Source organism: Hyperolius riggenbachi, chromosome 4 (assembly GCF_040937935.1).
Source record: "Hyperolius riggenbachi isolate aHypRig1 chromosome 4, aHypRig1.pri, whole genome shotgun sequence".
Lineage (NCBI taxonomy): Eukaryota > Metazoa > Chordata > Amphibia > Anura > Hyperoliidae > Hyperolius > Hyperolius riggenbachi.
In genome coordinates this window covers 138,003,317-138,125,302 of record NC_090649.1, presented here as the reverse complement: position 1 = coordinate 138,125,302, position 121,986 = coordinate 138,003,317, and the positions used below count along the sequence as shown (strand labels likewise).

Below are 121,986 nucleotides of genomic sequence, written 5' to 3'. Positions count from 1 at the left end.
CTGAGGGGGGAGCACGGAGGGCGGCCCAGGATAGGGAGGGAGAGGTCGGGCTGCCCTCCCAGCGGCTCCGGCTCCCCCCTCCATTTCAGCGCCCACCTCCCAACAGCGCCCCGGGCGGCGGCACGGGCCGCACGGCCCTAGAAACGGGCCTGAACACCGCACCCTCCCGCTGGGCGGTCTTTAGCCGGCAGTATGCTCGTGTGTACGCGCTGTCGGCAGACCGATAAGGCTGTTTCTGAACGATCCGCTGAGCTTTGGGCCTTGCTTTCCATTGGCGGCGTGCACTGTGCACGGAGCAGCTCCCGGAACTTACACGCCCCTGTTCCATCACTGAATCCTCTCACCGTGCTCTATTCACTCTCTCCTGTCACTGGGTCTGGCTTCATTTCTGTTGCCATGGTTTTTTTAAAAGGTAAATTTTTATTGAAAATTTCCATTTTTAGTACAACATAACTTAACTTACTATTGGACCCAAGGGGTCCGACCTATCTACAATAACATAACATTAGGTCATTACATCGATTAGGAGGAAGTGAAGAGGAAAAGGAGGATAAGTTCCTCCACGAAGAGAGTCGTGGGGAAGAAGAAGAAAAAGAAAGATTATCTCACCATATAATTACATGTGTCTGTCATTATTGTCTAGAGTCATAGTTCATTGCTGGTTGTAGCTTGTGGTTATTAAACAAAAATAAAGATCCTGTTTTTTATAGATTCTTGAGTCAGATCATTTATTTCACCAGGTCATAGGTGTAGTAATCAGGAGAAATCATCGAGGTCGATCACCATATGTGCTATGAAAGGCATGCACCTCCCTCCCACCAGGTCTCACCCGCATCTTCCATTACACCACAGACCTCCTATCATTCATCGCAGGAGCATGCTCCATAAGGTCTCTGCACAAAGTTATGTATACAAGTATTTTTAGTTTTTAGTTTTAAGTTCTACCCTTCACTGCACCCCATCTGAGCCTGTGAAAGTTTATTAATGTTCCTAGTCTATTGACTTAATTCTAGACATCAGTCAGCACATTCCTGCAGTATTTATCGCACCATCCAGACCAGATATTGTCGAATTTAGTAGGGCAGTTCCTACTTGTATATGTCATCTTGCATAATGGAAGCATTTTATTAACCATGTTAATCCATTCGGTCTTGGTGGGCACGACAGATTGGTTCCAATGAGTCAGAATTACTTTCCTAGCTATATGACACAGTGAATAAATCATTGCTATTTTATGCTTGCTATAGCTACCTTTAACAAATATACCCAACATCACCATTTTAGTGTAAAATTTGAATGGGGAGTCTATCACATTGCGAATAGTTTTTTCTATTTGGTCCCAATATCTGGCCAGTGCTGGGCATGACCAGAACATATGCATAAAACTTCCCTCCGCCGAGTGACATCTAGTGCATAGGTTCGAGTGCGTTGTATTTATTTTGTGTAGCCTAACCGGCGTGTAGTATACTCTGTGAAGATATTTCAGCTGGATTAGTCTATCCCTGGACGAGATCAACACCGATGCCCCCTTAGCTACCACCTCCTCCCACACCTCCCCATCTATTTCCCCTAAGTATTGTTCCCATTGATTACGGAGTTTGTCTGTATTATGGCCCAACTGGGTCATGATTTCTGCATAAATGGCAGAGAGTGGTTTATCTAGATGTTCTGTGATCAACAGAGATTCAACTGGGTTAGATTTAATCAAAATCCTTCCTCTGCCAAATTGAGCTTTGGTTGCATGTGATAGCTGGTGATATCTAAATCGCATATGATTTGGAAGGTTGTTCGATAGTTTAAGTTCAGAAAAGGATAACAGGGTTTCATCTGGGGCGATATCTTTTAATATTTTAACACCATATTTGGCCCAAACAGCTGGATCAGGTATAGTAGAGAATTGAAGAGCGTTTGGGTTACCCCATAGTGGAGTATAGGGGGACCATTGGTTAGGAGGTGCCAACTTGCGATGGAGGTACTGCCATGCCTTAATAGGGGTTTTCATGACAGTAGTGATGTTTGGAGAGGAGCTGTGGCCTCTAAATGGCAAGTTTAAAAGGGCTTCGTATGAGCCCATTATGGCTGCTTCTACCACCACTGCAGGGTTAAGTTTATTACGCGAGAACCACCACCGTATACTGACCAATATGGATGCCAAGTAGTAATACAGGAAGTTGGGCATGGCTAATCCTCCCTCCTCTGTAGGTAGTTCTATAATTTTAAGTGACATACGTGGAAGTTTATTGGACCATATAAATGGTAGAAGAATTTTGTTTATTTCAGTAAAATATTTTTTTGGTATTCAGACAGGGGAATTACGGAAGATATATGTGAATTTTGGGAGTAACATCATTTTTATCGCGTTAACTCTGCCAATGAGTCAGGGGCAACTCTTGCCAGGTGTTACATTTGTCTTTAATCTTCTTAATTATGGGAAGAAAATTGTTGCCCAAGAACGCATCAAGGTCTTTTTGTATTATAATGCCAAGGTATATGAACTTAGTGGACCATTGCAGGATTGCATTGGAGCTAGTGTATGAGGAGAGGTCCTTATCCAATGGAAAGAGAATTGACCTTGTCTTGTTTATTTTTAAGCCTGACCATTTTCCAAAATAATCAATTGTCTCTAGGGCAGCAGTTAGGGATTGACCTGAGTCCTCAAGGTATAGAAGGATATCATCCGCATAAAGAGAAATCTTCTCTTCAAGCCTTCCCAATTGAAGCCCACATATATTACTTGAGTGTCTAATCATAATTGCCAGTGGGTCGATAGCCAGGGCAAACAGGGCCGGCGAAAGGGGGCACCCCTGTCTCGTACCTCTAGTTAAGTTAAAAGCCTGTGTGATCTTATTATTGATGCGTAGTTTAGCTGTGGGGTTTATGTAAAGTAGCCGGATCATCTTAATAAAGTTGGTGCCTATGCCAAATCTGGCCAGTACTTCCCAGAGATACCCCCACTCCACCGAATCGAATGCCTTTTCGTTGTCCAAAGAGGCAACTACTCTATCCCCCTTATTATCGTGGTTGGCAACAAGATTGGCATGGAGTCTTTTAAGGTTGATGTCAGTGCCTTTCCCCGGCATAAAGCCTGATTGATCTGGGTGGACAATAGTTAAAATACATTTACTGAGTCTGTTGGCTAGTGCCTTTGCGAGTATTTTGGCATCCACATTGATCAATGAGATCGGCCTATACGAGGTGCACAGAGTAGGGTCTTTGCCCGGTTTTGGGATTAGCACAATCAGAGCTTATGCCCAAGATGCCGGGGGTCTATCTGCAGCAAAGGGCCTCTTTAATTGTTTCAAGTAGTTTTGGGGCAAGGATCTGGTGGTAGTGTTTGTAGTACTCTGATGGATAGCCATCTGAGCCCGGGGACTTACCACACTGCAACCCAGAGATGGCATCCGTGATCTCGTCCAGGGTCAGTGGTGCATCCAGCATCTTTTTGTGTTCCTCAGATAAAGTGGGGAAGTGGACCCTGTTTAAGAAGAAGTCGTTTAGTTGGGAAGATGAATATTCAACTTTGGAAGTGTAAAGTTGGGTGTAATACTTCATAAATATTTGTTCAATATGCAGTTGATCTATGTATTCCTGTCCCTTCGTGGACGTGATTCTGGGTATGGTCATATTTAAAGATGTATCCCTGAGCAACCACGCAAGAAGTTTATCATTTTTGTCGCCCTTGGCAAAAACATGTTGTGCCTTGGCCAACATAGCTTTTTTACAGCAATTTACTCTTAAAAGTTCTACTTTATTCAAGGATGCCTGCCAGCCCTTGAAAGTTTGAATCTGTTGCCATGGTTACCCGGTGAGGCATCTCTCATGATATTAGAGGTGCTAACTGGAAGTAACCAATGGTGGTAGGAGTGAAGCCGGGCCCAGCGACAGGAGCGAGGAGAGCGCGGTGAGAGGAATAGGTGATGGAATGAGGGCATGTAAGTTTCTAGGGGTGGCCTGCACCTGGCTAACCTATACTGCGGCACCACCTGTACCTGGTTACCTATACTGGGGCAACTGTACCTGGCTACCAGTACGAGGCACAAGGCCCCATTCCCACTTGGGATCCCAAAATGCTAGCAAAATCGTTGCAAATTTATTTTCCGTGATTTGCCCGCGATTTCTGCAGTGAGATCACTGCAATATACTTTTAATTCTGAAAAGTGCGTAAACCGGTTGTTAATCACCCTAATGTGAATGGGCCCTTAATTACAACAGCACAGGAAGGAGGTGGGCTGTGTAACATCTGTGCTTACAGGGAAACGCTAGCTGCTACTTCTTGACTACCTCACATGGGTGATAAGATGTGGAAGATTTTGGACAACAATAAAATTGTACAGGAAATGGAAGTTCAGGATTCAGCTAGCCAGGTGCTTTCAGGAGTTTTATTGCAAAATGTGCAGACGTGATATAGAAAGGTTTGTACATCGCTGATTGTTCCAGATGTATTTATTTTACTATTATATGTACTGGAAAAATAAAATCTGTAGTCTGAACTTAGTTTTAAATTAGTGGGTTGCAATTAGGACCGTAGATTACATGCAAATGTTTTAAGGAACACAGACTACAATACAAGGAAATACATATGCGGTTTTCTAGGCATTTTACAATGCGTATCAGGCCTGTAACTCAATAGTGTTTTTGAGCTTTTAGGGAACGCTTTCAATCGCTAATGATCTGCCTAAACGCTTTGCCAATGCAAATGGATGGGACTGATTCCACTAGAGCGATGGTAGGACATGCAGCATTTTAGGGGTGTTTCCATTCTAATGAATTGTATAAGAGCAGGGAAATCGCCCCCAAAATGGATTTCAAAATGATATCGCAAATCGCTAGCAATTGCGATAGTGGGCTTTCTAGTGGGTTCCAGGCCTACTATAAAGACACTGTTCTCCTCATTTTGTTGTTCTGATCCTTCGCATGCAAATACTTTCTGTACCCCATGATACCAAAGGAGTGTGCAAATCATGTATTCCTACTCTGGTGTGCTATGCCCAGTAGCATGTATTTAGTCGTAGTATGTAGCACATTATACCTCCCAACTTTTTAAGATGAGAAAGAGGGACATTTAAGCCATGCCCATGCCACACCCCTGATCATGCCCCATCAGACCCCTAGTCAGGGCCGGCCCTAGACTTTTTGCCGCCTGAGGCAAATTTTGAAAAAAATTATTGCTGCCGCCCCCGCATCCCCCCCGCCCCCCCCCCCAGTGCGGCGTAGCAGGAAGTGACATCAGTGGAGCGCACGCTGGAACGAGGAAGAGGTGAGTGATCCCGTCCGTTGCCTCTTACAATGCAGCCAGCGACGTAACTCTTTAAAGCAGGAGGGGAGCGGAGGATGGGGGACCCAGGCGAGGGAGGGGGGGGGGTCCGACCCCCCTCCCCGCCGCTAGACACAATTCCCCTTCCTGCCCGCTATCCCCTCCAGCTCGGGCGGTCCCCCCACACCCACGGAGCGGGCGCCCCCCCCCCCCCCAGAAGTGCCGCCTGAGGCAAATGTTTCACCCTGCCTCATGGGTGGGCCGGCCTTGCCCCTAGTCATACATACCATAAAAATTTCATAAGAAAAATGTTTTTATAATTCAAACCACACTGGTCCTTTCTATCCAGGTTCATTTTCCTTCATATTAATATTTTAAAATTAGTATATATCAATTTAAAGATGGGAATAAAGTTTAGAGTCAAACATTTTTTAGAAGAAAAATATATATATTTACAAAGAAAGAGGGATAAAGTCCTGAAAGAGGGACAAATGAGGAGGAAAAAGGGACAGACCTTGTTATAAGCATATCTTTACAAACTCTATACAGACACTATAGAAAACATTCTACAATAAGATTATATACATTCCCTTTCTGTGTATTTAAAAACAAAACAAATCGCAACAAAGCTATATAAGCTTTGATAACGGCTGCTGCAGCTGTATAAGGAAGAGAAGTCATGTGACAGCGGGTCATGTGACCAGACCACCAGAAGGACGCTCTGCTAGACATGGCTTGCATGCAGCTGCTTCTGCTCCTCTGTCTGTTAGTTTCTCTATGTAACTGCTATAGAATGTTTGGTAGATTTAGCAGAATCCCCCCAGAACCCCAGTCGGACTCGGCAGTGCAGGACCAGTGGTTTGAGCAGAAGTTGGATCACTTCCGCGGAGCTGATACAAGAGTGTGGAAACAGGTGGGTTAAACAGCAGGACAGCACTGTCAGACAGCATTGCAACACATGGGAACATTTCATTGTTTACTGGCAGCAGGCTGATAATGCAAACTTTTGAAATGATTTAAAGCCACTCATATGCCCAGTGCCCCTGCCGGACCCCTCATGCAGAAAGTTCTGAGGCAGAATGATACCCTTTATTGGCTAACTTTAATGCTGGGAACACACGATGCAATTCCCCACCCGATCAGCAGGAATAGGGCGATTATTTCTGACATCTCCGATCCGTTTGCTAAAGGGATACATTTTACTAAGTTATCATTGGAAAATCGATCCCTTTATTGATCGGAAGCAGTTTGGACATGTACACACGATACAACTTCCCGTAAGATGGGAACTTGCATTGTGTTTTCCCAGCATAACGCATGCTTTTTTGGGGGAGGCTTTTTTCTGCTGATTTAGAGCTTATTCACAGTGGAACGTTGTGTTGTAATGCGACGTTAAAGTCACAACGCAGCATTACAATGCAATGTGCTAAAAAAGGTGGTAGCGCACATTAATGCTGCATTGCCATTGCATACTGTCGGTACAGTAAGGCATACAGGCAATGAAAAGTAGGCTTCTCTGTACTTGATAACGTGTGTGTCTAGAGGTAACGCACTGCAGCAGTGAGTTTCCATGATGCTACACGTTACAATGCAACGCTAACGTTGCACTGAACGATGCATGGGATTAGCAGTGCGGTGCAGTAAGCTGCGTTATAAGAGTTTATAGCGCAGCTCCGCAATATCCCACTGTGAATGTATATTCAATTACTTTTATCAAATCTGCTGGGCATAAATTCCACCCCACAACAATTCTGATCGATTTTGATGTTTGATTGTGGACAGTTTATTCATTAAAAGTGAGATCAAATATGTCTGGAGAATTTCTTAGAAGCTGGTTGGGGAAAGAGCACTTGGGTGATAGGGGGCTGTTGCACTGGGATGAGTGGTACAATGATTGCAGTACAAATAATGTATTATAGATTTCTGCTGAAATGTATGTAGCCTTTGCCTAGTGTGTGGTGTACGAATTGATCACTAGCCGATCGGAGAGGCATGGCTTGGCATATTAAGCCATGATTGACCTCTATGAACCTGAACTAAAGCTTGGTACACACTTTCAATTATGATTGGCCAATACCTGACCAATTTTACAACCTAAAAATAGTATGAGGGTTCACACAATCTGCTCATAGTATTCAATATATATTTTGGCCTCATACTACATGGGGGTGGTAAAACTGATCAGTGATTGGCCAACCATACTTGAAAGTATGTAACTGGCTTTACTCACTTTCTCTAACATGATGTGCAAAGCATACAGCTCATTAGAGATGGTCGTTCTGTTGCTAGTCATACATGAATTGTTAATGGTCTGATCCAAGCTATTGATTGAGTGGTAGTATTGCATTCTACGAGTCTAGTTTAGGGGACCCCTAAACCTCACAAGGAACAGGTCTCCAGTCACTGCACCATCTACAGCACAAAGCATTGTGATTGGCCAAACAGTGTGGGCATAGTTTACAACAACCTATCATAAACCTAAAAGTTTAAGAGCGTGCCGTCCATCCAATCCAGTTTGGGAAATTTCCCTATGAGGTTTCTTACTGGGTCCCCTAAACAAGATTATACATTCTGTCTCAATTACATTGGAGGAAAAGTCTAACTGAAAACAAATGGAACCCTCATTATTGTACCACTCAGTGCAGTACAATGTTATGCAACTGTCAGTCCTCCACTGATTCTCTCCCACCCACTCAATGGAGATTTTTCAACATGTCTAAATACCCTTTAGGCCACTAAACTGTCAAAAACAGAATAAAAAAATATCGATCCACTGAGCATGTTAGGGGTAATAGATCACCTTCAGATTTAGTAAAGGTCACCAAATCACCTGAAAAAATTGAAACTATGACCAGTCTAAGGCCTGGAAAGCACTACAAAGCGCTATCGCTAATTGCTAGCGTTTTTAATGAGCTTTTTGTAAGTGATTTCATGAGCATTTTCTGGCAATTTTGGTAGCGATTTTAAAAAGTATCAGCGTTTTGCTAGCGATTGTGTAGCGATTTGCGATTAGCGTTTTCAATTCTGATTGGTCCTTTCAATTAATTTAAATTTTTTTTACAGTGTGCAGTAATTTAAAAACACTAGCAAAATCACTCCATATGGAGATTCATGAGCGATTTATGCCAGCGTTCATATACTTTACATTGCAGAAACGCTAACACTCAACAATGCTGCATGTCCTGCTTTTGCTAATCGCAATCGCTCCATTGGAATTTGGCCCATCTATTAACATTATCTGAGTGTTTAGGGAAATTGCTAGCGTTTTGAATCGCACTCTAAACGCTCAAAAATCGCTCTAGTGGGTTCCAGCCCTAAGGCATCTTTCCTAGCCTCTTTCAGGAGGCTACACTGCATGCTGGTCAGTGAGTTCAGCCTCCCAGCAGCGAATGGCAGCATTTGTAACACCAGGGTCAGTGCTAGCACTTGGGTAGTGTTACCCAGCAGCAGAAAACTGCGACATGTCGCATCTGAGCACGGCTGCAATCGGATGTTACTTCATTAATTTCATTCAGATTGAAAGAAAATATATTTAGCCCATTCGCAGCATTAAAGATTCTAACTTGCAATTCTAAACTAGTTGCGATCATATCTATGAAGAAATCCACTGTGCCCATTGACCAGGTTTTAGGAAATGATCCATAATGCGATTGATAATGCAAATGTTCAGGATTGATTGGGCCCACCAGGTTCAATACCATGTGAAAAATCTGATTGAAAATCTAAGCATTTATTAAAAATTGTACCTTTAGTGGGCACTCTAAAGGTGCGTACACACATGCGACTATAGTCGTTTGTAACGATCGTTCCCCGATCTTTACCAACGACGATCGTTACAAAAAACGAACCACCGACTATTAAGGCAAACGACAAACGAGCCAAATCGCTACAAAAGAAAGTTCTGTCTCGGCGGATTTTAACCAACGACGATCGTTTGCAAAAGTAGTACATCGTTGGAAACTGTCGTTCGTACTAGGCTTGACATGCGCATTTCACAATTTCTCCGTGAAACTTCGCATTTTTATGCGCAGGCGCAATAGTTGCTTTACGTGATGTAACGTTAGTTCTAACGATCAGATCGTTACACACCTTTTAAAACTAACTTTACTTAGGTCGTTCTTTCATCAATTAAAAGTTCGTTCGTCGTTCTCAACGAACGATCGTTGTCGCATGTGTGTACTTAGGCTTCTTTCACATGAGATGCTGCAGGCATTGTATTCACCACTTGTCAACTTCTCTCTTAAAGGGATACTTAAGTAAAAAATAAAAAATGATTTTTTACTCACCTGGGGTATCCCTCAGCCCCCTGAAGCTGTATGGTGCAGTCACGGACGGTTGCGGGGCCGCAGGCGCGTCCTGGAACCGCCCGTGAAGAAAAGAACGATCGCACTCGATTCCCTGCATCGACTGCGCTTTAGATCAATAGAACCAAGATTTGATGTGTAGTATCCCTCTGCCTAGGAACAGCTGAAGGATCTGTCTTAGCTGAAGTGAAAGCCTGGGGGGGAGGTGTTAATTAGCTTGGACATATTCCTGTGGAAGGCACAATTCCCCTTTCTGTTCTGGGAACCAGGTGACACCTAGCTGATCTCATGTAGATGTTAATTAACCAAAGGGTGATCAGGATGCCTAGGTGCAGCCAGGCAGGCTACGAATCCTCGGGAGGTCTTGACACCTTGCTCTCTGGTAAAGATCAAAGGGAAGTCAGCTGTTAGCAGCTAGAACACATCCTGAATAACCTGAGTCTCATAGCATAATCCATAACTTCCCAGATCTGTCATATTTCTGGGGTTCCTGAGATGGCAGCTTCGCCAAACGTGGGGGAAGTGTAGCATGAGTCCCGATGCTGGTTCTGAGGAAGTTTCAGAACATTCTGCAGTAAGGACTGCCAGTTAGGCAGTTTGAAAGTGCCCTGATGATACCACAGGGGTCCCACCCCTCATGTCTGGTATCAGGGCGCTGGGTAAATCGAGGCAGACCTGAAAATATTAGTAAATCTGCCCTGACCTGTACGGTTCTGTGAGATAGAGCCCATATATGGTTAAGGCATGATTTCTGGTCCCCCAGGACAAGAGGAGGACTCATCTCATGTTCTAAGGGGGTGTGTGGGCCCGCCCTCACTCCCTCCTACTGAATCGGGGGCATAAGAATGGCAGAGGAGCCAAACTCAGTGTCCTCCACCCTGAAAACATCTTGAACTCATCGGTGCCAGCTTGAGGATATGCTGGCATCCACCTGGTCTGAACTCTGAACTTTGATTGAAACCCAGAACTCTGATTTTTCCCACAAAAAGGACATCTTTCCAGGAACTAAGTATTTTTCTCCCTTCTTTAATTTTTTTATACTGACTATTACTGTTTTAATAATTGTTGATTTTAATAATTGTCTGTATATATTAATTATTTATATTGCTGTGAATAAAAGACTTCCTCCAAGTCATTCACTGTTCCGCTACCCTGCTTATCAGCACACACAGAACTGATCCCGGGTCTCTGAAGATACGCTACTGTTTGTTTGTTGTTGGCTAGACAGAATACCGTGTGTTTAACCGTTTTATTCGCAGGACTAGTCAGTCAGTAAATCGGGTCCACTGGCCCATACCAGTGGTGGTGGCAGATACCGTGGAATCGTGTGTACGTTGTAATTACCCGTGTCTCACAGGCTCCCTTCTGAGTTGTCTGCGGCTAATTCTTAACGGTTCCTGCGCATTGACTGCGACCAGAGTTTGCATGATCCGTGCGCTGGCACCGTTTAGAAGGCTAAGTGCTGTCAGCCACTAGGGCTCCTGTGACAGGTGCCCTCGCAGCCTCGCTCCGATCCTCCTGTCCCTGCCGGCAGCTACTTCCGGGTTCGGCGACAGCCGCCGACAGGCTGGGAACGTGAGTGATTCTCCGCGTTCCCAGCCGCTATATCACCCTCTATGCTGCTATAGCGTATATGTTATACGCTATAGCAGCATAGAGGGTGATATAGCGACTGGGAATGCGGAGAATCACTCGCGTTCCCAGCCTGTCGGCGGCTGTCGCCGAACCCGGAAGTAGCTACGCTATAGCAGCATAGAGGGTGATATAGCGGCTGGGAACGCGGAGAATCACTCACGTTCCCAGCCTGTCGGCGGCTGTCGCCGAACCCGGCAGTAGCTGCCGGCGGGGACAGGAGGATCGGAGCGAGGCTGCGAGGGCACCATACAGCTTCAGGGGGCTGAGGGATGCCCCAGGTGAGTTAAAATCATTTTTTATTTTTGACTTAAGTATCCTTTTAAGCCTGGTACACACTTTCAATTATGGTTGGCCAATCACTGAACAATTTTACCACCTCCATGTAGCATGAGGTCCAACAGACTCCACACTTTGTTTTTAACACTTCATATCCCCATGTCTCGCTTACTTCAGGTGGTTCCTATTACAAATGGCCTTGCAAACGGTCAGGTACAAGTTTTAAAACTGGGCCATAACATGCAAACTTCTATTCCCCCACCACCATCATCCCAGTTGCTAGTGGTGCTTGCCCAGTAGGAACTAGCTCACCCAAGAACTCTATACTCTCCCAGTAGTCTACATTAGAAAAGCTGGAGGAGAACTACAGTGCAGTTCTCTGGATTCCTGTGCAAAGTCCCTATCCTTAAATAGCCATGTTCCAGTGCTGGAAACCCAGATTAGCTGAACAACATGGGGAGGGGAAGGTCAACAAATGCTCGCTATTGCACGTACCTCCCACGTGGATTTTTGCCTAACTAGTATGGATGGTTGCTGTAAGAATGCCATGTGTCCAAATTTGCCGTTTTTGCCATGTGCTATGCTTGTATGTACAGTACTTAGCTTTGGGGCTGTTGCACTCAAGAGTTTGAGCTTGTGTGTGAAACTACTTATTGCTCTGAACAATAGATACATCTTGTGCGCTACAGCTCTAAAGCCGCATCTACACGCATAGATGCGGCCGCGATGTTCCTTATCAATCGAGCCGCTGATGCGGCTCGATTGATAAGATCCGACAGGACGGATCTTGCTTCCGCCGATTCCCTGCTCGCTCCCCGCGAGGGGACAATGGCAGGGAATCGAGCGGAAGATAAGCGGCGCCGGAGGGGACGAGCGAGGAATCGAATGCGGGGACGCGGCAGGCACGCGGAAGAGGCGATCCGGCGGCTAATCGAGCCGCCGGATCGCAGCCTCATCTACCCGTGTAGATGAGGCTTAAGAGTAGAATTTTAACTTTTCATAGCATCAACTCATAACTGATGTACAGTGGTTTGCAAAAGTATTCGACCCCTTGACGTTTTCCACATTTTGTCATATTACTGCCACAAACATGAATCAATTTTATTGGAATTCCACGTGAAAGACCAATACAAAGTGGTGTACACGTGAGAAGTGGAACGAAAATCATACATGATAACAAACAAACTGCAAAGTGGGGTGTGCGTAATTATTCAGCCCCCTGAGTCAATACTTTGTAGAACCACCTTTTGCTGCAATTACAGCTGCCAGTCTTTTAGGGTATGTCTCTACCAGCTTTGCACATCTAGAGATAAAAATCCTTTCCCATCCTTCTTCACAAAACAGCTCCAGCTCAGTCAGATTAGATGGACAGTGTTTGTGAACATTTTAGGAAAAGATTGAATTGCACGATTTTTGCCAGAAATTGCGATTTTTGATTCACGATTTTTGATGCACAGCGATGGATCAGCACTCCGATGGTATGAGTGCCTCCAGTATAGGTTAGCCAGTGTAGGTGCCACAATACAGGTTAGCCATCCAGATCCCCTTTAGTGTATATAGGCAGGTCTCCCCTTTCCCAGTTGTGGTCAGTTGCACTTCACAGTGTATGCAGCCTGGTCACACACACCCCACTTGCGCTTCTTAGGCCGGGAGCATTCTGCGTCTTTGCAGTACTAACTGCACAGAACACTTCCAGCCACGGGAGCATGAAAGGTGCATGTGCGCAGCCAGGCTGCGCAAGCGCAGTGAAGCGCAACTGGCTGACATACTGGGCAAGACGACGGAGGGACAGAGTGGCCTGAGAGGTGTGCATGGGGGTGGAGGAGGCCCCAGGTATGTATTCTGCCTCCCCTCAAAATTGTCTACTGGCCACCCAACTCACAATTGTCTTTCTGACCTTTCAAAATAGTGTTTCTACCCTTCCACCCCTCATAACTGACTCTCCAGTTCCAGGGCTTCCCACCCACCTCACATCACACAGCTTTCCAGCTGATCCTCCGCCCTCCTACCTCCCTCCCCCCCCCTTCAGGCACAGGTAGACAGGGCAGGCTGGAAAAAACAAACACAAGATGATCCATCCAGGTCCCAGGGCGCACTGTCCATCTGCAGGCAGCCTGAGCCCTCTGCAGGCAGCCTGAGCCCTCTGCATCTCTGCCTCAGGGAGTCGGGCACAAACCGGCAGCATCTTCCTCCTTCCTGAGGACAGCGGGACCACATGATTGGGGGCGGAGCAATGCACAGGAAAAATTACTGTCCCAAAGGCTGGATTGGACGCATGCACTGTAGTCCAAGTGCCCGCCCCCACTCGCTTGTCATACCCGGCACAGCCAGAGCCAGGCGGCAGGAACTTGTTTGAAAGTATGTTTCCGGGCCGGCTCGCCTGCGAAAATCGTTCAGGTCTAGTGTGTTCAGAGTGATGTGCAGTGTTAGTTTTCTGCCACACATAGCGTTTTGCATTTTGGCCAAAAGTTTCCATTTTGATTTCATCTGACCAGAGCACCTTCTTCCACATGGTTGCTGTGTCCCCCACATGGCTTGTAGCAAACTGCAAACGGGACTTCTTATGCTTTTCTGTTAACAATGGCTTTCTTCTTGCTACTCTTCCATAAAGGCCACCTTTGTGCAGTGCACGACTAATAGTTGTCCTATGAACAGATTCCCCCACCTGAGCTGTAGATCTCTGCAGGTCGTCCAGAATCCCCATGGGCCTCTTGACTGCATTTCTGATCAGCGCTCTCCTTGTTCAGCCTGTGAGTTTAGGTGGATGGCCTTGTCTTGGTAGGTTTACAGTTGTGCCATACTCCTTCCATTTCTGAATGATCGCTTGAACAGTGCTCCGTGGGATGTTCAAAGCTTTGGAAATCTTTTTGTAGCCAAAGCCTGCTTTAAATTTCTCAGTAACTTTATCCCTGACCTGTCTGGTGTGTTCTTTGGACTTCATGGTGTTGTTGCTCCCAATATTCTCTTAGACAACCTCTGAGGCCGTCACAGAGCAGCTGTATTTGTATTGACATTAGATTACACACAGGTGCTCTCTATTTAGTCATTAGCACTAATCAGACAATGTCTATGGGCAACTGACTGCCCTCAGACCAAAGGGGGCTGAATAATTACGCACACCCCACTTTGCAGTTATTTATTTGTAAAAAAAATGTTTGGAATCATGTATGATTTTCGTTCCACTTCTCACGTGTACACCACTTTGTATTGGTCTTTCACGTGGAATTCCAATAAAATTGATTCATGTTTGCGGCAGTAATATGACAAAATGGGGAAAACTTCAAGGGGGCCGAATACTTTTGCAAACCACTGTAAATCTGTAGGTTATGGGTATTCTTGCCTTGTGTACTTAATCTGTGCTAACCACAAAGTTGAGCAAGGCTTTAAAAATGCTTTGTCAGTTAGCGCCTTGCTATTGCTCTCATGTGACTGAATTAGTCATCTTCTCCTATTTCTGTGAAAGTTCTCATTTATCCTGATCATGGTATCACCAAAGCAAAATAAGGCTGCTTCATATGGACATTTTAATGAACTTACAGTGGTGTGAAAAACTATTTGCCCCCTTCCTGATTTCTTATTCTTTTGCATGTTTGTCACACTTAAATGTTTCTGCTCATCAAAAACCGTTAACTATTAGTCAAAGATAACATAATTGAACACAAAATGCAGTTTTAAATGATGGTTTTTATTATTTAGTGAGAAAAAAAACATCAAAACTTACATGGCCCTGTGTGAAAAAGTGATTGCCCCCCTTGTTAAAAAATAACTTAACTGTCACTTAACTTTATCACACCTGAGTTCAATTTCTGTAGTCACCCCCAGGCCTGATTACTGCCACACCTGTTTCAATCAAAAAATCACTTAAATAGGCGCTATCTGACACAGAGAAGTAGACCAAAAGCACCTCAAAAGCTAGACATCATGCCAAGATCCAAAGAAATTCAGGAACAAATGAGAACAAAAGTACTGTAATTGAGATCTATCAGTCTGGTAAAGGTTATAAAGCCATTTCTAAAGCTTTGGGACTCCAGCGAACCACAGTGAGAGCCATTATCCACAAATGGCAAAAACATGGAACAGTGATGAACCTTCCCAGGAGTGGCCGGCCGACCAAAATTACCCCAAGAGCGCAGAGAAAACTCATCCGAGGGGCCACAAAAGACCCCAGGACAACATCTAAAGAACTGCAGGCCTCACTTGCCTCAATTAAGGTCAGTGTTCACGACTCCTCCATAAGAAAGAGACTGGGCAAAAACGGCCTGCATGGCAGGTATCCAAGGCGCAAACCACTTTTAAGCAAAAAGAACATTAAGGCTCGTCTCAATTTTGCTAAAAAAAATCTCAATGATTGCCAAGACTTGTGGGAAAATACCTTGTGGACCGCTGAGACAAAAGTTGATCTTTTTGGAAGGTGCGTGTCCTGTTAAATCTGTTGTAGAAGTAACACAGCATTTCAGCAAAAGAACATCATACCAACAGTAAAATATGGTGGTGGTAGTGTAATGGTCTGGGGTTGTTTTGCTGCTTCAGGACCTGGAAGGCTTGCTGTGATAGATGGAACCATGAATTCTACTGTCTACCAAAAAATCCTGAAGGAGAATGTCCGGCCATCTGTTCGTCAACTCAAGCTGAAGCGATCTTGGGTGCTGCAGCAGGACAATGATCCAAAACACACCAGCAAATCCACCTCTGAATGGCTGAAGAAAAACAAAATGAAGACTTTGGAGTGGCCTAGTCAAAGCCCTGACCTGAATCCTATTGAGATGTTGTGGCATGACCTTAAAAAGGCAGTTCATGCTAGAAAACCCTCACATAAAGCTGAATTACAACAATTCTGCAAAGATGAGTGGGCCAAAATTCCTCCAGAGCGCTGTAAAAGACTTGTTGCAAGTTATCGCAAACGCTTGATTGCAGTTATTGCTGCTAAGGGTGGCCCAACCAGTTATTAGGTTCAGGGGGCAATTTCTTTTTCACACAGGGCCATGTAGGTTTTGAGGGGTTTTTTCTCACTAAATAATAAAAACCATTTAAAACTGCATTTTGTGTTCAATTATGTTATCTTTAACTAATGGTTAACGGTTGTTGATGAGCAGAAACATATAAGTGTGACAAACATGCAAAAGAATAAGAAATCCGGAAGGGGGCAAATAGTTTTTCACACCACTGTAGATTAATACCTTCTCCAGTGCTTAATAAAACCAAAAAACAAATCAGTTTTGTATCATGACAAAGGATATGTATTTGTCTAAGCTGGGAATGAAATGGGAATGGCCAACGTTGAAGTTATTATTGTTATGAAAAAAAAATAATTTAAAAGTAGGGTACAGTCTACGGGCTGGAACCCACAAGAGCGTTTTTTTTGAGCATTTTGGCAGCGCTGCGATACGCTAGCGTTATGCCAAAACGCTCAGCTGATAATGGATGGGGCAACATCCACAGGAGCCTTTGCGTTTCCCAGAAACGCAAACGCAGGACATGCAGCATTTTGGGAGCATTAGCGCTTCAATGTAAAGTATTGAAACGCTAGCGGAAAAGCTCAGCAAAACCTAAACTGAGCGGTTTTGCTAGCGTTTTGCGGTTCAGCACACTGTAACAAAATTAAAAATAATTCAGAGGACCAATCAGGATAAAAACGCAAAACGCTACACAACCGCTGAGCAAAAAAATACACTGTTGCAAAACCCGACCGCAAACGCGCATGAATCCGCTTGCAAACCGCTCAGACAAAACTCTAGCGGTAGCGTTTCGCGTTTGCTGTTTTCAGTGGGTTCCAGGCCTACGGGGTTACACATTGGGTAGATCTCAAAGGACTTCTACGTTGATCTCACACTGCCTGCCAGAGTGACGTAGATCTTGTACTCTTTGCAGTGTAGAAGATTATGATGTTGCAAGCTGGGGAGTCATATATTTAGATGCATGATGTGCTACTGCTGATTATAATTTTGCTGAACACATTTTGCTGAACACCTAGCATGATATTGTAAGCAGGATGAGGTCTGTTTGGTCAAGCAGAGTACTGTTTGGCTTACTGACGAGGGCTCTATGATATGCATCTAATTGACTGGTGGCTTGCAGTGATCACTGATAGGCTGCCACTGTGAATGTGCTGCAGTTGTGGCTTGCACCTGCAGATAGATTCTATGTGGTAGATCATTTTCTATTCATAATTTTTGAAGTAGCTCACAAACAGAAAAGGTGTAGTCACCTCTGGTTTAAAACATTGCTCATTTATTGGTGAGTGGGTAGTATGGAGGCAGATAGCAGAGTTTGGATGCAGCTTTCCACCTCAGATTGTACAGTTTTGCCACAAGATCGCATTATCACAACTGAGAGGGAAGGGCCCAGCGTTATCTTTTGTTTTTTGTTTTGTTTTTCCTTTTTGAAAATCTGTATTGATGGAGGAATGGACTTGCTATTTTGAGTAGCACTCTGGTCTATTAACTATTGCAGCTGCCAAATAATGAACTGCAAGCTTCCTTTGAGACCATACATCTTTATAGGGGGTATTGAGGCAGCACTGTCCTAATCTCCAGAGATCCCCAGTATGTTGATGTAAATGGAATGGTGCACCCCATTTTGTCAGCCTCTAGCAGGTGGAACAGCTGGGCCAGAATCATAAATGTCACTTTCCATATTCATCGTGTTACGTTTCCTTTAAAGGGCGTGAATTGTCTGGAGCTGGCCTCAGCCTGCAATTGTATTTCATGAAGTGTTTTTTTTTTTTTTTTTTTTTCCCCCAAGCATTGTTTTGTCTGAAATCTTCATTAACGTCTTTATGAGCAACAAAAGCATTAATATGGATTCTAATTGTTGTATGTTCTTTTTCAGCGGTTTTATGTGAATGATTCCTTCACCCATAGTGATGGCCCCGTCTTCCTGATGATTGGAGGAGAAGGGTCTGCCAATCCAGCTTGGATGACGCATGGCACCTGGATTACATTTGCTGAGAAAATGGGAGCCCTCTGTCTGCTGCTGGAGCACAGATTTTATGGCAAAAGTCACCCAACAAAGTAAGAATGCAGATGTGACACAGAGCAGAAGTTTTGTGTGGGTGCACACACACTAATATCTATTTACAGTAAACGCTAAGGGCCCTGGCTAAGTAGTTTACTGTATCAGAAGTTTTGTGTGGGTGCACACACACTAGTATCTCTTTATAGTAAACACTTAGGCCCTGTTCAGACTATGTGCGTTCCTAGGCGTTTTTACAGAACACATACGGGCAAACTTGTGCGCATAGAAACGGCTACTAATGTTTTCTAATAGCCTCCTTCACTTGTATGCATACGTTTCTCATCCGCATTGCTGCACGCAGTTCACAGAAACGGACGCAATGAAAGTCTATAGATGCGTATCAAAAACGCGTACTATTGCGTTTTTAGCGTACGTTTCGCTCTGCGTTTCCCATAATTCTTTTCTGTTTCCTGTGTGACGTGTGTGTGCAAAAACGCAATAGAAAACGCATTTGAGTGCAAGAAAAACACATACAAACGCATGCGGTTTTCATCTTGCGTTTCTTTGAATTTCTATGCGTTCTGTAAACGCTGACAGTATGAACAGGGCCCAAGGGACCTGGCTAAGTAGTTTACTATATCATAAGTTTACTGTATTTAGATTTGTCATACATTGTATATTATATGCATTGTATGGTCAGGACCCAGGAACCAGTGGCGTAGCTATGGAGCTATGGGCCCCGGTGTGAGTTTTACATTGGGCCCCCCCAAGCACTCTATATGTAACACTTGATACGGCACAACAAAACCTGCCAAGGACAACCACAGTGTCAGAAGTGCAAGAAGGGGATGGAGAACAGATTGTTACTGATTACCACTAATCAAAGTATCTATAGAAGTGATTATTATGAGCACAGGACCAATAGAGAGATAATCCTGTGGTTGAGGGAGGGCCCCTCTGGCCCAAGGGCCCTGATGCGGTCGCTACCTCTGCAACCCCTATTGCTACGCCCCTGCCAGGAACTGAGTTTACAATAGCCAGTGGTTTACTTGACCAGAGTTTACTATGAGATGTGTATGTGTGTCTTACTTTTCTGCACAGCTCTTGTTGTAGATTGTGTAGCAACAGGAAACCAGGTTCTCCCATCCAAGCATCACTTCCTATATTTTGCAGCAAATTACAAAGCAGTGGTCAGAGCCATTTAATCACTGTGAGACAGGATGGTGACTAGGGAAGGTCAGTGAGATGCAAAAGAAAAAAAATTTAGGGAACTCCAAACTTGAAGGACCAGCTAAGTGAGAGGGGTTGTTACACTGCCATTTTATTCATTTTTAACAACCAATTTTTATTATGAAATCTTTATGGTATGCATGACTAGGGGTGTGCCAGGGGCGTGATTGGGGGTGTGGCTTAAAGGAATCATCAGCCGTTGTAAGCCCCCCCCCCCGCTCTACTTACCCGTGGCTTGTTCCTTCCCGGCAACATGTCCCATGACACAGCTTTGAAAGTTGAGGTATGTATACAGCAAATTCACTGCCAAAAAACTGACACTACTACTTTTTTTTTTTTTTTTTTTTTTTCTTTTTAAACCGCTTTGTAGCTTCCATTTTCACTTCTACAGAACTGCAAGGGTGAAACAGGAAACAGTGATGTCACCTACCCATAGCATGTCATGTGACTGATAAGACTAAACTACCACAACCACAATTTTTTTTTTTTTTTTTTTGTCTGGCACAAAATCTCCCATATTTGTATTTCAAATCTGTGGTTAGCAGTTTCCCTGCAATTCTGCTTCTCTCAATTTACTAAACTGCTTGTAGGATTTGTGTGTAATTAACTGGCTTGTAACCTACTCGTTGATTGTGGTTTCCTTATGGTTGAAATGCAAGGATACAGAATGTTCTTTCTTTCTTTATTCTTCAATTTACTTTTATGTGTTTTTAGCTTGTAAACAACTCTATATTCTACTTTGTTCATTAAAATATGTCTAATGATTCAGAGGCCTCAAAACAATATTCTCTGTTCTGTTCTCTTCATCCCAGTGGTGTGGTTTCACCTGGGTTCCAGGGAATTTTGAAGAAACGCTGAAATTTGTGGGTTTTTTTTTTTAATTGGCTCTAGTTAGATTTGTGTCTCCTAAACCCATCCTAGTCCCACCAAATGTGTATACAGGCAGTGTATTGCCAATGTGAATAAATTTGCATGCAAGTCAGAATTATTGCATCTCATTAACCACCTCAACTGTTAAAGGAAACCTGTAATGACTTAGGCCACATACAGACATCAGACCATAGTCTTTGGAAAATGAAAGATCACAGACCAATCTTACCACCATTCCTGTAGTATAAGAGCCATACTCTACACAGTCTTTTCTATGGAGCTGAACTCCACATCAGAAAAAAATCAGTGCAAGATGCTGCACACACAGATGCTGTACAGACACAAAAGATCAGTATCTGCAAAAGATCTGTTCCTGCCAAAAATCCATTCCTGCAAATTGCAATGATAGTCTATGAGATCTGCAGATCATCATACACACATGATTTAACTGACATTCATCTGCAGATCTGCAGATCTGAAAATCCATCCTGGTGGATCTGATCTGCAGATGAATGTCAGTTAAATCATGTGTGTATGATGATCTGCAGATCCCATAGACTATCATTGCAATTTGCAGGAATGGATTTTTGGCAGGAACAGATCTTTTGCAGATACTGATCTTTTGTGTCTGTACAGCATCTGTGTGTGCAGCATCTTGCACTGATTTTTTTCTGATGTGGAGTTCAGCTCCATAGAAAAGACTGTGTAGAGTATGGCTCTTATACTACAGGAATGGTGGTAAGATTGGTCTGTGATCTTTCATTTTCCAAAGACTATGGTCTGATGTCTGTATGTGGCCTTAAAGGGAACCTAAACTGAGAAGAATATGGATTTTTCCTTTTAAAATAACACCAGTTACCTGACTCTCCTGCTAATCCTGTGTAATACTTTTAAGGCTCATACACACATCAGACTATAGTCTTTGGAAAATGAAAGATCAGACCAATCTTACCACCCTTCATGTAGTATGAGAGCATTTCTACACAGTCTATTCTATGGAGCTGAACTTCCCATTAGAAAAAATCTTTGCAAGATGCTGCATACAAACATGCTGTACACACACAAAAGATCAGTATCTGCAAAAGTTCCTGCAAAATGCATTCATAGTCTGAGAGATCTGCAGATCATCATACACACCTTGTTCAACAGGCATTCATCTGCAGATCTGATCCACCAGGATGGATCTTCAGATCTTCAGATGATTGTCTGTTAAACAAGGTGTGTATGAGATCTACAGATATCATAGACTATGAATGTATTTTGCAGGAACGGATCTTTTTCAGGAACTGATCTTTTGCAGATACTGATCTGTTGCATGTGTACAGCATGTTTGTGTGCAGCATCTTGCAAAGATTTGTATCTGATGGGGAGTTCAGCTCCATAGAATAGACTGGGTAGGTATGGCTCTCATACTACATGGAAGGGGGTAAAATTGGTCTGTGATCTTTCATTTTCCAAAGACTATGGTCTGATGTGTGTATGCACCCTTAGCCACAGCCCCTCAACAAGCATGCAGATCAGGTGCTCTGAAGTCAGATTGGATTAGTTGCATACTTTATTCAGGTGTGGGATTCAGCCACTATTGCAGCCAAAGGGATCAGCAGGGCTGCCAGGCAACTGGTATTGTTTAAAAGGAAACATCCATATTCCTCTCAGTTAAAGGAGAACTGTAGTGAGAGGTATATGGTGGCAGACATATTTTTTTCCTTTTAAGCGATACCAGTTGCCTGGCTGTCCTGCTGATCCTCTGCATCTAATACTTTTAGCCCTAGACCCTGAACAAGCATGCAGCAGATCGGGTGTTTCTGACATTTTTGTCAGATCTGACAAGATTAGCTGCATGCTTGTTTCTGGTGTGATGCACACTGCTGCAGACAAATAACGCAGCAGGGCTGCCAGGCAACTGGTATTGCTTAAAAGGAAATCAATATGGCAGCCTCCATATACCTTTCATTACAGTTCTCCTTTAAGGTTCCCTTTAACTCTCTGGGGGATAATCCCGAGCTGAGCTCGGGGTAAGCCGCCACAGAGGATTTCTCAGGCCCCGGTGGGCCGATTTGCATAATTTTTTTTTTGTTGTTGCTTGCAGCTAGCACTTTGCTATCTGCGTGTATATACCAATCGCCGCCGCTCCGCGCTGATTCGCCGCTACCCGCCGTGCCGCTCCCCTCCCCCCCCCCCCCCCCCAAGACCCCGTGCGCAGCCTGGCCAATCAGTGCCAGGCAGCGCTGAGGGGTGGATCGGGACTCCCTCTGACGTCACGACGTCGTTGATGTCGATGACGTCATCCCGATCGTCACCATGGCGACGGGGGAAGCCAAACAGGAAATCCCCGTTCTGAACGGGATTTCCTGTTTGCTTTGATTGCCGGAGGGGGTGGGGGGATGCCGCTGCACAGCGGCTATCATGTAGCTAGCGCTAGGGTAGCTACATGATTAAAAAATAATAATAATTTAAAAAAAAATGTGCTGCGCCGCCCCCTGGCGATATTATTGTATTGCCCAGGAGGTCCTCGTTTGCATTCCACTTGCTGGGAGCGCAGTAGCCGTCGACTTGCAAGTTGGCTCAAACAAAACTTAGCCACGGCGGAGGACCGGATGATCGTTTAGTGACAGCGCGGGCAAAGGGAGGCTGCAGGGTGCTGGCCAAAGCCCCAGGTAAGTGAAACTAGTCATTACAGGTTTCCTTGAAGACTTGAGGAAAGAGTTAAGGTGCCCATACATCAGGCAACTTTGGCGGACGATCAATCAACCAATTCGATTAACGAATTGGTTGAAAATCTGTGCCGCCAAGTGCAGGCCCAATTGATGATAACACCAATTTCGGGCTGAAATTGCTTGCATTATTTGATCGCGCCTGGTGCAGGATGTCGGGCCAAAGTTGGTTGCTCGGGAGTGCAGCGGCCGATTTTGGAACGAACGATGAAACTTCCGCCACTGCTGCCATAATGTATAAATGTGCCCCCTGTTTGTGCACTATACATTACCTGTCCTGTTTCAGCCTCCGCGTGGTATCTGTAACCTCTGGGCGGCCTCCGTACACGCAACTTGCGCATAGCGTCTAACGTCGGTGGATAGCGTCTGACGTCACATGCTATGCGCCAGTGGTGTGTACGGAGGATGCTCAGAGGTTACAGATACCACGCGGAGGCTGAAACAGGACACGTAATATTTAAATACACACACTGGGGGGCACAGTTATACATTGGGGGCAGGGTGGACGCGGCAGGCTCAGCCGATTCCCTGCAGATTTCATTATGAAATCTGATGGGAATCAGCCTGCAGTTTTGACTAACAGACAAATTTATCTCTAATCAGATTCGATTAGAGATACATTTGTTGTATCTGCCCATAATCTGATGTGTGGGCACCTTTTTTCTAGCTGTAACATTCTAGTGTGATTTTAAGAAAATATCCAATATATCTCTGACTGGGTGTGGTGGAGAATCTTACTTGATCAATCTATTAAATGATTGTTTTACTCGGGGTGAAAAACCATGCTGCTAGTGGTAAACCCGAGCCTGGGTTGGGGTTACCGCCTGTCAGGTTATTGCAGAGAGAGTGGAGCGGCATTCAAAACTCCTCTCCCCAGGATACAGACAATCTCCTCCGTGTCCTCCGCCGCTCTCAATCACCCGGGTGAAACTCTCTATCCTCACAGGACAACAGCTGGTGATCTCACTGCAGGGATAGAACGCCCCTCTTCCCTGTGCTCATTATTTCTGAATTTTAAGGTCTAAGTGGAAACATTTGCACTGCTTTTAGACCCTAAAATCTAGAATGCCAAGGAGGTTAATAGTGATCCTTCTCAGTTGTAGTTTCTCTTTTCCTAGTTCATTGTTTTTGTTTTCCTTCCAGAGACCTGAGTGTGGATAATCTCCGTTACCTGAGCAGTCGGCAGGCTTTGGCTGATCTTGCCCACTTCCAGACTGTGATGACTGAAAAGCTGGGATTAGGGAAAAGGAAATGGATTGTGTTTGGTGGATCCTATCCTGGCTGTCTTGCAGCGTGGTACAGGCTAAAGTTTCCTCACCTGGCCCATGCAGCTGTGGCGAGCAGTGCCCCAGTACAAGCCAAACTGAACTTCTCTGGTAAGAACTAAGAATACCACTGTCTTGTGCTGTGGGTGAACTGACATTCCAGATGAACCTCTAAAGTGAACAGTAATGTGGCCCTGATTTACTTGGGGATCGTACATTGCAGTTTCTTGTTTTTGTGCTGCTGTGATCACCTAAATGTTAGGCAGGTGGTAGCAGAAGCTCAAAAGTGTGCATAACTCTCCACTGGATATTTAAACCTACTTTTTTTTTTTTTTGCGTCAGTAGTGTATGTATTTTACATAGTGCCTTCATCTTCTGTAGCGCTACAATATAATAAGAAGTCACGGTTCCTCAATACGTGTGACGGCGCTGGAACGAGGGGATCGCGAGAGGAACGAGAAGGCTCTATACGCAGAATTCCCCAACCCTGTCCTCAAGGCCCACCAACAGTACATGTTTTGCAGGAAACCACAAACATGCACAGGTGGGGTAATTAGTGTCTCAGCAGAGCCGATTAACTACCTCTGGATTTCTACAAAACAGGCACTGTTGGTGGGCCTGAGGACAGGGTTGGGGAACACTGCTTATAGGATCCAAAGCCTTCCCTCTCCATCAAACTTTTTTTTTTTTCTTTCTTTAAATTCACTGCAGTATCACTTTAAATTGTATGGCTGGGAACCTTTCACTTCTGTTATATGCATCAAAGATGTTTCCCTTGTGAAGACAGAAAAAATCAAGAATTCAATAGCTCTGCCTTGCTTTGGTCATCCACCGTTACACTTCCTACCTCATCTTTAAAGCGGACCTGAACTCAGAACTTCTTCTCTGCTCTAAAAGATACGGAACAGCATAATATCCTTTAACACAAAACATTTCCTTGTTGCAGCTGATACAAATCCTGCAATACATTTGCAGTGTTTCTACTTCCTGCTTTCATAGAAGCAGACATATTGTTAACCTCCTGTGTTTTCAAATAAGCCTCTCTGCTTTGGCACAGCTGACACAGGTGAGGGATCAAATTACAACTTGTGATGAGTCACAGATGAGGGGGTATAAGACAGGTTAACCTTTCTAAGTACATACAGGATGCATTTCTCTCTGTTTTCCTTTGTCCTGTACAAGAGTTCAGGTCCACTTTAATATACAGTCCACCTTTCTTGTTTGTTTTTCTTTGTTTTTGAGTTGATGTACTTTTAAAACTACTTTGGACTTGATTTGATACCCCTAGCAATTTGATTTTCAGCTTTGCCATCCTCCCTCGCTGCCTCTGCGGGCCACTTGGATCACCGGCTAGTTGTCCCGGTTACTTGGCTGAGTTGCTCCCCGGCTGCATGCCTCTCCATCACACTCCCGTTGCCAGGAGCGGTCTGCGCCTGCACAGTAGTACTGTACATGCACTATGGAGAGTGACTGAGCCAAGTTACCGGGACAGCTAGCGGATGATCCGAGGAGACAGCGTGTGAGCCGATGCCCGAAGGGAGCTGGAGGAAGCCCCCAGGTAAGTATCAAGTTTTTTAGTACATTTGTCTCAGGTACACTTTGAAAGCTTTTCTTTTCAACTTCATTTTAACCTTAACTTTTTTAGAGTTGATTCTAGTGGAGGGTGAAAGGTGGTAATTTGCAGAAGGTGGGTTGCAGATGGGCAGTATTTGATAACTGATGAAGAGATATATTGAGGAGAGAGGTTGTGAAGAGCTTGGTAGGTTAGTTGTAAGTTTGGATCCTTCGGGCAATTGGCAGCCAGTGGAGAGGTTGGCAGAGGGGAGCAACACCTGTGGTGTAGAGGAGAGATGGATGCACCATACATGTTTCTCTGTACGTTGCAGACAATATCACTCTTGTCAGCACTGTGCGCATGTGCCTCCAAGCATGTTCACTGTGCTAAAAATGGGACAGGTTATTATTGGCGGTTTGATCAATATTGGAGAGATTTTCATTCACTTCCTGTCCCCCAGAACCTTCGTGGAAAATTGTGGCTTCTCATACTGTATACTGGGAACTGGTAGTCCTGGAGACAGCAAATAATGGGTAGTAAAAAAAATCCAGTCAGAATCGCTGATTCTTCTCCTCTGTGTAAAAACAATTTTATGTGCTGCTGTCTGTTTTATGACCGATTCCCTCTCCCCAGTTCCCTGTTCAGATAGGAATTAATTGAAATTCTCACAGGTCACAGGACAGCAATAAAAATCCAAAAGATAGTGTAACTAAACAATCCAAAATGAAAGCCTTCCCTGGAATTTGAGTTTAATCCTTTGTGAGCAGAGTTATTATTTATATATTTATATAGTGCTGACGTCTTTTGCAGCACTTACATAGTATACAGTCATGTCACTAGTTGTCCCTGAGAGGAGCTCACAATCTTATCCCTACCATATGTAAAAGAAAGGAAAAACACACTCGAGAGCCCCAATAGTGTAATATTGATGATAAAGGAATGCCAAGGTAGCAGCAATAAGAAAGATACTCACAAGTAAGCACTTATGGGGATATTAGGCCTGTCCCCACTCAGGCTAAAAAGTCGCTCTCTGTAGAAGTAAAGGAGTGTTCACCCATCCACCAGGTGGATAACAATAATTGCGATGGAAACAGAGGTGCCAGCAGAGTAAAAATTGATCATAGGTAAAAACAGATAAAAGTTGGGGGGCAAGGGTGAACTTACCTCTCCGAAACCAAACACAACCACAATGTATGGTTTAAAGAAGATTTAATTTGTATTCCAGAACAAATGCAACGCGTTTCGCGGGTCTCTAGCCTGCTTCCTCAGGCAATAAGAAAGGAGTAACTCAGAAGTTGTGTAGCTAAGTACAGAGGTGCTGTACTTGGCTACACAACTGGGTTACTCCTATCTTTATTATTGCTTGAGGAAGCGGGCTAGAGACCAGCGAAACGCGTTGCATTTGTTCTGGAGTACAAATTAAATCTTCTTTAAACCATACATTGTGGTTGTGTTTGGTTTTGGGGAGGCAAGTCCATCCAGCCGATCTCCTTTACGGTGCTGCTGCGCAGCAGCGCCGTGCGACGTAAACACCGGGGATTTCTTCCCCGCATGTTTACATTTAGCCTGCGAGCCGCGATCGGAGGCTTGCAGGCTGCTCACGGAGACACCCTCCGTGAAATGACATGGTAACACCACTTCGACCTGCCGACGCCTATCGGTGTTAGGCGGTCGTTAAGTGGTTAAAGGAGCTTCTTCCAGCCCCTCGCAGCCATCTCAGTCCCTCGCCGCCGCTCCAGTCCTCTTTGGTGTCCCCACTGGGCAGCTGCAATGATTTTGACCCGCTGGCGGGATCGACTCTTCCGTGCCTCTGCGGGCACTCGTGCCCGGGTGTCCACTTCATCTGGCATGTACTGCGCCTGCACACAACTACTGCACAGACGCAGTACGCGCCAGATGATGTAGACGTGCATAAGAGCCGACCCCGCTGATGGGTCGCCATCATTGTAGCCAGCAGGGAGACACCAAAGGGCATCTGAAGTCCTTTAAGAGATAGGAAAGGAGGTAAAGGGAAGCTGTGTATAAGATGGTAAAAATGGTCAGTGGACAAAATGTCCTAGCCTGATCTCTGTGAGAGATATCATGAGACCTGACACACAGTCTGTAGGTGCCTTACGTTTCAGACCCCAACTGAAGTCTGTAGCAATGTTGAAAAAATGATCTTTTTTTTTTAATTGCTCTAAGAACTGTAATTAATCTTTTATAATGTAACTGATTCTTGAATCACTGGCTTTTTTTAGAATACCTGGATGTAGTGCAGTCATCTTTAGCCCGAAATGACTCGGATTGCCCCAACAAATTTAAAGTGGCTTCGGCTACATTGATACAGCTGCTGAACTTTGTTGAAAATTATGAGAAAATAACCAGTGACTTCAGGTAAGCGGTTTCTATGTATTTGACACAGCCAATGACTACTCGAGATATCATATGTGCATTATTTGTGTTCTTGGGGGCATTTGAATACTGGTGGATACTTTGAGTGTTATGAATCAATGGAGCCACCACCCTAAGGGCTCGTTCACACCTAAGCGGAAATCGTGCGATTCCCACTAATCGCTAAATCGCTAGCATTTTTTAAAAACTCTTGTGCTATTTTAGCCTATGGCAGTGGCAGGCGTTCCACGATTATCGCTAATCGCAAACGTGTTACATGCAGCATTTTTTCAGACGATTTTGGAAAAAACGCAAGTTAGTCCAGTGATTTTTCTGAGTTAAATCGCGGAAAAAGCACCCACGGAGAACTCTACCACAAATTGCTAGTGGTTAGCGGTGTGAACGAGCCCTAACTCCAACAGTATATGCACGTGTAATAGAAACGTTTTAGGTTTGGATAGTATGTAGAGAGATTTGTGACTAGGCAGCAGGTTCCCTGCTCATGAGTGGGTGTGGTTGGTGGCCATTGACAGAAGGTAGAACTAATATTAAATACTAGGTTGTGAAGCTGTAATATGGTTGGGGGCAGGCCAGGGTTCAGCCAACATAAGATGCAAGCAGTGGGTCAAACCAGCAGAAGAAAGGATGCGATCAGTAAACAAACTGGGGTCAGAGGATCATATATATATATATATATATATATATATATATATATATATATATATATATATATATATATATATATATATATATATATATATATATATATATATATATATATATATATATATATATATATATATATATATATATATATATATATATATATATATATATATATATATATTATATTATGTAGAAGCAGTATGGAGCCTAGGAACAGCAGATTGAATTTAACACCTGTGATGATCAGTTACCTAGGTGGTGACCAAAACCACCCTTTCAATTTTGATTGACCAATTTAACCTTCTCTATGTAGTATGAGGCTTTACCGATACAATCTGCTCATAATATTCAATATATGTTGACTCTCATACTACATGGAGGTGGTAAATGTGTGTACATTGATCATCTGGGTCAATTAACAAGGTGAAAAAGGGGTAGCAGTTCACCAAGGATCACCATGCTTCTCACCTATGGTAAATCAGTCCTCCAGAGTCCTGCCAGGGTAGCGAAGAGTCACCCTGAGGCAAAACTTCTAAATGTATCCTGTATACGGCTGCACTGAATCCAATAGCAACAAGTCACCTTACAACTGACAAATTCCCATGTCAGACAAAAGGTGCCCACTAATGACACAATTTTGATTGTACAATCTTACAATTTCCCCTTAAAGTGAACCTGAGATCAAATTAAACAATTACATTTATACTTACCTGGGGCTTCCCCCTTCCCTCTGTGGGCTCCCTCGCCAACTCCCGGGGTCGATCTGATCGCCTGCTGGCCGTCTCGTAACGTTCTCCAGTTGCGCATTCGTGCCCCCGTTGTGCTGCAGTGGCCGGAGTAGTACGATGCAAAACGCTCCTGGCTTCGGGAGCTCGATAGGGTGTACGAGTGGCCAGGCCAGGCATGCGCGACTATAGAAAGTTATGAGCCGGCCAGCAGGTTGTTGGAGCAGCCCTGGGAGACGGCAAGAGAGCCCACAGCCTGAACAGGGCTGGAGGAAGCCCAGGGTAAGTGTAAATGCATTTATTTCATCTCAGGTTCACTTTGAATGAATGTACTTTGCATATTTTGGGTAGTCCCTTCATTAGTTTACCCTTCTTACTATGATTACCCTTGTACTCTGAATTTTTCACCCCCCAAAAGTGGCCCAAAAGTTGTTGGGTCGGCTTGCTTGTGAGTCATGTGCCAGTATGGGTAGGTGGGTGGGTAGGTAGTGCCCCTCCCCGCTCCCCCCGCGGCCGCCGCTGCTATTACCTTAGGCGGCGCCGCTTCCTCTATCCCAGTCCTGCTCCGGTAACTAATTCACAGCAGCGCGCCCTTCGGCGGCTGCTGTGATGACGGAGGAAACCATAGAGAGCGGTTCCCATAGTAACGGCGATACACATCGCCGCTACAGGAAGCCGCTCTATGGTTTCCTCTGTCATCACAGCAGCCGCCGAGGGGCGCGCTGCTGTGAATTAGTTACCGGAGCAGGACGGGGATAAAGGAAGCTGCGCCGCCTAAGGTAATAGCAGCCGTGGGGGGAGCGGGGAGGGGCACTACCTACCCACCCACCTACCTATACTGGGCACTATGCTAGCTATACTGGGCACTATGCTAGCTATACTGGGCACTATGCTAGCTATACTGGGCACTATGCTAGCTATACTGGGCACTATGCTAGCTATACTGGGCACTATGCTAGCTATACTGGTCACTATGCTAGCTATACTGGTCACTATGCTAGCTATACTGGGGCACTATTCTAGCCATACTGGGGCACTATGCTAGCCATACTGGGGCACTATGCTAGCCATACTGGGGCACTATGCTAGCCATACTGGGGCACTATGCTAGCCAAACTGGACATTATGCTAGCCATACTGGGGGACTACCTACCCATACTGGGCACTATACTAGCTATACTGGGACACACTGGGGGGATCACGCGGCCAGCATTTCCTACCCCTGGCTTATTCCTGGTTTTTCGGGTAAAAGTTGGGGGGTCGGCTTACATGCGGGTCGGCTTGCTTGCGAGTATATACGGTATATATAAAGCGCCAACGTATTCTGCTGAGTTAACACCAAACGTGTGTTAGTGTTTTATGCCAAATCTCAGAACAGAGCTTTGATTTTGATTGTGTTGATGTTTTTCTGTTCCTACAACAGACTCTGCCAGCCTCTGGAGATAAACACAAAGATGGACCGTGCCTTTTTCCTTGATACAATTGCAGAATATATTATGGATGTGGTTCAGTATAACAATGACAATCGTGAGTTTGAGGTAAGAGGCTGATTACAGTCATCTGTTGAATACGTCCCTCTATAGAGAATTCCATGTATCCTCAGCAAAAGTTGTCTGAGTGCTCAGGGATTTCCAGATGTGGATGCACAAGCATGCCATAATTTAACTGCCCTCTGCTACAATTCCAGCATCCCACAATGCAATGTGATTGCTTCAGTGGCTGAGTCAAGAAATGCATGCTCTGTGATGCCCTTGTCTGAGGGCTACACAGTCTACAAAAACAACGTCTGAGAATAAGAGGTATGCGCTGTGACACCTTGATGAGGTGCTATTCTTATGGGCTGGTTAAAGTAGACCTGAAGTGAGAGGGATATGGCCGCCATATTTCAATACTAGTTGCCCAGCAGTCATGCTGATCTCTTTGGCTTGCAGTAGTGGCTGAATCACACAACTGAAACAAGCATGCAGTTCAGAGTACCTGATCTGCTGCATGCTTGTTCAAGGTCTATGGCTAAGAGTATTAGAGGCAGACGACCAGCAGGACAGCCAGGCAATTTGTATTGTTTAAAAGAAAATAAACATGTCGCCCTCCATATTCCTCTCTGTTCAGGTGTGCTTTAAGCTTTTCTCCCCCCTTTTTATTATTTCACTTTTTATAGTGTACACAAATAAGAACTGTAAGTGTATGAATGCTTGAAGTAGCTTTGTAAGCCACACAGTGCTAAATGCAGGGACAGTTGGGCTGCAGCTGAGGAGGTTTAGGAGGAGGAGGAAGCACTTGGGGGTCTGGCTTGTAATGGGGCTCCTCTGTGCCCATCTCTGTTCCCGGCATGCCACTCAACCTCTTTATAACAAGAACATAAGAAAACCGCTTACAATGCTAGTCTGCTTCTGCACCTCTGCATGTATCTGAGTGCTGGGGAGCAAGCCTGTAAGCCATGTGTGTCAGAGGGATGGAGAGCCCCAGCACACAGAAATACTGGATGGGCTCTAGCTTCCATGGCAGCAGCAGTTAAAGTGTACCGGAGACAAAGCAACCTGCTTTAATCAATACTATGTACTAATAAGGACATGAGAACAGACACTTACCCTGCTGTCTGTTTCATTCTGATCTGCCCTATGTGCTTGTAATCCCCCCCCCCCCCCCTGTAAAAACCACAGACTGAGCTCTCAGTTGGCTGCTTTATCAGGAAGCTCTATAGCAGTGAGAGCAGTCTGCTCAAGCCCGCCCCCCTCTCTGCCTGTGTTCTCCCTATCTGTGCACAGAACGGCATCACAGAGAGCAGTGCCTGTGAAGAGAAATACAGCCCAGTAATAGATGTATTTATCTACCCAGCTAATTAATGTACACACTTATCTCTTCCGGTTTCCTTTAAAGAGGAACTGTAATTAATAATATTGCTTTTTTTTTTTTTACAATACTCCTTTATAAATTATTTAGTGAGTGTTTGCACATTGTAAAATATTTCCTCTCCCTGATTTACACTCTGCAATTCATCACAGGTGATGACATCTTTAGTTTTAAGCCCAATCTACACGATACGATTCGTAATCGAAACGCACAAAGATTCTATTTACGATTCGAATAAATCTGACATGTCCGATCGGTGTTCGATTCGATTTGCCATGGTTTTGCAATGGCAAATCAAATTGAATCAGGATCGGACATGATGGATTTAATCGAATCATAAATAGACTCGTAATCAAATCGCACAAAGAATCGTATCGTGTAGATTGGGCTTTAGGTGCAGCTCTGCGGAATGTTTGTTTACTGAGCATACCAAAGCCAGTACAAATAATACCTGGTCTCCCAGAATGCTCTGGTGGCTAAACAGCCTAGGCTAAGCATCACTGGGAGGGCAGAGCTACATACCAATATATAGATAAAGGAAGTGTTTGATGCTGAAACCAGGAACATGATCATACAACTGGGTATCCTAAATAATTTACTGCATTCTGCTATGTCACTACAGGGCCTCTTTAAGATGCCTTGAAGAAAAATCTATTTTACTACATAGCTATTCATATTTTTCTATACAGTATATGCTGCGGAATCCTGAAATTTCACATATATTGTGACATGGGGCTGGCAGTTTGTAAGTTGTGCACTTTTATTTTATTTTATTTTTTTTGCATCCTTAGGCGGCCAGCAGTTATTCTCAAATTTTAACTTTTTATTGGTACTTGTCAGGGCCGGGCAGAGGCGAGAGAGGCTCCAGTCTCAGGGCGCAGTGTAGGAGGGAGAGCACAACTCACTCAGCTATCATTCCCCTATTGTGTTTGAAGCAGAGAGAAATAAGAAAAGGGGATACATGGCAGTGACTGCAAGCCAGATAACTAGAGATTAAGTTGTTGGAGGGGTTGAGAGCCCTGGAGCGCCTCTTAGGCCCGGTTCACATTAGCGGTGGCCGTCCGGAATCGCCGTGCCGGAGCCGGACCGCTTGCAGAACGGACGGAACGGACACACGGCAATAGCAATGAAAGCCTATGCGTCCGTTCACATGCGTCCGTTCTGCCGGACCGGAGCCGGACCGGATCTGGACTCCGGCTTCCGTTCCAACATGCGCTATTTTTTGGTCCGGCTCCTCCGGCAGCCGTATCCGGGGCGGAGCCGGACTGCACCATCCGGCCAATACAAAGTAATGAGAACCGGAGAGCGCACAACACACTGGCTACAAAAACCGGACGTTCTACCCCACTTCCTATGCATTTTGGATGGGGAACACATGGAGTTCACAGAGTGGGGCAGCAGCGATTTCATGCTGGAGCTCTAGGCAGCAACATGTCTGATATAAGTCTGATAACGAGGAGGCGAACAACAGAGAATTCCCAGGTATACGAAAAATGCCTGGATCCATGGTCCCAACTGCAGTCTCTGTATCCACGGATGGTCTCCACACGTCCACCTGTCTCCAACAATGACCCCAGACCCTTCTGCTGACCTCCCAGACCCCAGGTATTTACAGGTTGTTATCTCCTTAAGAAACCGGATCCGGACCACAACCGTGTTCACACCGCACGGAAACCGGATGCAAACGGACCGGATCCGGACCGGATCCGGATAGGAACCGTACGGATCAGGTCCGGTCCGGATACGGTGCGGTCCGGACATCCGGTGCGGTTTTGACAAAACCGCAAGTGTGAACGGGGCCTTAGAGTCTAATAGCAATCAGTGTGTGAAGGCTGGGGTGGGAGGGATGGAAGGGCGCACTTTGGTGTCTCAGCCTTGGTTGCTGAAGGATCTTGTCCCGGCTCTTGTACTTGTTAGTGCCAGCAGTTATGTCAGGCTTTGTGTTATATTTTAAACACCAGGAATGTGTTGTAGTGAAGACTAATCTGTTTCAACCACTAGATGTCCTCAGCATCTTGTTAAAAATACAACTAATGCTCTGTCATGTTGCTGAATCCTTTCTGAATAATATATAAACCATAGCTTTTTTTTTTATTTTATTTTTTTTTTGTGAGGAAATTGCTGATAAGTCATAAATGCTAATTTTAAGATTTTTTTTTTCCAAGTGGTTCAAATATCTCCAATCACAATAATAGGTTGTTGTTGATTTTTTTTTTTTTTTTTTTTTTTTTGATGCAACCAAGCTGAAATCCTATTGTTGTTATTAGAAGTGAATATTTCCAGAAGTGTTGATGCACAGTTTGCTGTATTAGTGTCCTGGCTGCTGTCGCCTTACCTGCATTCTTCCTTCTCTGGCCTCATTTTGGACTGAGTCACAGCAATGGAAAGCCCACCGTGCTTCCTATGACCTCTTTTACACTATACGCTAAAAAAAACTGATGCTTTTTCACAATGCACTGCTATGGAGAAAAAAAACTCATTGTATAGCAATGCATTAAGTGTTAATGGGCCCTTAAAGCAAAACGGTACTGAAAAATGAAAGTCAAAATAAGCATACATCATACTTGCCTCCATGTAGCATTAAAAATGGTGACGACCCTGTAACGGCTTATGGTTAACCTGTAATATTGCCCACTTGAGACATACAGAAACATGGACATAACCTTGTAAATCAGTTATAACTGATACTGTGGAAAAGGGCCCTAAGGCTTCCAGTTCTGACTAGATGTAGTCAGAACTGGACGGAATCATTGTTAGAAGAAAATGGTGAACTTCCGAAAGGATCTAATGGCCAGGTAAGGATGTAATGTTCATTGGCAGGTACATTATGTGGTTATTTAAAATTGTATTTTTTACTTGGTTCAGGTTCTCTTTAAAGAAGAACTGTAATGACATTTAGTAGAATGCAGTCAATTATTCACAACGCCTACTGTTACGTTAAATATCCTGGTTTCAGCATCAGAAACACTTCTTATATCTACTATATATTGCTGTTTATTGTTATGTAGCCTCGCCCTCCCAGTGAGGCTTATTCTTGCTCCACCTTTCCCTCACTGGAGGTGCCGGGCATGAGGTTGCCAAATGGATGTGTTCAATACGAAGTCAGCACACTCCAGATAGTAGAAAAGTCCAAAAGTTTTATTAGGCAATCTGGTACAACGTAAAATGGCCAACATGTTTCAGACTGTGCATCCTTAAAGCAGGAGGATTAGCCAACTATACCAGGGGGAAAAAAACCATATATAAGTAGATAAAGACATGATCTACAGTACTTGCATAACACATGTATTGTACTACCCACGTTTTGATTTCATTGAATTTTATATAGTACATGAAGATAATTCTGTTCCTGGTTGGAACCATGTATTTTGCCCACAGTTTGAGGCTTAATACTGATGCCATTTCTTCCCTTAACTTTTTTTTTTTTTTTTCTTTTCTCCTCCAATCGCTGAGTCACCTCAGCCTTGCTTGTAACCACAAGTGAGCAGAGGATCATGTTTCAGCTAGGCAGGGAAATAAAGGGAAGAGGAGGAATATATTATAGATAAAAAGAACCCCCAGCATGCAATGGCTATTACAGGGCCAGTGCTCCTAAGGTACGTGATAACTCCAAACCATAACCGCAGAAAACGTTTTGAATGCAGGAATAGCATCTTTATCACTTAATACACTCAGACCAGTTGCTGTTGAAATTTGATTGTTATGGTGACAATCCCGCTTTAATCACGGCTCAGACTTTTCTACTACCTGGAGTGTGTGGACTCTGTATTGAACGCATCCTAGGCTTTTATTTATGCAGAATTCCCCCCCCCCCCCCCCCAAAAAAAAAAAAAAATAATTCTGGGCAACCAGCTATGTTCTTCTACTGACTTTAGAACTCTCAGTAAACTAATATTCCACAGAGATCACCTGCCAGTACTGAAGATGTGGCCACCTGGCCTGTGATATATTTCAGGAAGTAGATCAGGAAGAGGAAAGATTTTACAATGGGTAAACGGTGACTAAATCATTTATAATAAATAGATATTTGTAAAAAAAAAATAAATAAAAAAAAAAAGTTTTTAAAATAAGCAATTTTATTTGTTTGTTCTTATTTAAAGTGGGCCTGACTTCAGAACTTCTTATCTGCTCTGAAAGATAAGCAACAGCATAATAACCTTTAAAGAAAAACATTTGTTTGTTACAGCTGATAAAAATCCTGCAATAAAGCTGCAGTGTGTCTACTTCCTGCTTTCATGGAAGCAGGCCTATGGTTAACATCCTGTGTTTACAAATTAGCTGCTCTGCCCAGGCAGCCAGCTGACACAGCTGAGAGATCAAATTGCAGTTGCGATTTCACACAGATGAGGGGGGAATTAGACCGGCTAAACTCTCTAAATACATACAGGGGGCATTTCTCTGTTTTCCTTCTGTCCTGTGCAAGAGTTCAGGTCCACTTTAAGAAAACCCAATCATGACAATAACAAGACTATACATGACTATAACAAATATGTTTTTTTTTTCATAAGAGGTTGTAAAGATCTTCAGTGTTTGTATTGTCCCAATGCTGTGTTCCTTCCGTTCTGTAGTGTATACCAGATGTCTTTCTGTAAGGGTGTAGTGCTAGACTGCTCCAGGATCGTAATTCTAACCAGCTTCATTAAACAAATTTCTTCTTTGTGATGGTTTGGGCCTGGCCTTTTCTGTTTAGGAAGTCTAATTACACAGTCGGTTTTTGGAAAGACTCTGAATGGGAAAATGTCTGCCAAATAAATGTTTTCTTTACTTTTGGCCCTCTGTGTTTTAAGAGAACGCAGGAGCATAATGAAAAGAAACTGCTTACGTAGAAGGTGACCTTAAAATAAAGGTGGCAGCCAAGTGCAGAGGGGCTTGCATATGAGAGTTACTGGGGCTTTATAGTTCATGTGCAAACAAATCTGTCTGTAGATTTGAGGTGCGCATCATGCAATGTGTTCCCATTAGAAACCAGTGAGACATTTTTCATCTTTTTTTTTTTATCTCAATTGCCCCTGGGCCCCCGAGTCCACAGAGCCCCCCCCCCAAGAATTCCCCCCCTTTAAAAATTAAATGTGTGGGGCCTCTGGGTACCATGGCTTGTAGTGGCAGGGAGGCATATACTTTTCCTGATACCATGCCAGCCTGGTTGCCATGGTTTCCTCCGGCCCTCCTTTCTTCCTGGTGATGAAACACATCGAACAGGCGCACTGCTGCTGTTGCTGTGCATGCGTCTCACTACCAGCGGTGGAGGAATCTATGGCAACTGGAAATCAGGTATAGTATATGCCTGCCACTTTGCCACTCACTTCGGGAAGCAATCGGGGGAGAGGGAGGCTGATTTTGTTTTTTTGTCTTTTACACTTAGAATACCAGCTCAGGGCTTTCTATTAGGATTGCTCTGGCTTTATTTTTCAAGACAAATCGTGTCAAAAGAAATCCTACCAAAGCTTTCATTAAGGTACACCAAGTGAGAGGGATATGGAGGCTTCCATATTTATTTCCTTTGAAACAATACCAGTTGCCTGGCTTCCTTCTGATCTTCCATGTGTTAGTAGTTTCTGAATCACACCTGAAACAAGCATGCAGTAAATCCAGTCAGACTTCAAGCAATCATTTGTTCTGCATACTTGTTCAGGGTCTGTGGCTAAAAGTATTAGGGCCGGTTTCCACTACAAAGTGATGCTAATGCTTGGTGAATTGATGCCTTATGCCTCGCTCACATTATTTAGCACAGATGGCTGTGCTATTGTAACGCAACGCGTCCGATCGCACGCCATCTGCGGTACTATGCACTACGCTAGAGATACCATTCACTACAGTGAATGGGATCTGTGCTGCGATTCCGAAAATGCATCAGCGCGATAGTGCATCGCGCATATAATGGGAACGGTAGAAGGGCTGTCTATGCTGTAGCTGCACACTATGCGTGCTGCCTAAATGCACACGGCAGCCCGCATAGTCTGAACTAAGGGCCTGTTTCCACTGCACGCAGATTGGATGCAGAATGGATGCAGAAAAACTGACTCCAATGAATGCCTATGGGCCTGTTTCCACTACACGCGATTTTTCTGATGCAGATTTTCCCATAGGCATTCATTGGAGTCAGTTTTTCTGCATCCATTCTGCATCCAATCTGCATGTAGTGGAAAAAGGGCCTTAGTGGGAACTGTGCCATAGGAACACATAGGCATTACTTTGAATATCAGTTGTCTTTCAGTTATAACTGACAGCAAGTGATTAAGTGTAAAAGGGCCCTTACAGTAAAAATAAAATGTAAAGCCGCATCTACACGCGTAGATGCGGCCGCGATGTTCCTTATCAATCGAGCCGCTAATGCGGCTCGATTGATAAGATCCGACAGGACGGATCTTGCTTCCGCCGATTCCCCGCAAGGGGACAACGGCAGGGAATCGAGTGAAAGATAAGTGGCGCCGGCAGGGACGAGCGGGGAATCGAATGCGGCGAGCGGGGACTCGGCGGGCACGCACGGGGACGCGAAAGAGGCGATCTGGCTGTTAATCAAGCCGCCGGATCGCAGCCTCATCTACCCGTGTAGATGAGGCTTAATACAGGAAAGTTCTAAGTTTCAGATTGCCCAGCAAGCTCATGGTGAACCAGAACTCCTAGGATTGTGTAAGGGGTAGAGATGGCCCGAACCTCCGATTTTCTTTTCGCAAACTTCCGCGAAACTTTAATTCGCACAAAATTTCACGAACCACAATAGACTTCAATGGGGAGGCGAACTTTGAAAACTAGAAGCCTTTTTGATGGCCACAAAAGTGATGGAAAAGATGTTTCAAGGGGTCTAACACCTGGAGGGGGGCATAGCGGAGTGGGATAGACGCCAAAAGTCCCGGGGAAAAATCTGGAATGGATGCAGAGCAGCGCTTTAAGAGCAGAAATCACATTGAATGCTAAATTGCAGGCCTAAAGTGCTTTAAAACATCTTGCATGTGTATACATCAATCAGGGAGTATAATTAGAGTACTGCTTCACACTGACACACCAAACGCACTGTGTAACGCACCGCAAACAGCTTTTTGTGTAGTGACGGCCATGCTGGAGTGGTGCGCACCATGGCCAGAGTGCAGGCCGTGGCGGTTTTCAAGCCCAATATGGTCGCCGGGCTCAATGATAGAACAACAGTGACTGTCCAGCTGATCAAATTTGGTCTGTTTACAATGAAGCAATGACCTTATTATCTTTGGCATGTGCTGCATCCTTTCTGCCTTCTGGTGAGTTGGTAACATGTCCGTCACTTTGTGCCTATACTGAGCTTCTAGTAGCGGGGCCACCCAGTACAGCTCATTCCCCTTGAGATTTTTTTTATACAGGGGTCCCTCAACAGGCTGGACAGCATGAAAGACGCCATCTGCACAAAGTTGGATCCAGATGTACTATCCATCTCCCCTTGCTCTTCCTCAGTGACATCAGGTAAGTCGTCCTCCTCCCCCCAGCCACGAACAATACCATGGGATCATCAAGCAGCACAAGCCCCCTGCGCCGCCTGCTGCGGTTGTTCTTCTTTCGCCGCCTCCTCCTCCTCTAAAGAAACCTCTTCCTCATCACAACTCTTCCTTCTCCTCCCCCCTCTGTGCAGCCGCAGGTGTTGAGGAAACATCTGTTTCTGATGAAAATTGCTCCCACAACTGTTCCTGACGTAACTGTTCCTGTTCACGCTCCTCCACAGCTTGATCCACCACTCTACGCACGGCACGCTCCAGGAAGGAAGTGTACGGGATCAAGTCGCTGATGGTGCCTCCACTGCGACTCACCAGGTTGGTCACCTCAAACGGCCGCATGAGCCTGCATGCATTTCGCATCAGTGTCCAGTTGTTGGGCCAGAACATCCCCATCTCCCCAGATTGTGTCCTTTTACTGTAATTGTACAGGTACTGGGTGACGGCTTTCACCTGTTCTAGCAGGCGAGAGAACATGACCAGGGTCGAATTCCAGCGAGTCGGGCTATCACATATCAAGCGTCTCACCGGCGTGTTGTTTCTCCTCTGAATGTCCGCAAAGCGTGCCATGGCCGTGTTAGACCGCCTGAAATGCCCACACAACTTCCTGGCCTGCTTCAGGACGTCCTCTAAGCCTGGGTACTTTGACACAAATCTTTGAATGACTAGATTGAGCACATGTGCCATGCAGGGTACATGTGTCAGCTTTCCCAAATTCAATGCGGAAAGGAGATAGCTGCCATTGTCACACACCACGTTGCCGATCTCCAGCTGGTGTGGGGTCAGCCACTGATCCACCTGTTTGTTAAGAGCAGCCAGGAGAGCTGGTCCAGTGTGACTTTCCGCTTTGAGACAAGACATGTCTAAGATGGCATGACACTGTCGTACCTGGCATGCAGCATAGACCCTGGGGAGCTGGGGCTGTGTAGCTGTAGAGGAGATCCGTATCATCATAATCATCCTGCCCAGCTTTGCTTGCCTCACACCTCCAAACATGCACCAACTGCAGGTTCCTCCTCCTCCATTAATTCCCCACCAATTAACTCCTGCGAAGTGTCAAATGCAGCGGATGTGGTGCTTGTAGTAGTGCTGGTGGCTGCGGAAGATGAGGTGTTCTGTGTTAAATAGTCAACCACGCCCTAACAATCTTGGGAGTTGATGGGACGTGACTTCTTCTGAGCACTGTACTTTGGGCCAGGGCCGCACGAAATCACATCAACACGACCTCACACAGACCTGCCAGGTGGCCTTTCTCTGGGTCTGCCTCTGCCTCTACCTGTTTTGTCCGTTGTGTACATATCGGGGGGGACGAAGTGAAAGGTATGCACTGGCTTGACTAATACAATGTGCAGTTAACAGGTATGCACAGAGTGGTATTTCGCACTGCGTGCACTCTCATAGGTAGGTGGGTACACTGAACACAACAGGTAGGTATATGCAGTGATTAGGTGGGTGCACTGAACTCAACAGGTAGGTATATGTAGTGATGAGTATTGCAATGTGCACCTGTCATACACACAGGTAGTCACTGAATGTGCTCGGCCTGGCAGTGGCACACACACAGTATAAATCATCAAGGCTGTCTATGCAACACAAGTGTCAGTGGGACACACAGAAAAAAAAATAGATCACAAGAACAAGATTAGCTCTCAAAAGAGCTGTTGTGGGGTGCTATTTTAGCAATAAGAATCAACAAGGAGCAAGCTAACTAGCCTGCAAGAGCCAAACTAATCTTTCCCTATGAGAGTCTGCAGCAGCAGCTGGTTCTTCTCTATTTACTGCAGGCACACAAGTGAGTAAAATGGCCGGTGATGCCTGTCTTTTATAAGGGGGGAGTGGCTCTAGGAGGGAGTGTAGCCTGATTGGCTACAATGTGCCTGCTGGCTGTGATGTATGGAGTCAAAGTTGACCCTAATGGTGCATTATGGGGGCGAACCGAACTTACGGAAAAGTTTGCGGTTCTCTGCAATCGCGAACCCCCGGAAGTTCGCCGGGAACCATTCGGGCCATCTCTAGTAAGGGGCTGATGGACTAAAAATTTCTTAAGATGTGATGCAAAACAGAAGTTTGCCTTCTTAAAACGGAAGGTATTTGCGATTATTCAGATTGCCGTGAACTCTGAATGGTTGAATAATCTCAAATATTGGTACTTTCTGTTTTAAAAAGGCAAACTTCTGTTTAGGAAAGTTCTAAATAAGATTACTACTATAGATGCATTATCACATTATGCTACATCTCACTACAGGTACTCTTTAACTGTTGTCTGAATATTAGCTTGTGGAGTTGAGTGAGTACAGCTAACACCTATGTAACAGGAAGATTAGTTGCAAACAAATGCTGAGTCTCCTGTGGACTATTGATGGGAGCGGGGAGTGTCCTATATATACGGGAAGGGATATGGTGGTGAGACATTACAAATGTGAATGAGGAATATGACGTCTTTATTCCCCCAGAGTAAAGTGCAGAAGGAAGCATTTGTACATATGGCAGTTTCCCATGTTAGTAGTATAAAATCCAGTGTAATGAGTTTCAGAGTTTCTCAAAGGCTGTAAATCATTCTCCCCCCACCTACAGCGTAGTAGAAATACACAACATGTCAAATAGAGGCTTCAGAATGACAAGGTTTAATGCCAAATCTAAATCTCCATCACTGATGCATGTTATAACCAACAGTAAAATGAAAATGTATCTAAACTCAAGAACCTTACTGTATATAAAACCTATGAGGATTGTTTACTGTGTTTGAATAGCAGAACATGCATGATATGGCAAACCTGGGCTAGATTGGCTATTGAGTAAGAGTTTGCAACCTCTTACATGAGTCATTGTCACAGAACATTGATATGAATCTTTCATATATCCCCCCCAAAAAAAAAAAGGTAATTCCCAGAATTTCCAAGGAGCAAGATGGCCGCTCCCATGAAGCAGAGAAACAGACAGCAGATACTGCAGTTCCAAATAGCAAATTGATATCACACTGTGAATTTATTAAAGTAAACATAAACTGAAAATTAAAAGTAAAAATAAACACACGTCATATTTAGAGATGGCCCGAACCTCCGATTTTAGGTTCGCGAACCTCTGCAAACGTTCGCGAACCACCATAGACTTCATTGTGGCGGCAAGCTTTAAAAATTAGAAAAATTATGCTGGCCACAAAAGTGATGGAAAAGCGCTTTCAAAGCATCTAACACCTGGAGGGAGACATGGTTGACTGGAATAAATGTCAACAGTCCCGGAAAAATCTGTAGTTTTCACACAAAGCAGTGTTTTATGACATTAATCAGGGAGTGTAATTCTCTCTCCCTCTCTCCTCCTCCTCCTCCTCCTCCTCCTCCGGAGGAGGAGGAGGAGAAGGAGGAGGATCTTTGTCTTCCAGGGATGTGTAGGATGTCAAAAGCACGCTCCCATACATTGGCCAGGAATCGAACCCAGGTCAACTGCGTGTAGGGCAGCTATGCTCACCACTATACTACCAACACTACAGGCTGAAGCCAGCCTAGCTGGCCTGGGAAGGATGAAAAGCTACCTAGCTTTTCATCCTTCCCAGGCCAGCTAGGCTGGCTTCAGCCACGCAACCATTCCTGTTAACCTAAAGCTTACATGTGTCTTACAACACATTGGCTTGGATGTGCATGGATCAGGGAACTGGCTAATGGACAGAAAACAAAGTGTTGTGGTCAATGGATCGTACTCAAAATGGGAGACTGTTAGCAGTGGGGTCTGTACTGGGTCCAGTGCTCTTCAATTTATTTATTAATGACCTAGTAGATGCAGTAGTGAGCAACGTTGCTATTTTTGCAGATGATACAAAATTGTGCAGAATCATCAACTCTCAGGAAGATAGTGTCATATTGCAACAGGATCTGGATAGGATGGCTATATGGGCACATAAATGGCAGATGAAAATCAATGTTGAAAAATGTAAAGTCATGCATTTTGGTTGTACCAATGGTCTAGCACCATACAAAATAAATGGGATACAGTTGGGGACATCAAACTTGGAGAAGGACTTAGGAGTACTCATCAACAACAAGTTAAATAGTCGTACTCAATGCCAAGCCACTGCAGCTAAAGCTAACAAAATTTTGGGATGCATTAAAAGGGAAATAAAAACTCGAGATGCTAGCATAATATTGCCCCTGTTTAAAGGGACTCCGAGCTCAACAAAAATGCAAAATAGTACTCACCCGGGGCTTTCTCCAGCCCAGTGCTGGTCGGGAGGTCCCACGACGGCATCCTGGCTCCTCTCCTAGTCCCCGCTCCGGAATGGCTGACCGGCGGCAGTCTGCCGAGTGTCGGGCTGCTTCCGCGTATGACGCCGTGATGACGCGAGGCGGCCGGCGTGTGACATCAGCCGCGTCATACGATCGGACATGTTATCAACCATCAGCGGCTTGATTTATAATATAAAAGGAGCCGTGTATGCCTAGCATTAGACAGGACTGTCTGACTCATCTACCTCTGCTTCAATTATGTATAAGTGTGTATCCAAATAGTTGGTATCTAAATTGGATTAGTTCATTAAAGCGTTCTGCATAGTGTCAATGGAGATTTTAAAGCATGGTTTTATAAGTAGTGTGTCTCATTACCATTTGTTTGAATACTGTTCATGAGTAGAGATTTCAGATGACCTTCACTTAGAATTGTGGGACTTGGAGATCAAGTACTAAAAATGTAAATGTACAACAGGAGGAGATGGCAGCGCTTCCAAATGCAGGCTGCACCAGAATTGACCAGCTGCATAGATGTGCAGAGCCCACAAGTGCAGATTACACAACTTGCGTTCAAAACAGATGCAACAAATGGAGGACGTTGGCTTCCTATAAACAGTTTGCATTCAGGATTTTCAGTACTAGACTCTTCCACTAATGTGTAGACCATTTTATGGCTAGCTGCCCCAAGTTTACATTATGTTTAATTGTTAGTTTCGAGTGAGGACCCCTCAATGTGGTCTACTTATGGCTAGCTGCATCCACGTCGATCAGTTTCCATTCAATTTTATCTGGTTTTAGGGTTTAGTGCATAGTTTGCATCTGTTTTGAATTCAAGTAGAAAAGTTGGTCACTGTGGGGATACCACGGGCACCTGTATGACAAGGAGAGACCAGGAGCCACATGGTGCATTATTGTGGGGTATTAATGTTAGATTATAGTACAAGAGTATTTATACTCACAAAGGTGGGTTGCAGTCCATGCAACCACCGTATATCGTCAACAGGTAAATAACCGTCCCCGCTCGGTACTCCAGGTCCTACTGGAACTGGATGGTCGCACTCCTGGTTGGTCCTTCTTGGTTGTAGATAACACCAAAAGATATGTAATGCATAATACTGGGAGACACCCAAAAATAGGTAATGTAATGAAACAAAAAATGAGGTGGAGGGAGGTGTCTTTACCACTCCAGATGGAAGAACCCAAACCACAGGGTAAATGTAAAAAGATTAAATTATTTATTCAGCACGATTAAAATGATTTAAAGGACTACTGTAGGGGGAAAAAAGAGTTGAACTTACCTGGGGCTTCTAATGGTCCCCCGCAGACGTCATGTGTCCACGCAGCCACTTACCGATGCTCCCATCTCCGGTTCACTTCTGGAATTTACGACTTTAAAAGTCGGAAAAACCCCTGCATCTGCACGGCTGCACCCTATTCTCGCCGACGTCACCAGGAACGTATTGCGCAGGCACAAACAGTACTGGGCCTGTGCAATACACTTGCAATACACTCCTGGTGACGTCCACAGGAGCAAGGGTGCGGCTGCGCAAGCGCAGTGGTTTTCCGGCTTTGAAGTTGGAAATTCCAGAAGTGAACCGGAGGTGCTGACCGGAGCATTGGTGAGTGGCTGGGCGGGCACAGGTCATCTGGGGGAACCATTAGAAGCCCCAGGTAAGTTCAATTTCCCCCCCCTAACCCCCCACAGTACTCCTTTAATCATGCTGAATAAATAATTTAATCTTTTTACATTTACCCTGTGGTTTGGGTTCTTACATCTGAGGTTGTTTCGTTACATTACCTATTTTTTTGATGCTTCCACGCCCCAGTTTTGAATGTTCGTGTGTGTTTGAGTCCCTGGGGGGCGGTGCACACCTCTGTTGGTAATCATTAGTGATGGGCGAACAGTGTTCGCCACTGTTCGGGTTCGCCCGGATATTGGCCTGTTCGGGTTCGGTTCGGCACCCCCCGAACACCACATGGCCTTCTTTGTTCGGGTTCGGTTCGCCACCCCCTCGAACAGGCCTTCTTTGTTCGGACGAACACAGCCGTGTCCGGCCGAACATAGCCCCCTATAGGGTCCCAGCATAAAGGGAGAGTATGCCCCGAGCGCGGGGGGGTCGGAAATGCCCCCTCCCTGCTAAGCTCTCCCTTTTGCCGGTTCCCTATAATGTTAAATTTAAGCCCCCCAAAAGTACCTGAGGAGGAGGGCAGGAAGCGGGCAGCCGGAGATGCTAGGCGCTAGTACCATCTGGTACTTCCGCCCTCTCTTGACGCACTTCCTGTTTACATTTGAAGTCGCGTCAAGAGAGCGCAGAAGTACCGCGATGACGCGTACGAGGGTACGTGTCATCATGTAGATGCGCTCTCTTGATGCGACTTCAAATGTAAACAGGAAGTGCGTCAAGAGAGGGCGGAAGTACCAGATGGTACTAGCGCCTAGCATCTCTGGCTGCCCGCTTCCTGCCCTCCTCCTCAGGTACTTTTGGGGGGCTTAAATTTAACATCATAGGGAACTGGCAAAGGGGAGAGCTTAGCGGGGGGCATTTCCACCCCCCCCGCGCTCGAGACATGCTCTCCCTTTATGCTGGGAACCTATAGGGGCCCCAAAGGGACATGTTCGGGTTGGGTTCAGTGTTCGGCTCGAACATGCCGAACATCAGGGGCATGTTCGGCCGAACCACACTGAACCCGAACATCCAGATGTTCGCCCAACACTAGTAATCATGTTGGAAATGAAAATGGAGGTTTGAAGAACAGGAAGTGACACTGTAAGAATAGGGGACATTGTAGTAATATATATGGGAAAAATTTCGCTCTTGACATAAAATCATACATAGACCATGCCCCCTTGAGGAATCCACTCACCAGATGTTGGGGTCTACAAAAGACCATTCAGCGCATTCGGGGTATATGGCCCCCCGTCGCCCTCCAGGCTGACTGTTGCCTCCGTGAGCTTCTGCGATCCAATCCAAGTCTGGAACTCGATCTGCCGTCCTCTCAGGGTGGGAGGACAGCTGGGGCAGGAGGCTGGCTTCTGCTGCGGGAGGGAGGGAGGCAGGTAGGCTGTGACACATTTTAACATGAGCAAATGAAGAGAAAGATTCGCACCACCTTCAGAAAAGCTTAGTCTATTTTATTGGAAAAAGACATACACGAGTTTAAAAAGAACTTTAAGGCAGGACAGTCCACTGTTTCGGGCTCCTGCCCATCTTCATGCTGCCTAGTTCTGAAGTAACATACAAAAACACCAACATATATACAGAGAAATAACCAATCACTGAGTATATACTAATCGAGGACCTGATGGGAAACAGCCTATTTAAATATCTAGTCACGCCTCCAACTCCCCCATTGGTGAACCTAGGCAAGATCCAAACATTCAAAAAATGACGATAAATAATGGCTGAATAAAAGATCAGGCATGCCTCTAAGATGTATTGATAGTATATCAACCAAAACGCCATGGTGGAATGTGCTGATTAACAGAAAAACATCCAAAAAAATAACATTTTGTTAAAGAAAACAAAACCTCACATATCGCATGGAAATAACGCATAGACGCGTCAATAAGACGCGACGGCATATCCGCATACGCGTACAGATGATGTAATAATGCACATCCTCTATCTAAACTACTAATGACCAAAATACGCATCTATGCCGGACATATATACGCATGAGACAAGCGCTTGCCTAGGTTCACCAATGGGGGAGTTGGAGGCGTGACTAGATATTTAAATAGGCTGTTTCCCATCAGGTCCTCTAATTAGTATATACTCAGTGATTGGTTGTTTCTCTGTATATATGTTGGTGTTTTTGTATGTTACTTCAGAACTAGGCAGCATGAAGATGGGCAGGAGCCCGAAACAGTGGACTTTCCTGCCTTAGGCTATGTTTCCACTTGTGCGTTTTGTGTCAGTTTTTTTGGTCAGAAAATTCGCATAGATTTTGTAACTAATGTTAGTCAATGTAGCCGTTTCCACTGTATGCGAATTTTCGTTAGCGTTCGTACGAGTGAAAAAATCTGAGGTCCTGCATCAGATTTTCGGACATCGCGTACGATTCGCGTACAATGCTTTGTATAGGCAATGCGATGATGTATTAACGCGAAAATTCGCATTAGATCCATGGTTACAGGAAGTTGCCAGCAGTCATGACTAAGCTGTTACTAGGCAGATTATGTATATTTAACTAATGCGAATTTTCGCATAAGAAAATTCTCATAAAAACGCATACAAATTTACATGCGAATTTTCACCAATCAGAAAAATCTTAGACGATTTTTTGCAGGCGAAAATGTAACGCTATAGTGGAAACGTAGCCTTAAAGTTCTTTTTAAACTTGTGTATGTCTTTTTCCAATAAAATAGACTAAGCTTTTCTGAAGGTAATGCAGATCTTTCTCTTCATTTGCTACAGTTTGAGTCCCATGGTGTCCGGGACTATTGGATCTGCACACCATCTGACCACCACTGACCATCTGAGATTGATGGAAGCCAAGTAAGTGCGACTCCACACTCAAAATTACATTTTAACATGACACATGCCCCTTAAAGAGGATCTGTAACATCAAAAGATCCCCTGGGGGGTACTCACCTCGGGTGGGGGAAGCCTCCGGATCCTAATGAGGCTTCCCACGCCGTCCTCCGTCCCACAGGGGTCTCGCTGCAGCCCTCCGAGAATAATGACGTCAATATTTACCTTCCTGGCTCCTGCGCAGGCGCTCTGACGGCTGTCGGCTCCGAACTACACGGAAATACCCGATCGCAGTCGGGTCTGCTCTACTGCGCAGGCGCAAGTTTCCGGCGCCTGCGCAGTAGAGCGGACCCGACTGAGATCGGGTATTTCCGTGTAGTTCGGAGCCGAGAGCAGCCACAGCGCCCCCGCTGGAGCCTGCAAAGGTAAATATTGAACTGACAGTCGGCTCTGTCGCCGGCTGTTTGGAGGGCTGCAGCGAGACCCCCGTGGGACAGAGGACAGCGTGGGAAGCCTCATTAGGATCCGGAGGCTTCCCCCACCCGAGGTGAGTACCCCCCAGGGGATCTTTTCGATGTTAGTCTCTTTAAAGCATAGCTGAATTTGTATTTTTTTGCTGCAAGACTTAATAGAGCAGTGTTATCTATATACCAGTGAAGCAGTAAAACAGCAAGTCTGATGTAGCCTCAGCTCATCTTAATAGTGTAAACAGAATCAAATTTGATGCATCTGCATGAGCAAACACTTCTGATAACATAGGTGAGCTGAAATGTTTTTATTTATTTTTGTTGGTAGCTGAATGAGCAGATTGTACCTCCTACTGAAATAGCTGCTTTGCAGACTTCAGAGATTAATTTAAGCCCCTTAAATGTAGTTATCTCATTTGTCGCTGTGCAGCACGGTGGCATAGTGGTTAGCATTCTCGCCTTGCAGCACTGGATCCCTGGTTTGAATCCCAGCCAGGGCACTATCTGCAAGGGGTTTGTATGTTTTCCCTGTGTCTGCGTGTGTTTCCTTTCACATCCCAAAAATGTATAGATAAGTTAATTGGCTTCCCTCTAACAATTGGTCCTAGACTTTGATGAACATATAGGTAATAGGATAGGCGCCAACAGGATAAAAAAACACTAAAATAACTTAAAGGGGCACTATGGCGAAAAATGTAAAATTTAAAATCTGTGCAAACATATACAAATAAGACGTTTTTTTTTTCCAGAGTAAAATGAGCCATAAATTACTTTTCTCCTATGTTGCTGTCACTTACAGTAGATAGTAGAAATGACAGAAGCGACAGGTTTTGTACTAGTCCATCGCTTCATGGGGGGATTCTCAGGGATTTATTTATTTTCAAAAGCACTTAGTGCATGGTAGTTGCTCTAACCAACTGCCAAAAAACTGTGTAGCAAGCAGGGAAACTGGCCAGCATCATTGCTTAAAGAAAACCTGAACTGAAAATTAAAAGTCGAAATAAACATACACAAGTCATACTTACCTTCCATGTAGTCTACCCCTCAGTGTCTTTCTCCTGTCCCGAGTCCTGTTTGTTCACTGTGATCAAGGGAATTTTCCGTCCTCCATTTTGAAAATGGCCATTACCCATAACAGCTTTCTGGTCAGCACACAGTTAAACTGTAGCATCACCCACTTGAGCCATAGGGAAACATGGACATTGCCTGGTAGATCAGTTTTCCCCTCAGCTATAACTGACAGCAACTGATATATTTCAGATCTGACAAAATATTGTCAGAACTGGAAGGGATTATTGTCAGAATAAAATGGTGAGCTTCTTAGAGGAACTGATGGCAAGGTAACTATGCAATGTTCATTTGAAGTTACCTCATGTGTTTATTTTAAATATTTTTACTCAGTACAGGTTCTCTTTAAATCCTTTTTAAAGAGGAACTGTAACGACAAATTGGCCCCTGGGGGGTACTCACCTCGGGTGGGGGAAGCCTCCGGATCCTAATGAGGCTTCCCACGCCGTCCTCCATCCATCAGGGGTCTCGCTGCAGCCCTCCGTGCAGCGGTGACGTAATATTTACCTTCTTGGCTCCTGTGCAGGCGCTCTGACGGCTGTCGGCGCCGAAGTAGGCGGAAATACCCGATCGCCGTCGGGTCTGCTCTACTGCGCAGGCGCAAGTTTCCGGCGCCTGCGCAGTAGAGCAGACCCGACGGAGATCGGGTATTTCAGTCTTTCCGTGCCGAAAGTCGCCACAGCGCCCCCGCTGGAGCCAGCAAAGGTGAATATTGAACTGACAGTCGGCGCAGTCGCCGGCTGTTCGGAGGGCTGCGGCGAGACCCCCGTGGGACAGAGGACGGCGTGGGAAGCCTCATTAGGATCCGGAGGCTTCCCCCACCCGAGGTGAGTACCCCCCAGGGGATCTTTTTAATGTTACAGAGTCTCTTTAAGGAATATCTTTATAAAGAATAAAAGCCTTGCTGAGAACCCCCTATAAAGAGATGGACTAGTCCAAAACCTGTCACTTCTGTCAGATTTCTACTACCTACTGTAAATGACAGCAACATAGGGGGAAAGTAATTTATGACTATTTTACTCTGGAAAAAATGTACTTCTTATTTGTCTGTTTGCACATATTTTAAATTGTACAGTTTTTCGCCATAGTACCACTTTAAAAACCCATCTTGGTAATAGAGGAGGTAGTGGTGGACTTACCACCTCCAAGCAGAACATACGACTGGATTTTCAGTCAAAACAATTTTATTGGATACTCCAAATAATTATTAGAGTATCCAATAAAATTGTTTTGACTGAAAATCCACAGTCGTATGTTCTTCTTGGAGGAGGTAAGTCCACCACTACCTCCTCTACTACCAAGATGGGTTCTTAAGTTCTTTTTTTTTTTTTTTTTTATTTTATTTTATTTATTTTTATATCCTGTTGGAGCCTTGGTTATCCTATAATCTACATCCAGTCCACCCTTGGTGAAGGGTTGTACCCTTCTACTACAGAGAGCGACTTTTTAATCCTGAGTGGGGTCAGGACAATCTCCCCACTTGCTTTGACAGTGGTTGCCTAAATGGTAACCCTGGTTTGTGAGTATTAAATTAATATTATTATGCTTCCTATTATACATTACCAGTACATACTACACTATATTGGGCTCTTGGTGTTCTCTTTTTTTTTTTGATGGACATATGACTATGGTATTATTATTATTATTAATTGTATTGATAAAGTACCAACATATTACGCAGTGCTGCACAATAGATAAACTGGGTTAACCTACAAGGAAAGACATACAAAAACATCACAACAAATAACAAGATCATGCGAATGTGTTTTGATAACAGAAGTTAAAATGTCAAGGGCAAAATAGCCTGTTCTAGTCCACGAGAGGGGTGTCTGACAGTGAGGTTGCATAATCAACCTGTAAACACTAGGGGGAGAGGGCCCTGCCAGAGGCTTAGGAGAGGGGTGTCCGACAGTGAGGTTGCATGATCAACCTGGAAACACTAGGGGGAGAGGGCCCTGCCAGAGGCTTGGGAGAGGGGTGTCCGACAGTGAGTTTGCATGATCAAGCTGGAAACACTAGGGGAAGAGGGCCCTGCCAGAGGCTTACAATCTATGGTAATGATTAGATTATGAGCCCCTGTGAGGGACAATTAGTAACAAGAATATACTGTGTAAATTGTTACGGAAGATGTCAGCTCTGTATGCTAAATAATATATTCTAAATAAAAATTAACTCTAGATTTGCTTTAAATAGTACAAAGCTTGTACGTTTAAAAAACCTTTTAAGTAAAGCACTGTTTCAGGATCGTTGAGCGCCAGCGGCAGTAACTTACCCACTTGCCCATAAATAGTTTCTATTTTAAAACTCCATTGGCAAAAGCGCTGTGGTATTTATTTTCTAAAGTGTTTCAAGTCTGTGGCCACTCTACCTGTGTCTCCTCAGCCCACCTCCAAATGCTGAGGTAGGGAATGGCCTTGGAGGCACAGAGATTTGGATAAAAATGACCGTGTCCAACTTGCCGGGGGGAGGGGGGGGGCAGTTAGTTCCAAAATAGGAAGGAGTTGTGGAAAAGTGGTTGAGTTACTGCTGCTGACACCCGTTAATCTTTGCAGTGCTAGAACAGTGCTCTACATTGAGGGCTATTTCACCCTTATTAATCTACATCCTAGGTCCTCTTTAAGAGAATTTCAGCCAAAGCAGGATGAGATACTCTGCAGTTCTATTGTTGAGTAAATTTTCTTTTAAAGAGAATCTGTACTCTAAAATTTTTACAATAAAAAGCATACCATTCTAATTCATTATATTCTCCTGGGCCCCTCTGTGCTGTTTCTGCCACTCCCTACTGCAATCCTGGCTTGTAATTTCCAGTTTTAGGCAGTGTTTACAAACAAAAGACATGGCTGCTAACCAGAGTGTGATAGGCTGAGAGGAGCTCAGTCTGTGACTCACACAGAGCCTGCAGGGGGCGTGGAAAGGGTGTGTATAGCTTCTATCCTATCACAAGAAGAGCAGCACATTCCTGCCTGAGTGCCTGAGCCTGACAAAGCCCTCAGAGGGAAGATTAGATTATATAACAGATAATACAGCCACTGTGCAACTAGGAAAGGCTGCAGTAAGACAGACCACATTAGAACAGGTATAGGAACTTATAGGATAGAAGAAATAAGGCTGAACATTTTGTTAGAGTCTCTTTAAGTCGTGGTATAATTACATCTAAATTTATTATGGTTTACAAGTTACATAAGTTTCATGTATGTCTAATCGTCCGCAAGACCAACTGTCAAGGTTCCCTTTTACGTGCTGCGATTTTCTGTCTTTTACAATTATTGACACTCTTATTGCAACATTTTAAGGAGTGTGAAGTTTCCTAAGACCTTGGAACTCTCAGCAGCCTCCCACTTTGACATTTCAACTGAGCGTATGTTTGATGTTAGCTTTTAATTCTTATTTCCAGACAGAACATTGTGGTTTGCTCTTCCTTCCAACTGTGTATCCCAGCATAAAATGTTGTTTCCCATGTTACAATGAGAGGGTTGCCAGATTCGTACGGCCTCTGTTTATGTTGGATGGAATGGTGTGTACATCAATATGAAGCCTCTTAAAGTCTGCATGGGCGGAAGATTGGAAGATTAAGGTTTTTTTAGTTTATAAAATCTGATCTGCTCTTAACCTTCCAAGTCTGTCAGTAGAATATTATGAAAATCTGGGTTAAAGTGGGGGGGATTGCATAGTATCAGTATTTAGGTCACAGGATGGTCTGATTAACATACTACTGTAATAACCTCTCATCCTATAAAAACTCAAGTTCATCCTCTGAAGACCAAGGAAACTTCACTTAGTTTGGACAACTGCACATCAGGATGTTCTATATAATTTGTGTCTATGATGCTAAGCTTTTTCATACACTTTCATTGACATTTACAAGGACGGGATTTAACCATACCAGCTGTTTTTGATTGTTAAATCTGCCCTCTTTCCCACAACCTCTTCTAATCCTTTTACACTGCAACTCAAAAGCACATTGGATAACTCGACGTCTGCTTCTGCCAAGCATTGAGTTTAATTGGATTGGAACAAAAGATAGCCCTGGGAGGACCTTGACTTGATATTGTCATATTTACCAGATTTTTGTGTTGTCAGATGCACAGGATAAGTACAGTACAGGTAGTCCCTGGTTAACGAACGATAGGGACTGTAGGCTCGTTCTTAACCTGAATCTGTTCTTAAGAAGGAACATTGTGCCATCTCTGTCCCCTGTGCCTACAGTGTCCCCCTCTGTGTCACATCTGCCTTCTAACTGCTTATACAAGTTTAGTTTTCCATATTTTTTTATTGGAATTTCAAATGTTTAACAAATATGCCATTGGCATATAATGTATAAAAAACAGAGATACACTTTATACATAATAGCATTCTTTGTTTAAACAAATAATATAAAATAACCTGTACAAGTGTTATGTTGTTGAAATTTGAACAGAAATACCTTTAGTAAATGACATAGATTGAAATAGATGCATCATAAATGTTGAGTTTCAAAAAATTATAATTAAACTATATCAGACAATTTCCCTTTGGTCTTTTATTATACCCAATATTATATATATAAAAATATTAATCATATCTTAAATTTATGCTACTTTAGTGTGAAGTGATCCTGTGATCCTGTAATGGTGTACATTTTAAGATCTTGTTTATAGAGATTTCCCAAGGAACAGATCCTCTGTAGAATGGGGGCATCAACTAGCCTCCCTACTGAGACTCCAGAGGACGCATCCCTGTTCTATCTCCATGGTTCACGTATGTTACAACACCATCACTATATAGATCCAAGACTCTAATTCAAAATAACCAATAATCAAGATATGATCCCATAATTATGAATGTCTTATACATTACAAGATTCCAATATTCCTGTGATATATTCTTACTGAACTAATCTGCTTATACAAGTTTAAAAGCCATTTTTTCTTTGAATTTTTTTAAATCTATTTTCTCAAATTACAAGTGCAATTTGAAATTTTTTTTTACTTGTTCCCATGGAAACACAGAATCTATGCCGGTCGTTCGCAAGTCAGGCGTTCGTAAGTCGGGGACTACCTGTAATTCATGTTTCCCTTTTCTCATCTGTATGCACGTCTTACTGCAGTAGGCCACACAGTATTGGCCTTATGTGACAACCAATCAGTATTCTAAAAGGTTTGCATTTAAGTTGGGAGAATAGTTTTGGCTAAAGGAATGGTTTTCAAATATGCACCTTTCTGAATAAACTGATAAGCAGTACCTATATACAATAAAACAACTATATCAGTAAGCAGTACTCAACTGCTAGAACATTAACCTCTTCACCACTAAGGGTTTTTCCCCTTATGGACCACTGCAATTTTCACATTTCAGCGCTCCTCCCATTCATTAGCCAATAACTTTATCACTGCTTATCACACCGGAATGATCTATACATTGTTTGTTTGTTTTTCACCACCAGTTAGGCTTTTTTGGGTACATTTGGCTAAAAATTATTTTATTTATTTTGCATTTTAGCAGGAATAAGAAGAAAAAAAACACATTATTTCTCAGTTTTCAGCCATTATAGTTTTAAAATAAAACGTGCGACTATACATAAAACCCACACATTGTCCTGGTTATTACAATATTTAAAGGGATGCTAAACTGAGAAGGATATGGATTTTTCCTATTAAAATAATACCAGTTGCCTGACTCTCTTGCTGATCCTGTGTCTCTAATACTTTCAGCCCCTGAATAAGCATGCAGATCAGGTGCTCTGACTGAAATCAGACTGGATTAACTCCATGCTTGTTTCAGGTGTATGATTCAGCCACTACTGCAGCCAAAGAGATCAGCAGAACTGCCAGGCAACTGGTAATGCTTCAAAGAAAACATCCATATACCTCTGAGTTTAGGTTCCCTTTAAATGATGTCCAATGTATGGTGACAATATTTTATATGGAAATAGAGGTGTATTTAATGTTTTTCTTTTTCACTGTACCTGATCAATAATTACAAACGCCACATAAAGCTGCGGTAGGTAATACGTGGGCTGTTTCTGAAGCTTTTAGCAAAAAGGCATAAATGTCAAGATAGCAGCATTTTGTGGTCTGCTGAAGGGGAGGGGGGGTTGAAGTTGATAACCCCTTGGAAACCTATTTCACTTGCACTTATCCTTTTTCCTCTTTTAGGGTGTGAAGACCACAAACATCACCATCCAGGTTGTGTGTGGTATTATGGCCAATGAATCATGGGGTTCACCATACGACAGATATGTTGAAGTTATTCGCACCATTCTCAAAGCAACTGGGGAGAAATGTATAGAAGCAAGTTACAAGAAATATGTTGAAGAAATGAGGAGCAGCTGCTGGGAAGGACCTGCTGCTTCTGGAGGTGAGCGATTCACAATCAGCATATGTCAAATATCGAGCACTTTAGGTAATAGGAATCTAAATGTATTTGATGGCTTAAATCAAGTAAATTGGCTATCGATTTTCCTGTTTGATTCCTGACAGATTTGATCACCTTGATCGAATCTGTCATAAATCTATGTTCCAACATGGCGCGAGGGACTGTACATAGCTTCCCCGTCACTCTTGCCAGTCCAAAGGAGTGATCAGGGTGTTCCAACTTAGCTGGTCTTATTTAATTTTAGGTGTCAAGGTCCACGCTGGAAATAGAGATTTTGGCTGAGACGCTGCTTTGCACAGCCACAGAAGATCCCCGCAGACTCCAAGCTGTAGTGACCTATAGTAGAATGTAGTTAACTATTTAAAAATGTAGCAATGATGGGCAGTTTCGACCAAGAGACAAATCTCTCTAATTTTATCAGAGAGAGATATGTTGGCTGCCCATGTACCACAGGCCGATTCCTGATTTCAGCATTAACTCTCAGGAATCTGCTGAGCCTGCCGCGTCCACCGCCTCGCCACTGTTCACCTAATGTATAAATGTCAGAGGCGTAGCTAGGGCTTTCAGCGCCCAGGGACAAAGACTATTAATGCGCCCTCTAAGGAGGAACCTGGGGGTGTGGCCAAACAGAATGTGGGCATGGTAATGGGTGGGGCCAAATATACATGACTTTAGCAGTGGTGTAAAAGGTCTGCCAGGGAAGTTTGAGCTCTGCCATAGTGTTTCCCCCAAAATACATGTAATCTGACAGCATTTCACCAGTGATACACATAATCTGGCAGAGGTTCCTCCAAAATACAGATATGGCAGCAGCAGTTTGCCAAAAATACAGCAAATCTGGCTGCAGCCCCCCCCCCCCCCCAAAATAGGTGCCTCCAGTATATGTAACCAGGTCTATAGGTGTCCCCAGTGGAAATAACCAGGCATATAGTAGCCCCCAGAATAGGTAGCCAGGTGTATAGATGTCCCCAGTATAGATAGCCAGGTAGTAGTTCCCAGAATAGGTAGCCAGGTCTATAGTTATCCCCAGTATAGGTAACCAGGTGTATAGGTGTCCCCAGCATAGGTAGCCAGGTGTATAGATGTCCCGGAATAGGTAGCCAGGTGTATAGATGTCCCAGAATAGGTAGCCAGGTGTATAGATGTCCCAGAATAGGTAGCCAGGTGTATAGATGTCCCAGAATAGGTAGCCAGGGCTATAGATGTCCCAGAATAGGTAGCCAGGTGTATTGATGTCCCAGAATAGGTAGCCAGGGCTATAGATGTCCCAGAATAGGTAGCCAGGTGTATTGATGTCCCAGAATAGGTAGCCAGGGCTATAGATGTCCCAGAATAGGTAGCCAGGGCTATAGATGTCCCAGAATAGGTAGCCAGGGCTATATATGTCCCCAGAATAGGTAGCTATGCAATGTCTGGTTGTGGATAGGCACGCCTTGCCATGGGTGTTTGGGTGCTCAGCCTTGATGCAGAAGCGACATCGGTCCAGTATCATGTCAATGAAGGGGGAGGTTCCTTTTTTCTGATGCCTGGTGATTGATCACAGTTCTGAGATATATATATATATTTGTGCTTGTACTTTTCATCATTTGTATGTCTGCACTTTATCTGATGAAGGGGACCCTTCGTGGCCCAGAAACAATTGTCATGTTGTGCATACAATAAAACTGCTTGATTATTGATACTGGTGTGCCAGCCGAACTTAAATTGCAGAATAGGTAGCTAGGTCTATAATTATCCCCAGTATAGGTAGCCAGGTGTATAGATGTCCCTAGAATAGATAGCCAGGCTATATGTATCCCCAGAATAGGTAGCCAGGCTATAGGTGTCCCCAGAATAGGTAGCCAGGGGAATAGATGTCCCCAAAATAGGTAGTAGCTAGGTCTATAGTTATTCCCAGTGTAGGTAGCCAGGTGTCCCCCCCCCCCCCCCTTCCCCAGCAGGAGGGCTGGCAGCGCTGTGAAGGGGGAGCGGTAGGCACAGCGGTGCATTTATGCACACATTATCCTGTGTCTCGGTGCCCGTCCTTCTGAATCCGCCACTCTTCCATAGCAGCAAATATGCCGCTGGCGTGGCGTGTCATGTCACGCCGGCGTGCTATGCGCCAGCGGTGTGAATGGGGCAAATGGAAGAGCAGAGATTCGGAAGACAGATGGACAGTGCGACACAAACAGATAATGTATAAATCGCACATTTATACATATGGGCAACAGCGCCGGGGATTTCGTTGTTTGTCACTCATCCCGATATCGCTCGCCGTTACCACCACGCATCCGACCGACATCTTGCAGCATCTCTGACTGATATATGCGACCAATTTCAGCCTGAAATTGGTTGTATTGTCGATTGGGCATGCACTTGGCGGCACCAGTTGTCTTTCCATTATAATCAAATCGGATGGTCGATCAGCTGCCAAGTCATCTGATGTACGGCCACCTTCACGGGGATTATCCTGGTTTCAGCATTTAAAAAAAAAAAAAAAACACATCTTAGAGCAGTGATAACATAGACAGTTCAATATGTCAAGATTTGTCTATATGGGAGGTGCATAAGCATTAAGAAAAAACAAACAAACAAAACTGCTATCATGCACATGAGACGGTCATAGCTTTAAACCTAGTTTTTTAACCTTTTAAAGCAAAGTAAGAATATTGAATTGCTGGAAAGTCCTGTTTAGTATAAATTCGGTACCTGCAGCTGTTTATTTCATTATTCTACTTACAGATTAGGTTTTCTTTCAGGGCTGGGAATACACCATTAATATTTTGGCAGATAGATGGTTCAATAGATCATTTCCGACATGTCCGATCTTAGTTTCGATCGTTTTTCTGATCGATTTCTCGTAGAAGTGAATGGAAATTGATAAGAAAAGATAAAATAATTGATCGGAAAATCGATCAGACAGTAAATCGGCTGAAAAATCTCATCGTGTATTCCCAGCATTACTGTCCAATTTTATTTTCAATCAATTTTTCGATCGATTTTATTTTCTTATCAATTTCCATTCATTTCTATGAGAAATCGATCAGAAAAATGATTGAAAATAAGATCAGACATGTCAAATTATCTATCGAACCATCTATCTGCTGAAAATATAGTATATTCCCTGCATTAGACTTGCCTTGAGGGGGTGCTGGGTGTGAGACATGGCACTGTTGTCAGAACACAGCTTGCTGATGCAATGGTAATCCCTCTTATCACAACACAGATACAATTTAAAATGGAAATTTTAGCAGATAATGACTGATCGCGGCATCTCTAGAAGCACACTTGATATATTTGGCAGGATAGAGTGAATGACCCACAAGGTTATCTGACTGTTGCCTATTTGCTTTCAGTAGTGACAAGTGAAAAACAGGCTGGAAATAGTGAATATTATTGGTTTAGTATAATCAGGTCTGAAACAACATTCCGGAAGAAGCCACAGAGCTCAAAACATGTTTTTCGATGGTGTGTACAAAACGCTTTAGTAGAAACCACAGATACAGGTATAATAAGGCTTGGACAAAGGGCAGTGTCCAATCAAACCAAGTCCAAAGACCCAGCAGCATATTATACATGGTACAATTATCATCCATGAATACAAACAAGGCAAATGTAGACAGACGTTCCTCATACATAAACTGCATCAATTGATGTTATACAGTAAAAAGACAACCCAACAAAAAAAGTCCCAGAAATGTTATCCTCTATAATAAAACCCAAGTGTCTCTGCGTCCCATGTCCCTGTGTGTGTGTTTTGTAGCACTGCGCATGTGCAGGAAGGGACGCAGACACTGAAGGGGCGGCCGTGTTTGCGGGTGTGGCGGACGCGCGTGCGCGCGGACGGGGACAGACCTAGCTGTTTTTAAAATGTGCCAAGGTCGCTAGTGTCCTAATAAAGCCCAATTCAACAGTAACACGTTTCGAGGTATAATGTCCCCCAGACACCACACCCAACATAATATAAATGACAAAGGCAGTGAAGTTTAATAAAAAGAGGTACACCTGAACAGGGGTTAAAGGGAACCTGAGGTGAGAGGGATATGGAGGCTGACATGTTTAAGGGGAATGGGCGACCAGAGCCCCGCTCCACATACCCCTGCATTCTATAATTAACCCACTCCTCCCAATCAAACTGGTACTTCTGTTTATGCGCTTGCAAGCATGCATCAATGATTGTATGCGTAATTACGTAAGCATGAAACGACGCAGGGAACTTCCGGCAGTGTGCGCATTCTCCATTGACGTCATTACGCATTCATGCGTACGTTAGTGGGAGCATGCGTACTTTTGTACGCGTAGAAGCGACGATGCGACCCGGAAATGATTCTCCATACAGTATTTAACCCGGAAACGGACAGTCGTGAATTGCCACACTGCCTCTGAAGACGCTACTGAAGCGAAACGGACGTTAGGCGGGCCGTTCTTACCACCATGCCCCACAGCCTTTACTAACCACAACGGGTATGTGCACCTTGCATGTTTTTACCGCATGAATATTTTTTGATTACCTTGTTGGAAACTTTTTTTGCATACTGAAAGAGCCGCTGGCAATAAAGCTCTTTTTAAAGCTAGAAGCAGTGCCGGATCTTCATACATCTATGTTGTGAAGAAACTGGTACTTCTCCTGAGATAAGGATAGAACATAAGACAATCTATCTGTATCCCTGATCAGGTCCTCCCAGGTTTCAAAACTGGTGTGTGTGTGTGTGCGTGCGTGCGTTTAATGCAGCTTAGCGGTGGTATTTATACCAATGAAGCAAGAGTTTAATGGCAGGTGCAGTGTCCATCCACTTGGCTGAGTCACCGAAAACTAAAACTCAGCCTCTGCAGGGGAACGGAGGAGCGTTCCGTGACGGCGTGGGCACAGAGTGGTTGCAGGAGACTTGTAGAAGCCCCAGCAAGTGAAACTTTTTTAAGTTTGGTTTAGGTTCCCTTTAAAGCGTGTTGCAGTTGCATTTCCTCCAGAATCTTCCCTTCCACCCCCTCCCACAGCCCTGATGTGATTTCTCTCCTTCCCTCTAGGCTTTTTCATTTCATTTTTGGGTATCTGTATTGCTAACTAAGCTCCTTGCGTCTCTCTGCTCAGAACTGTTTTAGTTGGCCTCCATTCCAGAGGATGTGTGTTGTGGGTGGCAGTGTGACTGGAGCTATGGATTTTTTTCAGCTGGTTTTTATCTGTCTAGCGAACATGCTGTAATAGCTAGCAGATACTGTACTTAAGATACTCTTTTTACAGCATGTTTTCTTTTTGTCTTTGTGGCTGGTCTCTGAAGATGGGAACAAAGAACTGATGGTGAGGTTCACAGTAGCTAAAGATGAAGGCACCAGTTACACAGCCATGTAAAAAAAAAATAGTGAGTGAGTTATTGTGTCATAAATTTAAAGAGTAAATACATTTTTAAACTGGCAGTACATTGCCTCAAGACTAGTGGTTAAGTACTGCTATCATTTCCCCTTAACCTCTCTCGCATTACCCTCCCCAACCCCCCCCCCCCCCCCCCGGCCAGCAATACTTCCTCTACTTATGCCTAACGTTAGACAAGACAAATAATTTATATCGCGCTTTTCTCCTGGCGGACTCAAAGCGCCAGAGCTGCAGCCACAAGGACGCTTTCTATAGGCAGTAGCAGTGTTAGGGAGACTTGCCTAAGGTCTCCTACTGAATGGGTGCTGGCTTACTGAACAGGCAGAGATGAGATTCGAACCCCGGTCTCCTGTGTCAGAGCCCTTAACCATTACACCATCCAGCCCCCCACCCTTCCTCCTTACACACCTAATGTAATTCCTTGCAGCTAGAACTGCAATTATACCGTCCCCCAAACTACTGCCCTGATGCTGATCCTGCCGTAAAATGTTAAAAGTTCTGTTGTATTATAGTGGGACTTCAGTGCCTGCATTAGTTGCAATTTACCGGTGTTCGCTATAGCCGCAATTTAACTCTTCTCAAACATGAATTTTGTATTTTTTTTTTCTCTCCAATTGTCTTGCCTTGGAGGGCAAACAGTTCTTGTCACTTTAAAGCGTACTTGAACTCAGAACATCCTCTCTAATCTAAATGTTACACAGCAGCATAATAAACTTTTAAACAAAAAACATTTCTGTGTTATGGCTCATACAAATCCTAAAATAAATCTGCCCTGTGTCTACTTCCTGATTCATGGACGCAGACATATTGTTAACATCCTGTGCAGGAGGAGAGAACAAATTACAATTTGTGATTAGTCAGATGAGGGGGAATTAGACAGGTTAAACTCTCTAAATTCATACAGGGTGCATTTCTCTGTTTTCCTTCTGTCCTGTGCAAGAGTTCACTTTAATGTCAATTCGTATTCACAGTATGGCCTCAATTCACTAAGAAGTTTAGAGAAGTCTGCTGATGGTTTTTAGTCTACTGATGGTTTAGTGTAATGTTTTAGACCTGGTCTAAAACATTCGGTAATTGGGTCGGTAAAGCAGGGGAAATGATCAAAAAATGCAATTCAAAAAGGCAAACAAGGAGTAACCATGACCACTTTTCTGACAGAGATTACACCAGCTGATTTCTGTCAGTCATAGCTACTTGCTTGTGAATTGCATCTTTTGTTCATTTCCCCTACTTTACCCGACCTAATTACCGAATGTTTTAGACCAGGTCTAAAAACAGGTCTAAAACATTTGGTAATGATTAGTGAATTCCCTCTTTATGCAACTGATTTACACCAAACCATCAGTAGACTAAAAAACATCAGTAGACTAGTCCAAACTGCTTAGTGAATTTAGGCCTAAATGTGGAGAACCCTAAGGGCCCTTTTCTATTTGCAAGCACAATCTTGCTGCGTTGGTGATTGCACAAGCTGCCTTTTCCACCTGCCACGCCGTGCAGCTGTCGGGAATGGAAAGCAATCATGCCAAGAATCGCGAAGGCTGGTGATTGTGAAAATAAGCACCACACGATTTACATGTAAAACAGCGGATCGCTGCTAGGGCTTTTAAACTACATACTTAGCCAATTAATAACCACCCTTAGTAAGCAATTAGTCAATGTTTAACCATTTAACGACCGCCTAACGCCGATAGGCGGCAGCTGTTCGTAAGTGGAATTACATGGAAACGGCCGCTCGAGAGTTTTGCAGGCTAATTGTAAAGCAGCAGCACCGTAAATGAGATCGGCGATCCCCAGCCTCTGGCCAGGGATCGCCGGCATCTGATAGGCTGAAGCCTATCGGAGGCGGCGCAGGACGCATCGCCGTCCTGTGCCGCCCAGGGGAGGGAGGGAAAGGGAGCGAGGTGGAAGAACGCTGCGGAGGGGGGCTTTGAGGAGCCCCCCCGCTCGGCCACACGGAGCGGCGGCGATCAGACCCACCCCCACCCCCCAGCAGGTCATCCCCCTAGTGGGGAAAAAAGGGGGGGAGGAAGTCTGGTCGCCCTGCCTCACTGCTGATCTGTGCTGTGGGCTGGAGAGCCCACGCAGCACAGATCAGCAAAAATCAGCCCGGTCCTTAAAGGGGAACTTCAGCCTAAACAAACATGTTAGTTAGAATACAGAGGTAATATAATCTCTTACCCACACTGTTCTAAAAGAACAGCAAATGTTTGTGATTCATGGGGGCTGCCATCTTTGTCATGGGGGTAGCCATCTTTTTGGTTGAAAGGAGGTGACAGGGAGCAGGAGACACAGTTCCAACTGTCCTGTGTCCTGATAACCCCTCCCAGCTGCACACAGTAGGCTTCAAATGTCAAATTAAAAATGTAAAAAAAAAAAAAAAAGCACCAAAACAGCAGAACGAGAACAACAACATCAGAAATCCCATCATGCTTTGCACAGCATCAGGGGAAAAATGCCCGGGCAGTTTTCTTCTGTGCAGCTAAAAATGAGACTCGGGTAAGAAAGACAAAGTTCTCATGCTGTGAAATTGTTAAAGAAACACCAAGCCTTTTCAGTGCTGCTGAGTCGATTTTTAGTCTGGAGGTTCACTTTAAGTGGTTAATAGTGATGAGAATAGTTCCAGCACACTGCATGCAGCTTGGAAATGAGCCAATCCAAAATAAGCAGGAAGTGCATTTGATTGGATAAGTTTGAAGCTGCATACTATCTGCATTTATTTTGCATCTAGACAGAATTATTAGCATCTCCTTGAGCATCTCTACTAATAATCTTCTTGGAAGAAAATCTAGCATCAGTTCATGTGTGCCATGCAGGTGGTGACAATTTTGTTAATGATCTGCTTGGCTGAATTGCAAACCGCTCACTCAGAGTGAGGCTAATGATATCCCTGACCTTACGCTCTCCCCCCCCCCCCCCCTCCCTCCATCCAAGAGAACAGATTGCTCTTTGACACCTGTGCTGCTTGACTGTAGAGAGATCCTTACTTAGCGGCACTGTAGAGACACATAGGGCTTGATTCACAAAGCAGTGCTAACCTACTTAGCACGTCTAAAGTCTTTAGGCGCGCTAACCACTGTGCTAAGTAGGTTAGCACCGGTTTTCTCAATCAGATCGCGCGCTAAGTACCGCGCGCAAAGTTTTGCACGCGCAAAGTCCTATGCGCGCGCTAAGTCCCATAGGCTTTAATGGGCACTTCGCGCGGAGCGCCCTGCGCTCTGTGCAGTGCGCACGTAAAGTTTTACGTGCATAAAGTTTTGTGCGTGTAAAGTTTTACGTGCGAAAAGCTCGTTTAGACGTGCTAAGGGGGTTTTCACAGGCGTGCTAACAGTTAGCACCGCTTTGTGAATCAAGCCCATAGAAGAATGAAGTCAATTGTTCAGGATTCCCTCTTTTACGGTAATTTTCCTGGTTTCAGCATCAGAAACATTTACTGTATCTATATATTGCTGTATATTGAATTTAGCCCTGCCCTCCCTATAATGACACAGCCTAGGCTGTTTAGATATGCGTAATCGTCTCCCCAGAGTCTTCTGGGAGACCAGGTATACATTGTACTGGCTTTGGAACTCTCCGTAAACAAACATTCCGCAGAGATCAACTGACAGGGCGTATGTACGTAAAATATCGCCATAGACAAATATATGCACGCTCCATGTTGCAACCAGGACTAAAGCATATAATGGCCTCATTTCACTAAGCTTATCTCCTGTCTTTAATAACTCTTTTGAGCTGTTTCTACAGTTATCACCATGGTGATAACTAGAAACCGCTCAGAAGAGTTATTAAAGACAGGGGATAAGCTTAGTGAATTGAGGCCAATGTCCAAAGTGAATCCGTTCTCCAATGCCAGTGTCACATAATGAAAGGAGGAAAGGTAGTGTCCAGAGCAGCTCTCTCAGTGGTATCCATATCGGAAAAAGCAGAGAGAAGAGATTGCAAATTGCAAAAAGAAATGCACAAACAAGATTGCAAAAATTTGTTAGTGTATCTCACATGCCCAATGTTCCACTCCTCGGACGTCGACCGTGGCCAGCGGGGGACATCAACAAGAGTATGTGGTAGTCTGGAGTCCAGGCAAGCTCCGTGTGCCGGGTGACATCAACAAGGGTACGTAGTAGTCTGGAGTCTAGGCAAGCTCCGTGTGCCGGGTGACATCAACAAGGGTACGTGGTAGTCTGGAGTCCAGGCAAGCTCCGTGTGCCGGGTGACATCAACAAGGGTACGTGGCAGTCTGGAGTCCAGGCAAGCTCCGTGTGCCGGGTGACATCAACAAGGGTACGTGGCAGTCTGGAGTCCAGGCAAGCTCCGTGTGCCGGGTGACATCAACAAGGGTACGTGGCAGTCTGGAGTCCAGGCAAGCTCCGTGTTTTGTAATTTGCAAAATGAATTAAAGATATTGCACCACTAAAGATGCCGACACCTGAGATAAATTTCAGAATGTAAATCAGGAAGCAGAAAGATTTTACAAGTGACAAACACTGACTTAATTATTATTGTAAAAAAAAAAAATCTATTTTATTAATTGTTGTTTTATCTACAGTTCCTCTTTAAGCAGTCAGGTGACAATTATAACATCGGAAGGACCATCCTTCAGTTTCAGGAATTTGCTGCAGCGATATATTATGGATCTCATAACGCAGGCAAGAAATTAGGAGTGACTGCACTGCTTGCCTGCACTGTACACGCTGCAGTAAAAAGAATATATGATGGCAATTTTATTGTGAGAAAACACATCAAAGCTTCTGAACTAAGGAAGGGTCACCTTGTCAGCATGAAATAAGAAATGTTCTCCCATCAGTAATGAATAGACTGCCTTTATAAAAGCTGTAACTTTCTCCACATCTGTATTCCTGGAGAGTAGCCACACTTGGGACACCTGCAAGAACTTATCTTTGTAATCGTTAAAGGTGTTCATATATCAGTAATACTGTATATGGGCAGATAGACCATGAGACAGATCTTTCGGATTGAATATAGATCTGTTTCCTGCCCATACATTAGCAGACAGATTCCCAAGAGATTTCAGCATGGAATATCTCTGGAATTGGCCTTGTGATGCCGCATCTGCCGCTGCCCCCTAATGTGAATGTGCCCCCACCCATGCAATTATCCTTACCTGTCGGCTGTCTCCCGACATGGTTCCCATTCATCTTCCGCATTGCTGGCGGGGTTCCACTGTTAAAACGATCCTGAGCCGAAGCTCGTGTTTAAAATAAGATATTAACCTGAAGAGAGGGAAGCGTCAGGATCCTATTGAGGCTTCCCTCAGTGGTCTGATGTCCCCCTTCACTGAGCATGGGCCCCCTCCACATCCGGGCCATGCTCCTCCTCTGTGCCCACATGGCTTCTGCACGGTCGTGCCTGTGCAGTAGTATGGAGCCCGCGGCTCTGTCTTACTGCGCATGCGTGGGCAGGCTCGCGCGGCTACGCTGATGGAAGAGATGGTGCGCGGCCCTGATATGATTAACAACAATGCATTGCCACTAATCTTCTGGGAGGCCATCAGAGCACCGAGGGAAGCCTCATTTGGATCCAGAGGCTTCCCTCTCTTTAAGTACGGTAAGTATCTCATTTTGTACCAGAGCTCCAGTTTGGGTAGACTTTACGCACGTGGCGTGTGATGTCATACATGTGCCGCATACTTTATAGAAGCCCCGCAGCAGAGCGGACGATGCATGGGGACCACGGCGGGAGACCTTTTCAGGCACCCGATCGACCACGTTGGCCCGACATGTCCAATCGATACAATTGACCAATTTTGGGCCAAAATTGGTTGCATTGTCAACCAGGCATGCTTGTAGTGGCACCGATTTGCATCAGATTTGATAATTATCGAAATGGATGCTCGATTGGCCGCCAAGTTGACTGATGTATGGACACCTTTAGTCTTGGAATAGAAATTAGGAACCGGCATACCAAGACAACTGCACCACAATAGAAAGGCTTCAATGCAATGATTTGATGGACTGTCCCTACTTATTAAGGGGTCTGGAGCAAAGGCGTTCATTTCTACGATCATGTTCTTATGCATGCAAAGAGTGGCTAGTTACTTGGCACTCTTGTCTTGCAGATTTTAAAGCGGAACTGAGGTCTCTGTAAAAAAAAGTTTCACTTACTTGGGGTTTCTGCCAGCCCCCTGCAGCCGATCTGTGCCCACGCAGTTTCAAAATGATCCTCCGTTCCCCCGCCTCAGAACACTTTTCTTCATGCAGTGGAAGCTGACTTCTAAGTCGACGTCCATTGCGCCCTGGCTGTGCGCATCCTTGATTGTGTACCCATGGCCCGGAGTGTCCTGCGTAAGCTGCGCAACAAGGATAGATTGATGGAAGAAGCGAAAGTGATCTGTGGCGGGGGAAGGATCGTTTTGAAATTATGTGGGCACAGGTCGGCTGCAGGGGGCCGGCAGAAGCCCCAAGTAAGTGAATTATTTTTTTATATAGATAACTTCAGTTCCTCTTTAAATCTGGAGTTTGAACCCTCCTTAGGATCCTTTTCTACTGAAATTGTCATCAGCATTGCAAACTTGCTGTGATGAGTATAAATTTCTCTGATCACTGTGCTCAGGTTGTGACATGCTTATTGTCAACATGTGGTTTTCACTCCATAATCGATTTCCGATTGTAAGAGGAAAAAAAAAAAGCAGAAAACTTTTAAAATGGTAGATCAATCCAGTGACTTTCCACATCGGATTCCATCCTCCCGACCAGATTCAGCGCTGAGACCCTCAGAAGTTTACCGCCGCGCCCCCATATATGAACACGCTTAGCTGCAGGATGGCTCACTTCTGCACAGTAGCAAGGAGCCACTGCTCGGGCTCTGTGGAAAAGGCTGAGCCTGGTCAGCACCGTGCTACTGTGCAGGTGTGAGTCATACGTGCAGTGCGGCCAAGCTCTGTCGACAATCGCTGGAACGGCGAGGTATTTTACCCATAGGCTTCCTTCTAGCTGGATAGAGTAAGGGTTCTGCATCTGACACAGGAGACCTGGGTTAAAATCTCAGCTCATCCTGTTCAGTAAGCCTCACCTATTCTGTCAGGAGTCCTTGGGCAAGACTCCCTAGCATAGCTACTGCCAACTGAGCATTTTATTGCATTGTTGTGAAGTGTCTTCCACATGTTGGTGTACAGTTGGATAGCGGACAGTTGCCTTTTATGTAGGGTTTGAGCCTCTCATCCATGTTCAAACCCCAGCTCAAGTCAGCACATAAAAGAAATCTTTGGGCAAGGCTCCATAATGGTCCTGTTTGACTACAGCCCTGAGCACTTGACTCCACCAGGAGAAAAGCACATTATAAGCACAATCAGGAATGGAGTTCAAGAAGAGACCTGAGTAGTCTTTGTACGTTTTATCTGCAGTCAGCTATGATTTCCCAGACATGCTAAATTATACGTTTATGATTATTATTATTTAGTATTTATATAGCACTGACAACTTCCGAAGCACTGTACAGAGTATATTGTCTTATTAACTGTCCCTCAGAAGGGCTCACAATCTAATCCCTACCATAGTCCTATGTCTATGTATGGATCGTGTAGTGTATGTATCATAGTCTAGGGCCAATTTAGAGGGAAGCCAATTAACATATCTATTTTTTTGGGATGTGGTAGGAAACCAGAGTGCCTGGAGGAAGCCCACACAGACATGGGGAGAACATACAAACGCTGTGCAGACAGTGCCCTGACTGGGATGTAAACCAGGGACCCATCGCTAGTGGTAACCACTGCACCACAGTGTTGCCAATCCACTGTCGATCAATGCACTGCTTGTAAATCTATGCACTATTTGTAGATTGATCCACTGTTTGTAGATCTATGCACTCTCCGTAGACCCATCCACTCCAAATATTGAATTTTAACTTCCTTACTTCCCTGCACAGTCATTGATTCATCCATACAGAGCAACGTGCTCAAAGATGCAGGGAATTCGTTATGCCAAACATCTGACTCACTTCACTTCCAGGCAGTGGCTAACAACCATGTTCCTGTAATGATATATTCACTTTGGATAACAAATGCAGTCATGTAGAAGGATAAGCATGTCATTGCCATCACTGAGCTGATTGTCCTAAAGTGTCCCCTATGCAGTGCACTCCAACTCTGGCTTCCATGACCCAGTTTCCTAGATTTATTAGGACATGTACACAGTTGTGTTTATTTGTATGTGAGAAATCAAAGCTTGAGAAGTTTTGTCTGTCTTTGTGGCCTCAACTTACAGCTGTGTGCTACTGCTTCCATCATACACGGCTGCCCTGCCTACTGCAACGCGAGCCTCCATGTGGTTGTCATTACCAATGTTATTTCAGTTGTGGTAGCAGGAAGTAATATGTGCCAAAAATACACTATAGAGAGAAGTTCTCAGGCATCACTACACTGCTACATATGTCCCCACAGGCAGCTACATGAATGGTGACTACACAGTATACTGTAGTACTTTCCCCTAGTTAAAAACCACTGTTCAGAAGATGTGCTAGCTGGTTTTTGTTTTTAAACTTGTAATTTTTCATCCAGAATATGGCTGGATAAAGGAACTGGGGAGATGCCTTAAAGCAAACCTGAACTGAAAATTAAAAGTCAAAATAAACATACACACGTCATACTTCCCTCCAGTGTAGTCTACTAATCAATCTCCTTCTCCTCTCCCGCGTCCTGTTTGTCCACTGTGATCAATGGAATTCTCTGTCACCCATTTTAAAAATGGCGATGAACCTGTAATGCTAGGTACACACCATACAATTTTCTGGCAGATTTACCTGTCTTATCGATTATTTCCAACATGTCCGATCTGAATTTCAATCGATTTTTTTTTCCCGATCTTTTAAGCGTTTTTTAATTGTTTTTTTTTTATTATTGACGGTCCTAGAACTAAACGAAAATCGATCGAAATAAAGATTGGAAAATCAAAATTCTGATTGGACATGTTGGAAATAATTGATCTGGCAGGTAAATCTGTCAGAAAATTGTATGGTGTGTGTCACGGAATAGCCGTGAGAAACGCAGGTGAATCTAGAGCATTCACAGTCAATTTCCTGATCGCTCCCTGTCGAATCTGTGCAGTCATGCAAGCGATCAGAAAACTACACTTTTGTGTTTTTAATCCAGAGATCTGTTCCCCTGTGACCAAAGCATTTCCCTTACCCCTCACCGCACGTGGCCAGATTCCCTGCAGGGCCTAGCTCATTCCCCCTACAGCAGATGTCGCCATGAAAAGGACCAGGAAGCTGGCTCCACAGGGGGGGCCATAGAAAGCCAGCCGATCCGGCACCGAGCACGGGCCATAAGAAAAGTATGGGTGGTATGATTTCCTGTCGGTATACGAAAACCGTATGTCGCACAGCTATAAAATTCATATCGTCTTGTTCGGTAAAATCTGGCCATCATGCTGATATGAAATTCATTGGGATAGCCCGTCCGGTTATTGAGATATGAATCTTCTCAGGAGCCTGACCCGCTGGCTTAGCCATGTCTGATGTCATATTAATCTTTTCCGACAAGTATGAATCTCTTACCCCCCTAAATATAACGTGTATGGTTCAGGAGTTACAGCATTTCATAAGTTTAGCCCTAAAATGTCTGAGGGAATGAACTGTCATTTGTTGGTAACTCAGAGGGGGCCGGCATTGCCACACCCCCCAAACCAGCTTCATCAAAAGCACATGGCCAGCAGGCGGGCTTCAGTACTCCAAATTCCACCTTCCTGAGAGCACATTGCCATCCAGAGGACACATGGTTGGCGGCCATCTTGTCTAAACTGAAACAAAGGACACATGGCTAGCGGCCATCTTGATTGGCCATCTTCTGTAACCTGGAACAAAGGACATTTTCCATGTTTGCGTGGATTTTAAACTTTGCTGGAACTGAACAAAAGGAACTCTACAAGTTTTCCCAGAACGGACATATTTCCACAAATCCTAAGTATTTTCTCCCTTTTATTTCATACTGGCTATTACTGTTTTAATAATTGTTGATTTTAATAATTGTCTGTATATATTATTTATATTGCTTTCAATAAACTGACGATATCGTCAGTTGTTTTTCTAGCTACCCTATTATTCAGCATACACAGAAACTGATCCCAGGTCTCTGAAGAGACGCTACTATTGTTTGTTGTTGGCTATACAGAATACAGCGTGTTTTAACCGTTTTTATTTGTAGATCTAGGCACAGACAGTCGGCGGGCTCCTCTGTCCCATGGTAACGGAGGTGGTGGCAGTTATACCCTGGAATAGTGTGTAAAGTTGTAATTACCTTACCTAACAGGCTCCCTTCTGGTCGGGCTGCTGCCCAAATTTCTGTCGGTTTCTGCGCAAAGGTCGCGACCAAAGCTTGCATGGTCTGTGTGCTGAAACCGATTGGAAGGCAATTTGCGGTCTGATCACTAGGGCTCCTGTGACAGTGTGTACCTAGCATGGCAGCTTCCATGTCAGCACACTGTTAAACATTAATACCGCCAACATGAGCCATAGGCAAATAAGGACATTTTCACTCTAAATCAGCTAAGCGCTTCCTTTATCTGCCATGTGACCTTCTTCTTCAATGTGCAACCAAGATCAGCTACACCTCCACCAGGGACACCCTGTGTGATCCAAACTCACCAAAGATGGTGGACCATGTATTACAGTGGCCTTTCGCACTTCTGGGGCATTAACAGGCTCCCCACGCCCTCGAGCTCTCCTCTTCTCAAAACACCATCAGCTCAGCAGCATATGTTTCCATAAGCATTTACCTCAATGACAATAAAACGCTTTCATTGCGCAATATAGTTTAAAAACAGTTTACTTTATTACGATGTTACACTCACATTCAGCAGGATTTGGCCAAGCATGTGGAGTTACTAACGGGCTCCCCCCCGTGCAGTCTCCTGGGCTGACCGCCGTATAGTTGTAATCAGGGTGCGCGTTCGCTTCCACCGCCAGCCTCCCTCCGCTAGACGCGAGACTTCTTCCGCATGTGGCTCCTCCCAACTAGTTTCGTCACAGCACGTGACTCATTCAGGGGATAGAGCCTACATGCAGTAATTCGCTTATATCTAGTGCGCTCAGCTCCGCCCCGCTAGACGCCTCCCCTCCGCGTCATGCGTTCCGGAGCCCGGAAGCCCGCACTATCTACCATAAAACTTTATTATTCCATACACTTCGCCAGATACAAAGCAGCAACTTAGTTTAAAAGCAATAATACATTTAAAATGCACATGTCCACATGCTAATTCACATTTTACCAATACATAGTATCAGAACAAACTTGTCATCATAAAATTTGCGCATTATATACAGTTTAAGTCTGACATGGTGAGCGGAACTTCCTTGTTTATTATTGTTGATCAAATCACCATTTTTCATATTAAATGCTCCCCATCACTAGCACCCTCCCCCTCATTATCATTTTGGGAAAAACTCTGAGTCCAGCTCCCCAGTCATACAACACTCCCAAATCATGCAGACCCTCCCCACTTAAAGAAAACACACACCTTGGATTATCATCTATTATTAGCTATCATCTATGAAGCAATTGAGGTCTATTTCTATATTCAACCCTTTAGGTTGTAAAGTCTCCATGTTGAAAATCCATTTTGTTTCTTGCCTCGATAATAATCTAATCCGATTCCCCCCTCTCCATGGTACATTAACCTTCTCAATCCCACAGAAATGAAGTCCGGCCGGGTTACAATTGTGTACCCTCCTAAAATGTTCTGAAACACTATGTCCCTTTACCCCCCTTCTGATATTTCTAACGTGTTCCCCCATTCTTTCATGTACAGTTCTTTGTTCTCCCAATATACTGTATCCCACAATAGGTACACCACCCCCTTTGTATGGCATGTGATGTTTTGATGTATCCTAAATGATTTCCCACTGTGGTATGATACAAAATTCTCAGTTCTTTCTCCCTTAGCCTCCCTACAGGGGAGGCATCTACCACAAGGAAAAAAGCCCTTTCTCTGCCAAGGTGCCAGACTCTGTGTCCCGGGTGGGTTAACACAACTGGGTGCCACCAGAGATTTAAGGTTCTGGGCTTTTCTATAGATCATTTTAGGTTTCTCTGGCAGCACCCTTCTAAGTGTGCTGTCTTCCAGTAGAATCCCCCAATGTTTATTCATAATTTTTTTCTATTATCTGAAATTGATCACTAAAATCCGTGACAAAAGCTGTCTGGTAGTTTTCATTCCCCCTTTCACCAGGGCCACTCCCCATCAAGGTCCTCCTATCCCTCTTCCCCACTTCCATCATAGTTCTTTGTGGTTCTACCTCATCATATCCCTTATCACAAAATCTATCAATCAAAATCTGTGATTGTTCAGTATAATCCATTAGTTCACTGCAATTTCTTCTCATCCTTACCATCTGACCCCTTGGTATCCCCCCTATCCATTTTGGGTGATGATTACGATCTATGGGTATGTACCCATTTCTGTCAGTGTCTTTGAAATGGTTTTTTGTAGATTAGTCGATTCCCCATTTTTGTGATGTTCGAATCCAGAAAAGTGATTTCTCGGTCGTCAGTAATGACGTTAAGCTCAATATTCCATGAGTTATTATTTAGTCTTGTAATAAAATCTTTCAATGATTCCTGATCACCCTCCCACAACTAGAACAGGTCATCTATATATCTTGACCAGTGTGAAAATAATGGTGTATTTTCGTGCTCAATTATACCCTCTTCCCAATGTGCCATAAATAGGTTTGCCAGGCATGGGGCAAATCCCGCCCCCATGGCACAACCCCTAATTTGTATATAGTATTCCCCTTGGTGCCAAAAATAATTCTTTTTCAAAGCAAATTTTAATAATTCTAAAATGAACAATATTTGTTTATTTAACATCCCATTGTTTTTCCTAAAAAAGTGTTCAACCGCCTCAAGTGCCAAGTTGTGAGGAATATTCGTATACAGTGATGAAACATCACCTGTTACCAATATTGTATCTTCTGTGAGTGTCATCCTTTCCATTTTATTCAACATGTGTTTAGTGTCCCGAATAACATGGGGTAATTGATCTACCAGTGGCTGTAAGAAATGATTGAGGTATTTCCCCAATTTGTGGGTAACCGACCCTAACCCACTAATTATTGGCCGTCCAGGTGGCTCTGTTCTGCTTTTGTGGATTTTTGGTACCTGATAAATAATTGGTACTCTTGGTGCTGTGGGGATTAGATATGAAAACTCCTGGTCATTAAGTATCCCCTCATCAAGACCCCTTTTCAATATTTTTCTTAGTTCTTCCAGATGTTCTTTTGTCGGGTTTCCCCTTAATTTTTTGTATGCACTTGTGTCAATTACCAACCTATCCACTTCTTTCATATATTGCTCCTTATTAAGGACAACTACCCCTCCCCCCTTATCTGTTTTTTTTCTTCCAATAGGTCCTTTGCTATTTCCCTTTCCCGGTTAAATTTTCCCTCAGGTATCCTTCTAATGTCAGCCTCTACCATTTTTTTAAATATATCAATGGATTTACTGTTGGTCTGTGGGTTAAAGGTAGACGGGCTCCTTAGCCCTGAATGGTGGTATTCATCTATCACGTTGGCCCTGCTGTTGGGGCCCTCCCGCTGAGCAAACTATTTCTTTATATACAACTTCCGGGTAAACTTCTGCAGATCTACGTAAGTGTTAAACTTGTTAAGTCCATTTTTAGGGGCGTATTTTAATCCTTTATCCAGTAATTTGATCTCCTCTCTCCCTAGTGCCACCCCGCTTAGATTGTATATACCTTCTCCTCCTAAAACCTTCTTCTTTTGTATTCTCCTCCCTCCCCTGGATCCTCGTCTGGTCCTCTTTTCCTGTCTCCCATGGGGGTTCCTAAATCCACTCTCTCTCCCTCTGCCCCCTCCCCCTGTTGGACTCTCCATCTTTGGGGTGATCTCCTCCCCCTCCAACCTTCCTCTAAAAAAGGCTGATACCGTTGTTCATTTCTAATTGGGTCATATCTGTTGTATATGGGGACATTGTACCTACTATACTCACCTCTTTGTGGGTAGTGATTGAAACCACCCCTCCTGAAATTTGGGGGGGGGTCTTAGGGGGTCCCCAATATTTATTGGGTGGGGTGCGTGGATTTCCCCTAGGTGTTCTGGGATTTTGGTATTTACTTGGAGTTCTAGGTACATAGTATTTCGGGGGCTCCTCCTGTGTTCTATCATAGATGGGGGGTTCTTGGATTACTACCTCCTTTTTTAAATTTTGGCATCTGTATGCTGTTATATTTGAAAATGCCTCTACGTCTTTTTCATATCTGAATTTCCTATCATCAATGATGCTTTTTTCAGAATGGGTTAGGGAATCACAAAGTCTTTGGGAGAATTCATAGTCTTTGGGAGAAATCATACCACAGTGGGAAATCATTTAAGATACATCAAAACATCACATGCCATACAAAGGGGGTGGTGTACCTATTGTGGGATACAGTATATTGGGAGAACAAAGAGAACTGTACATGAAAGAATGGGGGAACACGTTAGAAATATCAGAAGGGGGGTAAAGGGACATAGTGTTTCAGAACATTTTAGGAGGGTACACAATTGTAACCCGGCCGGACTTCATTTCTGTGGGATTGAGAAGGTTAATGTACCATGGAGAGGGGGGAATCGGATTAGATTATTATCGAGGCAAGAAACAAAATGGATTTTCAACATGGAGACTTTACAACCTAAAGGGTTGAATATAGAAATAGACCTCAATTGCTTCATAGATGATAGCTAATAATAGATGATAATCCAAGGTGTGTGTTTTCTTTAAGTGGGGAGGGTCTGCATGATTTGGGAGTGTTGTATGACTGGGGAGCTGGACTCAGAGTTTTTCCCAAAATGATAATGAGGGGGAGGGTGCTAGTGATGGGGAGCATTTAATATGAAAAATGGTGATTTGATCAACAATAATAAACAAGGAAGTTCCGCTCACCATGTCAGACTTAAACTGTATATAATGCGCAAATTTTATGATGACAAGTTTGTTCTGATACTATGTATTGGTAAAATGTGAATTAGCATGTGGACATGTGCATTTTAAATGTATTATTGCTTTTAAACTAAGTTGCTGCTTTGTATCTGGCGAAGTGTATGGAATAATAAAGTTTTTTATGGTAGATAGTGCGGGCTTCCGGGCTCCGGTACGCATGACGCGGAGGGGAGGCGTCTAGCGGGGCGGAGCTGAGCGCACTAGATATAAGCGAATTACTGCATGTAGGCTCTATCCCCTGAATGAGTCACGTGCTGTGACGAAACTAGTTGGGAGGAGCCACATGCGGAAGAAGTCTCGCGTCTAGCGGAGGGAGGCTGGCGGTGGAAGCGAACGCGCACCCTGATTACAACTATACGGCGGTCAGCCCGGGAGACTGCACGGGGGGGAGCCCGTTAGTAACTCCACATGCTTGGCCAAATCCTGCTGAATGTGAGTGTAACATCGTAATAAAGTAAACTGTTTTTAAACTATATTGCGCAATGAAAGCGTTTTATTGTCATTGAGGTAAATGCTTATGGAAACATATGCTGCTGAGCTGATGGTGTTTTGAGAAGAGGAGAGCTCGAGGGCGTGGGGAGCCTGTTAATGCCCCAGAAGTGCGAAAGGCCACTGTAATACATGGCCCACCATCTTTGGTGAGTTTGGATCACACAGGGTGTCCCTGGTGGAGGTGTAGCTGATCTTGGTTGCACATTGAAGAAGAAGGTCACATGGCAGATAAAGGAAGCGCTTAGCTGATTTAGAGTGAATGTTTGAAAGGAGGAATTGGCTCATTCCTAGGAACAGCAGCGCACCTTTTTCATTTCTAGGACTTTAGAACTAGGACACTTGGATGCTATTTGGTCACTATTCCCAGGACGTTCTTCTCTCTTTTTTTCTCTTTGTACCCAGGAATATAAATACCACATTGGCCAGTTCATTTCTAATCATATTGATTTAATTTATATTCAATTTAATTTTTGGTAAACCATATTGGTATTGGATGATTATCCTAAGCGCTGTGTGTTGTTTGTGTATACAAATAAGGAAATTACCTTGCACATAAGTTGTCCTTTCAGTTGTAACTGACAGCAACTGCTATATTTCAGTTCTGACAAAATCTTGTCAGAACTGGAAGGAATCATTGTTAGAAGCAAATGGTGAGCTTCTGAGAGAAATTAATGGTGAGGCAAGTATGTAATATTTATTTGCAGGTACATCATGTGTTTATTTTAAATAATTTTATTGGTTCCCTTCAAGAAAAGGTAAAAATGACTGAGCAAATTTACTAATGTCCCCAAATCTGTCTGAAAAAAACATATCTATTGACGATGATGGCAAAGCGGACACTGGGACACACCGGACCATGAGGCCTTATGCTTCTGGTGAGTTGTCTAACGGGCAGTCAGATAAGAAGTCGAGAACCCGTTCAGTAGCTAAGCGCCGCGTAGAGCGGGTCATGCAGACCCACTCTGTGCGTCCGTCTGGTAGGGGAGAGATGTGAAGAACATTACGGAAAGTCGTGCGCGTAAACGCCAACGATTTTCGTATGGCCCCACACAGTTACTGTCAGCCCTGGGTAGAATAAAAAAAATGCCTTTCTTTGCTCTTCTTCTGAGAGCATGGCAGGAGTACAGCCCTCCCCCACATCCTGTTCAGGTCAGGAAAGAATTCACAAGTGGCCAGACCACCTGGGGAGCAGCCATTTGGTCACACAGCTCATGTTCCACCAAACCAGCTCAAACTGGTTGAACTTCAAATTTCCCTCCAAGCTTATAGCTTCACACAATGGGAACATTTACTTTATTAATAATTCAAGATGGGTTTGGCACAGAAAGACAACAAACACATTTCCTGATACCCAGAAATCAGTTCTATCACTCACATGATTTATAATTTTCTGGCTATCAGGAATCAATAGAGAGACCACTTTATCCGGCCTGCGTAGAGCAAATTCGACAGACTAGGCGTGTATAGTCTCATTTAATACAGAGTCGCATGCTGCTTATGAATATGGTCTCGGATTTGCGATGCACCCATCTGGGGCGGAATTACACAAATTATTAATAATTGGTACATTCCTTGCTCCAAGTCTGTGGGTGGCAACCTGACTGCCAGGAGGTAACCCTGCCTCAAACACACCTACTTTCCAGGTAGTGACCGCCCCAAAACTCTGGTCAGTAAAAAGCGTTTGCAAGGAACTCCTCCCTGTTCTTCAATTTACATCGACTAGGGAAGTCCAGACATGTGCTCAAGGAGAACCAGGCGCATGTTGTGTACAAAGACTTTAACCTGAATGCCTACTTTTAAACTGGACTATTTTCTTCATGCTTCAAATGAACTGCTCAGCTAACTAAGTAAGAACTTTCTGATTTTATTCCTTTTATTTTTAAGCTCTGTGTTTTATATGTTAATAGGTGTATATAACTGTATGTAATGCATTTGTGTTATTAAACGTTTAAAAATCAGTTATGACCTGTTGCTGAACATACACAATCGTACCTATTCTCCTGAACTCGCTACCCTGTGTTTAATAGAAGTATACACCTTTATAACCCGTATGCGAGAACCCGGCCCAGATATAACGATCTGACCCAGGTTCCTGCATACTGCTAAGGGTTAATAGAGCGTTCTCGAAGTCCTAGTAAAATTACAGTAGCGGGCTGTGTAACTCGCTTGGTGGCAGATCTTTGAATTGTATGTGTGTGGAGTGATTCGGTTGGTATCAGAACGCTCCCTTCGCGAGTCAGTTCATCAAATTGCAAACGCGGGTTACCCTTCGTGATGAACAAATGACCGTGTAAGAGGATTTCTGACGCTGATCGATTTACCCCATCCGCAGACCGGCCTAGCGGTCTGTGACATAGGGTGTTAAGTAGTTTGCACATCTAAAGCTGTTACTGATCGCGCACAAAGTTTAGCGGTGTGCGTTGCGCGAAATGTCGCACAGTTTGCATGTTAAGTAGCTTATTCGGCTATTTAGCACCGGACGGTGCGTCGTTTCGTGCACACCGGTGCGGCATTTCGCTTGCACCGCGCAGCGCTTAAACTTTGCACGAGCAAACTTTTGCGCATGTATTAGCGCGTGCAAAGTGCCTTTGCACGTGCTAAGGGGCTTTTCACTGGCGTCACTTGGCACCCTTTAGTGAATCAAGCCCTAAGTGTCGCTGAGAAGTAATGGTCCAGTGATAGATTTCTAATGCTCTGATATGCTGGTCACGATCGTATACTAAAGCAGGAAGTTTTTTCCCGTGTGTTTTACTACACCTGAGCAACATGTAAAACCTTGCAGCAGACCTATCTACATGGCCTAGGCCATGGATACCTGAAGGAATTGTTGCAACTGCATCACACCTTCCACAACCTCAGATCAACAGGATCCAATAACAAGAGTCCATCTCAAAACCTTTGAAGCCAGAGCCTTCTGTCATGCTGCCCTTACCCTTTGGAACACCTTGCTACACTCCATCAAGAAAGCACCAACCTTGGAGGCGATTAAGTCAAAACTGAAAAGCCATCTGTTTAGTCTTGCATGTATGATCACATAACTTTTCCCCTGTGACATATCACAAACCTAAACTATGTTCTGATCTGAGACAAGCTTATGTGCTTTGGATCCTGTGGGAGAAAAGTACTTTACAAATGTTTTGTTGTTTGGATAGCCACTAAAATACACAAATTATTTGTCAACTTGTCTTTCAATTTCTTCTAGGCAGGCAATGGATGTACCAGACATGTACAGAATTTGGATATTTCCAGTCCTCCGATTCTAGCTCACAGCCTTTCTCTGGATTTCCGTTGAGGTAAGAATATGAATTGGAACAGAAAGCACTGTGCACACTGTGCTGATGGCGTCTCACCGCTGTACAAAACCAGTGCAAAAAAGAATGGGAATCTTGAAAACCTTCTTATGTGTGAATATTTGTGTGAGCTAACTTTAATCTTTGCTGTGAGAGATAGAAGTCCTTCATGTTTGTCATGTGATGTTGCTGGAACACTAAAGAATGATTGGGTTTTGGAAAGAGCCAGCTTGCTTGCAGGGGTACGGTTATATCCGTGTGTTTGGAAATAGTAGTGTTTCCTAATATCGGAACAGAAATGATCCAGGGTTTGTTTTTAACCTGCCTTCTATTGGGACACAAATGTTTGAGAGTTTATCCGAACACAGAGGGGATGCTAAAAGGTTAGCATATTATCAGTTCTGCAGCTGCAGTCTTGAGCACATATCCCCAGTACTGATGGGAATCCCAGTGACATACTTCCTGCCCAGTAGGAAGTACCTCACCGAGCAGGGGGTGGCGCTACGCATATGACCCTTTTGCTGCACTGTGGCGCAGGGTCATATAAATAAATACTGCTTTTTGTGATGATGCAGAGACGTGCTCCCCTGCCACGTGATCACCGCACTGATTAGGTGTTAAAGGGGCCTCAATTGTCTCTATATTCCAATATGAGAGTTGTAATTTTTAAACTGACGTAAAACTTGAGTGTCCCATTGACGATTGCAGTCACTCGGTCCCTTCTACACAGCCCAGTAGCCAGCAGAAGCATGGGGATCTCCACTGGGCTGCAAAAGACCAATGGGAATTCTCAGCAACAAGTGAGAATTCTCATTGGTTCATGGTGGACCAATCAAAATTCTCCCTGTTGCTAGGGAGAATTGGCCTGATGCAGCCTATGGAGAGCCCCATGCTTCTGCGGGCCTCCAAGCTGAATATGGACAGACCAATCGGCGGGACAGGTGAGCGGGAATGCGGATGCGGAGTGTACTGAGAGTTTTGTTGCAATCAGATGCAAAAACGGATAGACCGCATCCGCCTAGTGGATGCGCTTACCGTTTCTGTTTTGCATCCACTCCAGTGTGAACAAGCTTTTAGGTGATCTGTTTTCATATGGAAAGACTGGCTAATGGCCGCCTCCCAGCTAACTTCCCAACTGTCCTATGTGGATGATGATGGATCAGGAGGACGAGTCTAAATCAATGTCTGTCCAATAAAATTGCACTGCCTTATCGAAAGGAATTTAAGCCACAGGATCCAGCCAGACAGCTATTTTTAATATGTTTATTGCAAAATGTAAAACTTTGTGCAATGCTAATTAGTACAATTTTTCTGTTAATTGCATTGAACATGGGAAACTAAATTATACATTTTGAAAGTTAAACTGTATTACGCTTTATAAGTACAGTGCTGTGTAGGAGGCTGTGAAGCCGTTCAACTGCTGAATTGGCTATTATTAGACAATGCAGGTGCCTGTGACAAGGTCATATGAAAGAGATGAAGGAGGATTATATCGTGAGAGCACAGTACAGTACAATCTGGATTTGTACACATCTTCTCTTTAATGTGATGGCCTTCCAAAATTACAGGAAACAAATGTTTAATGTCCTTTCTCTTCAGCTAAACTATTCCCGCATGGGAGATGCATAGCACAAGAAGCATATACGCACACATCTGTTCATGCAGCATAGCTATTATCTGTCAAACTGGTGACCTTTCAGAGAAAAGGAATAGAGTGATTTACTAACAAAGAAAATAGTATTTTTACTTTGAATGCTGTGCAGTGTCCAAAAAGGACCAGATTTCAACTCTGTGTTTACCTAGGCAACTTTTTCACACTGCCACAGATCTGTGTACCCATATGGTTCTCTAATGAAGCCGTTCATTTGTGCGGTTGATTAGGCATGGGGGGGGGGAGTGGTGGTGGTTAGGCATCGGTAATGGGAGGGTTGGTTGGAGGTAGGCATCTGCGGGGGACAGTTAGGTTGGTTAGGCATCGGCACAGGGGTCAGTTAGTGTAGGGCATCAGCGTGGGGGTGGGTTAGGGTTAGGCATCAAGATGGACGGGCTCATGTGTAAGTAAGGCTAGGTTAGACCGTAGTAGAATATTGGTTCATTACCAATATTCTATATTTACAGAAGGGTGATGTGGAAGCAAAGCGGTGGGAAGAATGGATGAGTCTAGATTCTGCATTCATGACTTTTTTGAAGAGGGGCATTGTGGTTCAAGGGGAGGCCTGACAGTAGGGCATTGCAAAAGTCAAGGTGGGAGATGAGGGCATGGATGAGACTTGTCCGGGTCAGAAAGGCACTATTGCCATCTTGTTTTCCAAGGGACAAAAGCATATATTCATGCTTTATTAGTTCTATGGAATAAGTATGCAGGCTGCGTAACCTAAAACCTTGCCAGCTACTTGTATTTTTCATATCAGTCACCGAAGTAATACAAAAACTAAAATGACAGCCTGGAAAATGATTTTTTAACAAACAAGTAAGCAGTTGCATCTCCCATGTTTCTCCTCAGCTTGGTTCCCTTTAAGGAAACCTTAAGCTAGAGGGATATGTAGGCCGCCATATTTATTTGCTTTTAAAGGTAACCCGATGTGAGAGGGATATGGAGGCTGCCATATTAATTACCTTGTAAACAATGCCAGTTACCTGGCAGCCCTGTTGATCTTCTGGCATAAATAGTGTCCAAGTCAAAATCTTGGAACAAGCATATGGCTAATCCAGTAAAACCTGATTTGATCTGCATGCTTTTTGTGCAGCATGGTGGTGTAGTGGTTAGTGCTCTCGCCTTGCAGCATTGGGTCCCTGGTTTGAATCCCATCTACATGGAGTTTGTATGTTCTCCCCATGTCTGATGTACATGAGACATAAATAGACATATGACTATAGTAGGGATTACCGGTAGATTGTGATCTCCTCTGAGGGACAGCTAAGTGACATGACTATGTACTCTCTACAGAGCTGTGGAAGAGATCAGCATTGTATGCATACTAAATAATAATAATGCTTGTTCAGGGTCTATGGCTAAAATTATTAGAGGCAGAGGATCGGGAGGACAGCCAGGCAACTGGTATTGTTTAAAAGGAAATAAAAATGGCAGCCTCCATATCACTCTAACCTGGGTTCCCTTTAAACAATGCAAATCTCCTGGCTGTCCTGCTGTTGATCCTCTGTCTAGAATACATTTAGTCATGGACTCTGAACAAGCATGACACTATTGCAGCCATAAGGATCAGTAAGACATCCAGGTAACTGGCATTGTTTAAAAGGAAATAAATATGGTAGCCTCCGTATTCCCCTCTCTCTTCAGGTGTCCTTTAAGCTGACAAATGCTTCTAGTCTCATCACGTATATAATTCATGTTTTGCTTTTGTGTTTTTGCAGCTATCATGTCCAGCAATGCACGGACATCTACGGCAACGAATTTAATTTGGCAATGATTACGGGTGCCATTCAGCAAACTGTTGAAAATTATGGGGGACTCAACATTGAAAGTAGCAGAATAGTATTTCCAAATGGCTTGATTGACCCTTGGCATGCTTTGGGGATTAATACGAGCCTTGGCACTGACATTGTTGCTATACCAATGCAAGGTAATGTATTGTAAAACATTTTAACAAAAACAAAAAAATAAAGCTATTCATGTTTGTAGTATGCCATCAAAGGATCTGCGCAGGCGTAGAAAGCCCACCGACTCCCTGTCAGCAAAAACTAAACTAGATGGCGGCGGGGGACCGGAGGCTCCATGAGCGACTGCTAGGGCACGGGACGGCTGCAGGGGGCTCTTAGAAGTCCCAGGAAAGTAAAACTCATTTTTTATTCCTGGCTTAAGTGTCCCTTTAAAGAGTCTGAAGTGAGATTAAATCCTTGCTTTTACCTTTTATTTATGTACAGCATTATGTCCAGGGCTAAACCGCCATATCCCGGCAGGACGAGGGTTTTATACCCCCCAAATCCCTGGGGCTGAAATCGGGGAGCGCTTCCTGGAAGAGGCAGAGCTTTCTGCAGTAGCTCTGCCTCTACGTGCGTCAATCCCTGCTGATTGCTGCCTTTCCCCGCCCCTCTCAGCCTTCTTTCACTGAGAGGGACGGGGGAGAGGCGGAGATCAGCGGGGATTGACACTAATGGAGGCAGAGCTGCAGCTCAAAGCTCTGCCTCCCCGGGCAGCAAAATCCACGACCTAGAATGTTGTGGATTTTTACCTTGTGATTTGGGGGTATAAAACCCTCGTCCTGCCGCAGGGATGCGGTGTTTCAGCCCTGGACATAATGCTGTACATAAAAGGTAAAAACAAGATTTTAAACTCACTTTAGAGTCTCTGCTTCTCTCAGTAAGTATGTTAAGTTGAGGGACTAGAAGTTCCAGCTGCAAGCTGCAGATCAGAAATATGATGGTGCCCTCAAAGGCTGCAGACAGCTGAGACACCATTACCAATGCCAGGCAATACAGACCAACACGCACACCCACCCTCACCTCCACCAACTCCTCTGGGGGGTGCTGGGGAGAGTTCTTCTTTAGTTCCACATGTAGATAAGCCCTAGCTGGAATTTAAGCATGCTTGAAATATAAGCCCTAACAGAAGTTGAAGAGAAGGAAAAGGCGAGAACATAGTGGTGCAGTCCTTTCATGCCGGAACACAGCAAGGTTATCAGCTGTGTGCAGGGGTAATAGGGGCAGGTGCCTGATCAGTACAGTAGCATACCTTCATATCCAGGAACAGCACAGTACAAAGAAATAGGAAATGTTCTGCTGAGAGACACTTCCTGATAGAAATATAAGACATCCTCTGAAAATAAGCCCTAGCACATCTTTTGGAGCAAAAATTAATATACGACACTGTCCTATTTTCGGGGAAACATGGATAGGTGGATTTTTCTGCACCGTTGAGAGTCCTGTCAGGTGTTTGACTTGATGCACGTTACACATTGACTGTGAAAAACAGTATAAAGACATGATTTCCCAGGTAGATTTGTTTTGAAACGGAATATCGCCTCACCCTTACAAGCGGGGTACATGTGCAGCTAAGATACAGTATTTCTATTTATTTTTACATAAGTGACCTTTGCCCCACAGTGGGCTTAGATGGTTTATTTTCTTCAAGTAAGTCCTGATCTAATGTTTGTCTAATTAGTAATAATATCTGCGGGTCCCCAAGTTCTGCTTTCAATTCAAAACCTAAAGTATCCTCACTTTGTCTCCCTAGAAAGGCTTCATACACCTTTCTGCTGAAATCCATGTGGTTCTGCACCACCAGATTACATGCCTCCTCGGATGCTATGTGAGGAATGTAAGAGCGTCTGCCTTATAAGCCATTTTCTATCTTTCATCAGCCATGTTGTATCAACAAAATGATCAGTCCATTGTTATGATTCTATCATGCATTAGATTAATAGGCATCAATGTGCAGGCAGGAGACCTTCACTGACAACACTTTTTACTGGACGCCTGTATTCAAAATTCAAGTTGTCTGTTTTATATATGCCGACACAGTTTCCTTCTTTTATTGTAATTAAAGTGTAACTGCAGCCAAAACCTATTTTTTTAAATTATTATTATAGCTTGAGGAAGGGTTAAATAGTAAGGGGAAAAAATAAATCAATACATTGCAAAAAGAGAAATTGTAAAATAGAAGAAAGATCAAGAAATGACTGATATTCACCATGTAATTTGCTCATGTTGTTTAATCCACAATGAGCCTGCACATCATCATCTTTACTACTGGCAGACAAGAAAAAAAAGTAGGCGGCATCAACTGTCGTTATCTATAATCACACCCCTCTAACAATGTGATAGGCTAAACGGTTGATTTTTATATAGATGTGCATATGCACAGTGGGAGATACTGGTTGCTTGGCAGCAGTGGCATAGCTACAGACCTCTGTGCCCAATGCAAATTTGGACATAGGCCCCCTGCCAATTTACTAGCGATCTAAGTTATCCCCCCTCCCCCCTAAGGGAATAGTGGTCCCCCATGGTCCTAGCACAGTATTAGCAGAGGAGCAAATCACCTGTCAGGCTCTGTCTGCAGGGGCCCTAGGGAGTAGAACTACACCTGTTTGTGCACATGGGTGAATCTGTGCAGTGGGGGTGAATCAGGAAAAAAAGGCCAGGCCAGATAGTTACCAAAAGTAGAGTCTTTATCTGTCTCTACTCTACAGACAGTCTCTACAGAACTGGAGGGGACAGGCGAGCCAAGCCAGAGAGAGACAAATACACCACACAGCAGTCTGCAGGCACACATGCACTGTCTCTGCTGGCCGTGGCTCACTTGAGAAAGAGGGGAGGAGCCAAAGATTTCCTAGTGAAGTGCCATCTGAAGGGGCGGACTGGGCGGTCATTGGTGTCATTGGTGGGTGGTGTAGAGGCGGCGCCAGGAGGAGAACAGTGACAGCAACTGCACTTGATGTAGTGTTTGGGTCTGGGCGTGAGGCGGGCGGTGAGTAAAGTATTTGCTGCAGCCGCACACATGGAGACCCTCCAGCACATAAGCCCGGTCATGGCAGCTGTGACAGCAGGCCCTACACCACTGCTTGGCATTTGAAAACTACAGTTATTTCCCACAATGCAACAAGGTTCACTGTAAAGAAACGGTCATGACATTACACTGTCTTTAGCACAATACAATAAATCACACCGCTTCTTCTTTAGACTGTTTTTTTAATTTGTTCGAGTTCTTTCTCGCATGGGCAAGAAAACTACCGTATATACTTGAATATAAGCCGACCCGAGTATATGTCGAGCCCCCAACTTTTACCTTAAAAAAACTGGAAGAAAATTTGACGCGAGTATAAGCCAGGGATGGCAAAAACCACCACCACAACACCATCACTCATAGCCATGGCCGGCCACAATCATATATTAGAAAATTGCCATAATAAGCAAGGACATAGGCCTACAATAGAGATGGACATGCAAAGAACTCCTGTTGCAAAATTTAAGCTGGCATAAAGATAAAGCAAGGAATGCAGAGCCACATAGTCATGTATCTAAAACTTGATATAGGAATGCAAGGATTCTCACCACTCAGTAGACACTGTCCCCATATGCCTTCCAAGGCTACAACTAGGCCTTCCAAGATGAGGGTAGCTGGGACCTCCCATGGAAATGTCAAGAGTGTGGTCTCCCTCGGATTATGCACCACTGTGCATATAGTAGGGGCACTATGGGGGTTACTCAAAGAGTAGTGACTCTAGTATATGCTGAGACCCCCCACTTTTGGGCCGCTTTTTTGGCCCAAAAGTTAGGCTTATACTCGAGTATATACAGTAATATTTATCCTGGTCTTTTTAGGTATCCCACAATATTATTTTATATTTAACTCTACTTTTTAAGATTTTAATATTTCATTTTCTCTGCTCAGACACATTAATTGAAGTATGCCAGAGCTAAAAACCTGTATACTATTGACCCTTTTTATCTCTTTACTGCTCTCAGAAACCCAGTTCTCTACTTGAAAAGCATTTTATGACTGTAATTTCTTATTAGTGTGGATTGAGCTATAGTCCAACTAGGTCCTGACCGGACAGAAACTGCCACTTACATTCCTGATCTTTAACTCTTTTAAGTAAGGAAATAAATAAGGAACACAGCATAGTCATTTGTGTGCTAGGCACTGTACATGCACATGTCTATCTCATCATGTCACATATCACCTTGGTGTTCCTTTAACCACTTGGGGACCTTAGGCTTACACCCCCTTAGTGACCAGGCTATTTTTTTTGCAATTAAGGCCACTGCAGCTTTAAGGCCTCGCTGCAGGGTCATACAACTCAGCACACAAGTGACTCCCCCCCCTCCCCTTTTTCTGCCCACCAACAGAGATTTTCTGTTGGTGGGCTCTGATCACTCCCAGGGTTGTTTATTTAATTTTTAGAAATATATATATTTTTTTAATAAATAAACATATTTTTTTATTATTTTCCTATCCCACCCTCCCCCTGCCAGCCTATGACAATGATCGGCGGATCGCTTCTGTCTCCCCAAGGGGACAGCCGTGTCACATGGCGGTCCCCAGTACATAGCTGCCGTGGAATGCAACACTGTACCCAGTAAATTGCCGTCTTACAGTCTCTTAACGGCAATCGCCGCTGGGAGACTGGTGATGGAGTGGAGCTCCGTCATTCAAGCGGAGATGCGTGCGAATCTGCGCTCGCGAACTCCTGCAAAACCCCGCCCCCAGGACTTGACGCCAATTGGCGTTAGGCGGTCCTGGGGCTGCCACCATGTTCACACCCTTTGGCATTACATGGTCTTTAGGAGGTTAATGCTGGGGATTGTTGTAACTGAATCAGCTCTACCATAGATATCTCCTATGTTTTGTGCATCAGAACCCTGGTGTTAGGGCGTTGACATTCCTAATCTACTTGTTTTTGTTTTTTAGATGCTGCGCACTGTGCTGATATGTACCCTGCCCGACCTGAAGAGCCTTTCGTGTTGCCAGCTGTAAGAAAGCTAGTCTATGAGCTGCTTACCAAATGGCTACAGTTATAATCAATGGGAAGCTCTACTCTTTTAAGTTTCCTGTTTGTAAATTTTAACTGTACAGCATTAAACCCCAGGTTGATCTGCCTATTAGCATTTGCACATAGCAGTTAGTGTTTGTTCTCCAACTGTCACTTAACTACAACTGCCATCATGGCCTACTGTCAGCATGCTGTGAGATGTAGTTTATAGACAGCTGGAGAGCTACACACTAGCTTATAAGAAGAAGATATCACTTTAATGGAATGCCTTGAAGCCTCCACATATCCTGCAGGCAGCTTTCAATGTTTTGGATGATTTTTGTGTCAATATGTCCACACCGCATGGGACAATATTTTGCTGTTTGTATAAACTTTTTGTTTTTGAATCTGGCTACAATTTTGTTTTAGTTAGGTCAGTAATAAACTTGGAATTTTATTTTTGCAAAACGCCTTGTGTGTTTTTCCATCTTCTGTTCCCGTATGCTTCGGTAATCTGTATTGTCCTTGTGACTGTCATTCCAATTTTAGAAAGAGAAGTACACAGTCAAGTCACTTTATTCTGACCACTTGCAAATCTCCAGAATGACTGTCTCTCTAGTAGCACAGAAAGTAGCCCAATATTGTGGGAGTGACCAGATGCTAGAGAAATGTGTAGCAGTACAGACGTCAGTGTTTCCAGCAGCTGCTGATGGGTGCATGAGTGTGCATCAAATTGTCAGTCGAGGTGTCTCAAATGATCTTGATTGGGTTATGATCTGAGAAATTCAGAGGCCAGGGAACTGAGCCCAGAAGCATTCATGCAAAAAGGGCGTTGGGAAATTTGGGCACAAAGTGACGCCAAAAACCGGTTTGCCTCGCTATAGCAAATTTCCCAGCGGCGTTAATTACTATTCATCCTCCAGGCTGCCATGTACTGTGGGATAAGATGCAATTTCAGCTGCCAGCTATTGCTGAACTGCACTGTATTTTTCGTAATTTGGGCTTCGTCTTTTGCCGATGCTCAAATTACCTTCTGAGCACCGCAATTCACATTACAGCCTCTGGCGGGACCCTAATGTCTTGCGCCCTTTTTGCTTGATTCGGCCCATTATGTAACTCATCGGAGAAAGCAACGCTCTGCTAGTTGGTGCATATCTAATGATGGCACTGCTATGCAAATGTAAGCTGTTTTTAGAATAAACCCACATGACCATGGATGCTGTCACCAGCCATCTGCCCTGAGGCCCATTTGCAACAGGGTTCGCTGTACAGTCAATTTTTGACTTGCATCTGAAAGTCACCCGGTTGATTCAGACGGTGAGTTGGTCTATGGTAGTGTGCCAATTGGCTAAATCCAAACTACACAGCCAACATTTATAGCTCACCATGATGGCTTGTGCTGCCCCAGAGTTACCATGTTGGGTCACTGAAAAGGTTGCTTTCATCCAATGTTAATCTCCTTGTCGTTCAATAAGAGCTTGCGGTCTTACAGATTTTCAAGGGGTATCACAGCTGGAGGCATTGTACAGCTCTAAAATTAAGTTTTTATATAAATTTTAACTAACCCTATTAACCAGCTGGGCGGTATGGACGAGCTCAGCTCGTCCATTACCGCCGGAGGCTGCCGCTCAGGCCCTGCTGGGCCGATTTGCATCAAATAAAGAGCAGCACACGCAGCCGGCACTTTGCCAGCCGCGTGTGCTGCCCGATCGCCGCCGCTCTGCGGCGATCCGCCGCGAGCAGCGGCGAAAGAGGGTCCCCCCAGCCGCCTGAGCCCAGCGTAGCCGGAACAAAAAGTTCCGGCCAGCGCTAAGGGCTGGATCGGAGGCGGCAGACGTCAGGACGTCGGCTGACGTCCATGACGTCACTCCGCTCGTCGCTATGGCGACGATCTAAGCAAAACAAGGAAGGCCGCTCATTGCGGCCTTCCTTGTTTATTCTGGGCGCCGGAGGCGATCGGAAGAACGCCTCCGGAGCGCCCTCTAGTGGGCTTTCATGCAGCCAACTTTCAGTTGGCTGCATGAAATAGTTTTTTTTTTTATTAAAAAAAAACCCTCCCGCAGCCACCCTGGCGATTTAATCAGAACGCCAGGGTGGTTAAGTAAGCTGGAGCAAAATTCCCATAATGCCTCAAGAGGACTATGCTGTCTTCTGCGATCTCCCTTTCTGGGACATCTGTAATTCAAACTATTTATTGTTATCCTTACCAACAAAAGACCAATATATTATGCAGCAATAAATTAACAGTATATGTACAAACGCAAGATACACAGTCACAAATGTATTGCTCAGGAAAGGCAGCAGGAACCTGCTGGAACAGATGTCTGTCTTCTTGGGGCACATAGATAATGGAAGCAAATAGGGCTAGTGCACATGGATGATGGTGATGGAGGTGGCACTATGATGGGGACATTACAATGCTCCAATGGGGAGGCTGCACTGAAAAAACAGCAGATGAGTCGGTCTCCAATGAAGGCTTTATTGAAAATCCAGGAATGCAGAAATTCCCAAGTGATGTTCTGTCATAAGTCAGTGATGAGGACCACAAATGGCTGATCAGTATGTACAGGTTCGTGCACCATTCAACTACTCAATGACAACAGGGGTGGAGGTGCCTGGTAAATTGATTATAGGATTATTCTGTTAGGGGGATTAAATACAAAAACCTATCTATACATCTAGTGTAAGAACAGGAGAGGCAATTCTTGCCTCTCCCGAAGAATTCAAACCAGTTTAACTGGAGATAGTTTTTATCCCAGCACAAATCGGAGGCGCTCATAATGGTCCAAACTAAAGGCACTTGATTTTTGAACTGACGCGAGGAAGTGGCCAAGTACCAAACTCCATTCGGGTGTCTACAGGGTACTAGACGCAGTCAAACTCTTAGAAAATATTTCTGGTACTAAATGTGGCCTGACCATCTACTGTACTGTAAGACCAATATCACCCCTCTTACCCAAAGGAGGGTGAGAAGCACACATGGGGGGGGGGGGGGGGGGCTGTAAGAGGCACCCAAGGATATATAAAACTGTTAAAAACAACAAAGAGAAAAAAAGGTGTCTTACTGCAAAAATGACAATGTCATATTACAAATAAATGAAGAGCCATCCAATAGATTCAGCCAAACAAAAGCCACAAAAGGTTGTCGTTTTTGAGGTCAGCCACCTCCTCTTTTCTCATTTTAGTTGTTTTTAACAGTTTTATATATCCTTGTGGGTCTCTTACACCCAGTTTGATCTTGTTAACCATCTCTGCTTACCGGTACCTCCAAACAACACTACCAGGGAACGGCAAAAGTGAGTCATCGTCATTGAAAATGCTGGAGAACTATAGACTTATCTTGCTTAAAGGTAACCTGAACTGAGTAAAATTATTTACAATAAACACATGATGTACCTGCAATTGAATAATATCATAATACTTACCTCACCGTCCGTTCCTCTCAGAAGCTCACCATTTTCAGTGATCCCTTCCAGTTCTGACAATATTTTGTCAACTGAAATATATCAGTTGCTCTCAGTTTTATATCAGTTACTGTCAGTTATAGCTGAAAGGTCAACTGATGAGCAAGTTAATGTCCATGTTTCCCTATGGCTCAAGTTGGCGATATTACAGTTTAACAGTGTGCTGACCAGGTAGTTGTTATGGGGTAATGGCCATTTTCAAAATAGAGGATGGAGAATTCCATCAATCACAGTGGGCAAACAGGAAGCAGGAGAGGAGGAGATTGATGAGTAGACTACACGGAGGTAAGTATGACCTGTATGGCCTGGTGCACACCAAAAAACGCTAGCAGATCCGCAAAATGCTAGCAGATTTTGAAACGCTTTTTCTGTAGCGTTTCAGCTAACATTTTGCAGTTTTGTGAAGCGTTTTTGGTGTAGTAGATTTCATGTATTGTTACAGTAAAGCTGTTACTGAACAGCTACTGTAACAAAAAACGCCTGGCAAACCGCTCTGAAGTGCCGTTTTTCAGAGCGGTTTGCGTTTTTCCTATACTTAACATTGAGGCAGAAACGCCTCCGCAATCGAAAATCTGCATCAGCCCGGGAGTATGCGTTTCTGCAAAACGCCTCCCGCTCTGGTGTGCACCAGCCCATTGAAATACATTACCCTAGCGGATCCGCATCCGCAAGCGGATCGCAAACCGCAGCAGAACCGCTCTGGTGTGCACTAGGCCTAACTGTTTATTTTGACTTGAATATTGTTAAAGAGAAAATTAAGTTTACATTATTTGTGAGAAAGAGAAGGGATCAATTTAAATGTTAAATAGCTATACGTGATTGTGTTCTTTTTAGTAACCATATTTCCTATTTATTAGACTGGAGGCTTAAAAAAAATTTTTTTGGTCTTATTATACAATAAATCAAGCGCCTTGTACAATAGCTGTTACACTGTAGTCATTTCCTTTGCAACCTCATTTTTCACAGTATGTTTATTTCCCCATCTCCTCACATCCAGAATGGAAAAATATACAACTTATTAGAAAATCGCAGTCTTAAGTAACAATTCATCCCCATGAAATCTGACTCTGGGTAGAGCAACAGCTTGGATGCAGTCGCTGGCACTGTGCAGAGTGGATTTATGAACTGATGATGAATAGGTAGAGCTGGAAGCCTAGAATCCACGTACCCACCTGGGCTAATTAGACAAATTTATGATGGCTATAAAATTCCATGCAGCAATGTGTCTTGTTGGTGTGCGGGCTCTGTCTCGTCCAAGACTTCTCTGTCTCTCTGTAACAAAATAAATGAGTGCTGCTGTAATTTGTGACAACACTTTATTGTTCCAGTCAGAAGGAGATAAGCTTTGGAGAGTTGTCTGCTGTCTGTGGATGGTGAAACGTCTACCACAGCACACAATGAGCAAAGGGATGCTGCTCTATTTAACCACTTAAGTCTATCTGCATGGATATATCCATCCAGATGGACAGTGCTGCTGCAGCGGCGCGGGCGCCTTCCGTTAGCCCAGTGGCACCGGGTATGAGGGCCTTCCAGTAGCCCTGCGATCAATGACTGGGAACATTGTTCCCATTCATCGATCTAAGTCTCCGGCAGAAAAACCGACGCGCTCTTATCAGAGGCTGCGGTCTTTCTGGAAAAAAAAAAAGGTTTCCCATCCTCTGTAGTTCCTGGAAGAGAGATCGTTCGCTTCTAGGACTTTTTGACTGTGGCCATCTTGTGGCCAAATAGTAAAACTACACCCACATAAAAAAATGTTTTAAATATACACATTACATTTAAAATTAACTGTTTATCTCCCACACTATAAATTACCCAAATAAAATTTTTAATAAAAAAAAAAAATTACAATTAAAAAACAAACAAAAAAACCCCTAAATATTTACCTAAGGGTCTGAACTTTTTAAATATGAATGTCAACAGAGTATATTACTATATTTTTTTTAAATTATAAGCTTTTAAATAGTGATGGACGCAAATTGACACCTTTATTTCCAAATAAAATATTGGCGCAATAAATTGTGATGGGGACATAATTTAAAGGTGTAATAACCGGGACAAATGGGCAAATAAAATACATGAGTTTTAATTATGGTAGCATGTATTAATTTCAACCTATATTGGCTGAAAACTGACAAATAATGAATAATCTTCCTGTTAAAAATGCATTTGGAAAAAAATAATTCTTAGCAAAATGTACCACCCAAAGAAAGCCTAAATGGTGGTGGAAAAAACAAGATATAGATCATTTCAGTGTGATAAAGTTCTAGGCGAATGAATAGGAGGTGAAAGTTGCTTGGATGCATTAGGTGAACAACACTGTGGCTGAAGTGGTTAATAAAAAGCCACCTCCAAAATAGAAAGTATATCCAAATAATATCTTGAGCTGTACTTTAAGGTAAAATAAAGTCACCTGATCCATAAAGGACTAAGAAAATCCTTTAAAAGTACTTAAAGGATCAAAATACATATTAACTCCCCTATATGCCGCTGGCGGTGAGTGCGTGTTGTGGTGTGGCCACATGAGCAGGGCACGGGGTGGTGCAGCTAGTTATATATATATATATATATATATATATATATATATATATATATATTACCCATATTTTACTATACAGTACATTTACCTAGCCTCTATTCTCACTTGAACCCCCCACCCCAAATGCCTAACACTACCCCTTCCTTTCAGGTGCCTAAGACTACCCCCCCCCCCCTTTCAGATGCCCCCTCCCCCCCACAAATGCCTAATGACTTTGATATTACTAAATATTGGTTAATGTTTCCAATATTTTGGGATAACTGTAACAGACCAAAATGAAAATAATTGCAGAGCAATAATAAGATCAGTGCTGAACTTGGGTAACTGGAGTCCTCTGTAGGTGGTACCTTTCGTACACCACAGACCAGGATGGGGTTTTGCATAAGATAAATGAAAGGGCACACAGTACTATGGGAACAAATGGGTGGCACCTAACCATAAACAGAGTAGTCAGCATTTGTGAGGAGAAGAGATAATGCTACCATGTTTGGAAAATAAAGCATAGAAAAGCAAAAGGAAGGACTCCACACAAACAAAAAATATATTTGTAAATACGTAACTTTTATTATTATTCCTCATGAAAAAATACAAATAAAAAAAACATAACTAGAAACATAAAAAGAACAAAGGGTCATTGGTTCAATGAAACACTTTTTCCACCAGATGGTAGCATGGATTTCCCATTTAAAGGAGGGATATAGAAGCTACCATATTTATTTCCTTCTAAACAAAACCAGATTCCCGACAGTCCTGCTGAGCTCTTTGGCTGCAGAAGTGTCTGGATCACACCAGAAACAAGCATGTAGCTAATCTAGTCAGACTTCAGTCAGAACCACCTTATCTACATGCTTGTTTAGGGCCTACGACTAACATTATTAGAAGCAGATGATCAGCAGGGCAGCCAAACAACTGCTATTGTTTAAAGGAAAACTAGAGAGTGATATGGAGGCTGCCATATATATATTTCCTTTTAAACAATACCAGTTGCCTGGCTGTCCTGCTGCTCTCTTTGGCTGCAGTAGTGTCTGAATCACACACCCGAAACAAGCATGCTGCTACTTTTGCCAGATCTGACAATAATGTCAGAAACACCTGATCTGCTGCATGCTTGTTCTGGGTCTATAGCTAAACGTATTAGAGACAAAGGATCAGCAGGACAGCCAGGCAACTGGCATTGCTTAAAAGGAAATAAATATGGCAGCTAACATCCCTCTCATTACAGTTGTCCTTTAAAAGGAAATACATATGGGAGTCTCCATATCACTCTCAGTTCAGGTGTACGTTAAAGGCAGAGGATCAGCAGTATAGCCAGGTAACTGGTACTGTTTGAGAGGAAATAAATATGGCAGCCTCCATATCTCTGATAACGGCTGATTTTCAATTTGTACAATATAATGAAATGAGCAAGAATTTCATAGAGCAAAATAAACATCCAATAGTAATTAACTCAAACAGATAGTTGTAATTACAGCAACTAATAAAAGTTAATCTTGAATTGGTAAACTACATTAAACAAATAAGAATTTCATCCAAACGTGTCATCATCGTGAATCTAGACAAATGACTATAAAACAGACGCAAGAAGGGTGGTTTTAGGATGATGCATTTATACCTCTTTAAAGAGGAACTGTAGTGAAAATAACATAATGAGTAACATTGCTCATTTTCACAATATTGATTAACCTCCCTGGCGTTCTATTAAGATCGCCAGGGCGGCTGCGGGAGGGTTTTTTTTTTTTTTATAAAAAAAAATCTTTCATGCAGCCAACTGAAAGTTGGCTGCATGAAAGCCCACTAGAGGGAGCTCCTGTTGCATATTTCTGATCGCCTCCGGCGATCAGAAGTAACAAGAAGGGCCGCGATGAGCGGCCCTCCTTGTTTTGCTTTTCTCGTCGCCATGGCGACGAGCGGAGTGACGTCATGGACGTCAGCCGACGTCCTGACGTCAGCCGCCCCCGATCCAGCCCTTAGCGCTGGCCGGAACTGATTGGTCTGGCTGCGCAGGGCTCGGGTGGCTGGGGGGACCCTCTTTCGCCGCTGCTCGCGGCGTATCACTGCAGAGCGGCGGCGATCAGGCAGCACACGCGGCTGGCAAAGTGCCGGCTGCGTGTGCTGCTTTTTATTTGATAAAAATCGGCCCAGCAGGGCCTGAGCGGCAGCCTCCGGCGGTGATGGGCGAGCTGAGCTCGTCCATACCGCTCAGGAGGTTAATGACTTAGTGTTTGCCCATTGTAAAATCTTTCCACACACTTATTTACATTCTGGAATATATCACAGATGCCAACATATTTGGTCCTGTCAGGTGCAGCTCTCCAGAACGTTTGTTTCTGAGAATCCTGATGCCGGTGAAAATAATGCCTGGTCTCCTAGAGCAATTCCGCATAGATAATCAGCCTAGGCTAAGCATCACTGGGAGGGAGGGGTTACATACAAATATACAGCCTGATATAAATATAGGGAGTGCTTCTGATGCTGAAAGCAGGAATATTACAGTAAAAGTGGGTATCCTGCATAATTTCCTGCATTCACTACAGGGCCTCTTTAATATTTTCAATTACACTTTTTATCTTTAATTTTTGTTCTCTCCACCAGTTTTCAAGTGACAGAGCAGCCATCTTTCCCAACAGTTTTGTGGTAGCTGCTGAAGCTCCTCCTGGATAGTAATGGTCATGTCTAGGAGAACTCATGGAGAAGCATGTCACTTGTTTAATCAGCTGATAGATTTGCTAAGCTCTGATTTGCTGTGATCACTCCTGCATTAGCACATGATCATGACTAGCAAATCAGAGACTTAAACATCTATCACCTGACCAAACTGATCACATGCTTCTCAATGAGTTCTCCTAGGCATGACCATCACTAATTCTGGAAATGACCCACAACATTACTTTTGCCTCTAGAGTGAATTCAGCAGGTCATGGAAGGGAGGGGATGTCAAGGAACCTTCCTGGCAAGCCGCGCAGGAGGTTTTCTCAGGCCCTGCTGGGCCGATTTGAGTAATTTTTTTTTTGCTGAACGCAGCTAGCACTTTGCTATCTGCGTCAGCACTTCGATCGCCGCCGCCCCGCGCTCGATCGCCGCTATCCGCGTCGCAACACAGCCCCCCCCCTAGACCCCTGCGCTGCCTGGCCTATCAGCGCCAGGCAGCGGCAAGGGGTGGATCGGGACTCCCTTAGACGTCACGATGTCCATGACGTCGGTGACGTCATCCCGCCCCGTCGCCATGGCGACGGGGGAAGCTCTCCAGGAAATCCCGTTCTTTGAACGGGATTTCCTGATCGCCTATCGCTGGAGGCGATCGGCGGGGCTGGGGGGATGCCGCTGAGCAGCGGCTATCATGTAGCGAGCCCTAGGCTCGCTACATGATTTAAAAAAAAAATAAAAAAAAACGGCTGCGCGGTTTTTAATAGACCGTCAGGAGGGTTAAAGATGATGTTTGAGTAACAAGGGGGGAAGGCAGTGCAATGGCAGTGAGGGGGAAGCAAGTTTGGTATGATGGTGGGAGTGATCACAGCCACTTCAATCACTAGTTCATAAATGTAATGGGCAATTAAAAAATGGGCTTGAGACTAGCTTGTTTTTAGCCATTAAACTGTCATGAGTAAACCTCGTCACTAGTAGTCACTGTCACACTACGCTTTACAAATGTGTTGTTGTTGTTGTTATTATTATTGATTTATATAGCGCCAGCATCTTCCGTGGCGCTGTACAATAGCATACAGGGTATAACAATACAAAATAAACAATACAACAGTTAATACAAAACAATGGTGGATTACCACTAATGCAGTGAACAAATCAACTACATATTTTTACACAGGGGTGGGAGGTTTGCATACATATTGCACAGCTTTGCTAGACAAAAGGGGAAGAGGGCCCTGGCCAATAGGCCTTACAATCTAAAGGTTTAAAGGACAACTGAAGCGAGAGAAATATAGAGGCTGCCATATTTATTCCCCCTTAAGCAATGCCAGTTGCCTGGCAGCCCTGCTGATCTATTTGGATGCAGTAGTGTCTGAATAACATCAGAAACAAGCATGCAGCTAATCTTGTTAGTTCCGACATTAATGTCGGAAACACCTGATCTGCTGCATGCTTGTTCAGGGTCTATGGCTAAAAGTATTAGAAACAGAGGATCAGCAGGACAGCCAGGCAACTAGTATTGCACAAAAGGAAAAAAAAGAAGATCAAATTGCAACTAGTAATTAGACACAAATGAGGGGGAATTACACAGGCTAAACTTTTTAAATACATACAGGGTGCATTTCTATTACCGTATATACTCGGCTATAAGTCGCAAAATTTAGGACTAACTCAAAGTGCAAAAGTGTGTGGGGGGGGGGGGGTCGACTTATAGTCGCATAGTCCTAAATTTTGTTACTTACAGCCTGTGTGGGGTGGGGGTGTGGGGTATGGATGTGGGGTGTTTGTGTGGAGGGGTTACTCACCATCCATCGCTGGGCGCAGTGTCCTCTCTTTTCCTCTCTTCTACCTCACCCGCACGGTCTACCCCCTTCAGAGAAGGTCCGGCTCCCGATATCACATGACTTTGGGAGTGGAAGTTATAGTGCGAGAGGAGGAGAAGAGAGGAGACTGCACCCGGTGGTGGATGGTAACAGACTGCTGCAGCGGCGGGGAGAGCCGGCATGGAGGCAAACATCCCACCTTACACAGTTTCTATCTTCCATCTACTTCCTTTACCACGCATCCCCTTGTGTGGATACCAGCGTCTCCTGTGATGATATATGATATCATCACAGGAGACGCTGGTATCAACGCATGGGATGCCTGGGAGAGGAAGTAGATGGAAGATAAAAGGTGAGCAACTGTCCTGGCTACCTACCTATGCTAGGGGCAACTATACTGGCTACCTACCTATGCTAGGGGCAACTATACTGGCTACCTTCCTATACTGGGGGCAACTATACCTGGCTGCCTACCAATGCTGGGACAACTATACTGGCTACCTACCTATGCTAGGGGCAACTATACTGGCTACCTACCTATGCTAGGGACAACTATACTGGCTACCTACCTATGCTAGGGGCAACTATACTGGCTACCTACCTATGCTAGGGGCAACTATACTGGCTACCTTCCTATACTGGGGGCAACTATACCCGGCTGCCTACCTATACTGGGGGCAACTACACCTTGCTACCTACACTGGATGCACCTACCTGCCTAGCCTATACTGGGGGTAACAATACTGGCTACCTATACTGGAGGCACATACCTGGCAGGCTTACATATAATTACATATAGACTTATACTTGAATAATTGAAAAAATCCACCTTGTGAGGGTCAAATTTTTGGGGGGTCGACTTGTATCCGAGTATATACGGTATGTTTTCTTTGTATCCTATGCAAGAGTTCAGGTCCACATTAAAGGGAACCCAAGGTAATAGGGATATGGAGGCTGACATTTATTTCCGTGTAAACAATGCCAGTTGAATGGTAGCTCTGCTGATCTTCTAAGTAGTGTGTGAGTTAAACTCCTGGAACAAGCATATGGCTAATCCAACACTATGGAACTCCCTACCTCCACCCATTAGGGCAGCCCCCTCCTTGTTTTCTAATCATGCCTGGCGTTTTTTGGAGCATTTTTGTGTAGCAGATTACAAATATTGTTACAGTAAAAGCTGTCACTGAACAGCTTCTGTAACAAAAACGCCTGGAAAACCGCTCTGATCTAGCGTTTTTCAGAGTGGTTTTCCACTTTCCAATACTTTAAAGTGAACCTAAAGCCTGGGGAAAAAAATTAGATTAACTCACCTGGGGCTTCCCGCAGCCCCCTGCAGCCGATCGGTGCCCTCGCAGCTCCGGTCCGATGCTTCTGGACCCGCCGGCGACGACTTCCGGTTTGGCCATCACCGGCCGACAGGCATGGGAACGCGAGTGATTGTTCGCGTTCCCAGCCTGTCGGCCGGTGACGGCCAAACCGGAAGTCGTCGCCGGCGGGTCCAGAAGCATCGGACCGGAGCTGAGAGGGCACCGATCGGCTACAGGGGGCTGAGGGAAGCACTAGGCTTTAGGTTCACTTTAACATTGAGGCAGAAACGCTTCAGAAATCTAAAAAATGCTGCAGCCCCTGAGTTTGCGTTTGTGGAAAAAAACGACCCGCTCTGGTGTGCACCATCCCATTCACTTTCATTAGCCAAGCGTTTTTCCCCCTGCAAGCGTTTTAAAAAACGCTCCAGACCCGCTCTGGTGTGCACCAGCCCTCAGAGTACCTCAGGGGTGTTTCTAGGGTCTTTGGAGATCGGGGGCACCTGTGGGCACCAGGTGGGGAGGTAAAGAATGGGCGTGGCCATGAGGTGAGTGCTCGTGGTCAATGTACATGAACTTAGCAGTGGTGTAAGCTACAGATAACGGTCCTGCCCATTGAAATATTGGATGGAGCCCCCTGTCCTTTATTTAGATAATTTACAATCAGTATAGGCATAGATCAAAGATGTATACGCACATACAATTTTGATTGGTCAATCACTGACCCCCAATTTTACCACCCCTGTGCAGTAAGTGGGCCAACAGACAATGAATTTTATGAACAGAGCTAAAATTGGCTAATCAAAATTGTATGTGTGTACCAGGCTTTACAGCTAATACTGTACATACTGAAAGTAGCATGGATCAGCATACAATATAGCTGGTTTACAATCAGTAAAAGCACAGAGCAACACCTTACACTGTACACACTGGAGGTAAATCAGCACACAGTGCAGGCACTAGAGAACAGCGTATACTGTACATACTGTAGGCAGCAGAATTCAGCACACTGCAGCTAGCGTGCCAAAAATATGAGGATCACGTTGTGCGGCGTGCTTATCGCGCTGCACCAAAACATGGGTGGGCCATGGACCAGAATATAGGTGTGGTAACGGGTGGAGACAAATTTACATGAACCTAGCAATGGTGGGACATCAGATTATGACAGTGGTGGCGAACCTTTTGGAGGCCGAGTGCCCAAACTGCAGCCCAAAAGTCACTTATCTATCGCAAAGTGGCAACCGCAATTTAAACTAAATACTGTACAAACGTTTTAACTCATACATGAACATTATGGAAAATCCAAGTTGAAAATAAACTGTGAAGATAAACAATTTCATCCATCCTACTCCTGAAAAATGTATTCAATTTTTTAGAACCTCCCAGTTTTATTTTCTGTTTTAAAAAGCTAAAAAAGTAGGTTTAATGCTATTGTCTCATATGATAAGGATTCAGCTTTTCCCATAGTCTCGCAGTTAGCAATCATGTGACCCCCAACAAGACAAATTCAGCAATCATGAGGCCCCCAACAAATCATGAGGCCCCCAACAAGACAAAATCAGCAATCATGAGGCCTCCAACAAATCATGAGGCCCCCAACAAGACAAATTCAGCAATCTTGAGGCCCCCAACAAATCATGAGGCCCCCAACAAGACAAAATCAGCAATCATGAGGCCTCTAACAAGACAAATTCTGCAATCATGAGGCCTCCAACAAATCATGAGGCCCCCAACAAGACAAATTCAGCAATCTTGAGGCCTCCAACAAATCATGAGGCCCCCAACAAGACAAATTCAGCAATCTTGAGGCCCCCAACAAATCATAAGGCTCCCAACAAGACAAATTCAGCAGTCATGAGGCACATAAATAGATAGCATTTCACATAAATAGGCAGAATGCCCCCTTAATATGGTAGCCCCCCAAGTTAGGTAGTGAGTGACAGGGACCCCCAGGTTAGCTAGTGAGTGACAGGCGCCTCCAGTTAGGTAGTGAGTGACAGGGACCCCGATAGTGAGTGACAGGGAGCCCCTTTAGGTAGTGAGTGAGTGCCAGGGAGCCCCTTTAGGTAGTGAGTGAGTGCCAGGGAGCCCCTTTAGGCAGTGAGTGAGTGCCAGGGAGCCCCTTCAGGCAGTGAGTGAGTGCCAGGGAGCCCCTTCAGGCAGTGAGTGAGTGAGTGACAGGGAGCCCCATTAGGGAGTGAGTGAGTGACAGGGAGGCCCTTTAGGTAGTGAGTGAGTGCCAGGGAGCCCCTTTAGGCAGTGAGTGAGTGACAGGGAGCCCCTTTAGGTAGTAAGTGAGTGCCAGGGAGCCCCATTAGGGAGTGAGTGAGTGACAGGTAGTCCCTTTAGGTAGTGAGTGAGTGACAGGGAGCCCCTTTAGGTAGTGAGTGAGTGCCAGGGAGCCCCTTTAGGTAGTGAGTGAGTGCCAGGGAGCCCCTTTAGGTAGTGAGTGAGTGCCAGGGAGCCCCTTTAGGTAGTGAATGAGTGCCAGGGAGCCCCTTTAGGTAGTGAGTGAGTGACAGGGAGCCCATTAGGTACTGAGTGAGTGCCAGGGAGCCCCATTAGGGAGTGAGTGAGTGACAGGTAGTCCCTTTAGGTAGTGAGTGAGTGACAGGGAGCCCCATTAGGGGGTGAGTGAGTGCCAGGGAGCCCCTTTAGGTAGTGAGTGAGTGCCAGGGAGCCCCTTTAGGTAGTGAGTGAGTACCAGGGAGCCCCTTTAGGTAGTGAGTGAGTGCCAGAGAGCCCCTTTAGGTAGTGAGTGAGTGCCAGGGAGCCCCTTTAGGTAGTGAGTGAGTGCCAGGGAGCCCCTTTAGGTAGTGAATGAGTGCCAGGGAGCCCCTTTAGGTAGTGAGTGAGTGACAGGGAGCCCATTAGGTACTGAGTGAGTGCCAGGGAGCCCCTTTAGGTAGTGAGTGAGTGCCAGGGAGCCCCTTTAGGTAGTGAGTAATTGACAGGGGGCCCCTTTAGGTAGTGAGTGAGTGCCAGGGAGCCCCTTTAGGTAGTGAGTGAGTGCCAGGGAGCCCCTTTAGGTAGTGAGTGACAGGGAGCCCCTTTAGGTAGTGAGTGAGTGACAGGGAGCCCCTTTTGGTAGTGAGTGAGTGCCAGGAAGCCCCTTTAGGTAGTGAGTGAGTGACAGGGAGCCCCTTTAGGTAGTGACTGAGTGACAGGGAGGCCCTTTAGGTAGTGAGTGAGTGCCAGGGAGCCCCTTTAGGTAGTGAGTGAGTGCCAGGGAGCCCCTTTAGGTAGTGAGTGAGTGACAGGGAGCCCATTAGGTAGTGAGTGAGTGACAGAGAGCCGCCGCCGCTCCCCCCCTTACCTCGCAGTCAGCAGACCTCAGGATCAGCGGCGACCCGACCAGTGCGCTGGACGCACCCGCTCTATATGCGGAAGTGATGTCACTTCCGCATATCAGTGCGGGCGCTGGGTCCTAGCGCCCGCACGATTGGTCGCCGCCTGATCGAGGTCTGAGTGACGCGGCGGCGGCTGCGGCTGGAGGGAGCCGCTGACACTGACAGAGGGGGTGAGCGGCGGCCGGGCGGCGCCTGTCAGAGACAGGCGCTTGGGTGCAATGCACCTGCCCAGGTGCGGCCCTGCGGACACCCCTGGGGAAGAGATCCGTGGCACCCCAGGACAGATTGGGGGCATGTGCCCCCCCCAAAATAGGGCTAGCGACGCCCCTGGAGTACCTAATCTTCTGCATGCTTGTTCAGGGTCTATGGCTAAAAGTATTTGAGGCAGAGGATCAGCAGGGCTGCCAGGCAATTGGTATTGTTTAAAAGGAAATACATATGGCAGCCCCCATATCCCCCTCACCTCGGGTTCCCTTTAAAGTCTCCAATTCAGATATATAACTTAGAAAGTTCAGTTGTTCTGCTTTGCACTTATTGTTTGTTGTTTTCTAATGTACCGTAAATGTGGGAACTTGTATAGCATGCCATAAATAGCCAGATCTGGCTTCTCCAATGAAATAAGTTCAATAAATCTGCTAAACAGTTATTTGCTATGTAGCCATCGTCTCTTTTTAGCACGTTTCCACAGTGCGTGAACAGTAATTGTTATTTGAGCAGAAAGGTTGACAGTTCATTTACCTAATTGGCTTCATATAAAAGACAGAGAAATGACTTGTGCTGATGAGCTTGCTGTGAAAGTCTTTGGTATCGGGATATAGATGAATTAGGCTGTCACTCTTAATTACAAGTCTTTACAGCACAATTAACAGAGCAGGACTGCAACAGAAGTTCATTTCTATTACTGTAAGAGGAAATGGAGAAGCCTTGCTGTTTCATTAACCCAGATGGATCTGTTACGGTGTATGAAATTGATGCTAATTGAACCGTTTTATTTCACATAGATTTCACAAAATTTCTGACCAAAATGAATTCACCAAACTTGTAGCCTTAAACATATAGAGGATATTAATACAGTTACTATAAGGCATTGGAATGTTACTTAACCACTTCAGGACCACAGTCTTTTCGCCCCTTAAGGACCAGAGCCTTTTTCTCCATTCAGGGGCGTAACTAGGCCCCATCGGGCCCCCCTGCAGATTTTCTGAGCGGGCCCCCCCCCCCCCCCGGGGCCCGCTCGCGGCCGTTTTGTGGGTGCTGGAGGGGTGGCAGCATGAGGGGAAAGCCTTGCCCACAGTCGGCGGGGAGAGGGGTAGTTCCCCCCTCTCCCTCACCTCGGGGCTTTCCCCTCTGCGCTCCCCTCCAGCTTGTAAGTGTCTGTGGGGCTGTGGTGTAGTGTTGTCCGGATCATGAACGATTCGGATCTTTGATCCGAATCTATTTTATGAGTCGATCATCCGAATCATCAAAATGAGTGATTCGGATCGCAAAAGGGGCGGGGCCAGGAGCGACACGCCCCCCCAGCGGGCAGCGGGGTCCTGGAAGCTGGGATCGCTCTGTTGGATGGGAGGCAGAGCCTTGCAGGGACAGGTAGATGAGAGAGGGGACATGAGTGCCACTGCCAGATATGTGTAGAGCACACATACTGGCTGCAATGTGTTGCTCATTACAGGCTGTCTGTTCCGTAGTGCTGCACAGTGAACACATTGGAAGCTTTTGGCTCAGCACAGCTCAGTAACTTTGCAGACAGTGTGATTGAAAGGCAATATAATCCTCCTGCACTCGGCACTAAACAGCTGCACTTCACTTCTGGGAATGCTTTCTTTCACTGTGCGACCTTTTCTTTCAAAGTGTACAGATGAACATGTAGGTGAAATATATGTAAAGCATATGACTTCAGCATGTGGGTATTACGTGCAAACATTTCTGCTCTCTGCTCGTCCCTCCTCCCTTCTCTGTCCACTCCCTGCCCTCTGTCCATCTTCTCCCCTTCTCTGCGTGTCCACTCCCTCCCCTTCTCCTGTCCACAGACCTGTCCTGCTGTTCATTTCACCCCCGAATGCTTCCGGTAGTAAAATGATCCGAGATTCGAATCAAAGATCCGGATCTCTTCAATGATCCGATTCGAATCATCCGGATCATTGAAAAGATCCGAACTTCCCATCTCTACTGTGGTGGGCAGAGAGCGGCGGGCAGATACATACCTGCTTCCGTGCGTTCCATCGGAGACTTCTCCCTCTAGCGGCTGACGTCACTTCCGGAAGTGACGTCAGCCGCTAGAGGGAGAAGTCTCCGATGGAACGCACGGAAGCAGGTATGTATCTGCCCGCCGCTCGCTGCCCACCACAGCCCCACAGACACTTACGAGCTGGAGGGGAGCGCAGAGGGGAGAGCCCCGAGGTGAGGGAGAGGGGGGAACTACCCCTCTCCCCGCCGACTGTGGGCAAGGCTTTCCCCTCATGCTGCCACCCCTCCAGCACCCACAAAACGGCCCCGAGCGGGCCCCAGGGGGGGGGCCGGGCCCCCCCGCGGGCGCAGGGGCTGCAGGGCCTATTCCTACGCCCCTGTCTCCATTCAGACCACTGCAGCTTTCACGGTTTATTGCTCGCTCATACAACCTACCACCTAAATGAATTTTACCTCCTTTTCTTGTCACTAATACAGCTTTCTTTTGGTGCTATTTGATTGCTCCTGCGATTTTTACTTTTTATTATATTCAGCAAAAAAGACATTAATTTTGGCAAAAAAATGATTTTTTTTAACTTTCTGTGCTGACATTTTTCAAATAAAGTAAAATTTCCTATACATTTGAGCGCGAAAGTTATTCTGCTACATGTCTTTGATAAAAAAAAAACCATTCAGTGTATATTTATTGGATTGGGTAAAAGTTATAGCGTTTACAAACTATGGTGCCAAAAGTGAATTTTCCCATTTTCAAGCATCTCTGACTTTTCTGCGCACCTGTCAGGTTTCATGAGGGGCTAAAATTCCAGGAAAGTACAAATACCCCCCAAATGACCCCATTTTGGAAAGAAGACATCCCAAAGTATTCAGTGAGAGGCATGGTGCATTCATAGAAGATTTTATTTTTTGTCACAAGTTAGCGGAAAATGACACTTTCTGACAAAAAAGAAAAAAAAAAAAAGTTTCCATTTCTTCTAACTTGCGACAAAAAAAAATGAAATCTGCCACGGACTCACTATGCTCCTCTCTGAATACCTTGAAGTGTCTACTTTCCAAAATGGGGTCATTTGTGGGGTGTGTTCACTGTCCTGGCATTTTGGGGGGTGCCTAATTGTAAGCACCCCTGTAAAGCCTAAAGATGCTCATTGGACTTTGGGCCCCTTAGCGCAGTTAGGCTTCAAAAAAGTGCCACACATGTGGTATTGCCGTACTCAGGAGAAGTAGTATAATGTGTTTTGGGGTGTATTTTTACACATACCCATGCTGGATGGGAGAAATATCTCCGTAAATGATAATTTTTTATTTTTTTTTACACACAATTGTCTATTTATAGAGATATTTCTCCCACTCAGCATGGGTATGTGGAAAAATACACCCCAAAACACATTATACTACTTCTCCTGAGTACGGCAATACCACATGTGTGGCACTTTTTTGCACCCTAACTGCGCTAAGGGGCCCAAAGTCCAATGAGTATCTTTAGGATTTCACAGGTCATTTTGAGAAATTTGGTTTCAAGACTACTCCTCACGGTTTAGGGCCCCTAAAATGCCAGGACAGTATAGGAACCCCACAAATTACCCCATTTTAGAAAGAAGACACCCCAAGGTATTCCGTTAGGAGTATGGTGAGTTCATAGAAGATTTTTTTTTTTGTCACAAGTTAGCAGAAATTGATTTTAATTTTTTTTTTCACAAAGTGTCATTTTCCGCTAACTTGTGACAAAAAAATTTTTTTTCTATGAACTCACCGTACTCCTAACGGAATACCTTGGGGTGTCTTCTTTCTAAAATGGGGTCATTTGTGGGATTCCTATACTGCCCTGGCATTTTAGGGGCCCTAAACCGTGAGGAGTAGTCTTGAAACCAAATGTCGCAAAATGACCTGTGAAATCCTAAAGGTACTCATTGGACTTTGGGCCCCTTAGCGCAGTTAGGGTGCAAAAAAGTGCCACACATGTGGTATCGCCGTACTCGGGAGAAGTATTATAATGTGTTTTGGGGTGTATTTTTACACATACCCATGCTGGGTGGGAGAAATATCTCTGTAAATGACAATTATTTGATTTTTTTTACACACAATTGTCCATTTACAGAGAGATTTCTCCCACCCAGCATGGGTATGTATAAAAATACACCCCAAAACACATTATACTACTTCTTCTGAGAACGGCGATACCACATGTGTGACACTTTTTTGCAGCCTAGGTGCGCTAAGGGGCCCAACGTCCTATTCACAGGTCATTTTGAGGCATTTGTTTTCTAGACTACTTCTCACAGTTTAGGGCCCCTAAAATGCCAGGGCAGTATAGGAACCCCACAAGTGACCCCATTTTAGAAAGAAGACACCCCAAGGTATTCCGTTAGGGGTATGGTGAGTTCATAGAAGATTTTATTTTTTGTCACAAGTTAGTGAAAAATGACACTTTGTGAAAAAAACAATTAAAATCCAATTTCCGCTAACTTTTGACAGAAAATAAAATCTTCTATGAACTCATCATACACCTAACAGAATACCTTGGGGTGTCTTCTTTCTAAAATGGGGTCACTTGTGGGGTTCCTATACTGCCCTGGCATTTTAGGGGCCCTAAACCGCGAGGAGTAGTCTAGAAAACAAATGCCTCAAAATGACTGTTCAGGGGTATAAGCATCTGCAAATTTTGATGACAGGTGGTCTATGAGGGGGCAAATTTTGTGGAACCGGTCATAAGCAGGGTGGCCTCTTAGATGACAGGATGTATTGGGCCTGTTCTGATGGATAGGAGTGCTAGGGGGGTGACAGGAGGTGATTGATGGGTGTCTCAGGGGGCGGTTAGAGGGGAAAATAGATGCAATCAATGCACTGGGGAGGTGATCGGAAGGGGGTCTGAGGGGGATCTGAGGGTTTGGCCGAGTGATCAGGAGCCCACACGGGGCAAATTAGGGCCTGATCTGATGGGTAGGTGTGCTAGGGGGTGACAGGAGGTGATTGATGGGTGTCTCAAGGTGTGATTAGAGGGGGGAAATAGATGCAAGCAATGCACTGGCGAGGTGATCAGGGCTGGGGTCTGAGGGCGTTCTGAGGTGTGGGCGGGTGATTGGGTGCCCTAGGGGCAGATTAGGGTCTAATCTGATGGGTAACAGTGACAGGTGGTGATAGGGGGTGATTGATGGGTGATTAGTGGGTGTTTAGAGGAGAGAAGAGATGTAAACACTGCACTTGGGAGGTGATCTGATGTCGGACCTGCGGGCGATCTATTGGTGTGGGTGGGTGATCAGATTGCCCGCAAGGGGCAGGTTAGGGGCTGATTGATGGGTGGCAGTGCCAGGGGGTGATTGATGGGTGGCAGTGACAGGGGGTGATTGATGGGTGATTGACAGGTGATCAGTGGGTTATTACAGGGAATAACAGATGTAAATATTGCACTGGCGAATTGATAAGGGGGGGTCTGAGGGCAATCTGAGCGTGTGGGCGGGTGATTGGGTGCCGGCAAGGGGCAGATTAGGGTCTAATCTGATGGGTAACAGTGACAGGTGGTGATAGGGGGTGATTGATGGGTAATTAGTGGGTGTTTAGAGGAGAGAAGAGATGTAAACACTGCATTTGGGAGGTGATCTGATGTCGGATCTGCGGGCGATCTATTGGTGTGGGTGGGTGATCAGATTGCCCGCAAGGGGCAGGTTAGGGGCTGATTGATGGGTGGCAGTGACAGGGGGTGATTGACGGGTGATTGACGGGTGATTGACAGGTGATCAGGGGGGATAGATGCATACAGTACACGGGGGGGGGGTCGGGGGGGGGGGGGTCTGGGGAGAATCTGAGGGGTGGGGGGGTGATCAGGAGGGAGTAGGGGGCAGATTAGGGACTAAAAAAAAAAATAGCGTTGACAGATAGTGACAGGGAGTGATTGATGGGTGATTAGGGGGGTGACTGGGTGCAAACAGTGGTCTGGGGGGTGGGCAGGGGGGGGGTCTGAGGGGTGCTGTGGGCGATCAGGGGGCAGGGGGGGGGAATCAGTGTGCTTGGGTGCAGACTAGGGTGGCTGCAGCCTGCCCTGGTGGTCCCTCGGACACTGGGACCACCAGGGCAGGAGGCAGCCAGTATAATAGGCTTTGTATACATTACAAAGCCTATTATACACTTTCCGTGCGGCGATCGGGCAGCTAGTAACCCGCCGGCGCTTCCGAACGGCCGGCGGGTTACAGCGAGCGGTGGGCGGAGCCAGTCCCCGGCGGCTGATCGCGTCACAAATGACGTGATCGCCGCATAGCCACTCCCGCAGCCGCCCCCGCCGATGGGCGTATTGCGGTCGTTTGGGCCCGGACTTTGCCGCCGCCCATCGGCTGGGGGCGGTCGTTAAGTGGTTAAAGGGAACCTTAACTCTAAAAAAAAAAATGAGTTTCATTTACCTGGGGCTTCTACCAGCCCCCTGCAGCCATCCTGTGCCCTCGCAGTTACTCGCGGCTCCTCCAGCCCCTTGCCGCCAGCTAGTTTCGTTTTTGCTGACTCGGAGTCAGCGGGCCACCACACGTACCATTGCACGTATTCTTGCTGATGCAGGAAGCTATCGCGGACATTAACACATACATTTTTACGCGTTAGAGGTGCAACGCATATACATTTACAAAATGTGCGTGTTAATGTCCGTGATAGCTTCCTGCACCAGCAGGAATGCGTGCAAAGGTAAGCGTGGCGGCCCGCCGACTCTTAGTCAGCAAAAACAAAACTAGCTGGCAGCAAGGGACTGGAGGAGCCGTAAGTGACTGCAAAGGCAAAGTATAGCTGCAGGGGGCTGGTAGATGCCCAAGGTAAGTGAAACTCATTGGGGGTTTTTTTTAGAGTTAAGGTTCCCTTTAAAATTTTTGGATTTGAAAATTTGAAAGTTGGGAGAGAGTCTGGTTACCTCTACATTCAGGAAGCCAACAGCAGGTAACACATTATTACAATTCAATAGCCACCATTTAAATTCACAAAAAACAGCGGTCCCTAGGGGGCAGTTTCACCGACTTAGGAGGAATTGCGCCTGAGAGGCAGATTTTATTAAAGAAGGGGAGGAACTGTGTGAACAGTTGGTGGATAGAGGGTATCCTGAGGACTTTGTGAACCAGGAATATCAACTATCTCAGGAGAAGTCGAGGAAAATGATTTTGGCAGGGAATGCTGAGAAAAAGAGGAAGCAGGATGCAACTGAGTCCATCTGGTTTGTGACCACATTTGGGTTACAGGGACTTCTGCAGAAACATTGGAATGTGTTACTCCTTGACCCGAAAATGGAAAAATTGGTGGGCAACAGACCACACATGACAGCTAAGTGGGCCCCAAACTTGAAAAAACAGCTTGTGAGGTCTGAATGTAATACTAAGGTAAATGAAACCTGGCTAGGTAAATTTACAAGAAAGCTGGGTATGTTTAGCTGTGGAAATTGTAATGTGTGTGAATTTATCGAGAGATCAGAATCGTTCACCAATGCTGATAGGTCCAGGAGTTATGAGATTCGGGAATATTAATTGTAATTCAGAGAGAGTTGTATACTGCATTACTTGTCCTTGTAATGTGTTGTACATAGGAAAAACCAAAAGGAGATTGGGCACCAGAATAGGGGAGCATGTTAAGAATATTGAAAATGCTGAAAAGGATAGCCCTTTGGGCTTGCATTTTGAAAAGTTTCATGACATGAATCCTAAAGGAATGAAATTCAAGGGGAAAATCAAACAAAAGGTTCCAAGACGAGGCGTAGATACTGAAAATGAGTTGTATAAGATTGAAGCAACTTCGATCTATAGATTAGGAACCCCTATCCCAAGGGTCTGAATTCTGACTTGAATATGGCTTATTTCTTATAGGGCATATTGGAGGCAATCTAAATGAGCTTGGATGTTATGGATAGATAACAATAAATGATTTGAGAAAGCTCCGTGGGCGGAGCGAAACGCGTCAGAGGGCGGAGACCGGCCTGGTAAGCACACATGGAAACCAGCCATCCACGCTGAACGCCGTAACAGCTAGAGATGTAACTCCCACACCCCAGGGTGAAACTGAGGATTGGTAGAGCATTGAGGTGGTTAGCCATGCAGCTACCCAACGGTTGGAGAGAGACCGGCACAGAGGTTGTAAGTTATACTAATATACATTTATGGCCAGTGCACACCAAAAACCTCTAGCCGATAACGCTAGAGGTTTTTGAAGCAGATTTCAGAGCGATTCTAGGCATGTTTACAGATGTTTTCTAAACATGCCTACCGTATTTTGGAGCATTTTTGTGTAGCAGATTACAAATATTGTTACAGTAAAAGCTGTTACTGGACAGCTTCTGTAACAAAAACGCCTGGAAAACCGCTCCGATCTAGCGTTTTTCAGAGCAGTTTTCCACTTGCCTATACTTTAACATTGAGGCAAAAACGCCTCAGAAATCTAAAAAATGCTGCAGCCCCCGAGTTTGTGGAAAAAACTACCCGCTCTGGTGTGCACCATTCCATTCACTTTCATTAGCCAAGCGGTTTTCCCCCTGCAAGCGTTTTAAAAAACGCTCCAGACCCGCTCTGGTGTGCACCAGCCCTAAGATGTGCATTCCTGCCCTATGATCCAGCTCATTGCTGAAAAGATTTATCGATCTGTTTGCCCAGGACGAATTTAAGCCTTTGGACCTACATTGATGGTTAACGATGTACATTGTTGAATTCTAGTGAATGAAGGACAGTCATTTCATTCTGAAACAAATAGCAGGGCCCTGCAGGGATTATTGTGTGTATGTACAGCTGAGAGATCAAATTACAGTTGTGATTGGTCACAGCTGAGGGGAATTAGACAGGCGAAACTCTCAAAGTACATACAGGATGCATTTCTCTATGTTTTCCTTCTGTCCTGTGCAAGAGTTCAGGTCCACTTTAAAATATAGTTTTGTCTTATTTGTAGCCTATAGTTGTACAAATTATTTTAAATAAATATGACAATTATTTATTGGCCACTATTCATCAGGTTTTTTTTTTTTCTATCCCAACCACTTATCACCAAACACATCCTCATATTCCAAACATCTTGATAAGATGTTGATAATCTTGATAAGATAAGAGAGACCCAGCCTCTCTGTCTGTGCACACAAAAAGTCACACACAATCAAAACTGTGACAAGCAGGGATCGGCCCTACCATGAAGCAGACTGAATCACGTGATTCAGGGCAGCAGACTGTAGGGGGCAGCATCAGCTCTACACTCAGCTAATCTTTTTCAGTCTCTCCCTCTGCTCTCCTGCTTCTGCCTGACTCATGGAGCACAGAGCTTGCCTGCTGTTAGTCTGTGTGTGCTGGCACGCCCCTTAATTAAATATGCACAGCTCTTTGCTAGCCCCACCTCCTTGCCATATGCTATTCTACTCTCAGGTTTCCCTATGCAGCAGTTTACTGCTGTTGTACATGTATGTCTAGGGAAGAGTGTGCGTGTCTGTGTGTTGCCACAGCCACCCACCTACACATCCGCTTTCAGCCTTACACCTATCAGCACCGGTTCACTTGCCTATCACCATCCTGCCTGAATCAGTTAAAGAGGATGCCAAAAGTACATATATGGCATTGCAACAATCTATTTAGATTGTTGTGGCAGCAGTACAGCGCACATGAGCCAATCATTTGAATTTCAGTGACGTACTTCTTGTCCAGTAGGGAGCACGTCACTGAGCGGAGGGCGGGGCTAAACAAATCACCCTGACGGCGCACTCTGCCATAGGGTGGTTAAAATACGAACTGGTGCAGTGCATGTATCCTGTGGCGGGCTCCCCTGCCACAGGACGATCGCACCGCACAAAAACAGCATAACAAAATACATATCAGAACAAAAGTGGAGAAAATAAAGTGGTGCAATGTTCACTATTAGACTTTTCCCCCAGATGGTAGCATTGATCTCATATGTATCCATTGTTGCAGAGCTCTGATAATCTGTACAATATGATTAAAAATGAGCAAGAATTTTATCCAGCAAAATAAACATTTAAAAGGACACTGTAGGGGTCGGGGGAAAATGAGTTGAACTTACCCGGGGCTTCTAATGATCACCTGCAGACATCCTGTGCCCGCGCAGCCACTCACCGATGCTCCGCCTCTGGTTCACTTCTGGAATTTCAGACTTTAAACTCTGAAAACCACTGCGCCTGCGTTGCCGTGTCCTTGATCCCGCTGATGTCACAAGGAGCATACTCCACAGGCCCAGTATGGTCTGTGTCTGCGCAGTAGGCTCCTGGTGACATCAGCGGGCCCGAGGACATGGCAATTCCAGAAGTGAACCGGAGGCGGGGCCGAAACATCGGTGAGCGGCTGCGTGGGCATAGGATGTCTGTGGGGGACCATTAGAAGCCCTGGGTAAGTTCAACTCATTTTCCCCCGACCCCCTTACAGTATCCCTTTAATAGTATGAACTCAGTCAGATAACTGTGATGTAGGGTTGTTTTTCTAAGGCTGGATATCAGTGGAGACTACAGGTCAATATACGATAAATGGTTCACAAACCTAGGCAGCATTTATTTTTAATTGTCTGCTACTGGGTGTAAGGGCTAGTTTCCACAACACACGGTGCAACACGATCACCACATCGCATCACAAGGAAAACGCAACCAATTCACGTCAATGGAGGCTTTTCCATTGACGCAAATTGACCTACGCGCTCCAGCACAATGGGGCGAAGGGGAAATTATGGATAGCATGCTGCAGTTTTCCGCAGCACGCATCCAATTCCCCATAGCCACCAACGGGAAGCCATATGACGCCACATCCAGGTGCACGGAAGACAACCAGACGTACCTGCGGGTGGGATGACAGGCGAGGCGGTGATCGCCTCGCATCATAAACGCCAGTGGAAACGGGCCCTAAGAGCTTTACAACCCTCACCTGGATCATATGAGAACCTAGTGAAGCTGAAAGGTAAGGGAATGGGAGTTTGTTGAATTGCAGTGGACCTTTCCATAGCAAGTATCTACCTTTAAATATTGCAGGGATGCCTAAAATCTAGATTTTTTTTTAAAGTTTGCACTATGGGTACAAAACAAGACTGAAATCACACAACTGCTAATACTATTCTGATTAAGGCCTCTTTCACACAGGAGAAGGGGAGAAGGAAGGTTGGGAATCCACCACCTGTCAGATGCTCCTGTACACCGCCCTGGCCCTAAGCAGCGCCCCACTGACGCCTAACCACAACCTACCCCCCACTGATGCCTAACCACAATCTACCCCCCACTGATGGCTAACCCCAACCTATCCACCACTGATGCCTAACCCCAACCTACCCCCCACTGATGCCTAACCACAACCTACCCCCCACTGATGCCTAACCACAATCTACCCCCCACTGATGGCTAACCACAACCTATCCCCCACTGATGCCTAACCACAACCTACCCCCCACTGATGGCTAACCCCAACCTATCCCCCACTGATGCCTAACCACAACCTACCCGCCACTGATGGCTAACCCCAACCTACCCCCCACTGATCCCTAACCCCAAGCTACACCCCACTGATCCCTAACCCTAACCTACCCCCCACTGATGCCTAACCCCAACCTACCCCCCACTGATCCCTAACCCCAAGCTACCCCCCACTGATCCCTAACCTACCCCCCACTGATGCCTAACCACAACCTACCCCCCACTGATGCCTAACCCCAACCTATCCCCCACTGATCCCTAACCCCAACCTACCCCCCACTGATCTCTAACCCTAACCTACAACCCCCCCCCCCCCAATGATGCCTAAACCCTAGTCGCACCCCCACAAACCCGCCAATAGCCATGCCACCTTTGCTGCTGTACACTAAAACTATCAGGCACGAAAAGTTTGGGCACCCCCTAGACACTCATGTTAATATTGGCAATTAAGGGAAATTTGGACTCCGGCGCCACCCAATAAGATAGTTGGTGCGGCTATGCAAACTGGGGCTAAAACACCAGGCGCCAAAACCTCTGTGGCACTTCAAGTGCCCAAATTTCCTGTCACTATTTCTAATATGGGTGGCCATAGTCTAGTATGTAGAACTAAACTGTTATTTATTATATAAAGTTCTACTGTTCATAGCTGTGGAATAGATTGGAATATGTGATCTGTTTCTCATTAGCTTGCTTCCCGCATTGAGAAGTTAATTAGTTTGAGGCTATGAGTCACGGCTGTAGAGGGACAGAGCTGAGCAGTGTTCTGGGCACGTTCCGAGACAGTCATCCTAAAATGTTACTTTATGCAAGAGAGAGTGAGCAAAATCACATTCAAAACTTCATTCAAGCCACATGTGTTTAGTTAAGATTTGTTGATTTTAAATCACTAATCATTATTGTGTATCATGACTGGAATCATTGTTAGCAGGTATTTCACAACGTTTTATGGATACAATGTCATAACATTTGTTAAAGAGGAGCTAGTGTGATCTCACCTTTTTTTTTATAAAGACCATCTACTATCAACAACGAGTTATCTGGTAAATATTTAGTGTTTAGGCTGATCATTTAGCAAATACTTAAGGGCAAAGTTCATTTGAGCATTGTTCAATCTCTACCACTGACTGCATTCTGGATTAGGCTCTGTTCCCACTTGAGATGAGAATGGACATTTCTTGTCTGTTCTCCATTCATTGCAAAGCTGACAGTGAACGGCTCCTAATTTATAGATAGAAGCCGTTCCCACTTGGCAGCCTGCAGCAGATCTGTGGAATCCATTATATCCGTTGCGGTAAGCAGGTCGCACTTCTGAGCATTCTGGGATAATCCTGAAAGAGCAGATGTGTTTCCCATATAGCATGTGGAGGTGACGCATCTGCCCTGGGCTCCAGCCCAACCACAGCGGACCATTGGAGCGGACACTACATCATCTGCCCCTGCTGGCCCTACATCATCATATATTTGAAGCACAGAGATTCCCGCCATCCGATTCGATTATTATAATCAAATCGGATGAAAATCGGTGCTGCCCGATCAGCGATGCAACCATTTTTGGGATGAATTGGTTGCATGAATCGGTCGCATGCTGCAAGATTTCGGCCGCTGTGGTCAGTCGGGTGTGCAACGGTAAAGATGAGCGATATCTGGATGAGTGACGAACACGACAAAACCCCCGATGCTGTCCACCCTAATGGTCAATGTGGCCCCCCATGCTAAGCGCACTATACATTACCTGTCCGCGTCTGCTGCTGGCTGCAGGCGCTGTCCTTTGTCCATACACTTGCCCCCGTGGTTGCCAGTGTACACGTGGGCCGGTGTGTGACGTCACATACACACACACCTTACTCCGGCAAACACATGAGGCATGTGTGTGGATGGAGGACAGAACCTGGAGCCAGCCAGGAGTCAGCGGCAGAGTCAGGCGGATAATGTATATTGCACTGGGCACTGCGGGGGGGGGGGGGGGGGGGGGCACATTGACCATTAGGGAGGACAGCACCAGGATAGCGGTGTCACAAGGCCGATTCTGGATCGATTTCAGCATGAGATTGATCGGGAATCGGCCTGCGGTGTATGGGCAGCTGACAAATCTCTCTTCGATCAGATTTGATCAGAGGTCTCTTGGTCGATCTGTAGTAGCAGTAGAGTATTGTACCGTGTTAGCCATAAGGGCTTGTTCACACCTAGGGAGTATTGGTTTTTTTTTTTAAGCTCTGGCGATTTTCTAAATCGCCCTAAAAGCGCTTGTGTAATAATTCCTTATGAGCGTGTTCATATCTGAGCGGTTTGTTTCTGATCCGCTCAGCAAAGTGCTGCCTGTACCATTTTTGGAGCGATTTCCCTATAATAGCAGGTAAAGGGAAATAGCAAAATGCTTAAAAAAGCGATTGGTATAGCGATTTCCCCAGCGCTTTTATGAATAAATACATTGTATGTATTCTTTTCCGGGTCAAAGAGTACATTTCCTGACTTGCATCAGGAAGTGAAAAAACAAAACGAAGTGTGCAGGAGGGGAAAAAAATCACTAATTTGTGATTTCGATTTTAGATGTGAACAAAGCCTGAGTAAAAGGCATCCTGATTCAAAAATTCTTGGTCGATACACGGATGTATGTGCACCTTTAATCTGTTCCCTATGGATCACCTGGGCTAAGATGCATTCAACTTGCATGTAGTTGTAATGCTAATACATTATAACATGTTTCCAAATAAAATAGTCTATATATTGTAAAGTGCAGCCTCTTAGTGGAAGAACTTAGGGCTCGTCTACACTGCATGTCTGATTTTTGAAGTGCATGCATTTTGCCTATCACAAGCGCACTGTGAATAACATCATTATTGCGGTGCCCTGTACAGAATGGTGTGATCCATTTTTAACTCAAAAAGTTGTGCATTATACATGCAGTGTAAGGGCTTCTTTCCACTGTTGCGACGAGATTCGCCGGCATTCCGACGCTTGTAAAAACGCATGCGGATGCGTTTCTGCATGCGTTTTTACCCGCGATTTCGCGTGCGATTTCGCATGGCAGGGTGCCATGCGAAATTAACCATGACACTGCCAGGGCAAAAAAAAATTGAAAAAGGTGCGAAATCGCACGCGAAATCGCGGGTAAAAACGCATGTAACAAACGCATGCGTTTTTACTATTAAATACATTAGCGGCGATTCGCACGGATTCCCGACGCAGGCGAAATCGTTGCCTCTTTTGTGCGTTTTTTCTCCGCAACAAAAAACGCACAACGCCACCGCAGGAGTGGAAACATCCCCATCCACTAACATTACATGTGCGAATCCGCATGCGTTGGATGCATGCGGATTCGCGATAGTGGGAACGAGCCCTTAAGCACTCAGTACTCCAAAGTAGGCTTCAGTGCACCTGTTAACAGGCGCGTTATGCGAAACTGCACTGCATGCATCGCATTTTTTGCAGATTCAACTGCACCACACTGCTAACATGCTGATGCGAAAGTAGCATTATAATTTATAACATCAATGCGATTATATTGTCCGACGCAGTGCAATGGACCACTGTGAATGTAGCCTTATCCTCTAAAGCCTCATAGACACGCCTGATTTAAGTCGGTGTGTCCAGTTACCGGCAACCCCCAACCCATGAGCCATCTGCGTATCAGACTGCATTGTTTGCACCGATCCCCGCCGACCCTATGAAGTTACACACATACCGCTTGTCGTCCATCCGTCTCCCTCCCCCCCCCCACATAGCAACAGAGCACGTCACCAGCTACACAGCTGACAAGTGTGTGTGCAGGCTGGCCCAGCTATGTCACCCAAGAGGATCAGGTCCTCATCCCAGACAAGTGACATCTGTCAAAGGTGTGTGTGTGTGTACCAGGAATAATCTATCAATGTAAGCGGGTCTCTCTTTTTTTTTTTTTTTTTGAATCCTGCAAAAGGATTCATAGATAAAGTGTAAAGATAGCATCTGATGTGCACAACGTTCATGTGTTATGTCTGCCGATAGTACAGGTAAAGTTAAACTTTGCCTGTTTTCAATCCGCCAGGGTTAATGTTAGCTCAATTTCAGCGGAGGCAGCTACAAGATGACTTAGCAGAATAATCTGCAACCCAGGTTAAAGTTCTCCCCCAATCCAAGTGAATACCCTCTCTTCCAGCTGGGAGATACAGAACCACAAACACTTAAATTGGTGGAACAGCATCTGAAATCTTTATTTACAGGTCAATCTTATATACACCCTGATGTTAGGGAAAAAACCAGATTAGACCGGAGTGCACATAGAAAATATTTGAAACAATAGCATAGACATGGTACAGACAGCAGAGACAATAGGATTTGTTATTCTGTAAACAACTGGCAGAGGTAGACTTTGTTACATGTGTTAATTTCTCAATAGACCAGGTTTTTTAGCAACAATGCATGAATAGGTCTGAGTCTTCAGATCTCTGTCACAGTGGCTTGTATGGTAATATACCAACTGGGTATTGAAATACAGGTTTTGTATTCAGGTGCCTGGAACTTCTAGAGTGTTAATTATTAATGTATCTGTAAAGCACTGTCTGGAGGAATGTGCTGCTGAAGCAATGATGTCATTTTTAAGAAATTGTGATGTGCTGTATATATTTTAATATCGGGGTGATTTAAGCAGCACATTATTACAACCTTTCAACCCAACCTTTGATCCCAACCTTTTCTAAAGGAAAGGGCGGGATCACTTAGATACTATGCACAGCTCTATGTATGTTAGAGATCAATGAGTTAGTGTTGTCATTGGTACACAAATACAATATACAGTTTAAAGGGTTACACAACTACACGATGAATTAACAGTAGTTAGCTTTGCTAGTATATCATCCTAATCTAGCCCTGCATAACTTAATGGAAAACTGAATGTGGTAAACTGTAACAGGTTGCCTAAAGCCACACCTCACCCATAAGGTTAGAACTCCTTAATGCATTTTGGAAAAAAAAAATGATCCTCGAGTGGGTCCAGGAAATGTCAGTTCATTATTGCGGAGTAGAATATTGTTCATTTGAAGGGTGAAGGAGGACGGTGAATTCATCACCACAAGCCCTCATGATGAATGCAGATGTTTTTCTGCCAAGCTCTCACTGTCTCGGGGCAAACAGACAGTGGCGGCTGAGAGCTGGCCGTGTAATCACCGTGGCTACACCCAGTGCCTTTTTGTTAGCAGTTTCATTGTATGGCATTGGGCACCCACAAAAGAAATGGAAACAGATTTATAACAAGGATGTAGCAATTGCAGCCAGGTTGTAGAAGGCAGGGAAGGGCAGACTCAACTTCTCATCCCAGTTGAGAAACCTCACAGTTGCAACAGCAGAGGCGGAGTTCTTCCCAAAGGATGACACAAAAGAAAGGCTTGAAGCAGCCATCACCAACACAGGAGGAGGGCAGGTGCAGGAAGGGCTCATCCTTACAGCAGAGGGTCATCCTTCTAGGGCTGCATCAGTGCAGGAGAATCATATCAGATGATCCCCAAAGTATTCCATAATCAGGTGATATCACAGGCAGGTCTCCAAGTGAACAGGTAATAAAGAACACTTGTGCAGGCAAATTAGTAAAGATGAATCAGACAAGAGTTCAAGGTTTGTCAAACTGCATGAGCCAAGTAATTGATAGCTCAGTCTCAATCAAAGCAGTTATGTAGAGGTCCTCAATGGTAATAAGAAGTTAAACAGCTTAGTGGGTGTGTGCAACCTATTTACCACATGCGTAGCTATGTAACAATATTTTTGACAAAGGTTACTCTCTCTATTCAAATTTCTTTTACTAACATCATACTGTCTGTAAATCCTAGTACTATAGAGTTCTGACACTTAAACACATTTCTCTGACCTTGCTTTATACAGCACAGTATCAATACAAACAGACATATGGAGACAATTACAATCAAATCAACCAATAAGTATTTTACATGACATATTTGTCTCCACCCTCTCCAGGCATGTTAGAACACTGATGTGGGCCCGGTTATGAGGCTGTGTGATTCAGCCACTTGCAGGTTTAGTTGGCCCCCCATCTCACCCCGTGCACAGTAGGTGGTACAGGGGGTCAACGTCTGCTGTTCAAAACCCTCCCCAAATGC

General features: G+C 44.7%; 1 protein-coding gene across 1 annotated transcript; it reads left to right on the top strand.

Moving 5' to 3' along the window:
- The first annotated feature begins 5,943 nt into the window (after nt 1-5,943).
- LOC137570529 (putative serine protease K12H4.7) lies at nt 5,944-89,679 on the top strand. The gene is made up of 9 exons (XM_068279222.1): nt 5,944-6,167; nt 18,298-18,479; nt 24,381-24,613; nt 28,298-28,433; nt 31,245-31,359; nt 56,490-56,691; nt 80,695-80,785; nt 84,155-84,363; nt 89,151-89,679. Exons 1-9 carry the CDS (start codon nt 5,985-5,987, stop codon nt 89,258-89,260), a joined length of 1,461 nt encoding a protein of 486 aa, XP_068135323.1. The 5' UTR covers nt 5,944-5,984; the 3' UTR covers nt 89,261-89,679.
- The last annotated feature ends 32,307 nt before the right edge of the window (nt 89,680-121,986 follow it).

Excerpts from the sequence above, each read along its gene's own strand:
- LOC137570529 (XM_068279222.1), top strand. The coding sequence starts at position 5,985 with ATGGCTTGCATGCAGCTGCTTCTGCTCCTCTGTCTGTTAGTTTCTCTA. Across the intron at positions 18,480-24,380 it reads GGCAAAAGTCACCCAACAAA|AGACCTGAGTGTGGATAATC; the intron begins GTAAGAATGCAG and ends TTTTCCTTCCAG. Across the intron at positions 80,786-84,154 it reads TTCTCTGGATTTCCGTTGAG|CTATCATGTCCAGCAATGCA; the intron begins GTAAGAATATGA and ends GTGTTTTTGCAG.